Source organism: Uloborus diversus, chromosome 6, assembly GCF_026930045.1.
Source record: "Uloborus diversus isolate 005 chromosome 6, Udiv.v.3.1, whole genome shotgun sequence".
NCBI lineage: Eukaryota > Metazoa > Arthropoda > Arachnida > Araneae > Uloboridae > Uloborus > Uloborus diversus.
Window position 1 is genome coordinate 80,797,206 of NC_072736.1, and position 144,179 is coordinate 80,941,384.

At 33.3% G+C, this 144,179-nt stretch overlaps 2 protein-coding genes across 3 annotated transcripts; both read right to left on the reverse strand.

Annotated features, from left to right (window-relative positions):
* Positions 1–6,648: 6,648 nt before the first annotated feature.
* On the reverse strand, positions 6,649–79,555 carry LOC129224354 (Bardet-Biedl syndrome 1 protein homolog). 2 transcript variants are annotated; one of them, XM_054858797.1, is made up of 16 exons: positions 79,450–79,555; positions 74,288–74,457; positions 72,466–72,555; positions 55,746–55,870; positions 48,306–48,352; positions 42,838–42,879; positions 40,811–40,883; positions 39,213–39,344; positions 38,810–38,916; positions 38,544–38,664; positions 33,127–33,355; positions 32,445–32,603; positions 30,204–30,337; positions 27,174–27,308; positions 10,732–10,818; positions 6,649–6,810 (listed from the first exon to the last, which is right to left on the reverse strand). In XM_054858797.1, exons 1-16 carry the CDS (start codon positions 79,467–79,469, stop codon positions 6,724–6,726), a joined length of 1,758 nt encoding a protein of 585 aa, XP_054714772.1. In that variant the 5' UTR covers positions 79,470–79,555; the 3' UTR covers positions 6,649–6,723. The 2 variants fall into 2 exon arrangements, with proteins under 2 accessions (XP_054714772.1, XP_054714773.1); XM_054858798.1 differs by lacking the exon at positions 27,174–27,308.
* A 3,533-nt stretch (positions 79,556–83,088) lies between these two features.
* LOC129224836 (fasciculation and elongation protein zeta-2-like) lies at positions 83,089–111,347 on the reverse strand. Its single transcript, XM_054859383.1, has 8 exons — positions 111,049–111,347; positions 105,751–105,859; positions 104,675–104,806; positions 103,650–103,752; positions 100,734–100,975; positions 95,963–96,038; positions 93,754–93,819; positions 83,089–83,105 (listed from the first exon to the last, which is right to left on the reverse strand). The coding sequence occupies exons 1-8, from the start codon at positions 111,345–111,347 to the stop codon at positions 83,089–83,091; spliced, it is 1,044 nt and encodes a 347-aa protein (XP_054715358.1).
* Positions 111,348–144,179: the final 32,832 nt, after the last annotated feature.

Below are 144,179 nucleotides of genomic sequence, written 5' to 3' on the forward strand. Positions count from 1 at the left end.
TATTAGCATAGTTAAATTTTATTGTAATGTTCTGTTGAATGTTTTAAGATTAGGACTGAAAATAGATTACATTTAGATTGAGGTTAAAAAATTTGTAATGCGTTGCAAAATTTATTTAAATAGATCTCTTTTAGCTCTTAAATATGTTGAATAACTTAATTCAGATTTCACGTTTTTACTTCCTTGTACGACATAAAGAAAATACTGTAATCAAAAAAACATTATCACTCAAGTTTCAACCTAAATTTCCATTGTATGCAACTCGGAATGAATTTTGACTGATTTTATTCTACATTGTACTTACGAACTTATGAGAAACTGTAATATCAGTTTTGACCCTTCCCAAGTTAGTTATAACGAGTCTCATGACATATGTATGTATGTGGGTTTTGCGTATTTTGCTTAACTCAAAAATAATATGTTCTAGAACAAAGGTCCACAACTGGTGGATCGCAGAAGGACAAAAACTGTACTCAAAAATGTTTTGAAAGTATAAATAATAAAGGACTAGAAAAAAAATCTACAATTAACAATGCCTTTGATCAGGGGCGGCAAATAGGGGGGTCAAGAGGGGGCGGTTGCACCCCCAAATGTTTTGAATAGAAGGATAGAAAATGGGTGAATTCAATTTATGGAAGTCGGAAATCAATGTTCATTTAAAAAAATCTCGCGCTGGTTCTCAGTAACTATTTGATGAAACGCGATACATTCCCAGATTAGAAAAAGTGTTTTTCGTTATTTGGATGACGACTTAGGAACTCATGAAGTATTTTCCGGCCTTTTCAGAACATAGAAAGCTGATAGAAAATAATGGTTGATTTTAACTAAAGAAGACATTTCCTCATATAGGCTAAATATTTCATACTTGTATGCCCAGTGTAACGATGATCTGTCCAATATGAGAGGCTAGTGCAAAGGTTTTCACAAGAAAATTCCTTGATATTTTACATTCACTTTTACACTCATTTTTAAGTGTATATTTATTTAAAGAGTGTCCATCGCTTTCTTTTGCTAGAAACACGTTTCAGCTGCTCAATGTATTATATGCTTTCATGGAAACTTCTTAAAAATGCATGTGATTATTGAATAATAATAAAAAAAAACATATACAAATACCTTTTATGGGGCTCTATAACTATGCAATCTCGGAGTGACAAAAAGTGGTCTTCAAGAGTTAAAACCATTAAAACATTTCTCGATAACTTCAAAGCACCGATTTGACGACTGGAAGAATTATTGCAAAACGATTCTTTCAATGGTGAAAAATCTCATGCCCTTATCATGTATGACGTCGTTTGAATTTTTATTGAATTTGTATTGAGGAATTTTTTTTTTTTAAATGCTTTACTCTATCAAAACATCCTCAATCCGCTACCCTTAATTTTCGGACTATTCAAGCCAAAGTTCAATCTACAATTGATCTGTGCACCATACTACCATAGTTCAATCTACAATTGAAACTTAAAGTAGATTTTGCATAGATGTATATTTCAATCAAGCGTGAAACTTTTCAAAAAAATTCTTTCTCCGAGCCAATTTTAAAAAAGCGCAAATAAATAAATAAATAAATAAATAAAAGTGACATAAACCCACATGATGATGTGAAGTCAAAGATTTATTTTTTAATATTTTGTATGAAATAATAGATTCAGTTTCAAGTGAAACTAACACAAGATTTGATGATAAATATTTTTCCGTATGGTTTGCTCTATATTATCTGAATCGGATTTCGAAAACGAAAAGTAAAATGTTTCAATTATAAGAAAATTTTTTATCATGAGGCAAAAAAATTACAAGCAATATAACGACAAGACCGGTTCACATACAGAGACCGCAGTTTCGTCCTTGATATGGACCCACCATTCGGGAATAGTGAATAACAGAGCTGGAGGCAGAGGACATCTGATTGAAGCTGAGAGCTCCGACGAAACTAGATTATTCAATGATGAAAAATTAAGTTCCTCACAATTTTTGTAGTTGCCTGGGTGATTTTGAAGAGCAAGATATAAAAAGTGTTTTGATACATAACTTTGTTACTTCAATTATTTTTTAACTATCAATCAGCTCAGCTAGTAGAGAAAGATTTTTTTTATGTTTCAAAAGTTTAGAGAATTATTTTTGAAGCACAATGGGCAAAAAATTCAAACAAATTCATACATTCTAAAGAGCATGAGCTTTTTCACCATCTTTTCTATTTAGCTGTACTGGCAAAACAGCACGACACTGGGCACTGATAGATTAGTAACACGATTCCCTGCTCTTCCGAATTCCAAAAATCATGCATTAAAACTTTTCCAAAAGATATTATAACTTTAGTATCAAGATGTTTTGCATGATAACTTATTAGAAAGTGAATCAAAATTTTATTTGTTTCTAAACACTAATTTTTATTCATATTAAACCGATTTTATGACCACTTCCTGTTAGCTAATATGTGTTTGGGACCGCGCTGTAGCAATACATATTTGAGAAACTCGACCCCCCAAATGAAATGCTGAAATGCCGCCCCTGCCTTTGATGGAAAAGCCTAGTAACAGTCAAATAATCAAATATTTTGGCAAATAAAAGAATCAACTTCTTTCTTAAAAAAGTTAGCGATCCTAGCTAACAAAACATTTAAATGTGTTCAATACCGATTTACAAAGAAATGGGAAATTGATTTGTCATCTGATGCAACATGTCTTTCTTTATTCGCAAGCTGTATATCTTTGAAAAGAAGGTTGCAAGTCAAGCATTTATTCCCTTTCCAACAACTTTTGAGCATCAAAATGATTCTGATACAGGTATTGCAGTATTTTCAAATTTTATGTAAAATCTGAAGAAGGACTTTGCAGAAAGATTCCTAGACCTTGCAGAAATAGAGAAGTTGTGCAAAAAAATACTTTAACTTTCACATCAAAATCAAATAGAGATAATAAACTTGCAGGTAGACATGTTTTTGCAAATGTATAAAACTGCATCCACCAAACTTAAGAACCATTTAACTGGCTGCAATACTGTTTGACCGCAGATTGTATAATTTGGCAATCTGCCAAGTAAAGACTATTCCATCTGAATGAACCTAGCAGGGGAGAAGGGAAAATAACGATGGGATTTTGATGCACGCGTTTCATAATGTCACTAGTGCCTTATTCGTTTATTGCATTCTCTAAAATAAAATAGGGGAAAACAAAAATAGTTACCATGGAGACAACAAAAAGAAAAGAAAATATTTTCATTTCGTTCAGGAAGGTAAAAGCAAAATGGTAAGTTCAAAACTTTGTTGTGAATAAATAAATCAATTAATTTTTGACGTGAGAATATAAATCGATTATACAAAAGATTAAAAAAATGTTGCTGAAAGCAAATTTTCATTTTTACAAAACTAAGGCTAAATAATAGGCAAAAGTGCACATCTGTAACAAACAAACACCCCTAGAAACTAATAGGTCCGTCCATTTCCACCTATAAACCGGATATAAGCCTTTCCATGTACCGTGAAACCTGTGTAAGTTGATCACCTGCGGTGCATTACTTTAGTGGTCAATTTAAACAGGTGGTCAACTTACAGAGGTTGGTTTATATGATAAGGGCTAATTCCATGCCTGAAAAAAGCGGTTAACTTAGACAGGTGGTCAACTTTACAGGTTTTACTGTAATCAATGGTAAGACAGTACTTGGCTTCACAAATGTTAGTGAAACTAGTTTTCAGAAATGAATTTATGGAACAAAAAATGTTCCTCAAGATAAACGGCTGCCCACCTTGAAGACGCTTTCCATAACTTGCACTACAAAAGCTCGTACAATTTGAAAAAACACTCAGAACACATATTATAGTTTTAAACCCTAGGTATAGTTGCTATATTTCCCCTTAAAAAGTGATTGATGGTGAGTGTAAAACAAGGTAAATCACAAAACGCCATGGGCGCCCATATGCAAAACTAAGGAGGGGCTCAGATATTTTAACCATGGTTTAGCAAGGTATTTCCCCCATGGAAACAGATTTTTGGACAGATTAGAATCATTAAAACTTGACATTTTTAAGAACTTATTCATTAATGGCTGGAGAAGAAATGTTTTTACATTTTTGCAAAGAACAAAGTACTAAAAACAAGGAAGTTCTAATTTCAAAGAGGGGGCTCAAGCCTCCCTTTCCCCCCTATATGGGCGCCCTTGCAAAACGCTGCATTTAATATCTCAATAAACATTGGTCTTACGAACTTCAAATTTTTTTGTGTTTGAATTATTTTTAATGAAGATTATTTTCCTAAATATAAGTTAAATGACCTTGGCCCCATATAAAAATTAAATTTTGTATTTTTTGACTCTTTTTCTGCTTCAAACGTTCTATAACTCTGCATCTGATTTTGAACATTTTTGCAATTCGAAGTATGCATCTAGGACTAACAGTTGCAAAAATAGAGGTCTTGCAAGTTAAAGGGGAACACCTTGTATGCACCTGTGTACTCACATTTGTGCATCTCACTATTTGTGCGTCTGTCTGCATCATAGTTTTTAAACACATAAACCAATTCTTTTTTTCTTTTTGCTCAAAAGGTGACTTACAGTGTTCTTAACTAGGTCTCATCTTTGTAGGACTTTTATTGCCAGTAATAATGACTAAATACTGTGAAATCTTATGCATTTTTTTCAGTGAACATTTCCTCTCACAACTTATTGAAAGAACCAAGTTTTCTGCGTCTGGTAAAACTTGTTTGAAACTTTCAAGTCATACAGAACTAAAATTATAACCGTTTTTACGTAAAAGTCAAATGCAATTATAAGTCTTTAAGCGATTAGTAACAATTTCATTGTTTGCAGATTAGGGGAGAAAGCTTTCAGCCTCAATGATTTGAAATTTTTATCTGTTGCTAGTTTCTATTAGTTATTAAATAAAAGACTTGTAATTTGTTTTAGCAAGCAAGGCTTTTCAAAAGATTTTCAATTTTCCTCTTGATTCCGCTTTTGCACAAGCAAAACTTGGTAGTTGTGAGATTGTCTTTCTTTTTCTGGGATTTCTCAATTTTTCTAGCAAAAAAAAAAGTACTTGATTGTAATTTGTGCTCTGACTGGTGAGGTTCCTATGCATAAAAGGTCGGCTCTCAGGGTCTAGTATCTTATGAAATTTTGAATTTAATATTAGTTCTGTTTTCTTACGATGTGGGTTTCTGTGCTCCCCAATAAATATTTTGAGCTAATGGTTGAGCACCACGAAGTCAACAACCCTTGAATTGTTGTATTTATAAGGTTTGACTACGGAGGGGGGTGGAGAGAAAAGTGTGTGACCGAGGAACCTCCCAATACCTTATGGTTCCTGATTCCCCCCTCCTACATTACTAAACATGACCTACAATTGCATTTTTGATACTTCAATTTTGAAATTTTCCCAGGGAGAGAGAAGAATGCCCTAAACTCTCTCCCCTCTCTCAAATACCAATTCCAGATCTACTAAAATCTGCTTTTTTGCACTTCAATTTCTTAACATTTTATGTGCGTGACTAACCAAAAACCCTTCTCTCCATAAAAATCACCTAAGCTTTCTAAAATTACGTTTTCAAAGCTATAATTTCGAAAAAATTTCCAGGGGAGAACCCTATACCACCCAAACTTATGTAATTACATTAACTCACAACTAAATTCTTGTTGTTAATCTTATTTCTTTGCATGTGTTCTGTAGAGCACACATTTCTCCAGATTCTCCGTCATATTCAGATGTCTAATCTTAAAGCTCAAACTAATTCCAGTTTTTTGAACTAGAAAGTCAAACTAACACCTTGTTCTTTGCAAAAGCATATTTTCATGTTTTTCATTTTAACTTGATTTTTTTAGTATATTTTAGCTTTGTGTACCTCTGTTATGCTTACTAGAAGTAAATTGTTAATTTTTATGATTTTTTATGGGAAAGTAGGCTACAAATTCGATATTAGTGTCGTCAGACACAACAATGATTGTGTTCTTACTATAGAAGTTTGAGAAAAAGGGATTAGAGAAAGAGAGAGAGTAATTCTGTATAGAAAAATTTATATGTGCCCCCCCCCCCCCCCATCGTGGATTTTTTTTGCCACCACTGACCTGAAATCCAGCGAAGGCTTGAAACATTTAGGTTAAAACCGCAAATAACTCCCGCCGTGATTAAGTTAGAGAATTGTGATGAATTGCATGAAACTCAGAAAAATCTTCTTTCAAGTGACAAACAGTCGAATCTCAATAACTTGAACCTTATAACTCGAATATTCCTTTATCTCAAAGTTTTCATTGGCTCCCAAACTCTTGAGACTGTTGTAAGAACTTCCCATAACTCGAACATTTAAGCCGGTCCCTTGGGACTTCAAGTTATTGAGAGTTGACTGTATAATATCAATATGTGCAAGTAATATATTACCCCCATATTGAGAATTTATGTGGAAACTGAGTCTTAAATTGAATAAAAGAACTATTTATCGACATTTTTTTGAACTGGTATGCTAACCTTTTCCAAGCTTGAAGAAACAAAATGTGAAAATTCCTGTGAAATCGACCGGGTAGTTCTCGAGTTTTGCATGTTCAAACACACAGATGCTTTTTGGAGACTTTATTTTATACTATGTAGAGATAACTGAAATTTTAGTTACGTTACATTTCAATAAATTTAAAACATTATACTCATTAATTAAAGAAATGTTTAGACCAACTTTATTCATCATATCATTGTATATACATATTTTAATATACATAATTCAACAAACCTTAATTTTATGGATTACATTACACTGATTGAAAGCATTCACTTACTGGCATGTTTATCATAGCTGTAATTATTGGAATGCTTTGTCCTTGCTTTAAAACAAAAACCTGTAATAAGAACTTATGCTATTTAAAACTGCCAGGAACTAATTACAAATTATTAAAAGTTTTCATATGGGTGCAATCAACAGGCAACTTAAGGGCAAAGAAGTCTTTGAGTAATCAAACTTAGTTATGATGGCATTGAGATGGTATAAACAAGGATGAGTTTACAGATTGCAAATCAAATTACATGCCATAACAAATTTGGAATTAAATAAGGACGCATGACAGCTACAGTTCAAAACTTTAGGATCCAGCATATCACCCTCCCGTATTGGGAGAGAGCGCTATATGAGATGGTGGTGGAGGGAGTATCAATCGATAGCAGAGTACAGTAAACTCACAATTAAAAAAAAAATCCGTGGAATGGTGGGGCACGGTAACTGTGGGTAAGGGAAAACCATGTATAATCCGAATAATTTGCAGTAATGCAGATAATATAAATAAATAACGATACTTAGTGTATACAATAGCTAAAAAATATCAATTTAAATATTAATGCTCACACAAACATTTAAATTATAATTTAAAAAATTGCTACATTGCATCTACAAAATACATGTAAAATCTAAAAGTGCACAATAACACAATCATAAGTTTTTAAAAAGAACATGGTGAAAAGACTGATGATTGGGAGTTTACTGTATACTGCCATGGAAATGTAAAGAGCAGTATGTGCAGAAAAGAGTTTTTGAGGTATTTGAAGAAACACATATGGGTTTTTCACCAACAATAATAAAATGTTGGAATATGATGCCTTTTTTGTGCTTTATTTTCAACGGAATCCAAATGAGCTTGCACAATGAAGCGTAAGTACAATAGGTGTCGAAAGCGCAGAAAAATGAAAAACTTGCATATGCTCTTTACCTTTACACGGCAGTATTTGGCACTTGCAGTTCATTCATTATTTCTTGAGATATAGCAGTCACAAATGACGACAAAAAGCCTTCTATAACTCAGCCCCCATTTGAGTTATTGACACTAAAACTGAATCAGCATCTGTACATGTTAGGGGCAACATATGGACCAAATTTTGTTTGATTCTGCCAGTTACTTCCTGGGGAATAGCAGGCACGCATAACTCAAGAAACTTCCCCATTGCTACACCTCCCTTGGAGAAATTCACGCCAAAAACCAACGGGCACATATGTGTACTGAATTTCGTTTGATTCCATGTGGTAGTTTATGCTGTAGAGCAGACATAAAAAACCAGTTACACACACACACAAACCTTTTCCAAAAATGGTCGAAAGGGACTCAGCACACCTCAAAACATTAAAATCCTTGAAAATTTGCACGAATCCAATACTTTTTTCTATATATTAGATATAGAAAAAAGTAAAAATAGGGCTTTTATATGGCGTTTATATTCTTAAAATAATTTGGCCCTAAAAAAAGACATATCAAGGTAAATGACTCCCAAAATAGTGTCCATGTCCATATTTGAGGTTGTCTGTACCAGACATGCTTCTATTACACTTGGCTTTAATGCCTTACTGTTGAGCAATTAAGAACTGTTCATGAAGTTGGGTTTTACTGTATATAGGGCCACTATACACCAGGGCTCGGGCAAGAGTTTTCATGATGGAAAAAGTTTCACTTATAAACAAATACACAAACCCATATACATATGTATACAATGTCTTAGTTCTTCATTTGTGGAGGCTGGGGAATTTATTTATAACCCTGGTCAAGCCACTGCTTCACGCACTAAAATATAGTAAAATGTATTTTATAAAAGACAGGTGGGTACACTTTCAGCTTTGACCCTAGATTTTTGCTTTGTTCAGCTCATGTTATGTAATCATACTAAAGAGGGGTGGTATGCCTATTTTTCCCAATTGTACAATTGTCTCATTTCATGTCAAATCAACAAGGCATTCAACTTTACCATCTTACATTTTCATGAAACTTTTAGAAATCTTACCCCTTGAGATCTTCAATTTATATTTTGTTTTTTAAAATAATCTATCATTCATATTTGATGTGTAATTAACTTTTGAATTACATTATAAAGCACATTTTTTACTTGCGAGCAGGGCTTCAAAATGTTATAACTCAGTTCTATGGGAGCTACAGAGCATAGCTCATTTTAAAGACAATTATATGAACTTTAATTTGATATCTAAGTTGAATCATTTTTAAGAAAAAAATACTTTTAAAATTCCTTAAAAAATTTCGGGGGAAAAATATTTTTATTGTATTTTTATGAATATATCCAACAGTTTTCAGAGTGGAATCATGTATGGATCAGCAGTTATAGCAAATAATGTGGGAACTTTTTTGTGATTTTTGATAAAACCAGGGCCGGATTTAGGGGAGGGCAGGCGGGGCTACTGCTCCGGGGCCTCCACAACAAAGGGGCCCCCACAATAATTTTTTTACAAAATATCCTAACTTTCACAGGTCAGCAAATTTTACGTTTTTTCTCCCAGATATCTTTTTTTTTGAGCAATCACGATTGCTTATTGTTCTGATTTGACCATTTTTGGTGTCCGTGCCGTTTTCAACTTGGACCAGGGACACCAGCACCACCGCCCACCGTCCTCTGCTGGCGGCGCGGCGGGGCTGCTCCGGTTTTGAGCTATCCGATCTCCTGGTCGGAGGCGTCCATGTCCTACACACACGCACGTTCACACACATACACACGCACGTTCACACACATACACATGCACGTTCACACACATACACGCACGTTCACACACATACACACACACGTTCATACACATACACACACGTTCACACACACATACACTCACACACGCCTACATGCATACACACAGGTCTACGCACACGCACAACTATGCACACGTAGGAGGAGAGGCAGGCTTGGGAGAGACAGGAGCCATCAGGGCCTGATTACTGAATAGGCCAACTAGGCCTTGGCTTAGGGCTCCCTGCTCTTTAGGGGCCCCCAAATTGCTAAAATTGCTTTACCTAACGAAAAAAACGTTAATGTTTGATTACAGAGGCCCTTGAAAAAGGGTTTGGCCTTGGGCCCCTCGACGTCTTAATCGGGCCCTGGGAGCCATTTCTAGAAACAATAACTCCAATGAGTAGGATCCTGTCTCAGTTCGTGATTGCGAAAAACATAATTTGAACTCAAAATTTCAAAATTCAAATTAATTTTCTTTTTTTTTGTATTTCTACAAAGAATGCTTGCACAAAAATAGTATTATTATCGATATATCAGAAAGCCCTGATTGCAAAGTATCCATTTACTATCAATTTTGTATTTGATCGAGCATTTCAATGGCAATATATTTTTTTTATTCATTTAATTTGTACCTATGACTTAAAGACAAATAAAGTAAGTAAAAAAAATCCGAAAAATGGTTAACTTTGCAGGTCATCCTTACAACTTCTCACTTCTTGAGCTCAAAATTTTAAAAATTATTTGACGAAATACTTGAATGGAAATATTTTAAATCAAAAATATCGGATATATACATATATATCAAAACATTCGGATATATATCAAAGTATCAGATAGTTTCGAAAATATGATGATCTTTTCGAATCCTGATTAGGGGCTTCCACTACTTCGTTTCCCCGGGGCCTCCACATTTCCAAATCCGGCTCTGGATAAAATTACTTTGAATTGCTAAAAATCAAATTTCATAAATGGTTTTTTAAGTAAGAATATAAAATTAATTTATATGTGTTAAGAGTTCAATCTTTTTGTTTTTTAGACTTGAGGCATTTTTGAAGAAGATCATGAAAGTTTAACTTACAAACCCTAGCACTTTCAAGAACCCTTCAAACCATGCCCCCCCCCTTCCCTTCTTCTTCCCCCATACCTTTAGGGTGGTATTTATGCCCTGAGAACATGTAATGAGAATGGAATTATTAATTACAAGTTAATTTCCTTGATAACATTTAAAAAAAATTAAGTACAAATGAAACTGCAAACAAAAGGTTTTTTACCTTGATTATATCTGATACATTCATCTCACTAACACACTCTACCGGAGTAACAAAATTATAAGGCAGACCAGGAGCAAGAAATGATATCTAGAAAATATATTTTTTATTAAAAGAATTAAAATAATGTATACAAAGGATTTTAAAAATAAGAACAATTCAATCATTCCTCACACTATTGTAGATAAAGTTAAAACAATTTAATCATAAAATTCATTCATAGTGCCAATTGCATCTACCACTGCAGATAAGGCTACAGCTCATCTATGGGTGCAAATGAACATGTGATTTCCCAAGGAAACAAAGAAATAAATTTATTTCAAATTGAAATAAAGTACAGTCATAAGTAAACCTACCCAAGGACGCCACACACACAATTGGAATAAAACTTTGCACATTGATAGAACACTTTAAAATATTAAACACATGTTGTTATTGTTGTTGTTGTTTTTTTATTGGTAACAAAATATTTTAACAGGGTGGAATTTACCTTTATATATTGGATAATTGGTATATTAAATAATACAATATTTTCTTTTATTTTACATTTTAACTACAAAAATTCGAAAAAACTAAGTTGATGTGATTAAGGTGAAAAAACTACGTAAATAAAGCACAAATATTCGAGAAAATGCAGCATATAGCTATTTCAAGGCTACAATGGAGCCTCTTCATCAGTGCAAAAAGCTCACCAACAAAACCAGAAGTTGCGAGAGAACTGACAAAAAAACAGGTGGACACCGGTATTTATACCAAAGAGAGCCAACCAATAAGAATACAGGAACATGACAACAAACAACCAATCAGCAAACAGCATGTACGCTCCGGGCTCAAAGCAAGGCAAGAGACAACCAATCAAAAGCCAGGAGACAAAAAGAGTGTGAGACACCAAAGAAACAGGAAAGGCAATTATAGAAATTGCTTCCAAATATCATGAAAAAATGGAGTGCTGGAAAAATCATTGACAAGAGAATGAGAATTTTTCCAAATATGGTAAGCTTCCCAGAAATCGAGGTCATAAACCGAAGAACTTTTACAAATAATCTTTGCAGATGAAAAATCAAAACAGTGACCAGAAGTCCAGCAATGCTGAGCGATGGAAGAACGAGCAAGTTCTTTATGCTTAACATAGTTTTCGTGCTCTTTCAGACGGTGCTTGAGAGCACGTTTAGTCTGTCCAACGTAGCCAAGTCCACACTTGCAGGAGATGCTATAAATGCCCCAGTTGCTATGGCAATCAATGGGGTCCTTTAAGTTTGTAAATTTTATCTTATTAACTGGAGAAAAAGCTGTATCGAAACCAAATTTCTTCAAAATCTTTGCAACTTGATGACTAACTTTTGGATAATAAGGCAAAACAATAGTATACGAAGCACTAGAAGAAGAAACCTTTTCAGAATGAGAGGGCTTAATTAACTTATTATAAATTGAATCAATGATGCTAGGAGAATAACCACGATCGAAAGCCACTGCTTTAAGATAAGAAAGCTCAGCATTTAAAGAATTGGAGGAATAACAGATGTTCAAAGCACGGAACACAAAAGCCTTGAATGAGGCCAACTTTTGGTTTGGAGGATGAGAAGAACATTTGTGAGGAGGTAGTGTAACAGCAAAAGGCTTACAAAACACCGAAGTCATAAATTCATCATTACTTTTAGTAATAAAGACGTCCAAAAATGAAAGAGAACTATCAATTTCCATTTCAATAGTGAATTGGATGCAAGGATCGATAGAATTTAAAGTAGAAAGTAAAAATTCATTATCAACATGGTTTTGGTCAAGCAAAACAAAGCAATCGTCAACGTACCGAACATAGAACGGAAACTTTATGGTTTCAAAAAGTTTAGTCTCAAAATAGTGCATATAAATGTCACTTAAAATAGGACTCAAAGGATTACCCATTGCTAAACCTTCAGACATTCGAAAGTAAGTACCATTGAACACAAAAGTATTCTATTCAAGACAAACACGAGTAAGTGAAACGAGTTCCTCAATCTCAAAACTAGAAAAATGATGCTCTTGGAGTCTCAATTTAAGACAATCCAATGCCCCAATAACCGGTTCATTAGTGAAAAGTGATTTCACGTCAAAAGAAGCCATCGTTAAACCATGAGGCTTAAAATAACGTAACTTCTGAACAAAATGAACAGAATTTCTGACAGTAAAAGAGTTGCTACCCAAAAGAGAAGAGAAGATAGAAACTAAATACTTAGCAAGTTTATATGAAGCAGTACCAATGTTTGAAACAATAAGCCTTAGCGGAATGTCGGGTTTATGGACCTTTGGTAGAGCATAAAATCTGGCACAATGTGCAACAGAAGGAGTTAAAGACCTTTTTGAAGACTCACTGATGATAGGAGAAGATTTCACAACATTTTTAATAAGATTAACCTCTCTAATACTAGGGTCTTTGTGAAGTGTCACATAAGAACCAACCGCAATGAGCTCATTACATTTATCTAAATATGAACTTTTGTCAAGAATAACAATTTGGCCACCTTTATCAGCCTTAGTAACAACTAGATCAGGATCAGAACACAAAGCTTTGATGGAAGAATTAGCATGCTTGCTAAAAGTATTTGAAGTCCATTTGGAATTGAAATCCACAGTATTGGCAATGATATGCCTAATAGAGTCCTTTTGAGAAGCAGTGAGAGCACTAAATCTAAAGGCTTTCTCAATTGGAGCAACCAACTTAGGAAAAGAAGGTTTTGAACCAGAAGCAAAATTGTTATTAAGTTTGAGAGCATTAAGCTGATCTGAAGTCAAGTGTTTGGAAGAAAGATTAAGAACAGCATTCTGATTCACCTGAGGGAAAACATCAGAAGCATTATCAGCATAATTTGCGAAAAGAGATTCCAACTTCTTACGATGAATAGACCTCTGCTTAGAAGTAGACTGAAGAACCCTGTTCCAACTTTTACTGTCAATCAAATCAAAATTAGAGATGGAATTAGAAAGCTTGAGATGTAAATTAAACAACTCATTTTCAATAATAGAAATTTACCTACGAGTTTCCTGAATAAGAGCTCTTAACAGAGCTAACTTGGAGAGGAAAAGCACTTTGCTAATTTTAGGAGATGAAGAAAGATTACATTTCAAAGAAATAAACTTGGGAATAATTCTCTTTCGTTTACCACAACAAAGAAAGGACAAATGATCCAAAAACCTATACTTCTTCAGTCTAAGACTACAAAACCTATTCACATCAGACATAATAAATGCAAAAAAAATATAATCAAAGGCCCGTTTAAGCCGAAGTTAAATGAAAAATTATCATATAAGCTTTGTGCTACAATATGATTAAGGTGAAAAAACAACGTAAATAAAGCACAAATATTCGAGAAAATGCAGCATATAGCTATTTCAAGGCTACAATGGAGCCTCTTCATCAGTGCAAAAAGCTCACCAACAAAAAACCATAAAAATTTTTTTGAAACCATAACGTTTCCGTTCTATGTTCGGTACGATGACGATTGTTTTGTTTTGCTTGACCAAAACCATGTTGATAATGAATGTTTACTTTCTACTTTAAATTCTATCGATCCTTGCATCCAATTCACTATTGAAATGGAAATTGATAGTTCTCTTTCATTTCTGGACGTCTTTATTACTAAAAGTAATGATGAATTTATGACTTCGGTGTTTCGTAAGCCTTTTGCTGTTACACTACCTCCTCACAAATGTTCTTCTCATCCTCCAAACCAAAAGTTGGCCTCATTCAATGCTTTTGTGTTCCGTGCTTTGAACATCTGTTCTTCCTTCAATTCTTTAAATGCTGAGCTTTCTTATCTTAAAGCAGTGGCTTTCGATCGTGGTTATTCTCCTAGCATCATTGATTCAATTTATAATAAGTTAATTAAGCCCTCTCATTCTGAAAAGGTTTCTGCTTCTAGTGCTTCGTATACTATTGTTTTGCCTTATTATCCAAAAGTTAGTCATCAAGTTGCAAAGATTTTGAAGAAATTTGGTTTCGATACAGCTTTTTCTCCAGTTAATAAGATAAAATTTACAAACTTAAAGGACCCCATTGATTGCCATAGCAACTGGGGCATTTATAGCATCTCCTGCAAGTGTGGACTTGGCTACGTTGGACAGACTAAACATGCTCTCAAGCACCGTCTGAAAGAGCATGAAAACTATGTTAAGCATAAAGAACTTGCTCGTTCTTCCATCGCTCAGCATTGCTGGACTTCTGGTCACTGTTTTGATTTTTCATCTGCAAAGATTATTTGTAAACATTCTTCGGTTTATGACCTCGATTTCTGGGAAGCTTACCATACTTGGAAAAATTCTCATTCTCTTGTCAATGATTTTTCAAGCACTCCATTTTTTCATGATATTTGGAAGCAATTTCTATAATTGCCTTTCCTGTTTCTTTGGTGTCTCGCACTCTTTTTGTCTCCTGGCTTTTGATTGGTTGTCTCTTGCCTTGCTTTGAGCCCGGAGCGTACATGCTGTTCGTTGATTGGTTGTTTGTTGTCATGTTCCTGTATTCTTATTGGTTGGCTCTCTTTGGTATAAATACCGGTGTCCACCTGGTTTTTTAGCCTACTTTCCCAGTAAAAGTCAGAAAAAAGAAGAAAAAAGCATGAAAGAAGGCTTAATGCATCTTAAAAATATCCCGAAAAACAAAAAAAAAGTCAAAAATAAATAAAATAATTAAATAAATATCGAAAAATTAAAAATTGGAAAGTAGGGTATTGAGATGGGAAAAAATGTCTGTCGGTCTGTCTGTCTGTCGGTCTGTCTGTCTGTCGGTCTGTCTGTCTGTCGGTCTGTCTGTCGGTCTGTCTGTCTGTCCCCCCCTAATAACTTTTGAATGAATAGTCCGATTCGAACAAACTTTTTTTTGTTCGAAAGATCTCGGCAAGGACACCTCATTCCCATATTTCGCTTTTTGGTTTGAACTATTTTTTGTTCAATTTTGAACAGTTCAAAAAAACTTAACATTAGCTCCTGCGGGGAAATTCAAGGCAATTCCGAACTGTGAGGCGAATTTGCTTCAAACAAACTTTGTAGGAAAAAGCTTTTGATGAAAAACTTGTATATAAAATATCTTTTTGATTTGAACAATTTTCTGTTCAATTTTGAACAGTTCAAATCCCTTAACATTGGCGCCTACGGGGAAACTGAAAGTCAATGTAGGTTCCGTACTTGAAGACGGATTTACTTCAAACAAATTTTGTTGGAAATAGCTCTTGACGCCGAACTCCAGACTCCGACTCCGAGAATTTAGGGGCACCTGAATCCGAATCCGACTCCTGTGCCCGACAATTAATCGGACTCCGACTCCCCGACTTCGACTATGACTTCCTAGCTTTGGCAAAAATTTATACACGGACAAATGACTGACTCCGATTCTTGGATATTCGACTCCGACTCCTTCATCCCAAAATTAGATTGACTCCGACTCCGACGCTATGGTTTTAACTGTGAAATAATTATTGTTGATGTGATTTGTTTTTATTTTAACGCTGAAGTTTTTATTTAGGTATTCAGTTTTCGGTGAATATACTCGAAGTCATTTATGTTTCTACATAAAGATACGCGCAGACGATTTTTTTTTTTTTTTTTTGACAATGAAAAGTATTTCTTTACGTTGACATTTTATTGTTTTTATTTATCTTGATAAGTGCATTAATTCATTTAAAAAATTATTTTTGGCAACAGGGGAAAAAGAAACGATTTTTTTTTGATAGGATGTATTTATTTTAATGAGCTTATTAATTTTTATTATTTTTTTTTTCGTTTTGAAAGCTGTTGAAGAATTTTTTTTTTAATGGAAAAAAGTGTATTAGCTGCTTTGTTTAAAAGTTGCTGCTATTTTATTTGTTCGTTTTGTTTTTTTTTTCTTTTTTTTACGCATCTAATTTTTTTAGATGAGTGAGGAATATTTTATTCCTAGAAAGTAGCTTAAAATATTGGAAAAATATGTTTGAAACAATTTGCGATTTCAGCTATTTTGAGAACATTGATCAGGTACTAGAAAGTAGTATGGGTATACGGGAAAGTAGGCTCGTCTAGTTCTAGACAGAACTTCTTGTTGTCAGTTCTCTCGCAACTTCTGGTTTTGTTGGTGAGCTTTTTGCACTGATGAAGAGGCTCCATTGTAGCCTTGAAATAGCTATATGCTGCATTTTCTCGAATATTTGTGCTTTATTTACGTTGTTTTTTCACCTTATTCATATTGTAGCACAAAGCTTATATGATAATTTTTCATCTAAGTTGATGTGTTTCAGAATTTTTCTGAAAATACTATTAATAAGGGTAGACCATCCTTCACAATCTTACTCATCACGGGGTTAGTTGCCTAACAGGTATTCCATGTCAGATCAATCACATTATTGACCTCACCATTTCCAATTTCAATCAAATTTGGCATGAAGGACACAAATGACAATTAGCAAATGAGCTTGAAATAAATGATTCTGGTATGCATGTTATTTCCTCATGAAACCTCATTATAAGAAGAACAAAATCAACAAACAGTTTGTCTATGAATTGCATGACAAAAACGTTTCTGGTTTTGGAAACAGAAAATGATTTTATTTAATGTTTTTGTGTACCAAGTTATAATGGTAACTGTTTCAATATTTTTTTTCATTTAATAAAAATTAATTTTTAGTGCATATCTAAAAGAACATGGATGCAAACCAGGAAGGTGTTTTTTTTTTTTTTTTTTTTTTACAACAATTAGATTCATTTTAATTTTGAGCCAATTGCTTGTAGCAGACAAAACGAAAAAAAAAATACTTGAAATTTTTTACAATTTGAAAGAAATAACTTTTCTGCAGGAGATGAAAATTGCCTGAAGCTTCAAAGTTAATTAGAACAGGAACAATAATTGTTTTTAGTATTTTTTTCAACATTTTCCTTAATTAAATGTCATTTCTTTACCCTTTACAGAATACAGTGGTCAATTCATATTTATTTTGCTTCATTTTTTTTTTAATTCTTTCAAATGATTGATAAGAAAACCCTTTTTTAATTAGCTATGCTTTCATTCTTTAAGAATTAGGTAAATGCTAAAGCTACGATATGTTTTGCCATTTTGAAGTAATTCCCTACCTATTTTCGAGAAATTTAAACATTGATTTTAATTTCTACTAAGAAATAATTTTTGTACTACTCATTTTAATAAAATAAATGAAAAAAAAATTTTCTTATCTCAAAGTGTAAAAAGTATTTACTTTGAGTTGATTTACTTGAGAGCATATTGGGGAGCTGACTTGATGTTGTAAACAGCTGAAATTAACTTCTACTAGGAGGACAAGTAGCCACATCTTTTAAATTCTTACCGTAAGCAATGTCATGGTGAGAGGAATATTTTTTGGGTCAGTCATGCACTTTTTCAATGTAAATTCCTTTACCTCCCAGGAAAAATAACATAAATTACTTTAAAAAAAAAAAAGGAACCGCCTTCAAAAAATACCCAGGATCTAAAAAGCAAAAAATAACTGATTACACTTACATTCTATTTCCTACCCAAACATAGAAATGAAATTTATTTTACAATTCCAGTACAAAAATCAACTAAACTAAACACCAAATTATAAAATTAACACTGATTTAAATTACTATACGATGAATTATTTTAAATACCTAACTAATTATATACGATCTCTTAATTTTTGATAACCTTTTGAAGTTGGGATCTCCTATAAACAACTACATAACGTAACTAACAAACCCACCGAATCCTGAATTAAACACTAATTTAACTATATGCGAAAGTAGTCTTTAAAACTAAACCTACTCAATTACGTTATGTAGTTGTTTATAGGAGGCCCCGACTTCAAAAGGTTATTAAAAATTAAGAGATCATATATAATTAGTTGTTGTTGTGTCTGATGAGGTGCAGAGTGTGAAAGGTTTAGATGTCTCCAAAAGCCTTGATAACAACATCTGCTACATCTGGAGCCCAATGGCTGTACAGGACTTCAATTGGTGGTGTTCCAGAGGAGTCCTAGAGGAGGGAGCGAATAATGGCCTGACAATTAAAAACATGATCTGGGGTGAGTTGTAAATGGGGACAGTGCTTGCAGGTGGGATAAGATTTATTATTAGTTGGTAATATCTTCATGTCCTTGAAATGCCCAGTGCGTAGCCTAGCTATTGTAGAAGAGAGGTTTCTTGGGCAGTGAAGGTCGGGGATTGTTGCCTTGCTGAAAAGCTGATCGTAGATCCTTCACCTGGCAACAGCATTCACGTCTGTGAAGGTGGCTGTTAGAGGTTGATCTTGGTCACGATATAATTAGTTAGATATTTAAAATAATTTATCGTATAATAATTTTAAATCAGTGTTTATTTGATAATTCGGTGTTTAGTTTAGTCGATTTTTGTACTGGAATTGTAAAATGAATTTCATTTCTATGTTTGGGTAGGAAATAGAATGAAATGTAATCAGTTATTTTTTGCTTTTTAGTTCCTGGGTATTTTTTGAAGGCGGTTCTTTTTTTAATTAAAAGTAATTTATTTTTTGCTTTTTAGTGGTGTAAATAACACAGCAGCGTCTCGGAGACTTCCGACGACTGTGAAGAAAGGCTTTTTCAAATGCGTAACTATGTTACAAAAAAAATTGTCTTCATCATTTGTTCAACTTTATCAAAGTTTGCTTCCCGAAAGCAAATGCACGAGTCACAAAAAAACGAAATCGCTTTAAGTTTAAATTTGTAAAACTGTAAATTTTAGAATTGTAATATCGTAAATTGTTATTTATGTTTTGCAATTAGTGTCACGTAACTCATGATAAAAGTCGCATGTTTCTTCACATGGCCCCACTATAGATGAAGATTAAATATTCCACTAGAATGAATTTTATGTTTGCTTCAGAGAATCCTTAATTCAAAATTTTCATTATCATTACTCTTAATGATATATATTTTTAGTACTTTCTTTAACTATAGGTAAAGAAAGTATAAACCTTTGTTTTATGGTCTTTGTTTATCAATGGGTTTTATATTTAATCGTTTGTGAGGGAAATTGCATGAAATTTATTGTTTTACCCTTAACTTTTCCGTAAAGAACAAATAGGGTAAATCAAAGATTTGAAACCTAAGTTAGACCACCCCTAAACAAAACCATCACTAAACAAAAAAAAGCATAGAAACAGGTTCACTAAGTGAGACGGTATACAAAGTTAATAAAGTACAAATTGATTTAAATGTGAGTATGATATTTGAAGAGTTCCATCAATTTCATTAAACCTGAACTTGTTTAACATTAGACCGCCGAGTAAGTATGCTGTTTTAAACAAAAAAAGACTTTTCCTTATCGGTACAGGCAGAGGCATGCACAGAAATTTTGGGGTCCATCACAAATGACTTCTCTGGCCCCTCTCCATATTGTTTACCCACATATTTCACCGTTAGTTACAAAAATATTGGGCCCCCTCCAGGCTCGGGCCAACAGGTGTCCCTCTCCCCTCCCTGTTCACGCCCCTGGGTACAGTTGTCTTCGAGTATTTATGGAACATTGTACAAAGAAAAAACAATTCCGACGAGTTCAGAACCTCCTCCTTTTTTTGAAGCCTGTTAATTAATGTAACCCTAATTTCAAATTGAACTGGCGGCATCCTGAAATAGTAAATCTAGAATATTGGTCAAACTTCAGAAATCATACACAGTTATAATGTATATTATTAAAGAATATAAATTAAATCGTGGGGGAGGGGTGTTCTGTATTCAATTCCCCCTCAATTGAACACTAAATATATTTAAAAATTGGAATATTGAATAAAGAACTTTATATTTTAGTGCCTAAATCAAGCTATTTATTAGTAAATAAATTATTAAGGTAATTGACTCAACTATTAAAGTAGCAAAATATATTTAATTTACTGCTTTGCTACGCATTAATAAATACATTAGTAACACCTATAATAAAAAATTACCATGCGCGCAGCATTGAGAAAATTAATCATCCATGTGCTGCGAGAATTAAATATCGTTCAAGAGAAAGCAAAACCTTAGGTGTGAAAATACACCGATCACAGCAACACCATGTGACCATGACATATGAAATTTAAAGTTTCTTGGATTTCTCTGGGACCACAGGACCCTTATCAGATCCAGACTAAATTAGAATGGGACCATCTGGGAAGTATACCCTTACAAACAAAAAAAAAATTTTCAAATCAGTCCAGTAGTGTTGGAATAATTCGAAAACACACATAAAAAGCCGCAATACGAAATCATAACTTCCTTTTTTGAAGTCGGTTAAAAATGAATAACCAAATGCACAGATACATCATGTTTCTAAAAGTGTAGAGATGGGAGGGGTGAGCAATTTCTGCCTTCTGATCCCTTGAATGATGAGCCTCTGCTTGATACTAATGTAATCATATTTTCTGCCCCTCCCCCCCCCAAAAAAACGCTTGTTTTGTTTTTAATTATGCAAAGAATAATTTAAATAGAAATGCACTAAATACTGAATACAGTAAAACCTTGTTTATCCAGATGAACTGGAACTAAAGTAAATCTGGGTAAAATGGGTAATTATAAAAACAAATTTTTAAACAAGCAAATTGTACCATTTATTACGATACAAAACAATAGTTTTGTTAGAAAATTGAATAGGATCATTTATATAACAAAAACAACTTCTGATGTTATTTCTTAACAAAAGTAAAAACACAAGGTCCAATTTTCTGGCCTTTGTGTCTTTCCTTTTCAAGGTCCCATTTCTGTCTTCTGTTTCAAACACAAGCGGCATTTGAATAAAGCAGTCACGCAAATACACAATCATTAATATGAGGGTCATTCAATCATTAAAGAGACAAACTGGTGTGATAACCCAGTGGTTGGGGATTTGAATACGAAGTAATTGGTGGAAAGCTGCAAATTGCTTTAATCTATGCCGTATGGGTCTGGAAGGACCATACTAAGTTCCCGCCCTTCTACTAAGTGAGCTTTAGTCATTACGGCCAAATTAGTGACAAAAAACACCTGTTTTTTCATTTATAAAACAATATCTCAAAAATAAAGCTTTCAATGGCCATACATATAAGCAAATTGCTGGTAGAAATTAAAATTTTGAACAAAATGTGTATCTACAATATATATATCTTTGTTTTAAATACTAAAAGCACAACTTAATTTCAAAATTTGACTAAAATCACTGATCAAGCGCTTCAAGCTAGAACATACTTTTCCCCACTTCCACCTGCCCTCCCCGAGAATCCCTGGAATAGAACGCGGTAATGCTAAAACACTTGGCAGTGTTTTCCTACCTAGGGAAGCAGCTACATAGGTACGTATTCATCAAGTTGACTTACTAGATGTTGCTCAAACAACTTATTTCATTACACTGTAACAAAGAAACAAGGTTCATACTCTTCCAGACAAAATGAATTTCTGGAGTTTTCAAGAGTCAAAAGCAAAATTTTCAGGAGTAATAACACGAGCGGTTTTTACAAGAAAATTAGTTTCAGTAACATTTAATCTACTTTGCTGTCAAATTTTTAATTGATTAGTAATTTTTTTTTCACACACTATTCAATCAAAAAAAAAAATTAAAAATTGGATTCAAAATATTAGAAAATATCAGGAATACATAAAATATTAGATGTATCGGCATGTTATCAGTACTTAATATACTACAAAATAGCAATAGCACTACTAATTAGCAATATATAAAATATGCTTAATAGCTGTTGCTGTTAACACAAAAACTAGCACATGCTCTTAGTTTGTTCTCTAGTGGCAGATACAATCAGTAACCGTAATGGGCATGTTTGAACAGAGTAACAGGTCAATCGATTCGAACACACCATGTCTTTGCGAAAAGCACTGGGTGATCTGTATAATACGAGAATTTTGATTGGTTGCCAGCAATTTAATATGGCTGCCTAAACGGAGATGACATGAAATTAAAATTAGCGATTGTTGTTGAAAATTATTTTCAGGAGGAGAGGAGAAAAATCAGGAGGTTAAAACAAAAATTTAGGAGTTTTAAGGGCCTTTAGAAGAAAAAATTAAATTTCAGGAGTTTTCAGGATTTTCAGGAGGCATACGAACCCTGAAGAAATGAAAAAGGATCCTATCTTCACACAGAACTCATTTTAGTTCTTAAAAGGAAGCGCAAAAATACCGGTTCCAAATTTCATCAATAACATATGTACAGTGTACAGGTTTTTCATTTTTTGCTTCCTTACGTTCCTTTTAAGGGGGTTTTAAGGTAATGTAAAAAGGTTTTTTTTTTACATTACCTTAAAAACCTTTTTGTTTAAATAGAGCTCCATTTCACTTGTAACAGGGTTGGCTTTTTGCCGGCAGAAACTGGTTTTTGCACAGACAGTGGCAGAAACTGGTTATAACCGGTAAAAACCGGCAGAAACTGGTAGAAACTGGCAAAAACTAGAAAATGTTTATAATAGCTTTAGTAATTACTTAATGACAGACAATTAAGTAAAATAAAAAATATAACTCCATTTCGTCATTGCAAAAACTTAGTATAATAGTTATTTAACAATTAGTGTAAAAATATGTTAAATAACAAGACTGTCATTCCCAAAGCAAAGTAAAATTTATCATAGTTGAAATTACTATGTGTTAGAAATTTTAGCCTTGTAAGGTTGTAAGTAACAAATTTTTCAGTTTGTTTATAATTATTTTGTTTGCATTCAATATAAAGTGTAATATATCAAATATTTAAATAAATACAGATTTTTTTTTCATCAAACTCTAAAATTCAGGAACTTGTCATTTTACACTTAATATAACTGAATAAAGCTATTCTCAAAGAGTTCCCCTCCCTCCCCCTGTCTTGATTTCTATAGAAAGCTAAAAATCCAGTTATATAAGTACTAGGGGTGTGACATCGATGTCGATGTTTTGGAAACATCGATGTTTTTGTTAAAACATCAATGTTTTACTTTCGATGTTTTTGGACCATCGATGTTTTGGTTTCGATGTTTTTTTTGATGTTGATGTTTTTGCATTTTAATTGAAAATTATCATAAAATTTGCTCCAATTTTCTCGCTAGGTAATTAAGTTTACTTTTGGAGTTGCCAAAAAAAAAAAAAAAAATTTCCACCCACTTTATAAGATTATTTTTTCTGTGTAGAGGATGGTTTTTGGGAAGATCACTACATGATGGTAGAAGATGAACTAGAGAGTGAGGTAGAGGTCATTGAAAGAACCCGACACTAGTAGTCTGGTGCCAAAACTTGTTTTGGCACCAGACTACTTGCCCCCACTACTACGACTACTACACCCACCTACTACTGCAGTCTATTTCAAGGCTCCAGTTCCTAAACTAAAGGAAAATCCTATATGTTACTACGGTGAAAATTATAGCTTTAAAAATTCAAAGCTGTTAAAAGTTGCTTTAAAGTATTTGATAGTGATGGCAACTTCTGTTCCATCGGAAAGAGATGTTTCTCTGACTGGTGGGATAGTCTGCAAAAAGAGAAATGCGCATCGGGGGGACAAAGTAAACAAACTTCTTTTTCTCCAAACTGTCAGCATTAATATTCGGGGTATTTATCGACTTCCCCAAACAATTTGTCACTCTATTACTGACAATTTGTGTTTAATTATTAACTAACAGTACAATAGTACTGTCGACCTCTGGTAAGTTGAGCTTCGCTGCCCGACCGATTCATCGATTCCATTACTTAAAATAGGGGTGAGAAAAAATGGCTTATAAATTTGTGGATTTAGTTGGCAGTGTATTGCCCATTTGGCGAACAATATTACTATACCTAACTATTAGCAAGCGGTACAGGATTTTCTCGCCAATAAAACGGTTGCAATGGTTGCCCAACCACGCCTAACAATGCCTCTTCATACCGATTGCTCTTCCTTGAAAGAAATGGACTTGTTCAAGGCCATTGCTCAACTTGTCGGAGCTGAACAGTATTTCTTGCTCTTAAAAATAGTTAGAATCACGGCCGGCTCTAGTAGATTTGCCTCCCCAGGCGATGCTGACAGGAGCCACCCCTGGCCTATATGCATTTTTTATCTTAAATCATCGAGCATACCCTCACGTACTGCTGATTTTGAGCTACAGAAAAAAAAGGAAATAATTTGAATTTTTCATTTTTCCCCTTATTTTTTTGCCTCTTTACATTTTTGCCATTATGAAATTGGCCGCCCCTAAACTCTGCCACCCTAGGCGGTGGCATAGGTCGCTAACCCCAAGAGCCGGGCCTGGTTAGAATTAATATTATATTTTTTAAATAATTAACACAACTTTTTCGCGTGATTCAACTGACGGTAAATGCTATAATACATTTTTTCTTAGATTCTTTTTTGATGGAAATTTACTTTTAGTTTCATTTAGTTTGAAAATATTTCCCTATTAGGGGAAACCCGGGTAACGTGAATACCTTAAGCTTTTCTTGATTATTGTCGTTTAGTTGTAACATCAAAAATTTAAACAAATTTTTATAATCCGTCGTTCCGTTTAATGAACTTGCGTAATGCAATAACAGTTGTCCTTAATATTAATTACAATATTAGATATAAGGCCAGTTTTCAACCATGGCAAAAATATCCACTTTGTCCAACACCTCGGGTAAAGTGGATTCGTTACTAGGGCAAAGCGAACAGCAACATTATTTGTCATGAAACTAAACATTAAAAATAAAATAATCATCGAAAATTAAAGGAACATATCCAAAAAACATTTTTTTGCTACAATTCTAATTATTGTAGTTATTGCAAACAAAGAAATTAAACTTAAAAATAAAATAAACGTCGAAAATAAAAGGAACATATTTAAAAACATTTTTTTGCTGCAGTGCTAATTATTATTGTTATTATAAACAAAGAAACTGAACTTAAGAATAAAATAAGCATCGAAAATTAAAGGCTCATATTAAAAAGCATTTTTCTACAATACTAATTATGGCAGTAATGATTGTAACAAGCAAAGAAATTTTTTTAAAAAAAATCAACTTCTAAAATTTAGGGAGCATATTTTAAAAAAAAAAACATTTTTCTGCTACAATACTAATCATTGCAGTTATCATAAACAAAGTCATTACCATTTTCGAATGCTGAACACTCTTTATAACACCACTGAGTACAAATATGACATTGTATCCTGTTTTCCATTGGCTGATCATCTTCTTCAATGAACATTTCATCGCAGAAAATGCACCTTACATCATCAAATTTCTTTATTTCCTTCTTCTCATCATTCTCTTACAGTCCTATTTTTTGTAGCAGAGATTTTTGATTAGTCTTTTTGGTACTTGGTCTTTTTAATTGTTTTCTGAGAAGCTTTAGTCGAAACATCATCTAGTTACTTCATGACAGTCTTTTTTGATTTTTCAAATTTTTGTCTCTGATTGTCCATTACTGGAGTACTTGTCTGAAGTGTAGATCTCTGTAGTTATTGTTTACGTGTTGTTATTGGTTTTACAGGCTGAGGAATAGGTATAAAAACTGAAGGACTGTAGTAGACAGTAGAACATCCAGGTTTGGGTGAAGCGGCGGGAATTGGATTTATTCTGTTGTTTCAGATCCCATGGGAGTATAAGGATGGTCTTCAATGGTAGTATTGTCTTGAGATCTTAATATTGAAGGACTTCCAGGTTCGGATGAAGTGATTAGTCATGACCGGGCAAAGTGAATATAGTATTCACTTTGCCTAATCCGCTTTGCCCTTCAAGTACATTTTTGAGGTTACTAAAATTACTAAAAAACCAGAGCATCTAAACTCATCGTCTACAAATAGTTGAAAGCTACATAATCGTCATCAAATCCTACTCGTAACAAAGAACATGTCACAAATAGTATTAAAGTTTTAAATGAAACACTAACCTCTGTAAACTAATATTTTTCCCCCAAAACATACTTCTTTCGCTTACTATTGAAAAAGAGGAAGCTAGCCATGAGAGATAAATGTTGTGGATCTTAGAGGAGAGGTGTATGTCTCCAGAAAGACAACACACGTCCTTATAAAATGGAGTGGGAGGTACTGCTCCATTTCCCTTATAGCCTCGATTTAGCACCCTTTAATTTTCATTTGTTTGGCCCACTGAAGAAGGCATTATGTTGTAAGAAGTTCCCGAATAACAATGATGTTAAGAAATTTGTGAGAAATTGGCTTCAACAACAAGACAAAGAGTTCTTTGCAGCTAGTATAAAAAAGCTAGTAACCCATTGGGGCAGTTGCAAAATATTAATGGGAATTCTGTTGAAAAGTAGGAAAAGTCCTACTTTGTAGAAATAAAGATTTTTTTATTGAGGTCAGTTTGTTTCTTTGATTATCGAATCACCCTCATAGTTCAGCTGGTGTCGCTCGCACTCTAAGTCCAGAAGTTATACATGTAATCAAAATAAAAATAAAATGTTTGGAGTTTTAATAGGAACATTCTTGCTAATATAACTTTAAATTATTATTTATATCAATATAATGTAAGTCTACGAATTTGATCCAGATAAATAAGGTTCTATAGTAAATTTGAAAGAAATTTGTACATACTTACTGGTATGTAAGTTTTGTGTATTTTATATATGCGAGCATCACAATGAAAAGTGAGAAATAGATTTACAGATGGTTTATTTCTTGAAGTATTTTGCAACTCTAGATGAAGAACAAATTTAGGGCCTAATCCTTGAACCTAGAAAATATTTTCATAATCTAATTATTTTATGATTTGCATCAACTTAAACTTGTGATCAAAATTTAAATTTACATTTAAGTTAGTTTTATTTAAAAGAAAATCAAATTTGCTATTTGAGTTAATTGTAGCATAATTTCAATACTAATAAAAAAAAGGAGAATGGAAGCTTAAAAACATCAGATTTATATTAGATAAAATTTTTAAAAGAAAATTAAGAGTAAAGTGCTCAAAGTTGAACCACCTGTAATTCATACCATCTACAACTATCCAAACATAAATTCAATAATTGTTAAGGGCTTACCAATTATTAATAAGCAAATATTACCTTGAAAAATATAAGAGTCAATAAAATTAAAAATTTCAATCTAAAAAGATTGCTCTTATGGATTAAAGATATCAGACTTTTCTCAGATGAAAATTTTGTTCTTTTTAAACGTTATTGTTTATGTTTTTACATTTTAGTAAAAAAATTTAACGTATTTGAAAATGTTGACTGAAAAACTATTTTATTACTTAATCTCATCTTTATTATTAATAAACACTTTTGTAAAAGGTTTTCAGAAAATGTATTAAGTTAAGTCATTTTGCATTTGAAAATCATTTATTTGCTAACATAGTCGAGTCCCGACTTATGCGAGGGATGCGTTCCAAGACCCATCGCATAAGTTAAAATTTCGCGTTGTGGAAAATTGGGTGTATAAGAATTTTTTCATTAACATACCGAATTATTTTATACCCTTTTAAACAGCCTTCAAACTGTTTTAGAGCATTTTTTAACTACATATTACAGTTTCTTCTATACAGAGCAGAATTTTTACTGCATTTTTAAAAAAGCTGTATTATTCAACATAAAATACTGTTGCGATGCACAAAACCAATAATCAATGGGAGAGGAAGAAATAAAATACAACCGTATGGTACGTACAATATTATGTAGTAATAATAAAGAGCTGCTCTATAATAGTATTGTATAGTAGATACTTATATTTATAACTTAAAAATTGAAGATGATTTATGCTGCGCAATCATATCCTTATTTCTAATTTATTTTTGAATAGTATAATTGCTTCGCCTTTACTTTTATAACGTTTCCATTTGTGGTAACACCCCTCTCGGGGTCTTTAAAATACACATTACAAGAGCAGCTTCCAAATTCATACTGTTTTGCAATTTGCTTAGACACTACTCTGCAAACTTCATATAGTAAAACGAATTTCTCTGGACTTTTACTGAATACCTTTTCTTAACTTTTAGTTGTACAAATGGAAGATTTACTCACATCTAAATGTTGTGCTACCTACAATTCACTTTTTAGTTATTCAAACATATCAAGAATCTGTACTTTTTCTTAAATTGTCACAAACTTTCTCTTTTACTTTCCATCTTAACAATCTTTAGATGAAACAGCCTGCTTAGATGACACAATATTTCATCATTTTCACATTTGGAATTTAAAAAGAAATGAAAAATGTGGAGTGATTATTTATACACCCTAACAAAGCGATGTTTAGACTAGTGTGGTGTGGGAGCTTGAAGTTCACGAAACCAATATTTAGTCGACAATAACGAAGCCCACATTTAACACCACGATTCCTTTCTAAGTATTTTCGTGTTACGAGAGAGGAATTCGCATTATCTCTAAAATTCGTTGCTCATAAAAAAATTCTCATTATAGCCATTTCATGTAAGTCAAATCGCGTTGTAGCAGGAGTCGACTGTACTGTTGCTCCCCCTTAAACAAATATCATTGGTTCCAGCACATAATATTCAATTAAGTGGGGTACTTCATTATGCAAGGAAATATTCTTTACATTACGACCCTGATAACTCTTGTTTAAAAACATAATAAATCAGTAGTAATTTAAAAGAAGCAATGAATTTTAGTAGCAATAAATTTTTGAAATAATCTCAATGAACAACAAAATAATGTAGTAATTAAATATTTATATTATTAATATTTACAAAAATTTTGTTAATATAAGCAACTTAAACCTTAAATTTCAAAATCTTTGTTTTGGCACCACATTACGTTTTGAAAAAATTCATAACAGGGGATTGCTTTTTCAAAGTGTTTTTGGAACACTTTTGCATATCCTTTTCAAAACTTTAAAGAACAATTATTTCCACTTAGATTTTCAGTCAGGGCTGGATTTGGAAGTGTGGAGGCCCCGGGGCAACCAAGGAGTGGAGGCCCCTAATCAGGGTTCGAAAAGATCATCTTCAAAAATATCCAATACTTTGATTGTGTATATATCCGATATTTTCGATCAGCACTTTAATAGTTAATGCATCCTGAAGTGTTACTGCTGTTTATTTCTTTATATTATTATAATTATCATTTATAGGAGAGAAAAAACGTAAAATTTGCTAACCCGTAAAAGTTAGGATGTTTTGTAAAAATGTTATTGTGGGGGCCCCTTTGTTGTGGAGGCCCCGGGGCAATAGCCCCGCCTGCCCTCCCCTAAATCCGGCCCTGTTTCAGTGTCTATTATTCCCTGGCTAAGGGGCTACATTTTGACTGTTGTGTTTGCTGGGAAAAGTAAGAATTTCACATTTAAAAGTCTTACAACATTGTGCATAAAAATATCTTTCTGTTTTGCATTTCCATGTTGCTTACTTATTTTTATTTTTTAATTCTTTCATATGTTTTCTCAGGAAGAATACTTGCAAAAGCTGATCAGTCTTATTGTATAATTTGGGAAGCTATTTGATTAAAAGAGGCTGTTTAACTATACGTTTTTGGGAAAATATTCAGCTTTGATGGGTTTTATTCTTATAAGCAGAATATTTCTTCATCTATTACCCGATTAAGCAGGGATGACAGCATTGTTAAACATTGAAAATTCTTTACATTTCTTACATTTTAAATCATGAGACAGATACTTTACATACTTGTGCTGATAACTTCAGAGGATCTACTGCACCGTAGGAGACTGGATTTTGACTAGATGTAAGGGCATTTACATATGATCGAGCAGTTGTAAGACGAAGACGATACAAGTCATGCTGAAAAGCTCTGTGCATAACTGTAAATAATACTAGATTTTAAAGAAAGAAGTAATATGACTAACCACAAAAATATACTGAAATTCATAAAAAATATTGAGTGAATTCTCGCTTTCCTTTACGCTACATGCTTATAAATGAATAAAAATCATTTGCATGATGCAAACCATATTTTAGTATGCATATAAAATACAATGAAAGAAAATTACTTCTATTGATCTACAGCACAAAATTGGGCTACATAAAATTGGGCTACATGAATACATAGTATAGTAGCATACTCTCAATAACTCACTGTCATAGGCAAGCAAAAAAGATAATAAAATTGAGATGGCAAATTAGGTAAAAATATCATGTACAGATTTTGAAAAATCTTATGGAAAAAGGGAGGGGGTAGAGAAAGCATTTTTGCTTGATGTGATAAATTATTTTATTGCAATAATATTTTCATAAATTTTTCAATTTACTATTAAAAATTACATAGTTTAACAAATTGATTGTAATAACAAATCATGCTCATTTTGTTAGATTTTTATAAATTAATGCATAAAGGATTTATATTTTTTTGGTGCAATTTTTTTTTTTTTTTTTTTTGGGGGGGGGGGGTGCGGGGTACCTCCGTGGGATTACATAACCCCCTAAACCTCCAGTGATGTCTCCCCTCCCCAAATAAGTTTTTACAAGTCAGTGCCCCTGGCTGATTGCACTGCCCATGCGCAAGATAACGCTCTTCAATATGCAATCCTTAGTGCCATCATCCGGCTTTTCATTCTCTTACAGTTGCATCAGTCTTCGAAAGTAATTGCCGGACCTTGTATTATTGATACTTGATATGTGTAATAAGGTTTTTTTTTTTAATGTTGCTGAATGCATTACACAAAGTTATTTTCCCAAACTAGTCTGCAATTGCTTGCAAGATGAGAAAAAGTGATTTCTTCGGGTGTACCCTGTATTTGCTCAAAAATAAGTTTATCAGGCTGTGTCGAGGTTTTTGGAGGACTTGACCAGTTTATTTAGAAAAGCTCAGCCAGCTGCATGTATCCTGTGAGCCACAGTTTGAGTGTTGCTGGTGTAAACTAACTAAGATAAAATATTTCAAAAAAATTTAAATTCAAAAATGCTTTACAATTGAAAACATATGTAAAAAAAAACAGCTGGGTCTGGTGATGAGCACTTCGGGCCATTTTCTTTGAATGATGGCAAGTTGCATTCAAAAGATGTTTTTGGAATCCAAATTGTGATAGCATCTTAGCACGTTAATAGTGTGATAGCACATTCTTCATCGGTTAGTTTTCGCCGAGGCATGACAAAACTATAAGGTATAAACCAACCTAAAGTAAGGAGGAAGTCGGAAAGGTATAAACCAACTCCCAAATTTTGTATATAAATTTGACTCCATTATATTATAAAAATCAATGAAACTTTAATTAATATCACACATAAGGTTGTTACACCTCAAGAAGTCGTTGCTCAATTAAATAAAAAATCTATCAAACACGAACTCGTGCGTCTTTTACTTTTCAACAAAGAGATGTTGCTATTCGGCACAGTTTGTGTAAAATGAAATAAATAAATATATTTAACACTTGAAATACATTACGAATATGGATGAGATGTTGCCTTATATATTACAAGAGATGGTCATTATGTGGGAACATTAAAAAAGGAACCGGAATGTCAATAGTGGTCAAGTGAGGATAATAAGGAATTCGTATTGCTCAAAAAAGAAAAAAAAAACTATACATTGGTCAATAATTTTTGGTTGGCTCTAAGCCAGATTTCATACGCCTATAGGTAAATTCGGTCGTGAAGATTAATGAAATGTTTCACCGTGCAGTAAAAAATGGTATGCACTTCTTGGGGGAAATAGGAACACATTATAACATTTTATTTCAAATAAAAACAAAATAAATAAATAAAATGGAAAAATTTGGTATTTCATGTGCATCATTACTGCATACATGTTGCAACAAATAGTCTTTTATCAACTACAATGTTTAAGTACAATTAACTCTTTAAGTGACTGCAATGTAAAATTCCTTAGCATACATCTAAAAGCAGAATTCTACATTGTGGCCACTTAAAGGGTTTTACATAAATTGTCAAAGATTCAATATACATATATACTTATAGAATGTTCTCTTTCTCTCATAGTTTGGTCAACAAATAACTTGGTTTTCTTTGGCAAATTCAGCTTTGTGTTTTGCAAATCTCTTACTGTTTCAGAAATATCTTGGCTTTCAAATTTTGCTGTTCTTTTCAAAATTTTGACTGATAATCCACCACCTAGGAAAAACATAAATGAAATAAAATAATAGTTCAATTATTTAAAATGAAATGTAAAACACATAACTTTTGATAATGCAACTTTTCGAAGACTATTGTTTAAATTCATCAAGCTGTAAATATTTGCAAACATTTATTTTGATGTTTCCTGTGAATTTTTGAGTATACTACATGCATAACAAGTTTAAAAAACTGGCAACTCATTTTATTATACATTGTAACTTGTTTATAAATAAAAAAATTCAATATGAAACACATTACAATTCTAAGAGTGGATTACAGTTCAACTGCTTTTAAAAGTTAACAAAATATTTATGTTATGCTCTCATGATTTGGTGTGCTCTATTAAATGCGATAAATTGAACTTTGAAAAATGCCAAAGAATATGAAAGTAGGAATTTTAACACTTGTGATGAAGATTAAATTTTAATTCAAATAATGTAGATAAATAACAAATCATTGAATAAGTATTTAATAACTGTAGAATTGCAACTAATACAGAATTTCAAATTACACTAATTACCTCGCATACACATCACTAAAGAATTATCTTCACGTCCAAATCTCCCAAACCTTATAGCCGATACAACGTCTTCAGCTGCTAAAACATCTACTAAAAATTTGTCTTGATAAAAATGAACGGTTCCATTGCCCAGAGCCACAGCAACTAGTCGAATTCCCATTTGCATGATGTCCAGTGATTCTAAAGTAACCATATTACTTGGAAGTTTTATGCTCCATTGACATTTACCCTATAAATTACACAGAATTTAACAAAATATACTCTACATTTGAGGCATTTTTTTTTCTTTAAATTAATTTTAAAACATACAGTAAGCACATTTTTTAATAAATAAATTTCCAAAAACACATATTTCAGTTCAACTACTAGGATAAAAGAATTCTAGAGCTGCAATTCCCAACTCAAGGGCCACGGCCCACAAGTGGGCCTCAAACAGTGTGTTACTGGGCCATGAATACTGGTTGAGAATCTGAACCAAAATAAATTTTGGGGTATTAATTACCGTTTTTTGCTAAAATTTATTTGTTGGATATACCGTCACAACTCTCCCTGGCTCATCGCCAATAAGGAACTTTAGGATTACGGTTTCCAATACTCCCTTATAATTGAAGATGAAATCTAATGAATCAAAAACTTCTTTAATGAAAATTCCCACAAACTGCAAGTTAAAAATGTTCCTCCTTTGCTGAACTAGCATAACTAACTAGTGAATTGAAGTACTTGAGAGGCTTTTCGACAACCTACCTATTTGAATGAGACTTTACATTGCAGTTAAAAAAATATATATACTGAAATGCATTGAATGTTGCGAATTATTTGAGACTAAAACTATCCAGTTTCAGTCCAGATTTTGATTCCCTCGGAGGGGAAAAACAGCCCTAAAAATCCCATTGAGCTTGAACTTTGATGACTTGTTCTTGAGTTTCCTTACAGCCAGGGGCGGCAAATAAGGGGGTCAAGAGGGGGCGGTCGCACCCCCAAATTTTTTGAGAGGAATGATAAAAAAAAATGAGCAAATTCAATTTACGTAAATCGCAAATCAATGTTCATGAAAAAAAATCTTGCTGGTTCTCTAATGGGGTTGATGAAACTTGACACATTTCCAGACATGAATGAGCAAGTGTTTTCCGTTTTTTGAATGATTAATTCGAAATTCATCAAGCCTTTACTGGCCTTTTCAGAGCAGAAAAAACTGATGAAGAATCAAGGTTAATTTTAACTGAAGACGTACTTTCCTCATATAGGCTAAATATTTCATTCTTGTGTACTCTGTAACAATGGTTATGAGAGGCCCGTGCAGTGGTGTAGCTGCCTGATATTCACAAGAAAATACCTTGGTATTTTACGTTCATTGTTATGGTCATATTTTAAGTGTGTTAAATTAGTGTTCATCATTTGCTTCTGCTAGAAACACATTTCAACTACTCAATGCATAGTACGCTTTCATAGCTACTTCTTAAAAATACAGGATATTTTTGAACAAAAATATTTCACATCAACAAATACCTTTTCTTGGGGCACTTTAACAATACAATCTCGGAGCGACACAAGAGTTTCTTCAAGAGAGAACACAAGATGGTCTTTTAAACCATAAAAACCCTCCTCGATAATTTCAAAGCTATGATTTTGGAAAACAACTCTTTCAATAGTTAAAAAGCTAATGTCGTTTAACATATCTTCGTTTGAATTTTGATTTGCTTTGTTTGTATTGAGGACAGTTTTTGAATAATGCTTTCTTCAACCAGCTAATCTCAATTTTTGGACTGTTCAAACTTTAGTTCAAGCTACAAATGAAACTATTGATAAATTTCGCGTAGATGTATATTTCAACCAAGTGTAGATCTTTTCCAAAAAATTCTTACTCCAAGACAATTTTAAAAAGGCGCAGAGAATATTTAAATGAATTTAGAAGAGGTGACAGAAATGCACATGATGATGTAAAATCAAACATTGATTTAACATATTGTAAAAAAGAACAGATTCAGTTTCTAATGAAATTAACACAATATTTGATATAAAAATTTTCTTGTATCATTATCTCTATATTCCTGTACTCTATAGTATTTGGCTTGGATATTGAAAACAAAATATAAAATGTTTCAATTATAAAAAAAAATTATAGCATGAGGCAAGAATTGTTTAGAGACTAGACTATTCAATGGTGAAAAATAAAGACCATCACAATTTTTCAAATTACCTGGGTGGTCATTCCAAGCTCGTCAGCTTGCGAGATCGAGATTTTCGCTCACGTGATTGGTTGTGACGTAGAAATGTCGCAAAGTAGTATTCTAATCTACTCGAACCTGGAATGACCGTCCTGCGTGATTTTGAAGCGCAAGATGTGTTTTCATACTTAACTTCGTTACTTCAATTATTTTTCAACTATTCCAATCAGTTCATCTAGTAGAGAAAATTCATTTTCGTGTCTCAGGGGGTTAGAAAATTATTTTCAAAGCTCAATAGGGGAAAAACAAAGCTTACGGGAAAAAGAGCATGACACTGAGCATTGCTGGATTAGGAAGAAGATTTCCAGTTATTCTGTATTTAAAAAATCAAGCATTAAAACTTTATTAAAAGATGAAAACTAATATCAAGATACTTTGCATGATAACATTATTATAAAATGAATTACAAACTTTCTCATAAAAATTTAAGTTGTTTTTCGACACTATTTTTATTAATTCTAAACCCATATCATCATTACTTGCTGTTAGCCAATATGTGTTTTGTTCCATACTGAGGTATAATTCATATTTGAGAAACTCGCCCCCCCCCCAAATGATATGCTGAAATGCAACAGCAATCCCCCCCCCTCCCACCCGAAAGCAAATTTTGGCTTTAAAGTAATGTATTTGTTAGTGGGACTCAATCGTGTTTTCTACAAAACTGGTGGGTCGCACAATCAAAAAGGTTGGGAACTGCTGCTCTAGAGTAACATTTAATTTGCTTTTAGGTTACTGTAAAAGCACTTATTTTCACAAGGCTTTAACATTCATGAGGTCATCAAACTTGCAAAAATTTAAGCCTCACAAAATATTTCTATTTCATATATGCAATCAACTTTTGGTTCAGCTCATGTAAAATTCACAAAATGTTCAGCTTGCGAAATCACCCATATCTTATCTTCATTTTGGCGAAAATTGCTGCTCACGAAAATGAGTGCTATTACAGTATATCATGCTATATTATTATAAACGTAAGCAATATAATTATATAATTTGTATTACAATCGAGTTCAATATTAAATCCTACATAAGTAAATTTTCACTAAATCAGAAAACTGTGTCAGAGGAAAACAAATCACATTAATTTATCTAGTACTCACAAATGTCGGATTCTTTGAACAAATTTATAACATGAGTATCTTCATTTTTCATGCTTAAATTTATTTCTAAACTTAATTTAAATACTTAACTAAATATATTGTAAGATTTAATCAAAACAGATTTTTTTAAAGAAAGCCTCTCACTGCTCTGAAACTAAACTTAGTTTCAGAGCACATGTCAGAGTACCTCTTGAAAAACATCCATGATCACAACTTGCCTTGCTATACACTTTAAACAATATATTATAGTGAAATCCCATTATAACAAATACCGATGCAACTAAATATTTGTTACAAAAAAAAATGTTTTTAAACCCATTAAGATAACATATAAATCTTGTTGTAATGAAATGAATTTCTTCAAAAATTCGTCACAACGAAATGTTTTTCTCAATGCAAGTTTGAATCATAGGTGCCCATGTGGGGGGGGGGGAGGAGGGGCAAGTGCTGGCTCACCCCCCCCCCTCCAGAAATTAGAATTTCCTCTTGTTTTTAGTACTTTTTTCTTTGCAAAACTGAAAAAACATTTCTTCTCCAGCCATTAATGAATAAGTTATTAAAAATGACAAATTTTAATGAATAAGTTATCAAAAATGACAAATTTTAATAACTCTAATCTGTACTGAAATTGGTTTCCATGGGGAAAATATATGAGCACTACCTTAAAATTTTACATATGGGCGATCATGGTTTGAATATTTGTACTTAATACAATTTCCTGAAATTAAAAACGACTGTCATAAGTCTAAACATGAAAACTTCATTTGTACTTTCAAAACAGAGTCATTCAAGGTGGAAATCCACTTTTGCTGAAACGTAAGCTGATGTGTGACAACAAAAACCACGGTCTAGTCATGTGCAGTCAATTTCTGTGCACCAGACCTGAGGCACCCCTTGATTTTACAAGGGGTTCAGCAGGATTTCAACTGTTCTTTTGATCAGTATAAGTGACTTCATAAATTAGAATCTTTTATATTGTCCTCTGGGACCAAATCTCTTGTATAAAAAAAATAGCACTTTTTGTGAAGACGACCATTGAATGAAAGGTCAATATCTATATTTTTCTCTTAGCTTTTTCTGACTAGCTAATGTGTTTAATTACATTTTATATCGTTAGTAATGGTAAATGTTACAGATTTAAATTATATTAGAGTGTAGATTGGCAAAATTAACACTTTCATAAATATAAAGAAAATTTTAAGATGATTTTGTTACAACAAATATTCGGTTACAACAAAATATTTTATCGGTCCCATCGGGTTGGTTGTAATGGGATTTCACTGTATATTAATTATCTTCACTTGGTAAAACAAAAAGTTTACTTTTATGAACAAATAGTAAAATTGAGAATCAATATAATTAAATAAAAATATACAGAGAAATTACAAACACATGTGTGGTTTTTTATTCATTTTATCCACCCAAAGTTTTTTACTTGGATTATTTATGTCCTAAATTATGCAGTGAAAACATTTCTATGTTAACTCTGAAAAGTATGCCTGCAATGTGATTGCTTAGCCATGAATTTAATTCAATTATGTTGATTTTCTACTTTATTAAAGCCAATAACTGCATTCGTTTTTTTTTTTTTTTTAAGTTACAACGAATTACAATATTAAAGGGGAAAAAATACTATATCAAAGAATTTTGCAATGCCGAAACCATATGGAACATTACAGCCAACAAAGATATGGGTTTGAAACGTTTCTCTTTTCTGAAAGAAAAGTAAAGCAAGCAAGTCCAGAAGCAACAGTTTTGACTATTTTACACTGCTTCCAAAAGTTTAAGCTATTAATTTTAAATAGTTTCTAAAACAGTGATAAGGTTTGGTTTTCATTGAGTAAACAGTACTTGGGTTAAATAATAACCAAATTAATTAACTTCTAATTTGATTGCACTGAAACTATCCTCATGAAAAATTCAATATCAAGTGTGATCTGAATTTTAAAATAAAAGTTTCAATCATATATTGTTTAAAATGTTATTTTAGATTTTTAAAGATGTTTTCGCATTTTTTTAAAAATGAAACCAGTAAAACAAAAAAAAAAATTTCCAGCATTTGAAGAAAAAAAAAACCATTTATATCTCTAACCTTATTATTATAGCTACTCAGCATGTCATCCATGGTTCCAACGATAATATTATTGTTGACTCTTTGTAAACCAACGCATTGTGACTTCAACTTTGCACAGAAGCGAGCTGACTTATATCCCCTAAAAAAATTTTTAAAAAAAAGAAAAAAAGAAAATTGAAAAAATTTTAAAAAATCAAAAATTAAATTGACAATAGGAAAAAAAATTCTAACATAAAAAAATCTTAATTTTACGTCATAGATCGATTAGATTTTCTGTTTCTTACCGTTTCAAAGTATAAAGGCAGCCATCACGACAAGCTACAATAATCCTAAATTCAACATCAAATAAACCGCTGACATCCATAAAAACAGGCACACTTGGCACAGACATCTAAAGGGGAAATTTTCAAATACAAATATTTAAATAAAAGGAGAAGGAGAGAGGAAGTCAGATTTTTTAACATAATTTAAATCCTCCTATAGGTTAAAGGCATCCAGAACTCAGAGCAGTATCAAATAACAAAAATTGAAATCTGAAAATTACAAAAAGAATCAGATCCATTGCATCCTGGTTGCAACAAGTGTAAAATGTTTCATTTATTGTTATTATTTCTATTCAAATTGCATTTAAAATGAAGAGTAATAAATGACACTTAATAAATTAAAACATTAAGTTCGAAAACTTACAGCTGACAAAATTGTGAAGGCGTCAGGTTCTAAAACATAAACATTTTGATTTTCAGTTCCGAGAACTAAACAGCTTACGGCATCTTCTTCTGCCATCGATTTTTTCATAGAATTCAATGATGTAACAACAGTCTGAAACAAGGTTTTTTAATGTTATATTCTTACATTTAAGTTAATGTTAAGAAGCAAAGAGAAAAAAACTTTAAAATTTAATCAATACAATAAATGTACTGCGAATCATGAATGTTTCTTTGAAATAAAAACATGTACAGTAGAGTTTCGAAAATTCGAGATTCTGCTTAATCCAAAATGCTTCGTTTAGATTTTAAGTTTAATTTTTTTGGAGCTAAAAATTTGATTTTCATTAAAACCTCAAAACAGAAAACTTTTGCTACTGTAAAACTTTTGAACTGCATACAGTAAATAATAAAAATACATTGAGAGGTTGGTTTCAACAACACTCCCTAAGTGGCACAAAATTTTCATCAACCACAAGATGTATATTGAAAGATGCCTTGAAGATAATTACTTGATATATAAAATTGACATTGATTTGCCACAGAGAACATGTTAACATCCTTTTTGGAGTGATCAGTGTTTGTAACTTTATAACCCCTGGCAAAGTACTTTTCTTAGAACTACTCACGTCAACATATAGCAACCCTTTTTTGTACAGTAAGAAAATGGCTATTGTAAAACCGCCACCCTGCAAATTGCAATAAACGATTACAGTCTATTCACTCGCTTGAAAATTATTTCATCTAACACCACACATGGAGAATCCGTTTGTAATCAAAAAAGGAGGTGCACAACTTGAGGCCAGCACCAGGGAAATTGAAACTTTTCTACAACTAATAGTTTTTGTGTAATCCAAGATTTATACATACAAACAGATACATATTGATACATACATCATGACAAAACTCGTCAAAATGGATTCAGGAGCAGTCAAAATGAATGTTTTGATTGCCTTGCACACATATATTTGTACGGATATCAAGGAAAAATTAAGTCAAAAATACATTTAGAGGAGATTAAAATGAAATTTATGTTGAAATTTTTGGGTTAAATTTTTCGTGAAACAATAATTCCTTTTCTTAATACAAGGGAGTAAAAGGTGCTCCTCCTTATTTCTTTTGAGTAATGTAAATTTTAAATCTAGAAGATTTTTCCTGATAATCCTAGGTGAGGTGAGCCCCAATTATCTTGGGTTTTCAAGACTCCACTGCACAATAAAAAATGTAGCATTATAATGCAGTGCCTGAAGTCTTAATAAAGATATATAGCAGCATTGCTAAAAGCTGCGGTAGATGGGCCACACCAAGAAAAGATGTGCTCTCACTTCTACTGAAAACCAAGCAAAACTGTTCTTAATAAACTACTTAACTACTTGTATTTTACTACAAGACACAAAATTACATATAAACAGTCTAAAAGAGGAATCTTGTAAATTACTTTCTTTAAAAAATAGAATTAACATTTTAGCATCATATATATTCAGAACATTTTCATGTAGGATAAGGGTTGACATTAAAAAAAAAAAAGTCATGCATAATGGCATAAAATGTATTATGCCTTAAGTATGCCTTTGAACTTACTTGCTTTTTTAATGGGAACTGCTTATGCAAATGAAAAAACTCCTCCAATTCATCTTGATCTAGCATTAAAAACCTAATTTTAAAAAAAATTCAAAGTTATATTCACAAAGCAAGACAAAATTAAAATCTATACGGTGAAATCCCAATTTTATGTTTTACAAAGAACTAGGTTTAAAAAAAAAAACCCCGTAAAATACGAAAAATACTTAGAAAGCAAAATCAAAAAGAAATAAACTTAACAATAACAAATGAAAAAGGGGTAATAACAATGAATCTTTAAAAGGTAAAATATCTGTATTTTAGGAAAAGAATATTTTTTACATAACATTTTAGATCATTTCAATACAATTAGTTGCGAATCCGAGGCTTTTGGTTGAAAATAATTCGTAAAAGTGGATTGTTTTTAGTGATTGAGTTTTAAGCAAATGCTGCATCTTCAAAGACTGAAATACTTTGCAAGTTTTGTGATGGCCTTTGTGAGGAAGAAAACAGCCTCACTATTTGTAGGATCTTTAATGCAATATTGAAAGAAGGAATGGGGTGTGCTTCCACTTCTTTTTGTCCATCTTGATTGGTGAACGAAAAGTTCATAAAGACCGGCGACAGATGGAGCAGTAGCAGTTTTGTTTTCATAGATTTACTTTCAATAGAGTGGATTAGCTTTAAACGCACAAAAGGAAACACCTTGCTTATTTTAGAATATTTTTTTTTTTGACCTAACGAGGAAAATGTAAAATGCGGGAAATTCATGAATAACTAATTTTTCATCCAGGTTAAACTAACATCACAGTAAACTCCCGATTATCAGGGAAATTGAATTGTACAAGTGCTAGGAATAAGAAAAATTGCGGATAAACCGTAAAAAAGGCTAAAATGAGGGACTAATAAGGGAAAAATTGTTGTTTCTCAATAACTTGGCTGTATTGATGCATAATACTTTCTACAAACAGTGAAAATATATATAGTACAGTAACCGAACAGAATTTAACATCAGTAAAGAACAAGAGTATGTACCATGAAGAAAGCACAATAAACCAATACATAAATAAATAAATAAATAAAACAACTGAGTTTAACTTTACAATTTTAAAAAAAAATAGTAATTGGTGTTTCCTTTTTGCAATGAAAATACATGTTCCTGATTCTTGAATGACTAGCGGATAATCAGGAGTTTTCTGCATTAGTATACGGAAAAACTTGGACCTGATTAAAAAAACGTGAAATGTGGGGAAACATACATTCAGGGTAAGTAAAATCGAGGAAAGTCTTACTTGCAAACAGGTAAAAAAATTTAATTTCCACAAATATCACAGTTATGCAAAAGTGCACAAATAAATCCAGTAAAGATGGCATTTTCAAATCATACTTTCATTACTTTCTGTTTTATGTAACTTACTTAAAACGGATCGTTGTCACTCAATTCATACTAAAGAATTACTGTATATAAATCTAGTTGTTAAAGTTTAACCTTTACTGATCGGTTGCAGCAATGTAGTAACTACAGAGATATCTGATAAGGATTTTTGATTTATAAGTACAAGATCAGATAATGAATAACAGCATAACTGTGCAAAGAAAACGCAAGTGCAACATTTTTGCAGAGAAGGCATTTTGAAGAACATTTCTGCTAAAAAAAACTGACACAAAACTGTTATGGGAGTGCAAATGATATGCAATTAGACTAAGACACAATAAAAGTTTCAAACTCAAAAAACTTATAAACAAAAAAAGCCTAAATTTTTTATAGTTAACATTGAGTTAACCAATCTGGTTCAAACATATATTTTCATGATCTATAGGAATTCATTTTATTACTCAAATAATAATAATAATAAATAAATATATAAATTTTTATATGCTTAAGAAGTGGGAAGAATTGAGACAATGACTTTTTTCTCCCTTGTTCTTCATTTTAGTTCTGTTTGTGTTTTAATTTGTCAACTTCTCTGCCCTTTGAAATAAATGAATAAACATTTAAGAACAAAATTAAAAATTAAAGAAACAATTTTAAGATTTCTTTGGCTTACCTTTGTGATCTTGCAGTCAAAAATGATTCCCCAACTTCAGCCCTATGAAAATAAACTAGTTTGAGAACACTTTTTTCAAAGAAGGCGATATTATATTATCTATTTTAGCTTTAAATTTGTTTTTTAGAGCTCATGTTTTAGCTCATGACAATCATTATTATCTTTTCATTTCGCAAAAGTTAAAATTTATACTAAAACTATCAACAGTAAAACCAAAATTTTCAAATTCAAGCAAACAATAATACATTGGAAGTTATTGAAATCTCAAAAGCAGTAAGGAGTTTGTAAGCAAACAAAATTAAGGAGAAATATTTTCGCGTTTGAAATTGATGTCTATACAAATCTCTAAAATTGTTGAACAAGAGTGAAACTATTGGATTGGTGTATAATTATCAGGTGTTTCATTAATGTGTTGTACTTTAATAAAAATTTACAATATTTTATAAATTAATGAATGAAAATGTCATTCTACTTTTAGTCTTTAAAATGCATGTGAATAATCATTTTCAAATTCATCATACTATGCTGCACTACTTTCAGAAAGGATAGAAAGCAACATAGTCATTTTAGTCTCAACGAACTTCACAAACTAGGCACAAACAGCAAAATCCGATGCAGAGAATGGTTTGCCCATTACAACTATGCTAAAACTAGCTTGAAAGGCAAGCTAGAAAAAGGTCAACCATCAAACTTTAACGACCATACACTTTTGGTAGCAGTGGAAAGGGGCGAAAGATTGATAACACAAATGCTGCCCCACAACTTCAACATGGACCATTCAAACATCATTCATTGTCTCAAAAAGCTTGGAAAGGTATGGAAATTAGCCTCCACAAACTCAGCGACAATAAGAAGAGCTTGAACGCCAACAAGAATGCCTGATAATTATGCACCAGCCCAATGATAACCACGTAAGTAAAGGAAGGAGTTAAAATGTTTACTTTTGTGTGAAAAAAATCAAAAACATCATGAAATGGCAAAAAATTGCAATACAAACTGTAGATCTGCTTTGGGATAACCAGGAACCTTCTTTTCAATGCGGGAAAAAACAAGCTTAAGCTGAAAAAGGCATTCAACAAAAGCTTTAGTTGGATGAATTTTCATTCATAAGCTTTGTTTTTTTCTTTGCATTGAAGTATGGGTTCCTTGAAACTCTAAAACAGATGCTTGAAATTCCTATTGTTATTCATGCAGTTTTAAAGTTGTTGTAGAATGAGTTCAAAATTTACCCAGTAAACTTCATGATTATTTTTTTCTTGTGATTCACTGTTTTTCAGGGTTGGGTTAAAGGCAGGTCTGTCATTAGTGAGATTAGAGGGTCAGTTACCCCCTACCCCTCGAACTTAAAATACATTACATTTGTGTAGGTATTTTTCAGTTTTTTCCCCCATAATATATATTGATTAAGTATCGTCTATCCCTTTCCCTGAAAAACTTTGAAATAATAAACCTGATTAAAGAGAAAACTATGAAGTGACGGTCCTGACTAAGTGTAACAGGCATGAAAGTACAAGTTAAAAAGTAATTGTTTTCTTTATTGACCACTATCTGACAGAATGCATGGATTTTTATACTCTTGAATTCAGAAATTTTATTATTAATATAATTACTAGAAATTGCCCGTCATGGTGTGACGGGAGAAAATTGTTTCTACAGTTGAACGAAGAATTGTCTGTTTGGTGATATTTTGATGGTTGAAATTTTGACCCTAACACCAGTGGATTAACCCTAATTTCTAGTAGATAGTGTTAATTGTTTTGCTTTCGAGCCATTCCATTTCAGATCAGGCAGGGTCTGTCACATGACCATCACCGATTTTTTTGAAAAAAATTACAGTAGTTATAACTAAGCGACATATGAAATATCCCAAAAGGATTTTGCAAGAAAAAATTTTTCTCTTCAGTTACAGCCTATTAAAATTCTGCACAAAATCCGCCATTTTGTAAAAAACCGGCTAAACACTCCATTTGAAATGGACACTATTTCAAAAGTATTTAACCTATTCGAATAATTCTTTTTTCTAAAAATAAATAAGGACCCATATATCCTCTAGACATCATTTTTGAAAGTTTAGTTAGATTTTTTAATAAAGAAAAAAATTCATTTTTGCCGCGAAAAAACTGCATTTTTACCGATTTCATGATTTTTTTCTCCATGGAAAAAATGTTTTTTTTACTAAACGGAGATGGCAGTCTAAAGCCGTTATACGATAGTTTCATAATATATTTTATTAGAATCCTTGGATGCATACAGCCTCGGAAATAAAATTTTAAATTTTGAAAATTTTCAAAAATTAGTGATTTTTGAAGTGATTTTACTCAAAAAACACATTTTTTAAAAATCTAAAAATTGGCTCACTTGAACCCCATATAATGCTTAACAAGTGGATAGACACCGCATCCAGTATTTTTTCCCATAAAATGTTTTATGATTTTTTGAAAGTGACCTTATCGCCCATGGCATGCATGTAAAATAAAAATTTCTAATAATTTCAGTCACTGAAAATCTGATCATATTAATGAATTAATGCCTAATAGCTACAATGATGGTGCACTTTATCAGCAACAAATAAAATTTTACTGACTTTTAATAATATAGCAATATCAAACCACTTTTGATGACCCAGTCAATTCGTCTTTTTGTAAGACTCTGTGTGTAGCCTTTAGATAGAAGAGCCTTTGGTGATTATATTAATGACTAATTCAGTGGCTCCTAAAAGCGTTCGTACACCTTGAAATTTTGTAGTAAAACCAAAATAACGCAAAACTGAATTCGAATATGTAGTCCAATTTTTTTTCACATCATTCCTATGCCATTCTGAATAAAACCCAGCAGTTTTTTTCAAAATATCTGATTACCCAGTCGATTCGCCTTTTTGTATTTCGTTATATAAATATATTTTTCTGTTGATCAGCGCCTAATTGTTATGGGAGCTGAGCTCCCATACTTCCTTATTTGTTTAACTCGAATTTTTGTATTTTTGACCGAATTCAGGCCACTTAAGCATTAAAACAAGTTCTGAAGACTATAGGGATCCTGCACTTCTTTTGTTAGAAATTGGATCCCTGGCTATAATAGTCACCTTTAGTGAGATCTGTTTGGTTACCTCAACTTACAACCATGTTCAATTGATTACTTCTCTCATAAAACAGGTGGGCTTTTTAAATTCTTAAACTACAAGTGAGTTTTACGGTTTGAATTTAGTATAAATATTCTTACGTATAAAAGTAATCATACGAGGTAGGATCCAAAAATTATGTGACAACATTCGCCAATGACAACCAAAGCACGAAATTAAAATTAATCGTTTTAAATGCATTGTATTGTTCTTCCCTTTGATGATTTCCCCTGTCGTGTAATTGAGTTGAAGAGAATGACTATTGAAAGAGAAAAAATATGATTTGTTGCTGCATATGAAAGTAACGGTGAATGCATAGCTTTGGAGACGAAATAAACTAATATTTATTTTTAAAAAAAGGAAAGATTTTAACTGTTACTGATAAAGTACATCATTATCATAGCTAGTCATTAATATTATCACCAAAGGCTCTTCTACCTATAAACTACAGATAGAGTCTTACGAAAAGACGAATTGACTGGATCATCAAAAGCAGTTTGTTACTGATATATTATTAAAAGTCAGTAAGATTTTAGTTGTTCCTGATAAAGTGCACCGTTTTTGTAGCTATTAGGCATTAATATAATCAGATTTTCAGTGACTGAAATTATTAGACATTTTTATTTTACATGCATGCCATGGGCGATAAAGTCACTTTCAAAAAATCATAAAACATTTTATGGGAAAAAATACCGGATGCGGTGTCTATCCACTAGTTAAGCATTATATGGGGTACAAATGAGCAAATTTTTAGATTTTTAAAAAATGGGTTTTTTGAGTAAAATCACTTCAAAAATCGCTAATTTTTGAAAATTTTCAAAATTTCAAATTTTATTTACGAGGCTGTATACACTCAAGGATTCTAATAAAATATGTTATGAAACTATCATATAAGGGCTTTAGACTGCCATCTCCGTTTAGTAAAAAAAACTTTTTTTCATGGAGAAAAAAAATCATAAAATTGGTAAAAATGCAGTTTTTTGGCGGCAAAAATGAATTTTTTTCTTTATCAAAAAACCTAACTAAACTTTCAAAAACGATGTCTAGAGGATATATGGGTCCTTATTTATTTTTAGAAAAAAGAATTATTCGAATAGGTTAAATACTTTTGAAACAGTGTCCATTTCAAATGGAGTGTTTTGCCGTTTTTTTCCAAAATGGCGGATTTTGTGCAGAATTTTAATAGGCTGTAACTGAAGAAAAAAATTTTTTCTTGCAAAATCCTTTTGGGATAGTTCATATGTACCTTAGTTGTAACTACTGTATTTTTTTCAAAAAAAATCGGTGATGGTCATATGAATTTTTCATACCTGCCTGCCTGATTTGAAATGGAATGACTCTTTCTTCGTTTTCTTAAAATGAAAGTTTCACCAGTTAAACAGTTAAGTTACTGGATCAAGTTCAGCCTTTCCTTGCATGTTAAACATTACCCAAACATATTATTAAATTATCATGCCATGGCTCGAGTTTCATTGTTGAAACACCCGGGTTACTTGATCATCTGCTATTATTTATATGAGGATTACGTGGAGGATTAGGTAAGACAGACCACATCTCCCTTCGTACAGCTCAATACAAAGTAGCGTATGAAAGATAACTGTTGTTTAACTGGAAAAAGTGTTTGTCAAGTAGGCACAAGCTGTTAAATGTAAAAAGTTCATTGTTTCATCTGAAGAACATAGGGAGCAGTCAGGTATGTCGGTGATGCCTATATGGTGGAAGTGCTTCCAAAGGTAATCATCTTTATTGAAAATTCTAAAATTAACAGAAAAAACCTGCCGAGGATGATCCATGGAGACAGGATTGTGGAGAAAGCTGGACCACATCTTCCCCACAGCATCCAAAGCCTAGGATTTTTTCTTTTTTTTAAGTACTGGAAGCTTTAAAAATGATGGAAGAAATTTGGCTTTAAGGAAGAACAGGGCATCTGTAAGTTTGCATCCTTGGTTAATTGATCGGCACTTTCGTCATCAGGAATATCACAATTGCTGGGGATCCACCCATTCAGAAATATGTTAGCTACATCATTTTTAGCACATTTATAACATTCACATTTGAAATGTCTTGGATTATATTGTTTTACATGAGGAAAGCATAAAAGGAACCACTAACACAAATTTGCTGCCAAACTTTTATTTAACAAAATGATAATTCTTTAATTCTCCTTCTCAGTGCTTGGATTTAATTCGATTTCATTTTCTGTTTGTGCAAAAATGCATTTTAAAAATATAACAAAATTGGTTAAATTTGTATTGATTGACACATTTGAGACAAAACAAACAATTATATTAAAAATTATAAGTATGAACAGAATTTTAAAAGCTTGCATTTTTACAGTTTAATTTATTACCTGATATTTTCCAAAAATTCTTTTAACGTATTGATGTCAATTTCTTCCTGAAAGAAGCAAAAACATCCCACTGTAAGTTCATTATGTTGTTACATTGTTTGCCTTAATATAGAATTTGTTAAATTTAAGAATACTACATTTTTTTAACTATTTGCTCTATGATTCAAATATTTGTTTCATTTCAGCTCTAGAAAATCTGTGTGGAAAGAGAAAGCTTTATAAATATATACCTTAAGACTGTGGTTCCCAACCATCTGTTACCCAAATGCCAGTGCTGCAGTTTGAGAGGAATGCTGTACCCCAAAATGGTTAGTTTATTAACTAAAAAATAATGCAAATTTACTGTAAATTAGTTTCAAATCACCTTCTTTTAAAACAATAAATGTCTGCTTTTCAAATTAAATCTGAGAAGTAATCTGGACTGACTTTTTTGGCCTAACCAAATTCCACCACAATTTTCACCCTATAAAAAAGTGCATTGTTCTAAATATTTTTTTCCTAATGACTACACTGCCAAGAGTCACATTTCATATTAAAATGAATCTCATGTGTGGGCCAGAACATATATAAAATTTTAATATATTAAATATTTTTCTGGAAATTACAGAAGAGGTTAGCAAATTTAAAACCAAGAATTGTTGCAATTATTACTACAGTTATAAATCAATCACAATACTTCAAGTAGTGTAGCAAAAAATATTAATTTTCTGAAACAAAATTGAAAATTTTCATACATACCAGAGTGAACACTTTAAATAGTTTTTTTCCCAGTGGCAAAAAGTTTTGTAGCTGTCTGCGACAAGCTTTTAGAACTTCATAATCTGTGTGCAAAATTTCGAGAGTGGTTTCAATAAAAAAAAAAAAAAACAGTCTTTTTAAATAATTATTTTTGAAATAAGGCAGGACCCCCCCCCCCCAAGACGATGGTTCACTTCCCCAAATTCTTTGAAGCATTCACCTCCCAAGAAAGAGACCCCCCCCCCCCCCCCCAACTGAGACAAAAATCTTTCTCAAATTACCTCCTAAAAATTTCAATGGTGCAATCTAATGACCCCTCACCCCTCTGTCCTTGGTGGGCACCTGACAATTGCATTTTAGAAGCCTATGATAAACAGTTCATTAATATCTATAGACACATTGCAGAAAAACTAAAATTAAACCATCTATTCAGCAGTTAAGTTTTTGGCTCAAACAAAAACAGAATTTCGTTTTAAAATGGTGTTTTAATGGACTTTTCATTTATTTGCCTCCATATGAAGCAAAGTTAGGTTGAAAAAAAAGAGTAAAATTTCAATTCTTATATCGGATGCAATCAGCTTGCATTTATCAAAATGGAAGCAATAAAAGTATAAAAAAAGGTAAATAAAAAAGTTTATTAAAATAAAATAATTTTAGAATTACCATTTAACAGGGGTGCATATTGAATTTTATTAATATCACTGACATATTCACCGAAAATTCGGAGTCTTGAAAAAAAAAAAAAAAAAAAAAGGATGCGTAAAGGTTTAACACCAGACACTAAATGGCGATAATTTTAAAGCTGGTAACCAATTTTAAAGCTGGTAACCGTATTTGAAGTGATCTCCCATTTTCAATGCGATGATAATTTTCTTTTTTTTTTTAAGTCATTAGCGGGAAGAAAAAGTTCTTACACTGCTTTTTTAGAGAACTTTATAACACTGCTAACGATATGATAAAAACAAACAAGCAAAATTATTCACTACGTTAGTTAAGTATAGCTTGCATCATAGAAATATGCCGACTTTATTTTTTTGTACACAGAAATATGCGTTATTTTGATTTTAGAGTTACTTTTTCAGTAAACAATTTGAAAAAATCGTTTTGTTTTGGTTTATAAGTGCCGCAGGCAGGCAAACAAGAATAATAAGGTGTGTGATCATTCTCTCCCTGCGTCAGCAGTTCATTATGTCCAACAGGTGCGGACAGCTTTATTTATTTATTTTTATTTATTTATTTATTTTTTGCGGACAATTTTTATTTTATTTATTTTTTTTAGCGCGGACAGAATTGTCCGCGATAGGGTTCCGTTGTCCGCGACATCGTCGCCGTGTCGCGGCGTTTCTGCCACTGGGGTTCTTTTTAAATCCCAAAACCCCAAAATTTAATGAGAAATTCCCTGAGAGGTATGAAATTCAAAATGACAGAACTTTGCACCTAAATTAAAGGAAATGTAGAAAGCATACCTGGAAAAAAATCAATAGATGCAATGTACTGCACTAGAATAGCAATGCTATTCTGGCAGCCATTCACCCTGATAAACTTTTTTCTTTTTAAGGGTGCAGCCTTCTGTCCCCATTTCTCTAATGCAGCGGTTCCCAAACTTTTTAGTCCACAGAACCCTTGGTGCTTATTTTTGCCCCATTATTGTTCGTGACTGGGAAACGAAATATTTGCGATCTGAAAGTCAAATGCTAAAACATGGTTGCAGGAAATCTTAGCCAGCATTAGTGGAATAGGACTTGAGATTCTCCACAAAAATTTTTCAAAATTAAAATTTTAAATGCACAATAATAAGCCATCGTATACGACATTAGAACAGTTGGGGTTCAGAAACTTTCCCCCAGAAGTTTTCGGTATTACAGTATTAAAAACGAAAACTTGGACAATTTTTAATAATTTTGGCGCAGTGCTGAGGTTGGACACGCACCTCCAGAATGTTCGTGAGAATGAGGTACTAAAAACAAAATTCTAGATGAGCTTCAATGATGTGGAAGATATGTAGTTCATAAATTTTCCTCCAGAAGTGCTTTCTAATTAAAGTCCTAAAACAGTAACTGCAGACGTTTTTCATGATTTTACAGAAATGGATATAGATCGGGCGTTTTTCCTCTGAAGCAGGGGCGGCTCGTCACTATGGGCCGGGTGGGCTTGGCCCACCCAGACAAATTGTGCACAGTTAAATAAATTATTCAAAAATAACGTTTTGTATTTCAGTTAAACAAAAAACAAAGAATTGGGGGCGTGAAACAGATTTTAAATCTTTAGCACTTTGCATATCGCTAGTAAAATATTACAAGTTTTCCATGTGTTAACGTTTGCAATTACAAGCTTTGAGAATGATTCTTGGACCATTTCGACAGTTGCCCCCTGCCACACCTCCGCTCCTAACCAATCACAAGGATTCAACCAGACACCAAAACGGTAAGTCCGTGTCACCCCCGACTCCAGTTAAGGGCAAAGAAGGAGGGAAATATTTTACGCGTGCGTCACTTGTACGAAAAAACAGCTCGGAGAGCAGAAAAAAGCGAGCCCATGTGAATAAAAAGAAAGGTTTCTCATGTGCTCCAACCCTCTTTTGTTTTTAATCTTAAACGGCTGTTAATATCTGGAAAAGGGATTTACAATTTTACGTATATATCGCAACTCATGCATATTTTTGTTTACTAAATTTTCTGCTTGGAACTAATATAAGCAGAATTTTTGGAATTTCTGAATAGAGATTTCATTTTCGAGTAGCACACAGCACAGAATTATTGGTTTTGAGTGTGATGTTAATAAAAGTTCTGAATTTGTCCGAAACTTTTACAAAACAGCTTCAATTGGGTGAGATCTATTCAATTTTCTTCTTTGTTCTGATAGGTGGCTAAAGTACTAATAAGTATTAATCGTAAAATAGGCTTTATTTATTTATTTTCTATATTAAAGTATTCTGTAAAGCAAAAACTTGAATTATTTCAGTTTGACCCGGTACATCGCTTAAAATCCTTAAAGGCATAACGGCTACATTACCTCAAAAATGTCCAAACTATTGATTTTTATTTATTTAAAAACTTCAGATTGTTTCAAAAATTATGGGAGTTTCAACACTCTAGTTATTAAAAAAATTATTGGCTTTAGGTCACTTACGCAGGTGTGCGTTTTCTCGATGAACTTCTTTTTGAGCAATCACAAATTGCTTATTGTTTTCATTTGACCTTTGAATGACATCCGTCCTTTGATTTTATTTTTCTATGCTTATAATGCAGGTGTCCATGTGCTTTGGAATCGAGAATTATTTATTAATGACCCTTCTCGACTTCACACAATCCTTTTTACATGAAAATAAAATCCAGCACACAACATCCAGCGCATAACATCCAACCCCTGACATTGATTTGAATTTTGACATCTTGAATTCAAATTATGGTTGCGATAAAAGTCACTAGTAGAAACAAGAAACCCAACAAGTAGAGTCCTATCGCAATTCGCGATTGAAAATAGCACAGTTTGAATTCAGGATCTCAAAATTCAAACTTTTTTTTGTTGTTGTTGTGTGTGTGTTTCTATGTTATTGTATTAGCTAAGGATTTTTTTATGTTAAAGATACAGCTTAAAAGTAATTCTTTGCAGTCAGTACAATATATTTAACAAAATTGTGCCACCATTGGGTAAGAACTTTATAAATTACTAAAATGTTGAAAGTTTTGTATATCTTTATAAATGAAATTTACCATGGAAGTTTCATGATTTTTTACATAATTAACGACAGAATATTTTTAACTAATAGGATAAGCAAATGAATGCACAGCTTTTTAGAAATGATTATCATTTAGCAAAAAGATTTCTGAAATATGTGCAAAAATAGAAAAGGCCTTATATTTTTTTATAAAGTTGAAATATTCTGAAGTGTTTTGATTTTTTTTAATGGCATTAATAAGTTATTGATTTATCAATAAGCGCATACAAAGATTTCAAAAAATTACATATCTTATTAAAATGCAAAAAAAAAAAAAAAAAAAAATGAATTGAACTCTGAATGTGATGTGACCAGTAGATATTGTGATGTGGTTCCACACAATAAAACTTAAAGATAATTCTAAATTTGAAAAAGAAGAATATATAGGCAATTAAAGAAACTGTTTGTTTCTAGAAAAAATATTGTTACGTTCGTAATTTGCTCTAAGGAAGCATGGCTAAATTAAAATTATTGCTGCTGTGTGATCAACTGATCGTGTTGATATTAAGGGTGTAGTAGTAGTTTGATTAATGCTGTGTGTTGTTTATTACTAGTTGCATGGGTTGGATGTCTTTAAATTTAGACTGTTTATCTTGAAATTAAAAAAAATAATCAACTGAATTATTTTCTAAAACTACCAATTTCAACTTTGATGCTTGAAGAGAAGCATGAAATAAAGAAACTGCAAAAGAACGTATTTCAATGCTCAGCATTATTAACTATAGTTCTCTTCATTTTATCTGTATAAATATTATTGTGAAAACTTTATACAGCGGGCCCACCCGCTAAATTAAGGCACAAGCCACCACTGCTCTAAAGTATTTAAAAAATTGAAGCTCTAAAAATGGGAAAAAAAGGGGGGGGGATTATTTTTTAATGATGTTGGGGAGGGATACCCGTGCGAGTCAGGGCATTACTCGTGTAAACTGTTCCGAAGTTGAGATCCTCAAAACTTCTTTGTAGGCCCTTTTTGATGTTAGGGAAAGGGATGGGGTTCAGGACGCTCCATGAATTTTTTAAAAATTGATGTCATAAGTACGCAATAATAAGCAATCTTTTTAAATTTCTATTCTGAGTGAAATGAATCTTTTAATTTCCTCTGATTTAAATTTTATAAATTGAATCTTGGGTGATATTAAAAGGGTTGGAGTTCGCGGTATTCTCTCTGGAAATTTTTTGAAATTAATTTCCAAAAAGGGTAATTTTTGGATTTTTTTGATTCATTGAAAGGAAGGGATGGAGATCAAGTACTCTTTCCCATCAATTTTTCGATATCAAAGTTTTAAAAATGAAATTTTAAACGAGCTTTTATAAAGCTGTGAGAGGGTTCTTGTTTGCAGTAGAAGAGGAGGCTCCCTCGAAACGTTTTCAAAATTAACTGAAAACGAAATTTTAGATGTTTATTGGCTGCAGTCGGGAGCGCTGTTCCCTTGAAGATTTTCCGTTTTTTCTTGCATCCTTATAATTTTGGTGGGCGGACTAAAGTTGAGGGTAAGTTACCGAAAAACAAGTTCAAAATACAAAAATTATCTTAATGAAGTGAGGCGTTCAGGGCTATTCCATAAAAATTTTCAGAATTGAAGCCCTTTAACCCCTGCTCTACTAAGCTATGCCTTTGGCCATATTTTGAATTTAAAATAAAGTTTCCTTGAGTAGTAATGATATTTCGCGCCATTCCTGAAAGAGAAAAAGTATCTGCAAGTAGGAAACGTGTCAAATGAAACTATAACAAACAAAGACAATCTGACAATATGAAAAAGCTTAACTTAAACGCTATTGGGTGCGATAATCAAAAGAAAATATTTTTCATGAAAAAAAAAAGCCATTAAAAATTATCGCTGCTCAAGGCGTTGCGCACCGGGAATTTTCCAACACCTTGGTGACCCAGTACGCCACTGCTAATGACGACGAATTGTTACAATGTGACACTACATTTTGAATCTTTGATCTTGTTTCTTTTATTTTTTCCTCAAATCATTGCGGAATTTTTTGCAACAACTATGGCGGAACCCAAGGGTTCCGCGGAACACACTTTGGGGATACCTGCCCTAATGTACGGTATTATGTCCATGGTGTTTGGCAGATAGTATAGTATGACCACAACAAGTGAGAGGTTATGTCAGCCGATTTGGAAACTAAGGGTCCAGCTCGGAATCATAGCATATGTTTTATAGCTCTTTTGGGGGAGTGGGCCGGTGATCAAAATTGAATACAATCCAATTGAGGGATCCTTTAGCAGTAATTTTTCTGAACTAAAGGTCATTTTTGATGACGTTAAGGAAAGGAATATGGATTTCATTTTCTCCTTGGAACTTATCGGAATTCAAGTTTCAAAAGGCAGTTTTAGACAATGTAGTGATGTTAGGAAGAGGATTTTGAATGCCATTTCCCAGGCATTTTGAAAAATTTAAGTCTCAAAGACGCGATAGTAGACATATCTCATGTAGTTTTTTTTTTTTTTTTGGGGGGGGGGATGGCCTCAGTAATTTTCCTCCTGTAGTTTTTCAAAACTCAAATTCCAAAAAGCAATTTTGGACAACCTTCGCTGATGTTTGGGCAAGAGGGTTTTGAAACATTTCCCCGGAATTACAACAAAATTGAATTACTAAAACACAATTTTAGACTACCTTTTCAATAGAAAAGGAACGCCTTTTCAATAGAAAAGGAACGAATAGGTTTGGGGATTTCCTTGGCTAAAATTCTATATTTTAGTTGTTTTATATATAAACTAATGTGGCTGTCACCCCCCCCCCCCCCCCCCCCAAGCAGGCTTAAATCACATACACAGTAAGAGGTAAGGTAAAAAACAGTCCCCTCTTTCCATGGAAAATTTTCTGGATCCACCCTTGCCGGTGATCAAACTGACAAGGGGCCTGTACCCCTTGGTTTTTGCAGCCCTGAGTTTGACAGATGACAAGTACACGCTTGGTGCTGAAAGGGTCAACAAAATAATTTTTTAACACATAAAAAAAGTTATGACATACATTTTTTGCTTGATTCCATGCTTCTAGTTCTGAGGGGCACACACTTGAAGCAGGTAAGGTAAACTTATAGAATGGGCGCATATTCTTGTATATGTATATGTGAGCACCAGATGCAACAGCAATTGCTAAAACAGTAATGTACACAGCATTTATAAGGGAGAAAAAACTGCTTATTCAATATATTTTTCAGAATTTACTAAAAGTTTAGTTCTACAAGTAATCATTCAATTTTTATCGCTAGGCTTCAAATATAAATCAGGTAGTATCATGTGGGCAAAAAATTACAACCGACTTCAGAAAGAAAATGAACAAAATTGAAACAGAAGATAATTTGCCTCAAAATAAAAGAAATAACACAATTCAAACTTACTATTTCTCCAAATTTCTAGCTATTACATGAAATACTAATAAATAAATATAAACTAATAATAACTAAAAAGAAAACATAAATGAACACGTCATAAATGCACACATTTGCAAAAAATGCAGATACGTGATTAGGGTATCAAAAAGTCCTCTTTTCAAAGAAAAAAGTGAGAGCTTATGGAAGTAAGGTCATTTGACAAAAGCCTTTTCAAATGCAAGCTGTAATTTGAGATGATTTAAAAATGCTGAAAAGAGAAAAAATTACCTAGAAAAATCAAAAATGAAACCTGTGCACAGGCCTTACTTTGCATGGGAGCTCACTGAAATTCACCTATGTAATTTTCTTACCATTTTTTTTTTTTTTTTACAAATCACGTCATAAACAGAAGTTTATGATTATTGGGCTCCAGAACCACCATTACATGAGTGTCAAATTCCAAAACTGATGAATAGTAATTTCTTCATGAATAAGTTTTCCCATCTTTCCTTACAGAAAAGCTACTCCTATGTGACACATAATTTGCTACCTTATTGAAAGTTTCTTTCTATCACCTGAAGTTAGGGGGCCATTCATTAATTAGGTAAGGGTCCCAAGGGGGAAGGGGTGGAAAACCTCTACATACCCTTACTTTGGGGGGGGGCATCAAACTCCTTCTTATGCATTATTTTCCAAGTCGATATTTTATATTAGAAATCGCTCGGTGAAGTGTTTTGGCAGGGATCATATTTCATTTGCATATGGAAGGTAATAAACACATTAGGCTGAGATGTTTTTTATTTGTTTTGCAAAGAATGAATAGTGTAAAATATAAAAGAATTGCACTATGTATGGCATGTTTTATTTTTACTTAGTTTTCCATCGTATACAAAAAAATGTTCAAAAAACATTCAGTCTAAATTCCAACTTTTTAGTAAACATTTCTTTACACAAAAAGGTTTAAAAAATATTTTAATAATACTGAATTTAATAACGGTTCTGGTGATGTAAGATTCGTTACTATTTTTAAAAAACAAAATGGGATCTTACATAAGTATAGGAGGAAGGAGTTTGAAAAATCTTACGCATCCTCACATGGGGGAATGGGGGAGGGTCGAAAATTGCCATCATCCTTACGTAATTAATGAACAGCCCCATACACATTCAATAGTAGTCTTAGAACGCAGTGACAAGGAACGCCAGCCTTAAACATAACTGCTGTTATTTCTTGGGCAGTACTGGGACACAAAAGCAGGGTCTCTTAGAAAATATATTCCTATTGCATTGTTTTACATTATTTTTTTACTTATTTTCTTCTTTACATCAAGCATTCATTGCCTTTAATTCCTTCATATGCCACTTGTCCAACAAATGCTATTGATTTAATTGATTTAGCTCTCTTACTAAACTGCAGTCCGCTTATAAGGTCAAATCAAACGTTTTAAGATAGAAAATTTCATGAGGGTTCCTCGGTACATAGAGCAAAATTTATTTCTCAGATCAGCTCCAGTACCTTTTTTTTTTTGGAAAGTAAGTCCTACTTGTAAACACATAAGCATTCACTATTTTTTGCGGGGTTGGATGGGGGGGGGGGAGAAGCAATAGTTCAAAAACTTTCCAATCAATAGCATTAAAAGTACCCCTGTAAAAAGAAAATTCACAATGAGAGGCTCAAAATGCTGAAGGAAAAATATTTCATACATACAAATATAAATGTGACAACCAGCAACAGGCTCTGACCCCAGCTAGGCTGATCCTAGTCAATTTATTAGTTCTTGATGAAGATCAAAGGTCCTCTTAAAGCTACCCACCCCCTTGCTCATTACCGTCTCTTCCAGTAAGCTGTTCCAAGTGCCAACGACCCTACTAAAGTAGTAGTTTTTCCTAATTTCCAGGTTAGCCTGAGCTTTGAATAGCTTAAAACAATGACCCCCTCGTCCTGCTTTCTGTACAAAAATTCAATCCATTAACATCTTTCATTTTGATAAATTTAAACAATTGAATCATGTCCCCTCCGACTCTCCTTAGCACCAGGCTATACATATTAAGACTATTAAGTCTGGTATCATAACTTAAATCTGAAAGTCCCCTTAATATTCTAGTTACACTTCTTTGAACTTTTTCCAATACAGAAAGATCTTTCCTCAGATAACGTAACCCAAACTGCAGGAGTGCCTAACTAGGGCGGGTCATGGCGCAGACTGTGCCATTGAAATTTTTAAGAGGGGTGGGCACTCCTGAAAACTGAACAGGAGGATATAGGAGTTTAGTAAGACCTCATACTCCAAATGAGGTCTTACTAAACTCCTATATAAAGGCTTTCTCAGATTTGCTTGAAATAGATCTATTGATAAACCCAAGCATTCTGTTGGCTTTGTTACTTGCAATGCTGCACTGATGACTAAACTTGAAGTCCTGATTTATTAAGATACCCAGATCAATAACATTTTCTGCCTGACTAATAGTAGGGGGGCATACTACATTCCGTAGGAAATTTCGTGAGGAAATTGTGAGACCAATTCTATTATGTTCCTTATGGCCTGTGTAACTATGCCTCACCGGGTGTTTTCCTTGAATTTGTGTCAGACGGCCTGTGTGACGTCATAAATCCAAGATGGCGGCTGTAATGAGTTTTTGCAATTATGACTCAATTTTTGGGTATTTTGTGATAATTTTCTGGTGAATTTTATTGATTAATATTCTACTACTTTTCTTATTATAAGTTGAAAGTAAAATACTTCATTTATTTGTTTATAAAAAAATCATTTATGCATTTAAAAAAAAAAAAAAAACCGAAGTCTTCATTTTTGACTTTGGCATTCAGAATAAGCTAGTTTAAAAGTACTTCGGGTGAGCTTTTGCAGTTAAAAAATATTGTTAATTTTCAGGCTAAAATCATTAAACATTAGTACAGTCGAGCCTCATTAATTCGGACATGTTTATAGCGAATTACAGTTAAAGCGAACTATATTTGCGATCCCCCATCTTACTGTACTTACACTTAAACTATTTTTTTTTTTCAAATAAAATGAGCTACTGTTGAGACAAATTCACTTTTAAAGTCCATTTGAGTTCGTTTTAACAAGGTTCGACTGTAGAATCGTTTAACAGAATTCCTTATAAACTGTATAATTGTGCCTTAGGAGCTTTTCTTGCATCTTTTAGAACGCACGTTTCATTTCATCAACGTAGCTTACGTTCATGCAGAAACTGGTACATGTAACTAAATATATTTTAGGGGAAAATTAACCAACAGTAATCACCATGGATATTGGATTATACAAACCAGTTTTAAAACTTGCCCTATCAAACAAAACTTGTACAGGTCTTGACAAAAATTTGACTGAGTTATACAGTGAATTTGTAGTGTCAAAAATTCTTGCAGGAAAGTGTTCTAGACGGGCTACAGAAGCATTCTACATTAAGGGTTGAACAATTTAAAGGTTACCTCGATGCTTTTTATGCACACAATGAAGAAATGAAATTTCAATGTGATGATAGAGTGCAAAAATTAATTGCTTTCAAGAAAAAAAGTATGGTAAAACAAAAGAACTTTCCTCAAATATAATGCAAATATTACTAGATTCTAAAATACATGAAAAAATGAAAGATTTGAGGACACAGAATCAATTGGAAGACCAACATTTAAACTTGCTTTGTTATACATTCCATATAATGGATATTGGATACCATGTTACTTTTATACAATCTGTTAGATCAGGAAATTGGGAATTACACATTTCTTCATTCGATGGTTTCGTTCCCTATTTCTTTGCTTTGAATTTAACAAATTATGCAAGTATGATATCATGGTACTTGAAATATGAAGCGTATTAAAGTAAAGCAACAAAATCTTAGGAATGAATTCATGGGAAGCAATTGGGCTGTTAAAAAGTCTTTTGTACTGTTTTGTGCTTTAGGGTCAAACTAAGCTTTGGAGCAAGAGAAAAGGAGTATGAAAGTAATTGGTAGAATAGTAAATACATAACTCAATAGAAAAAATAGTTTAGCGTTAAAGAGTAAACATTATCATTTGACAGATTCAAGAGGAAAGTGACTACATGAAGATGTGCAGTGTATATTTAGTGCCATCAGAGTATGAATAAGCCCTATAATATATGAAGGAAGTGAGTGAACTTATTAACACAACAAAGTCTGAACATAATGAAGCCATACAAACAGATGTATTTAAGGCATTTTAAACAAAGGGTGTGACATGTACGCCACTTTCAAACGAGAGAGAATTAAAACTGAAAACACGAATTTCTGGGCCCCAATTAAAAAAGAAAAGCTAAATTTATGTAAAAATAGCAGTCTACGTTTAATCTGGATGGTAGATAAAATTGTCACAAAACAAATCAAAGTTAATGAAGGTTTTAGAAGAATGTGGCTTAGAAAAATTAGACAGCAGCATCGAAGATTCTTTGCTGAACCCCATGAAAGACTCAAGCATACTGAAGCAAAAGAACAGAATCTTACAGTGTTGCTGTTCTTTATGGAATGGCGCAGCTACAATCATATAAGAAACCAAAGCAAGTGAAAACATGTAATGATTTAGCTGCAGAATTTAATAATAAGATCAATGAAATTCTTTTAAATTATGATGAAACACACTTAGTGTTTGACACATACATTGAAAACTCGGCTAAAATCTGCCAATCTGCTATGCGGAAAAAAGAAGTAAATTAACACCCATTGAGTTCAAAATAACCGATTGTACTAATATTAAAAACGTATACATGAAGACCCTACTTTCTCATGTAAAAACAAAGGATCACTTAAAAGCTTATCTGGGGAATAAAGCTTTAATATATACACGCAGCATTTAAAAAAACCCTAATCATTAGCTGGAGAAATGAAGCTAAATCATCATTAAAAAGTGATGTGACTGCACTGCAAAGCAGTCATGGAGAGGCGTATGTTAAAATAGTACTGGACTATCTTCATGCTTCTAGAGAAAGAGCAACCAGTACTCATATATATTAGCCTGACATCGATCTATTTTTGCTAGCATTGTTCTGGTTAAAATTATTTCACTGTCCATGCACATTTTTGACTGGAGTAGGTAGCAACCGAAGAATGACCAGCATTATGACCGCATTAGGACTAGATAAAACAAGATGAATATTATGACTTTATGCTCTGTCAGGAAGTAATATAACAAGCTCACTTGCTTAGAAGGGAAACCTTCTTTTTGGAAAATTTATAAGACGTCTGACAAAGATACTCTCAACGCTCTGACTCATGGGGGGGTCAACTGAAGAATTCGGTACAAATGATAAAATTGTTATTAGAAGGAGGCTTTATTTGTTCTGTATATGTGCCGTTGACAAAGATTTCTGATATTGAAGAATTTCTTTGGTTCATCTTTTCCAAGCAGGAGACTCAAAATGAAAATTTGCCTCCTGCAAGAGCATCTTTGTCCCCTTACATTTTAAGAGCGCATTATCAGGTATTGGAACGGCATCTTGCTGACTAGCAGGACCCGAATTTAACATCATCGTCAGATTTCGAATGGGAAGAGAAAGACAACTTCTATGTTCCAGTTATGTGTACATTTTTTTGTGCTTCTGAGTCCATTTTAAAACTAGTTCGATGCAGTTGCGTAAGGGGAAAATGCATTGTTTCATGTAAATACAAATCTCAAAATATTTCATGCACTGAACTTTGTGTGTGAAGATGATGAGGACTTATGTGAAAATCATAGCCAACAAAGCGATATTGATGACGCTTCAGATGAAGATCTTTAAGTAAGAACTGTTTGTTTACCTTTAAATCTATATTTTGAATTAAAATCAGAGTTTAGATGATGAAATCAATCATTCATTACTTGAGTACATAAATAAAATTATCATTATACCTAATATTAAGTAACGGAAGTTGTAATTTTTTTCTGCATTGAAAGAAAAAAATTCTTCTTATAACCCCGAAACGCGTGTATGCAAATTATTTTACAGGTCTTTTGGAATAATAAATTTGATTTTATCGTACAAGCTTTCCAAAATGTTTTTTAACTGTTACTGTTTTCTAAAAATCTGCATCTAAAAAAAAAAAAACTGAATGAATAACTTATTTTAAATTGGCAATTAGTTTTCAAATTTGAAATATAATAGTATTAAAACATTAAATATATAAGATAAGTTGAAAACATGTCATAATATGCCTCAAAAATCAGTTAAAACCGAAAATTTTCATCAATATCTAGTGCAGCCGCCATTTTGGATTACTGACGTTACACAGGCCATCTGACACAAGTTCAAGCAAAACACCCGGTGAGGCATAGTTATATAGGCCATAAGGAATGTATTAGAATTGGTCTCACAATTTCCTCACGAAATTTCCCACGAAGGTTTTTTTTCCTTAAGCATGCAACTGGACTATAATGACTGAACCCTGTAATCGATAACTTGTACGCTTATTTCCGTGACCTACATTAACTGTCCCTACATTAACTGCCACACTCCACTTGTCCGCCTACTTAGTAATATGATCCAAATCCTCTTGTAGTTAGGGCTAAATAATAAATTTCTATTCATTACTGTTTCACAATTACACAAGTAATTCATTAAGTTTTGGAATTTTGTTAGACAACGTAAAGCAACATTTCAGTGCAAGATGCATAATATTCAGCTGGGGTGTCAACAGTAGTTACGCGCATCACATTACGGAAAAGTCTTGTGGATTTTTTCTGCTGTCAAAAAAATTCACAATGGAGAAAAGACACTTGATAGATATAAGTTTAAAATTAACTACAAGAAAAGGAACAGAGCAACAAAATTTCTCCTAGAGCAGAAAAAAATCATATAAATACGAGACACCCTTGTTTCACAAGGTTAGGTTCCACGGAAATGCTGCGTAAATCAAAACTTAAATTAGACTTAATATTAGTGTTAAAATAAGGATTAGGTTCCGAAGATCAAAAAATATTTCATTCTAGTGATGACTAATTGCATAATAAGTTTAATGTGCACTTATATTGATTTCTATGCACAACATGCAGAAAGATAACCTGAATTAATTTTGTGTTCTGTTTTTAAAAGGAGCTGGCTGTGATCGTCTTTTGGCAGTCATTAAGAATTTTTTTCTGTAGTTCCTTTCAGAGCATTAACCTACCGAATTTTGAAAGAGGAGAAAGGTTTATCTCTTTGTATCGCTGAATCCACATAAAACTGAAACTCATCCGCGTAAAATAAAATAAAGATGCCAAATCTTAAACTGTGTATAATCGAGGCCACGTAAAATAAACCCACATAAAACGAGGGTTTACTGTATTGGAAAATAAAAATATACAATTGACAGCAGACATTTTTACATACATGTCTACCTCTTCAGTGCAAGTTTGAAGTATAAAACATCGCATTCCTGAAAAACTGGAATCTATCAAAGTTGATGTTATAGGTCACCATTATGATTCTTTTGCTCACCAACGTTACAGCTTCAGTCAAAGCAGGGGCAGATAGAGAAAAAAAAAAACATTTTAGGAGGATTATGATGACGAAGCGCCCCCCCCCCCTCTTGAACGAACCTACCGTTTTGAGTACAAAAAATTTCTGAAACTGCTTGGGTGTCAATAAAAAGCATCAAATCGGCCAGGAAAAAGGCACATAATTGGGGTTAAACTTTGCAGATAAATTTCATAAGCAATGAAAGGAAGTAACAGTTCAAATATTTATTTTCAAAAATAATTAATAAATTGAAAAAAAAACAGTAATTGTTTACATTTTACGCATAAGTGTTTGAAAAAAATTTGGATGCATACTGTTGTTGACGGTCTAGGGAAGGGGGGGAAGGAGGTCATAACCCCCATGACCCTCTCCTTGAATCCGCCACTGAGTCAAAGCCTCAAATTACACAATAGGCAAATTTTCAGCGGGAGATTTAGTTTTGGGTCCTTCAAAAAACATTTTTGGGAACCTCTTTGTCTATCACAGAACAATGTAACATATAAATCATGCATACTTTTGCATCTTCTTTAGGCCCTTATGGTCATGACTCATGAGGGCCTCTTATAAATGCAACATGGTAAAACCACCACTGCAGTTTTTTTTTTTTTTTTTTAAATTCTTTTATCTTTTTCAACAAAATTCCAAAACTTTCTGGATGTACAAGTGTCTAGTCATTTTACTCTGATTAACAGATTCTTTTTTATATTTATTTGAAATCATAATTATTTATTATACTATCTAGTTTCATAGGCGTATCCAGATAGAGGTAAGGGAGGGCAACTTTCCCCCTTTTAAGTTTTATTTGAAAATATCTATACATATAACAGGGGTCTGGCCAGAGGATATTTGGGTCCGTTATCGGACCCTTCACAAAACTCCAATCAACCAAAATGGACTTTCACAAAATCCCGATCAACCAAAACGGACCCTTCACAAAATTCTGAGAAACAAGATCGGATCTTTCACAAATTGTTTATTGAAAGAGCAAATCTGAAAGCAAAATAACGCATATTTCTGTGTATAAACCGATAATTTTTGGAACCTTTTCTGAAGTCAAATAAGAGGGATCAGCTTATACAAAATCTGCTAATTTTGCAAAAGAAAAAAAAATCGGCACTCTTGCGATGCTCCTGCAAGCGATAAATAATTGCTACTGCCAAATAAATATAATGCTTGTTGTTTGTTTGTTTTATCCCAGCTAATTAGCTGTAAACTTTTCTGAAAAGGCATTGGTAAGCACTTTTGTTGGTGAGCACTTTTCTTCTGCTCATGATTTAATAAACAATAATAATATGTATCTGTGAAATGAACTTAGAACTGCAAGGGATAGTAAGGGTGGGGGAAAAATATGATCGCTTCAGATAAGGTTACCAACTTTAAAACTATCACCACTTAGAGTCTGGCGTTGAACCTTTATAATGATTTGATTAGAAAATATTCTCATCATTTTACCAGCTTGTCAATATTTGCGTTTTTAAGGTGTGGTGCGGTGCGATGTTTAACTGTTATTTTGGGAGAAAATTATATGTGTTTTGATTTTTCGATTCTAACAAGAATGATTAACTTTAAATAAACTCTTTTTATTACCGTTTTTTTTTTCTTTAGATGGCTACATTTTGGAAAATGCAATCTTTTAACATCGATATGAGAATCATATTTTGTTCTTTTTTCAAGCCTTCGCTTAAAAATATTTCTTTTACAAGCTGTTTTTATACTTTTGATGCCTTCACTTTGAGAATTGCGATCTCTTTGCATCCGCTATGAGAATCCGATTTTTCAAATTTTTGATGTTTATTACGCTTTGTTAAGAGGTAAACAAATAAAATATCTTTTTATTTTTGTTAAAATCACGGAATTTATAAGTTTTAAACGAAATTCTGTGCTTTTTAAGAGTCTTGGGTTAAAAAGTTAAATGCGAAACTGCCTTGTCTGAATTTTATTTTATTTATTTTTTTGTTTATTTTAAATACTGTACAGAAATATTTCTAGTATAATTTAACACAATGTAGAATGATAGATAAATATTGATACTTGAGAGAGCGATGCCCCCCCCCCCCAGCCAAATATCGGAAAAACACTCCAGAATGATATTCTCGACATAGAAGAGAAAAACACTCAACTTTAAGTTTAATTGATGCAGTTTGTGCCATCTCTAAATTCTAAAATTTCGTTTTAACAAAAAAAATTTTCTTTTTTTTTTGCGAAATTATTTGATTTTTCACAAAATTAATTCACTTTTCACAAAATTATTTGAATTTTCACAAAAAACGGACCCTGTGAAAAATCCTGGACAGACCCCTGTATAATAAAATAAGATGTTTGTGTGTGTATGTGTGGCGCACATCCCGGGAAAACGGTAAGGCCTAGAAAGATGAAATTTGGCATACAGGTGTAGTTTTTGCTGAAGTTGTGCACATCGAGCTTTGATTTTTGATATTTTAATTAGAAAAAAGTTATTTAATGTTTTATGTGATTTTTAGCACTTTTTAGTACTTTTAACCTTACAGACCCCGAACCAATCGCGCCAGACAAATATTTTTTGTACTGTAGTGTCGCAAATTTAATTTTAAATATGATGAACAAAAAATTTTGAAGATAGAGCAATTTTTGTATTTTTTATGAATTTTTGAAAAAACCTTTATTTTGCATTTTTTTTCTGGGTTTAATTTTTTTCTAAACGCATCCCGTGAAAAATATAATAGCCTCTTTTCTACAATTTTACTATGTAGTAGCCAGAACATTTCGTCCTCTACAGAAAAAAAAGTTTTCAAAAATATTCAAAAGTTTTTTTTTTACAATTTTTTAAAGACAGAACGAAGATATAAGTTATCGCTTCACCGAAGATCTGCTGTCCGCTGACCGCTTCGAATATGACATAACGCACCCACGTGATCTAACTGAAGTACGTAACTTGCTTTTTTCTTTTCTTCCTTTCGAAAGATTCATTCGCTTTCTTTCCTTTCCAGGTATTTCATTTGTCCCCCCCCCCCCGCCCGGATGTTTTGTTAAACATTCGATTTCGGTTAATCAGACGGACCACATCGGATCGTTTTGGTCCCAGTCACTTTTCTTGAATTTCACTAAAAACAATGATTTTTATACTTTGGCAAACTCCGGGTACCACAGAGACACCAATTTTTAACGCTATTTGAATAAATAAGAAAGTGTACTTTTTTTGCATGATTTTCTTTTTGTTAGGGAATAAGATTGGAGGTTACATCGAAATAAATAAAGATAGATGAGAAAATTTAGAGATAGATCGAATAGGTAGATAGATATACACTGAGTGTACAAAAAATGTTTTTTTTTTCCGAATTTATACTTTTTTTCTTTGAAAAAAAGATTGTTAATTACTATCAGAGGTAAATTTGCATGGATCTAGAGAAAGAGAAATCTACAGGTCGATGTACAGTGAGAGATAGACAGACCCGTTATTTAAAGAACAACAACGGGGGGGGGGGGGGGCGCCGCTACGATTTGAAAACATAATGCTTTCACATAAAAATGGACGCGATTTTTGTTATTTTATGACTTCTTGACGTAAAATGGTGAATGACAAGTAAGCCAAACGGCTGCCGTAGGCGACTGCTTGTATATAAATAAAAAAGATTGTTAATTACTGTCAGAGGTAGATACGCATAGATCGTATACATTGGCGGCGTCAGCTGAAATTTATTGGGGGGGACCATTCTAACTCTGTCATTTTCAAGTTGCATTAAGAAAAATTCGTGTGTGTGTGTATATATATATATATATACTAGCTGTACCCGACGCGCGTTGCTACGCCAACAAAAAAATACATCATTATACTGATTTTCATGACAATCGGTTGAACGGGGCAGAAGTTGCTACTCTGCAGTGCCACCTGGTGGCGAGTGGCTTCAATGAGCATATTATGCACCTTCTCCGTGGAAAAATACATATATATAGCAATTTTCATAATAATCGGTCCAGGTATCAAGTGAAGCCGTGACTATACTCAAATTTTGTACTCACGCAGTTTGCAAGATCAATCAATCGCTAAAAATATCAAATAGAAAAAGTTTTAAATCTCCCCGTTGCATGAAAACAATAAAGAAAGAATTTATTTGTTCAAACTCAAGTAAAATGGCAACAGCTAACTTCTTATCAATGAGATCTTTCACGCGAATTAATTTCTGCAGCCGATCATTTTATTCGTATTTATCCAATGGATTGTAACTTAAATTGGAATAAAAAAGGAACTATCGATCGGATTTTTTTCGAACTGGTCTATAAACATTCCCAGTACCAAAAATAACAAACGGTGAAAGTTTCAGCCAAATCTGCCGGGTAGTTTTTGAGTTCATGGATGACATACCAGGGTTCATACTCAACTTTGAAAATCAAAAGTAAGTAGTTTTTAAGGAGTTTCGCAGGAGTTCATTTTAATGACTAGTTTCCTGTTTAAAGATGTATTTTTTAAAACTTATTTCAGAAAAAATATGTGCAACTCTAATATTATTTATTTTTGTTTTCATATAAAACATTGAACGCACAAACATACTACATAAATTTATAGTAAAATATGCATTTACTGCATTTTCTTTGACGTCAGCAGCCTCGGAATCAAATTCAAATACAAGGGGGGGGGGGAGGTAAATAAAAGAATTTATAGAAGCAAAAAAAAAAAAAAAAACTTGAAAATGGTACTTTAACAAACCTACAAGATGTTATTTTACAAATAACTATCTACATAATCGTCATAAATTTGAAAAAAAAAAATCGGATGTGAGGAAGAAATTTGTCTAACGAAAAAATCAGATTTCCGGTATTACCAGACGAATAAATAGCGGAATTTTGGTAAAGTTAGGTACAACGTAATCACTCCTATCGGATTGGCGATAGAAAAACATCTTTAAAGTCATGTAGAATGAAAAAATAAGGATTTTGTAAGGAGATAATAGCAAAATTCAGGAGTTTTAAGGGCCCTTATTTTCTATTCTCAAAAAGCAGGAGTTTATAAGGAGTTTGTAAGGAGCGTACGAACCCTGCATACAGACAAACATTCATTTATATATATATATATATATATATATATATATATATATATATAAGACAAATACTTGACATCATCAAATAGAAATGGGTTTACATTTAATACAATACTTTTAAACGGGAACATCTTGATTTACATATTACACAATAAGTTAAAAAAAATTAAATACCAAAAACTACATTTTTTCTAGACTGCACATGGGATATGAATATCCGTGCTATTTTTTTGTGATCAATTTCGTCCAAGATGTTTTTGTGAAAGTAACATGATTCAACCGCTTTTGTGTCATAGTCGACCGAAGATACAATTTCAGCTTTCTCAGCGCACTGAAGCTTCTTTCAGCTTTACACGACGAAGGGCGGCACACCGAGAGTAGTCGCACCAAATTTTCAACATTTTGATATAGTGGACAATCGAATTAACCGTTCTTAATGAATGAAATCATCAAAAACGAAATCCAGTTTTATTGAATCAGCCGCCTTATTGGAATGGAGTTTAGAACAAAATGTGACTCATATAAGCCGCGACAACGGTATAATTAAATTTTTATATTACATAGTGATAAACCCAGCAGCTCTAAGTTCTTGCCACAAGTTGGATTCGAAGGAGTTGAATTTGATGTTTTTTAATCAAAAAATTAAAGTATATAATTCACCGTTATGACATTCACGAACCTACGAAAAACACAACTACAAAAATAAAAGACACAAATAATTAAGCTCTCATGATATCATATTTTAATAATGCAACCTTTTAAAGTATTTTCTTAATTTTTTCAGGTTTTTTTAACAAATGCACCAAAATTTTGCTTTTTTGTTGAATCCTCCATACACTTAATGCATATGAAACCAAAAAACAGCAAAAGCCATGCCCATGTAAATACATTAATTTCTTATTTCTCAAAGTCAGCAGGGAAACTGCCCCTCCTGATCCTCTTTAAGTGACAGGCCTGCCTTGAGAGGCACACCCCACAGATTGAAAAGTACTGGCCTACAATGAGAACAAACAGAATTTGGTGTATAATTGAATTCTGATCAGCGGACGATGGGAAAGAGATAGAGAAATTAACTGCTTTTTTCTGACACGTGACAATAAGTTTTAAAATGGTTACTTCAATAAAATTTGTTCAATAAAGCAGGATTATTAATGGATAATTTTCTGTTAAGCTATAATAACTAAAAGGAGTATTATTTATTTCATTAAAATTTATAAAAGATGAAACATTTCAAAAAAAAAAAGAGAGAGAGAGAGAGTTGAACACATTAGCTTCAATAGGTCTCATAATGTCAAAATATTGACTGTAAAGCATACCTGATTAGCAGGCATTCAGGGGCTACTCGATAGGAGGTCACTGTGAACTTTCATAAACTTTCCTTTCCCAGAAAATTTTGTCTGACGAGTCTTCAAATTTCGAGTAGTTTTTTGTGAAATAATGCATCAAAAAGATATTTTCATTAGATGTAGTGATGTGGGTAATTAGGAATTTCATTCGGAAAATCGAGAAGTAACCCCATCTGAATAGTATAAAATCGGCGAGCCCCTGCATGTATTACACTAAACAGAATGGTACTTACCTATCACGTTCTTTTGACTTTTTGAAGACGGTTCCGTGGATGTTGATGATGATTCAGTAGTTAAAAATTGCTCAGGTTCATTTGATGTAGAAGGTTTGCTACATTTTACCGTTTCAAGCCATCTCTCCATAGACGTAATCGAATATGTAAAAAAAATTATTTTTACCAAAATAGGAGCGTTCTTCAGGTCACCTACTCTCAAGGAGACCAAAAGACCACATGAAATTATCTTTATTTTTGTCGGAACGTTTCCCCAATAGGGAAGCTCCATTTCTGTCTTTTTTTTTCTGGTCATCTTGCGCTCCTTTTTTCGTTGGTCTATTGGAAGTGACATCACAGTATCCATCGTTATGCTGGCTTACGATTTGCTTTTGAAATTGCACGTTAATTTTTAGACTCCTCCTCTTTGTTTTCTATAACGTAACGCTTTTTTGGTCAAATTTGAAATGCCGAAAACCCATTTGAGAAACCGCGCTTCGGTAAGGCACTTTGAAGCCACGTGTTGAATAATGTCAAACACATGACACATCCTTTCCCTTTCTACCCCAAACTTAACCTTTGACCAGCTAAGTGGTATTCTAACTTTTTGTGCATCCTTTGGCCAGGGTGTTGTTGCCAGCTGCAAAAAGCCGCCAAAGAGGTCTGGTGTCTCATTTTGTTTGGGTAACATCGGGGTCGCTATAAATTGAATCGAATCGGAGAAACAAACACTGCAAAACTCGGAACAGAAACCTGGAAGCGCCGAGAAACGAGATAAGAAAGAAAGGGGCAGAAATTTAGATCCCCGTCTGACTTCTGTTGACTTATTAGCACTTAGGGAGAAGGTGTCCCCTTTCTATAGCATCCTCCGCGGAGAGCAGAGCCATGGTTTGTCATTGGAGTTCACTTTCCGACTTTCCGTTCACTATACACCTCACCTATTTTGTTTTTTTTAGTTCATTTTTGTTTTCGATGTTCATTTCGTTTTATTTGATGTGAATTAAACATGGTAAATTATGTATTATGCAAGTGTTTAAAGTCTTCAAAGCAAAAATAATTTCCCCAAAATAATGAATTTCATCTTGACAATTATCAAGGGGGTCCGATTTTCAAATATTGAGGGGGTCCGGTCCTCAAATATTGGGGGGGTCCGGACCCCTTGGACCCCCCCCCCCCCCCGGCCGTGACGCCCATGATCGTATATATAGATAGACAAATGCAGAGGTCGATATAGTAGATGGGCAGCAAGAAAGAGACATGCCCGTCATTTAAGGAACTTCAACGGGGTGTCAATGCCCCCCCCTACACACACCATGACTTTGAAAAAACAATGCTTTCAAGTAAAAGTGGAAGTGTTTTTTGTTATTTTTCAACAAAATTTGCGTGAAGAGCAAGCCGTTTGTGTCTCCCCTCCCCCTCCTTTAAAAATATTCCAAACGACGGAACTGGAGAAAGATCTAGAAAATATTTTATTTAAATTAATAATGATATAGATATAGACTGATTGACACCGCCACGAAACTTATTTAAGCAGCCGCCAAAGGCGTCAACATTGGCGTAAAAAGGCAGATGATAATATTGATATATAGAGAAAAACATTGATTAATACCGTCGCTAAATTGTCTAAGAAGCCGCCGAAGGTGGCAACCCTGGCGTAAGAAGGCGGACCAGCTGGTCGCCGAAGATGGCTAGTTTCAAATAAAAGCAAAAAAGTTTTAAAAAATTAATAAATAGTTGCTCCAATTTCTAAACTTATTGATGAGTTTGGTTCTGTTAAATTGGCATCTGATTTTGAAGCAATATTTCTTCTTTGGGAGTTCACTGAAATGGAAAGTTATTATGCGCTAAGAGGCGTTGCCATTGTAAGCGCACTATGCAGGTAATGCAAGGTAATACAGTGTCAAAAGTACTTCTTTTTCTGAAAACATCTCGTAAAAAAAAAAAGAATTCTTTTCTTTCTTTTGCAAAAAAATGTTTTAATGTTTTGCAAAAGTGTGTTTACCCTCCCCCCACCCCACATGGGAAGAAAGTTTAAGTTTAGGAAACTGCCTTCCCCCGGCTCATCATTTCAAAATTTTTATTTACATACATGAATGCATTTTATAGGGAAAAAACAAAATACTTCAAAAAGTAGATTTGGATTCTAAAAACAGGGGATGAGGTTTGATCTGCCCAATTTCTTAAATAAGGCGCTAGCCCCCCTTCCCTTTTAAGCTGGATATGCTCGTGTACCCATCGTTGAAAATTAGAACACATTCTATCAGAAGCTATGTATGAAACATGAGTCATAGAACAGAAAAGGAGTTAATCAAAGGTCTAATTTACAATTCATGCAAAATAATGACAGAAACTTAAAAAGTACCTGGAGATCGTGGATCACATGTATCCATATGAAAAGATACAACACCAGTTGGCAAATCAATAATGGTGTGCTCTGATAAGAGATGTGTACCTAAAAAAAAACAGTTTTTCAACTAAGTGTTTTGAAGTTTGAAAAATAATTTATTTAAAAGTTCAAGTAAAATAATATTGACATCAATGCATCAATTTAACAAACTCCCCAGGTAGCACAAACCATCGGATTTACATTGGAGAAAGGTTGAAAATGCATCGCAATGGTTGGAAATATGTTTTGGTTAGATATTGGTTTCTTTCATACGCTCATACAATCATTCGAAGCATCGGAGGATGGTTTAAAACCAACCTATATCCGACTAAAGGCATTCCCAACTTATTTCTAACCTTCAAACCTGTTTCACATTTACGCCCATTTATTGCAAGTTCGTTGCTGATTTGCGCGTTCTGCGAAGCATGCGTAATGCATTCCATACGTCCCCCGCCCCGCCTCTGCAGTCTTGTTGAGACCCAGGAGTTGAAAGGGGTGAGGGAGGAGTGCGCCGGGAGCATAGCCATTTTCTTTTTCATTCCAGGGTCACATACACATTCACACGTGTCGTACTTGCTCACGGCGAGTGTTCAATCCTCGCAAGTACTCAAGTCTTCCAAAGTAAATCAATTCATTTTTCCAACTACTTTTCTTTCTTTCAATAAATTTAAAACTAAGATAAAAGATTTTTTTGTGTGTGTGTGTGTGTGTGAGATTATTAAATGTATTCTACTTTTATTCGTTTTCCAAGCACGACAAATCATTGTGGCTGTGCAGGCCCAGATTTTTTCGTTTTAAACCGCTTGAATTTTTTCTACAAATTCGTTTTGGCAGGGGTTTTTAGGGGGAGGCTGTTTCTAGGGGTGTTTTCTCTTTTTTTTTGGGGGGGGGTCTCCGATGAATCGAAATTCTTAAAATTTTTGCGCATTCGAACTGATTTTTTTTTCATAGATGCTTTAACTAGTTTTCTAGAGAATTTTGTGAATGCTTGGAATGTTTCAGAATTTCGTGTTGTTCCTTAGTTTAACTTCGGTAATTTTAAACGCACAATAATTAAAAATAGTTTGCTAATCACACAAATTACACGTGCAATTTACGATAGAAATAAAATTGTGTTTTTGAATGAATTTTTCTCTTCGATGGATAAAGTACATTAAAATTCCATCCCTAATGATAAAATGAAAAAAAAAATCAATGAACATGAACTTTTGAATGAAATGGGAGAGTACAATAGTTCGGCAATACAATAAAATAAGTACTTTTCATGATATTCAAATTTATCCCACGTCATTTTAATTGTTATGAAGATTTACTAACTGAATGTGTATGCGTAAGTTTTTTTTTTTTTTTTAATTTTTATTTCAGGTCAAAGCAAAATTGAACCTTCAAACAAGCTAGGTTATTTTTCACGGCAGAATTTTAAAGTCAAAAATTTTATTCTGTCTTAAGAATAACCTTGCTGGTAATTAATATTTCCTGAAAAAGAAAAAAAAAGAAATTAATGTATGCTTATGAAGATAATTTTTGATTAATTATTCCCAAATATAAAAGATAAGAATTATCAATATCTTAAATTTTTGTTCATATTTTATTGAAACGTTTGTAAATGATAGGGAAATGATATTGTATGTCAAATTCAGCCAATAAAAAAATTCTGCTTTTTGTTTCAGGAGTCTAAAATTAAGACTATTAGAAAAAATTCAGGTTACATGAGATTTCCAGTCAGTTGAATGCCAGACTGATTATTAGCTCTTAGTTCAGAAAAGATAAAGAAACATGATAAAGTGGATGTTATTACCTTTGTACACTTTTAGTTTCATATTATGGGTACCGGTACCCAAATCAGCGACAATTAGCTTATAATCGCCATCACCATGAAGATCAGCCAAACACATGCAAGAAGAAAAAGTATATAATGTTGCCAGTGGATCATAATGAGCATGTAACCACTTAGACGAACTTTCTGATCTGGAAAAATTAACATTAGACTTTTTTTAGTATAATTTTTTAAAGCAATGACTATTATGTAAATATCATGAATTTCTACAATTTCATTTGCAAGAACAAAAAGAAAATAAATTATGTACTTAACATTATTTGTCATAAATTATTATTGGATAATTAATTTAAGCATATAGTTAAAAAATGTGATAAAAAGAAAGTAAAAGCAAATAAACACAATATATGCACAAATTTGCCAAACACTGCAGACACCTGTTTTGAAGTTTCAAAGAACCTTTTTTGTGATGCAAAAATTGCAATCTTTTGGAGACATAAAATCCATAATATGTCAAATTCTGCAAAGAAAAGAAAAAAAAAAAGAAAAAGAAAAAAAAAAGATTAAGAAAAAAGATTTGAATATGACATAACTTATCTAGTTTGCTTATCATTTGTACAGCTAAAACCTACCTCCTGGGAGGGAGGGGAAGCAACACAGTCCTTACATGTATATGAACTAAGTATGCACCAATTAAGCAAACTGACGGATCACTGAGTTCCGATAAATCGGGGAAAAGTTAATTAACCAATGCTGATCAATGATACTGATTTTGAATACTACTATTCCTCCATGACCTTTTTTTTTTAAATTATAATTTTGGCTTTTCAGAATTAGTTAATAGTGCAAAATTTCCATCTACATTTTGTAGTGGGCGATAGATCACTCATGAATTGTTCTCCTTCTCCACGCAGTCACCACAGCTGATTAAACCTTTACCAGGGAAGGTATGATGGTGATTGGTGGGATTTACATAGATAAAACTACACAAGAAAACTAAAAGATTTAGTCAGTAGGTAGACTCTATAGACACTTTTAGTTTAACATCTTTTTTACTATTAGTACAGTAAAGTGCCCATATTTGGGACAGTAGCCATTGGGACATTTTACCGAACATAGTTTAGAGGGCTGATACACCTGTCAGTATTTCACCAGTAAGAAATAAATGGTGTTACAGAATTCATCAATAGTTACCTTTTGAGGCTATGAGAGCTAAACTTTGATAATTTAGCGTTATTTGTTAGTTCAATAATTTTGAAAATTTCAACAAAAAAAAAAAATGTGATTTTTAAGTATGGAGGGCTACCAATGCTAACTGAGCAGCATTAGTTTGAATTTGCTTCTCACTTCATCTTGGCTGTGTATCTGCGCCTTATTTGGGCTTATTTGTTTCTACTTAACTAATTCAGTTTTAATTAATTTATTCATATTTTTTTCCCAATGGCTGGCAGCAAGAAAAGGTTACAAAGAACAAAATAACAAACCAAACACAATACACAGAACAAGGAACAATACAAGAACAATAAAGTGAAATATTTAGCTGCCGATACACTCTTTTGCTTCACAATAACGGTCACACAGGCTACGTCTGGAAAGCTGGGTGCAAGTGTGCAGTTGGCGAATATCCATTTCTTTGTTTGAATAGCAAAGAGGACAATTGGGACTCTTAACAATCCTCAAATGGTGAAGATGTTTTAGTAAACAGCCATGGCCAGTTAAAAGTCAAAGCAAGGCTACTGACTCTGCTCTTGGTGCTGAAGGGACAAAATCATGGTTTATAAACCAAACTTTGTGTTGCTTCTAGCTTTTAGGTCTTGCCAAAAAAAGCTCTTGATTTTTTCCTTTTACATAATTTTATTGCATTGAATGAGACTGACTCATTTGATAGTTGAACAATAGCAGACCCCCTCTTGGCCAGAGCATCAGCAAGCTTGTTTCCTCTAATCCCACAGTGTGTAGGGATCCATTGAAACACCACTTTTATATTTCACATCAGCAGATCGTTAATGAACATGTAACATTCAGAAATTTCCTGTGACTTGCAGTTCTTTATCGATGTTATCGCCTCAATAGCCACTTGAGAATCCGATAGGAAGACACGTCCCTTAAGTTTAAAATCACGGTATCTCAACTGATCTAGAGCCAGGTGTATAGCTTTTACCTCTCCATTTATTCATAAATTTGAGAAATTGCAAAAGAGCTCTTAACTTGAAACACTGTTCCAAGTTAGAGTACTAAGGCATAAAAAGTGTCTGTAAGAAATATTGCGGAAATAAAGTGCATAAATTGTATTAAGAAAAAAAGTATAGATACAAAATTTTTAAAAACAATGACTATTCTCATGACAATAAATGTGCCATACAGTGACAGGACAGAAAAGTTGCCATTGTTAGAAAAAAAGGGAATTTATTGATGAGCAAAAGACGTTTTGCCAAAATATTATATATGTTAGTTCTACTAATGAAAATGAGCCACAAAGTATAGATGAGACTAATTTATTTGTTGTGAATTTTACGTATTATGAAGGAATTTAAATGAATGAAATGATGTGAAATGAGGAACATAGAGAGCTAAAAATCAGCTGCATTAAGAATTAATTGGGTTGACAATTGCTTTTATGCATTTAAATATGGAGGGAAATGTAGAAATATTACATTCAAAAGAATTAAGATTTCTAGGGAGACATTCAATATTTTCAGGGGTGAGTATACATTCTGAAATCTTTGAACATTTACAAAATTATATTATTTCTATCTAATATTTTTTTCTTCATTGAGTTGTAAAATAAACTTCTGTAAAACGATAGTTGGTATCACAAATGATTATCTACTGCTGCATAGATGAAAGAAAGATCAAATGCTAAGTTTCCCAAGTTAGGGAGGGGGGTCCCTAACTTGGGACAGTGAACATTTTTTTAAGGGACATAACTACACATCTATACCTTGTTCTGAGGTGAAGTACTAAGGCACATCCTAAAAATAGAATACTTTTTTCAAATGGAAAACATATGATTAATGTGCTAAAGGTAAATGTTCAAAACTGTCCCGAGTACACTTGACTGTAGTTATTTAAGGTCACTTTTATCTTTATGAAAATTACAAAAAAAAAAAAAAAAAGGCAATCTGAAAGCAGGATGTTTAAGTTAATGTGTGGAGAAAAGCAAAGATATGTACACGATATGTGTGCAGTATTATAATATACACGATAGATGTGTACAATGCAAATCAATATAAAATATTGATACTGAATTTTTTAAAAAAAAACAACAACATTTCTTTAAAGTGTTCATAAAATTTCAAAAACAATAGAAAAATATTTTAAAATACATACTAAATTTTTATTGAATAAAAAAGGTGATGTTTAAAAATAAATAATAACATGCCTGCTGTAATTGTATGCATAAATGTTGAATTACAGTAACTGAACAAAGCTATAAAAAAAAGTTTGAACTGGCATATTCTATCAAATGCTTGGGGGGGGGGGGGGAGAGAGGAACTAACACAGACACATGCAACTATTTCCTAACCTTCTCATTTTTAAAGAATTATACATTAATTCAATAAATGTTTTAAAAAATTAATGATTTAACATTTCTGAATTCTATATCATTATTATTAATAATTACCTACATGTTGCCTTTTGTTGCAGAAAATTACAAAAAATGGTCAAATAATTCAGTTAACTAAACATGAACTCCATCAAACTGTTCCAGTTTTGTATAGAATTGTTCATGTTTGCAGGATATTAACTCATTTTATTGTGTTGAGCTGCAAACACATCTTTTCACATGTCCGTTTTGAGGGGATGCAACTCTCATAGAGCACTAGAACACCCACAATCACTCTAATGAGGCATGTATGTGTACAGGGGCAGATACAGGGAGACAGCCATGGGAGCAATGATTCCCCCCCCCCTTCTCAAATGGTCAACAATGTTATCCATCTATCATTATTGTATGTGATCAGAGGCGTGCACAGGGAAGGGGGGGGGGGGAGAAGGGACACCTGTTGGCCTGGGCCCAAGCCTGAAGGGGTCCAATATTTTTTAAACTAGACATGAAATATAGGGGTAAACAATATGAAGGGGGTCTCGAAAAGTTATTTGTGATGGGCTCCACAATTTCTGTGCACGCCCTTGTATGTGATCATAATTTAATAGTTGCATACAAAGTGGATGGATGTAAATATACCATTTCACATTGTGTTCAAACACTTTATGAATAAAGTGTGTTTTCAGCAATATTTTTAATTTATTAATTATTACTTAAATATTTAAAATAATGCTTCCTTCATTGCTTCTGATTTTAATTTAAAATATTTGTGCCATACCCTGCATGCCTCAAAATTCTGGTGTCACCAGATTTTCAATAACACTTCTCTGGTCCTTTGCGGCATGCCAGAAAAATCGAGGTTAGGAAAAAAACTCTTGCTATAAGAAATATATGTTGAGTTTTAAAATGAATGTAAGTTCTTTACATGTGTTATTAGTATAAAAAATAGTTTAATTTTGTAAAAATATTTACTAACCATGTCATTTGTTATTTTAACAAGAAAATTATTGTTTAATAACGAATAATTTTAAGTAAAGTTCGAATTTCCTGGCATGCTGGTCAACCTCACTTGTTTCCAGCATGCTGGCTAATGCGGGGTAATATAGTAGGTGAGACTTATTCCTCACCCATTTGGTACTTCTTACTGACACCCAAACATGTCAGAAATTTTTCACACCTTAAACTCCATATTTTTCAATTTGACCCCACCTCCCCTTATATGCTAGTCTATATGGCTCCTATATGTGCTTTTGCGTTTAAAAAATTGGGATTCTTTCCTAGAAACAATTGTTTACTCAAAGTAAAGTTACGATATCAAACCAAATTTTCCTTTCCATACCTTTAAGTATTGAAAATACTAACACGGTAATGAGTCGATCTTTTCGGGAAATTTTATGCTTTCATAAACAAGACTTGTTTTCATAAACTAGACTTCAAAAGCAAAGCAATTCCAGGACAGATTCCCCCAAAAATATACAAATGATTTTCATTCTTAACTTATTGGAAACCCACAAATGTAATAAAAATAATATTTCGGAAAGACTCAATTCGTTATGCTTTTGAAATACGATCACGTCGCACTGTACAGCTGTAGGCACATACAGTTGCATTTATTTACGAAACATTTGGATACCTTTTGTTTGAATTCTCCATTGCCGTTGAACAACAGAGAATGAAAGTTTCTAAGATGAAGACGATAAAAAAGTATCTAAGTACTTCATTGTTTTCATTCACGTTACCATGGTAGCATGTTAATGCATTACTGTTGCCAAACTCGGGTGCATTCGAAACAAAAATCGGTCGCCTCGGTGCCACCGCAAGCGTCCGGAAACGCTGTGGTCGACTTGGTAGCGAGCAACCTGTCGCATCGCTGTCTGGAAGCGGTTAGCTTAGAACCGCTATAAGATAGGCCGACGCATCAGCTTAATAAGTTTAGTCAATTTAGATCGGATTTTTCATTGTTGCACTGCTAGGATTGCGTTCGACGAACCTCACCGGTCAACCAGTGAGTAACCCGTAATAACCGCAGTCTTCTATCAACTATCGGTTACCGCCAGTTACCATTTTAAGCTGTTGATTGGTTGATTGAAGCAAGTGAACATTAGCTGTCACGTGGTTAGTTAACCGGTAGCTACCGGCTCAGCTCGTCAAACGCAAGCTAGATTACCACAGTTAAGTTTCGGATTTTGCCAAATTGGTGGAAAATAATTATTTTATTTAACAAACAATTCACTTGCCGCTAATAATCGCTCCCAGTGAACAAAAAGCGATAACTCGCAAGCCAGAACTTGCACGCCATTGTTGCATTGCTGTTGCACTCACATGGGGGGGGGGGACAAGTGGGGGCTCAAGGCCCCCCCCCCCTTGAGTTGAGAACTTCCTTGCTTTTAGTGCTTTTTTTTTGCAAGAATTTCTTTTCTAGCCATCAATGAATAAGTTATTAAAAATGTCATTTTTTAACATCTAATCTGTACGTAATAAAATCTGTTTCCATTGAGAAAATTTCTGAGCCCCCGCCTCCCTTAAAATTTTGCATATAGGCGCCCCATATTTGGTTTTAAGTAGGCTTTCATTGAAAAGTTTTTCAAATCGTGCTGTATAACGAGCACCTTCCAGGCCGACGCATCAGCTTAAACTTAGGTTGCGTTCGACGAAACTCACCGGTCGACCGGTAAGTAACTGGTTACTAACCGAAGCGTTCTATGATCAACCGGTTACCATTCTGAGCAGTTGATTGGAGCACGTGATCATTAGCTGTCACGTGATTAACTAGCCGGTCGCTCTCGGTTGAGCTCGTCGAACTCTTAGGTTCTTTATCGAATTTTTCATTGGGCGCTGTTCAAAATTTTCGGTGTCCTGCGCTCAATCTCCTAGACCGATAAAATTGCTGTATCCAATTATGTGAGGGGAATGGAACTTGTGGTTTGAAAGTGTCGATCAAAAACGCTGTTTTTGGTGATGTTGAGAGGAGGAGGGACTTGGGGGGTTTTCTGGATTTCTTAAAAATGCATTTTCACAACCTTTGATAATAGAGGGGAATTGGCTCGGTGGCAATCCCTCAACCATTTTTTTTTTCATATTTTTTAACTTATTGCAGATTATCTTCGAATATTATCTTAGGGAGAAAGGCATTCAGGGCCTTTCCCACTGTTGTAAGGGAGAGGAGTTTTCGGGGAGCTCTCTCTATCCTCTGGAACATTTTTGGAAATTGAGACCCAAAACACGAAATTTTCTTCAGCGATCTTTAATGATGGAGATAGTATCATAGGCGCCCATATAGGGAAGGGGGGAAGGGTAAGTGGGGGCTCAAGCCCCCCTTTAGAAATTAGAACTTCTCTATTTTAATACTTTTTCTTTGCAAAAATGTAAAAACATTTCTTCTCCAGCCATAAATGAATAAGTGTTTGAAAATGTCAAATTTTAATAACTCTAATCTGTACTGAAATCAGTTTCCATGGGGAAAACAACCTGCTAAACCATGGGGTTAATAACAAATTTACATATGAGCGCCCATGGATTGGGGGGGGGGGACATTGGGCCCAATGTTCCAGGCGGCCAATCTTTTTAGACCGTCCTCTAACCTTTACACTTTGTTACACCAGCGGCCTATGATAGGGAGTGCGCTCTCCTAGAGTCGAAATTGTTGATATTCTAAATACGTAACCATCAAAATAACTGATACTCGGGAACTCTTCTGTTAACTTCTTTCAAAATTAAAGTTTCAAAACTGCACCTCAACTCTAAGCGACCTTTGATTACGCAAAATGAAGGGCCAAAGTTTGGGGATCTAATTGCCCTTTCCTCTCTTGGCTACATCCCTATCTTCTGTTTTTGTTTTGAATTATTGATAAAGTTCACCCCCAGTTTTTCTTTTCTAAAACCATTAAAGTGTTTTGGTTTTTCACAGTGAAATTTTCAAATGCCAGTCTATTATGATTATTTGTTTGAAAAACAAGTATTTGCGGCCCCGCTAAAAAACTTCTTAACATTTTGTAACCCGATATTATACTTTTCAATGATACTTTTAAATCTACCTTTCTCCACTTGATTTCATTTTAAATATTTCCCCTATTGAATATCTAGTTAAGCTTTTGAATTGCTTCCGTTTTTTACATTCAAACATTTAAAACTATAGTGTCATTATTCAATAAATCATGCTCACTGTAATTAATTTTTTCTTCTTCTATTTAAAACCTATTTTAATAACTCATGTACTTTTTCCACTAAGCAATAGTTTTCATAATAAACTTTCATTAACAAAATCAGAAATGAAAATGTCAGCAGCCCATATAAAGGTCTCATGGTTACTTATCAATTCGTTTTTTTAATTAAACTGAAGTTTATTTGTCTAACAGAAATGCTTTTGCTTCATTTAATTTTTCAGGGGTTATAAAAAAAAACTTTCATACATCTTAATTTGAAAAACGGAAGAAGTTTTTTTTAAATATTTGTTTGGGCAAAACATTTCGCAGGATAGGTGGTGTCTCCTCTTGCCTAAGGCTCTGAATTTATCTAACTATTAATAAGCATTCAATGATTAATTACCTCAATGGATACAGAATTAAAAATAATGAGCAGACCCTGCTAATAAAGTTAATTAATTTTCAGCTTCATTTAAACATACTTTTATGCTTTAAAAAGTAGACTTGTAAAATTTGAGCTAATATATTTTTTTCTCTTTAGTAGAAGAAGTCATTTCGAATTATTACATGTGTGTGTGGGGGGGGGGAGAGAGGAGTGTATACTCAATGCAAATTACAAGGGGTGATCAAATGTAAAGGTAGGAAACAACATAAAAATGAAAGTTAAATATTTACATATTCCGCCATGGGAGAATGTAGCAAACCATCTCGGGATGCCATTGGAGGTTCTAACTGGGACGGGAGCATGCGCAGGTGAGATCAGAAGCTCTTACAAGGAGTGCCGTCCAGTTGACCGTCTTTTGACGTACGAGGTGTGCTACTGGTGAATTCCTTGAGCACAGGAGAAAACACTGAGTTACTCTAGAGCCTACGCAGGTTCACCAGAAACAAAGGATCAGGACAGCTCACGAGGAGTTGTTCTGCTCCTCAATGACGCATGCTCACACGTCTCCAGGGAAACCCAGACGGCACTGACTTAGTTCAAGTGGGAACTTTGTAACCATCCGCCTTATACCCCAGAAATGTCTCCCTGCGATTTCCATGTGTTTGGTCCACTGAAGAAACACCTGAAAGGGAAGCACTTCAACTCGGATGACATACTCAAGGGCACTGTGAAGGTCTGGGTCTCGTCACAGCCGCAGGAATTCTGGGAACAAGAATCCTGCTGCTTGTTCATCAGTAGAATCGTTGTGCTCAGGCCTATGGTGTATGTTTTGAATAAAGTCTACATTTGTACCCACCATGTCGTTTCATACCTTTTCATTTGATCACCCCTTGTATATTAAAAACAGCAAAATCCATGGCCACTTACATGTATCAACTCCCCAAGGGCAGGGGGGGAGGAATCCTTGCCCTGCTACCCTGATCCAGATTAGTCTAAAAATTAAAACAAAAACATACAATCTGTATTTTCATACAAACTTACATAGAAACCCTAAGGAAAAAAAATTCAAAATAACCTTGAAAAATAGTAATTAGAAGTAATCACAAATGAATGTATTTTATTGAAGAAAGAAACTGAGTGCAAGCAAATTTTATTATTGCTAATGGATAATTTGATTAATTTTACATAAAGTCCTTAATAGTAAAGGTTAGGAAAAAATGGTGATATATGAAATAGGAGAAAAAACATTTTCATTCACTTCAAATAACAAGATCATTTTGTGGAATCTGCAGAAAAAATAACTGCATCATGAAATACTTAAATTTTCAAGACAATTTTACAGTAAAATTGGTGGTATAAGTGTAATGCATTATTGATTAAATAAATAAAAATAAATAATAATGCAACAAAAATAAAAAATCCATTCCTCAGAAAAATGCAAGATAATGAAATATTGGCAAATTATTAAAAAAAAAAAAGCAGCTGCCTTCAATGTGGGACTCTTGGCACATTATGCTAATTTGCACACGAGTGCCAATAGACATTATACTAATAATTAATATAGAATTTTTAAAATTTTAACATTAAAGTGACGTTCATATTTCTTATACGATGATTGTCAAATAATAAACTGAATCTAAACATAAAAAAACATAAAAAAAAATTAACTAAGAAAACAAAAGGTATTATTGATCAGGAAGTTCATGACTATGAGAACAAGTCATAAATGTAAATGTTGCATTTTTAAAGTTCTTATTACCAAACGGCACAACCTTGAGGGTCACGGATATTAAAAAAATTCTGGGTATAGGTCAATTTGCATTCGATATGAACCCAAGTAAAGTGGTTTGACTGCATAGGCCCTAGTTCGGCCGCAATGGAGGTCCAAAATTGCCAATTTAGCTCCAGAATAGCAATGGTTTTTCCTTTGAAATTTTTCTTTTTCACCATTTCATGCTATTGCATAGCAGTATCATCCAACTGAATACATTCACAAGATAGAATTAATTACTCCGCCCCTACATTGTACTAACAAGAAACACGAAAGATGTTTAGAGCAAATATTGTTCTAAAGCTCTGAAGCTTCAAATTCCAAGGAAAACGCTATTGTAGTTCTGGAAACAAACAAGCAAATTTAGATCCTCCTTGTAGCTGAACTAAAGCCTATACACTTAAAATATTTCACTTGGGCTCATATCTAGTGCAAATTGACTTAAATCTAGAAGTTTATCCAGATTTCATGACATTCAAGTTTTTGCCGTTTGAACCAGACTGAATTCCAGGATTCCAGAATTGCAATAACGATTTTATTGGAATTTGACACTTTAACACAGTATTTGCAATCCCAACACATTTGGCATCTCTTGACAGTAGAATATAAGGGAGGGGGATTTATTCTATGTTGTGAATGCATTCAAGAATGCAATTGCAAGAAAAAAGTAAAAAAAGTTTAATTTCAAATGAAAAAGCATTGCTTTTCTGGACTCAACTAGCAACTTTGGACCCCCGTTGTACCGAACTAGGGCCTATGCAGTCAAACTGCTTTACCTGGGTTCATATCTAGTGAGGACTGACCTAAATCCAGAATTTTGTCCAGAACTATGATTCTCAAGGTCGTGCTGTTTGGTAGTTAGTTGATTCATTTGCAAAATATCACTGAGCCGCAAAGGAAAATGTTTACTAAGTTAGATCCTGGAATAATTATTTTCAATTGAATTACACTTTAGCTGAAGCAAGTTCATTCTTTTACTTTCAAAGATAAATCTATTACAGGATGATACTATAAGTTCCTGTGGATGGAGAATCAATACAGTACTCCATATGCAAATAACCGCATCCAGTTACACATCAAATAGTTTAAAGAAATAAAAATAAAACCTTTTTAATATTTTCATTTGAAGATGAGTATGAAAATTGGCTGCTTTCTTTTTACTTGGATAAACACGCAGGTTATCACTAAGCGCAATATAAAAACCAAACTCAGTGGCATGACAGCCCATGGGAGCCAAGGCCTACTGTGCCCATCACAGTCTTCTAGATCAAGGTCTCTGGGGTGCTTAACAGATGTTCCGGTTAGACGTATAGCTGAACACAGAACCCACAGCTGGTTTAGTTCCCAAGCACGCTTGGTACTCATTATATTGACCCACTAAAGGGATGAACGGCTGAGTCGACCATGCCTGACCTGGGAATAGAACTTGGGGACAGCGGCATGGGAGGGCGAAGCGCTACCACTGAGCCACTGGACTTCGCAAAATATACTAAGACAGTTAAGATCTTTCCAAGTTGTTGTTTCAATGTATAAATTGATAAGTAATATCAATCATTACAAATATCCCATAATAATGCAAAATTCTCTTAATAAAATATACAGCTAAATAAACAAAGCTGATGAAATAATGAAATAATTTGAATTAATGTGTAAAAGCTTGCTGAAGAAAAAAAAATATCAAAGTTGAATGAGTTTAAAAAGGGCTTTTCTCTCAGTGCATAATGTACTATTCTATTTCTGGCATAAATTGAGCCTCAAAGTTAAACTTAGAAACATACTTATTATGTTTAAGAACTGTAGTTGTAGGTGTCTGTGACAGGCTTAAGCACTTGGCTCTAACCATGATAGTAACAGATCTGTTTTGGTTTACTTCAAAAAAGGTTTTTACAACAAATTTATAGAATATTTAAAACAATACATAAGCACTATAAATACTAATAAATCTCTACATAATGATTTATGAACAAAATTCAAAAATTCCTTGAAAAGACTGCAAAAACAGCAAATAAATAAAAGCTACAAATAAATATGAACAGAGTATTGCACAAAAAATATCACATTTCAAAGCACAACTTATCACTTACTAAAAAGCAAGGAAAAGAAGAAAAAAAAATGTCACATGCTCAATAGGAAGCATAAACATGTAATTGAGATTCATGACTAATAAACTTATTTAATTCGACAAACATATGCAACATGACAAGTTTAAAACAATTGACACATAGCAAACATCATATAAACTCTTCATAAAAGCTTCAAACTACCAATTAGTTTAACTCACATTTAATTATAAAAATGATAATGTAACAGCATAATACTTCGGTTTGTTCACACTTCAAGGACATTTTTACAAGGTGAGATAAGAGTATCTAATTGAATTTTTCATGTAAGTAACGAGTATATCCTGATTTTTTTGGTAATTAATGCATCTTTTCTGACCAAAGGTGCAGCTAAGGAACTTTTTAGTAGCTAATACCTTCCCTCCCCCCATTTAAGTTGTATAAATAAAGTATTGCCAAAATGTCTTTCATTATTTCTACACTAACATTTTTATCATATCATGCAGAGTATTACAATATATGCATTTTTACAAATGCATTTCAATCACCGATTATATTAAACTTACCTATCATACTTTTGGAATATATGAAAAACATATGTTTTTATTTATAAGCCTTTTATTTCAGTTAATTTTTGGTCTTTGTTCAGGTAATACTTTCAGTTATCAAAGTTTTAATTTAAATTAACATGATGTGCTGCAATCTTTTAAAAAGAACAAGCTAAATGCAAAGTTTCCTTTAGAGCACACATATGAGCATATCCATGCAAAAGGAGTCAATAGTAATGAAGACGACAAAATGTTCCAAAACTTGAAAACCTCAAAATTTTGTATAGCATTCAACCAAAAAAAAAAAAAAAATTTTTTTTGAATAAACATTTAAAAATCATTTTTTGTAAAAATGTTGAATACATTTTTTTTTTTTTTGAAAATTCATATGTTATAACTTAGTTGTTTTTACATTTAGTACATAAAACAACAACTTTAATAAAATTAATACTTAAAGTTGGCACATGCTTTGCATGTAATACTTATTATAAAGTAAAAATAATATTTATTTGAATTATATTTACAAGTAATACCATTTGTAAAATATTTTTCTACTAAATATCAATATAATATTCTATGCAGCTTAAATGGCAATTAACATGATACAGTCAGAAATCAACTTGAAATACATTGTTGAGAGTAATTTCAAACCTTTTAACAAATAATTCAACAGGTCTAGCATCAGATATACAGTTGATTTTCTATTTAACAAAAATTTTTAGAAAAAAAAAAAAAAGAAAAAATAAATGAAAAACCTTGTTGAACTGAATTTTTGGCTACAGCTTTGGTTTCACATTTCAAAATGAAAATTTTAATGAAATATGTTTAATACCACAATATGTTCAAGGGACCACAAAAAAATCATCTTGAAGTAGAATGTGTCCTTAAATAGAATGCTTCTAAAACTACAGTGCAGCATTCGGGACCATGATAAGTCATCTTTACATAGAGAAAGTTGTTAAATAGAGAGTCATTAAACAGAGAATCAACTGTAGTAGAGTTGGTGGGAGTAGCCAACAACTCATTCACGCATCATTTAAGAAGAAACTAATATTAAATAACACTACTTATATTTGACAATTACATCAAGTAAATGAGATTTAACTAAAAGTAAGGTAAACACACCAATATTTACCACTGCTTCAGTAGTGACCACTTCAAGGTTTAAAACACACTAGTAATAGCTACAGTGAAGTATATTTTAAAACTGTGGGTTTAGAATATTAAATACCTCTTTTGAAACTCAATGAGAAATATTACAGCCCACTTCCTTAACCGTCCCATTTTCTAAAAATGCCAGAATTTCAATTTGTTCAATTTTTTATCCATTTTTTCCCAAACCTCAAATTTGATCCAGTTGTGGCCACTCCAAAATCTGAACATTTTAGTAGTGGCCATCTGACCATTCTCCCGTCCGAAGAATTGACATTAGATACTTTAAATTCAAAAAACTGATGAATAAAAGTGATTCAATATGATAGTTACAATTAAGTACCAATGTATTAATCACATTATTATTGTTCATTTCTTTCTTCAAAGCATATAAATAACCTTGAAGTGGCCACTATAGAAGCACCAGACACTAACCTTACCCACTGGGTGTGTTAACCTTAGTAATCTTATATTCAAAGCTGTAAGAAAATATGTTAAGCAAAAACAGGTATCTGATATGCCTCTAATGTATCACAAACATAAACTGTGGAAAACCATTATTTTAAATCACAAATATAGCTTTAAAAAAAAAAAAGTTACATCAAAATGATTTTTCTTTTTCTTTCATTCTTTTTTGAAGGTTGCAATAATACTTGAAGTAAAACTACTTCTTTCCAAAATACCTCGTTATAGTATTTTTGGCAAAACTATTTTAAATTTGGAGTGGACATAACTGTGAACACTAAAATACAACTTGATGAAAACTTACTGGTCAATTAGCCAACTTGGTCACAAAGTCATAGCCAAAAAGGAGGTTTTGGAACTCAACCCCTCAAAGTTAAAAGATTAAAACTTTTTTCACTCATATAAAATTTTAATTTAATTTAAAACAAATGTCATTCGAGGACTGTTATGAGGATATAGTCTAAAGATTTTGAGCATTAAGGATATAAAGCAATTTAGAAAAAAAAAAAAAGAATTGGGAAAGAAATGAAAAACTTTCTTGAACTGAATTTTTGGCTACAGCTTTGGCTTCACATTTCAAAATCAAAATACTTTTTATGAAATATGTTTAATATCAGTCAAAGGGTAAATATTCCATCTTGAAATGATAGTAGGCAATGTTGTTTGAACAGAAATCTCAATTTCCATATGCAAATATATACAATCCTGATTTAAAACACGAATATAATTTTTCTTATTTCTTATTTTGATTTAGAAAATTTTCTATAACTTTAATCAGATACAAAAAGCTAGCCTGGATGCTTGCTTACACTTATTCTATTCTTAACGACAACTTTATAACACCATACATGCAAGTAGCAGACACCATAACATGAATCAGTGCTTTTCCAGCTGTAGATACATTTGAGAGATAACATTTATTTTATGTGAATAATTATGAAAGGAACAACTCCATCAAGGAGAACATTTTTATGCATATTTCTTGAAAATTATTTACATGCAGTGAAACCTCAATAAAATGATGTATACATATATAACTGCATTAAATCTAAATAAAACTTAGTTCTGTGAGCAATATTTTTGGTGCAGACGAGTTAAATCATTCTAAAAATGAAGTAAAAATGCTTAAATTTAAGGATTAAGAGGCCTTATAATCCATTTCACTTTTAATCATCATTGCTAACTAACAGTAACGTTATAACCCAAGGTAAAACGGATTGAAGTCTTTTACACTAAGAACATACGAGTGTATATAACTCTCTTTCAGGACATACTAAGTGGGAAAAAACAATACAAATAAATGTAAAGCTAGGGAGAAAACAATAAAAATTAAACTAATCAGTAATGATCTTCAAAGAAAAAAAAACAAGACCAAGGTTCGAACGACAACTAATTTTTAAACTAAAAACAAAAATTATTAGTTTGATAGAGAGTAGTTCAAGAAATAATAGTACTATAATAATCACAGCTTTCTTGTTGCTTAATATTTTTATATACTTTGTAAAGCGCATTTTGAGGCTATGCAATGCTTGTACTCTACAAAATAAAAATAATATGCAAGCTTATGTTTATTTACGAATGAACTGATGACTAAATGCATTCTTTATTAATGTTGGCAAGAATAAATTCTTTCATTTAATATGCACTTTCACTTATTAACAATAAAGAAATTGTTTAAAAAAAATTTCAACACAACATAAAATCTTTCGTAACAGTACTATATGCAAATGCTCATGAACACTCATCCTAAAGAGGTTTCAGCTTCAAAATTGAATCAGTATTGATTAGAGCACACAACAAATAAATTTTTTATGCACTGATAAATGGTCTACAAAACCTAAAACTAAGAAAAATTGCACATTTCAAGTCCTGAGTTGACAATTGCATTTATAAATTTTACATAATAACAACTGTAAAGGAAACATAATATCAACTAACTTTAAACACAACAGTAAAAAACATTTTTTTTTTTGAAATAAACAAATAAATAGAATACGAAGTAAAGAAAGAAAATTAGAAGCTTAAAGTATGCAACAGAAAGCATTCATATTTCTTCTTTTTTCCTGAAGAAGACTCAGTTTCTTTATGTTGGACAAAATACTACAGGAAAGAAAATTAGCATATTAATGTACAAATAATTACAAACTCTTGAACTAAGCTATAAGCCACGGGAAAACACTTCCCGGCATTTCACACCTGTCTATATTAATATGAACTAATAGGTACTTATCATATTGTCTTGAGCAGATATTGGTTATCCATTTTAGACAATACAGTTGAGTCTTAAAAAATCAGTACTTGATAACCTGAGCAAAATCCAGAAAACCCGCCCACATTTTGGCAGAGGATCCTGTTGTACATGCATTCCCGATAACCAAGGATTTTCAAACTTGGTCCGTTTTTGGTCCATATTAGACTAAGTGCATGGGATTTGACTGTATCATGCTTGCTACCTATTTTGAACTTCCCTATTCTGCTTTAGGATAATTCTAATTTGAGGTTTGTCTTAAAGTTATAATAAATGGCAATTTTAAGTCTAATTTCTGCCATATTAATCCGTAATTCAAATCACTGATATGAAGAAAGCAAATGAAGTAGCAAATAGCAATAGTAGGGTTATGGTTTACTATGGCAAGAAAAATTTACACTACTAACATGCACTAATCTACAAGCAGGTTTATGATACTTCTGAACATTTATGAGCTCCATCATACTCTTATTAAAATTTTTACGAAGTACAGTCGAGCTTGGTTATTAGAAGATCGGTTAAAAGAATAATAATACATTTTCAATGTACCAAATAATAATACATTTTACCGCTTAATATAATACATTTTCAATGTACCAAACCAACGTAATGTGCTATTTTGACCCCGGTAAACGGAATAGCCCACTTATTAGAAAAAATTTTCATGCCAAAATGGCTATTCCATTAAATGGGTTCGACTGTACATATTTTTTTCACAAGAAGTACTGATACTCTGATTGTAGAAAAGACTTTATATAATACTCAGAGCATATTGCAATTCTGGTTTATGCTCCTTTATTAGTTTATTTTTAACTAGTGGTACTCGCACGGCTTTGCCCCTAGTTGAAAACTAAAAGGGCACTCGGTTTGCCTGCATATTTACAAATAATGGATGACAAATTTCTCGCCAATTGGCTATGCTCATTTGCTCTCCTATTCCACGTCATGATAATTTCGTTATTTACTTGTCCATCTTATGATAATTTTGTTCCTGAAAGCGTTCTTAAAATTGAAACAGAAAAAGAACAAAATCTAATTTTCAAAAAATTGCTTTGAGGTGCACACCCCCATGCTACAAACTAACTTTGTGCCAAATTTCATGAAAATTGGCTGAACGGTACGAACTTTATGCGCGTCACAGACATTCACACAAAGAGACTTTGAGCTTTATTATTAGTAAAAAAGTATCACAAACATATTCGATAAAAGGGGATGCAGCTGACACACTAAAATTCATGAACTACCTGCTCACGAAAAATAACTTTTGTCTTCAGCAATTATAGCACAAGAGATATATCAATTTGTTTCTTAAAACAGATAAAAATATAAATTTTTTGATACATAAGAATACATATTTACTAGAAATCTATATAACATTTATAATCATCATTAATTTTTGTAAAAAAAAAATATTCTTACTATTTTCTTTGCATTATATTATCGATAAAAATGTAAGGGGCCATTCATTAATTACGCATGAATGATTTTGGCAATTTTTGAACCCCCCTCCTTCTATGTAAAGGTTTGTAAGATTTTTCAAAACTCTCTCCCCCCCCTTCCCTATTTGTATATAAGATTCCATTTTGTTTTTCAAAATAATAAAATAACGCCAAACCACTTGACTGGGCCATTTCTAATGCAAAATATTACGTAAGAATGGGTTTTATACCCCCCCCCCCCAAAGTAACAGTATGTAAAGATTTTCCCAACTCCCCTCCCGCTTGAGGCCCTTACGTAATTAATAAATGGCCCCTAATAATAATGGCACAGAAGCTGTAATGAGAAAAAAACTAGTATGTTGTGGCCATCACGAAACTTTCTTCTATATTTTTCTTTTTTTCTGATCCCTCCTCAGGCTTGACGAGGAAGCAATATTCCCAACAAAAACAAAATTACACGTGCAAAAACTTGACGACCATCCCAATGTCTGAATTATTGCAAAAGCAAAGCAAAGAGAGAAAATTGAAAGTTATTTTAAAAGCCTTGCTTGAACTAATTACAAATATTTTATTTGTTAACAAACATAAGATGGCAACAGTTAAAAATTTTAAATCATTGAGATAATATTTCCGATTATTTCCATACAATTAAATTCACGAGAAATACGCAGACGACAATCTATCACAATTTATCTTTCTTATTGTTGCTTTAATAAAGCTATTTTTACTCACAAAAAAAATAAATAAAAATCAACACCTCTTGGAGCGATTGGCGTCAAAATTGAACCAAAACCTGTTTACATATGGATTCACATATATTCCAAATTTCAACCTGAACGTAGCATTACTTCTTGAGATAGGGCACTCACGATGGAAAGAAAGAACGGGCGATTGCGCTACCCCCTTTTTAGCTGTTGACACCAAAATAAAATCAGTTCTTATACCTACTAAGGGCTACTTGCCGATACAGTTTTCTTTCATGCCGTTCATTATTTCTTAAGATACAGCAGTCACAATTGACGACAAAAAGCGTTCTATAGCTCAATCCCCGTTTGAGTTATTGACACCAAAATTGAATCAGCACCTGTTCCTGTTAATAGCAACATATGGACCAAATTTTGTTTGGTTCTGCCAGTTACTTCCTGAGGAATAGCAAGCACACGTAACTCAAAAAACCTCCTATTGCTCCACCCCCCTTGGAGGAATTCGCGCCAAAAACCAATGGACACAAGTTCACATAGGGGCACATATGTGTACCAAATTTCGTTTGATTTCATGCGGTAGTTTTTGCTGTAGAGCAGCCACAAAAAACTTGTCACACACAGACGTGACACACGGACACACACACACACACACACATACACACACAGACAGACATTTTCCAAAAATAGTCGAAATGGACTCAGCACACCTCAAAACGTTCGAATCCGTCAAAATTCGAAATTCGAAAATTTGCACGAATCCAATACTTTCTTCTATATATTATAGAAGAAAGTAAAAAGGCTCAACCTGTCTAGTTTACAGAATGTCAAAAATGAAATTCCATGATCTTTTCAGGACTTTTTTGTGTCTTTAAAAAAATGATAGTTCAACACAATAATCTGCGTTAAATCCTTGATTAAGATCCACACCTCTATTAATAAACCAGTGTTATTGGAAAAATAGTGCAGGTGGTATTTCGAATGAAACAGCAGTATTTACTGATATTAGAATATTGAATGACTTACCTTTCAATATGTAATCAGTCAACAATGTTGGAACCGTAGGACTGTCATCGTTAATTGCTTGCAAAACTGAAATAAAACATTAAAAAATTAAATGAGAAAAACTTAAAACCAAAAACTGAAGTATGGAAAAAAGCATCTCTAATAGAAAAAATATTTTTGAAGCACAGAAAACCAAATAAATTTTTTTAAAAAAGTAGAAAAAAAAAAGCTAAAATAAAATCTTCAAGTAGTTATAGATTTTATATAAATTGTACCAAACATATTATACCATTAAGAAGAAAGAGAGCAAGAAAAAAAAATCTGAAGTGAAATGAAACCACATGAGGCAGTGAGAAGCAAAGGGATGTAATTCGAGATAACCAATACAAAAAGGTAGATGATACTCTCCTCCATGTTGGAGCAAAAGATAGTACTAGTAGTTCAGGTAGGTGCTGTTACACAGCATGATTTAGAAGTACTTTTTAAGGAAAGCCTACCTAGGACTGGAACTTTAAACCCATTTTGCTCAAAACTTGAAAACATCCACTTACATCTCTTTGCTTTTCACTACCTCACATAGATTTCGAAGCCTAATTTTTTAAACCATCAAACTACACCAGTGGTTCCCAACCCATGGGCTACGGACCACAAGTGGGCCACAAACAGCGTGTTACTGAGCCGTGGACACTAGTCGAGAATCTGAAGTATCAAGATAAATCTTGGGGCCTTAATTTGTTTTTTTTTTTGCAAAAATTCACTTGTTAGATGTACCACCACTCTCACTCAAGAGCTCTCCCTAGCTTATAACCAGTAAGGAACTTTAAGATTTAGATTTTTCATATTTCTTAAGAAATTTCCCCTATAATTGAAGATGAAATCTAATAAATCAGAAACTCCTTTAAAGAAAATTGCCAAAGAAACTAGTATTAGCTTTAAGCTAAAAATGCTTCTCCTGTCCTTCATTGAACTTGCATGACTAGCCACTGAATTAAGGCACTAGAGAGACTTTTTGACAACCTACCTTTTTGAATGAGACTTTTCATTGCAGTTTAAAAAAAGGAATGTAGAAATGCATTGAATGTTGAGAGTTATTTGAGACTAGAAGTTTAAATTTAGATATCAATTCCCTCGTAGAGGAAATACAGCATCAAAAATCCCATGCAGCTTTAACTTTGATGATTTTTACACTTAAGAACAGTTTTACATGTATATATATATATATATATATATATATATATATATATATATATCTGAGCAGATACTTCCCCCCCCAGAAAGTAAATTTTGGCTGTGCAAGAAATATATAGTAGTTCATGGCGTCAATGGTGTTTTCTACAAAATTAGGGGGTGCACAATAAAAAGGTAAAAAGGTTGGAAACCGCTGAACTACACTGTCAAAATCAAGCTAAATATAGCTTGATTTTGATATTTAAGTTGGACATTTGAAATGAAATTAAGTTTAGTACTTTATAACTTAAAGTAACAAAGAGGATGCTAATGGAGCACAAAACATAAATTACTGTATAAGCTTTTTGGGGATTACAAGGAGGTCTTTTCACAAGGGGGGGGGGGGATAGGGGGACCTTAAGTATGAAAGAACATTCAACCAAAGCTTATAAGTGACACTTTTTTCTAAAAAATACTTTAAGTTTTTGGCCGATACGCTTTCATCCACATGCTCACAACGTTAACAAAGCCAAAGGAAGTTTTTTGATCAAAGTAATTCCAACATATGTATAAACTTCTGTATTAGTATTGACAATAATGCTAAAAGCAAGGTCTCTGGGGCATGTTTTTATCCCACTTCACTGCCTGCCAGCCTGCCACTGGCTCACAGCAGTGTCTTGCTTGTCTTGTAAAAGTAGTTCCTTGTACAAGGGTTGTTGTTGTCTACCAAGTAATGTGTATGCAATTTCGATTTTTGATCTTTTTCATGCAACTTTCGCTGATTGTTGTTTTGTTTTTGGGAAAACAGCGAATTCTTCTTTCTAATGTTTTATTTTTTTATTACTCCATCATTTATAGTGAATTTGAAATTTCATGCACTCGGCAATCCAGAAAATTATCAGATCTGGATAGCAATTTTCCAAACAAATATCATTAAAAAATGCACTGCACTATCATTAAAAAAAAAGAGAAAAACATGTGGAAAATCCCATAACATGGTAACTTAAAATGACAATGAATGTTCTTTAGAATTAGAAGAATTGAAGCTTGAAGAAAGACTTACTTTTGATCAAGATTTGTAATGTAGGGTTGTCAGGCGAGCCTTGCTCAGGATCATAAGGAATAACTGTGCTAAGGTACTAAAGAGATATATTATAATTAAAGCTGTACATCCTAACAGCAAAGCAATACAGTATGTCAAGACAAAATATTTTTAAAAAGCTTAATTTTATTAAAACTTTTACTCATATTGCACATAAATTTACACACAAAATATTTCTAAAATTAATTAAAAAGTTGAATAAAAAATTGAATATAGCAAAATCTGAGCTAATTCCCGAGTTCCTTGAGGTCATTTAAAAATCTAGAAAATTGCCAAAGTTTTATGTATATACTAAGGGGCTCCATCATCGGTGGATGCTCTATATGGGGGGGGGGGGGTCTGAATTTTATGTAGGCTTTTCTCATAATGTTGCTGAAATCAACATGAAAAAACTCTTGCTGATTTTAAATCTTTGTACTATTTTAAATTCCATATATTTTTATGGACAGAAAATTTCCTTGAAGATTCAAATTAATTTGAACAGGAATCTTTATATATTAATAGGCAAGCCGTTTTCTTTTGGTACCGATTTCTCCTCTGTTTGTGAACCATTTCCTTCATTCTTTTTTTGTTCCGTAGCTATTGCCGAGTTTTAGTGTCATCAATAAAAAATTTTGAAATCGAACGCTAATTAACAGAGATATTAATAAAAACACACATTTTCGTCCTAAATGGAACGTGAACGGATGGTCCAATTTTTTCGAATTTGATATGATTGGAAAGGTCTTTAAAAAACACTTCTAACGAAAAAAATTGTCAGGGCGCCCAAGGTCCAATAACCTAAATCCAATAGAAAAAAAGTTATAAGCGTTTTTTAGTTAGCGAAACTCAAAAAATTTAATTTTATCTCTTTTCCATTGTTAAAATTCATTGTTGGAAGCGTGAAACATTAAGTTTTAATTCATCTTTTAAACCGCTTTTTCTACACGAAAAATGCTTTAAAACACGTTTTCACCCCGTTTTACCATGCGGAAATCGAAACCTGCTATGTTGACTAGAAACAGCACTAGAAACATCTAAAAGTCAGTGAAAATTCATTTTTATTTGCTTTTTCCCACACCATAGTTAGAGTGAAGAAATTGCTGGATAATATTGTGGTGTTGCCAATTCTGGCTTGAGCATAAAGAAATGAAATACTTGCATTTGTTTTTATTATTGAGGTTTTTTGGGTAACTATGAGCATTTAAAATATTTTCATTTTGACTATGTTTTTGCGATTTTAATATTTAAATAAATTATTTTACGGAGTGTGGGACGACTTTCAGTTCCAGCTCCCAATAATACCTGCATCTGCTATCACCACTAACAGATCTCAAGGTAAAACTTTCGATAAAATTGGCGTATTATTAGGACGTCCAGTGCTTTTGCATGGACAATTACATGTTGCTGTGAGTAGAGTTTGTTCATTTGACTGTTGGAAATTTTATATTTAATGGCAATATCATGCCTACTTTTACAAAAAATATTGTTTGTACAGAAGTTTTACCTATTAAGGGAGTTTAGAGGCATCATTTCATTCAGAACGACTTTCATAATTGTGAAATTGGCGAACTTTATCCATTTTGGTACCAATGCCAAGACAAGAAATATTTTTCTTTTGCATTCGTAAAAATACGAGTACAGAAATGTCGATTTGCAAGGAACTGACTATGAATGAAGTTCCTCCTTAAGGTGGGGTTCATTAAATTATAACCGTTCGTGACAAGGCAGAGGAAATAAATGACAAGAGGAACATACAATGGGGAGAATGGGACATCAAGCTTTTATTTTTTTTGTTGATAAGAACGTTTATGAAAAACAGTGTGATATGTAGCAAAGGGAAGAGGGGTTATGGTGAAGTGTGAAACTTTGTGACAAAAGGAACAGAGATCAAAAATTTTGAAAAGTGTATTTGTCAGTTTTCCCCTAAACTGTAAACAAATCACAAACATGGTTTTTTTTAAAATTACACTATCATTGCGACGTCCAATGCTTTTGAATGGACAACTTTTAATGTAGCAAGTAGGATTCGTTCATTTGACTGTTTGGAATTTAATAATTAACAGCAGAGGTCAAGGCAACTTGCTCAATAATATTAAACTTATTAAAAGAAGTATTGTTCATGCAGAAGTTTTACGTAAAATCTGAGTTTTGCAAGATCGTTTCATTCGGGAAGATTTCGATAATTGTTAAATTGGTGGGCGCTCTTCATTTATTGGCATCAAATTTTTGGCACCAATTGCAGCTCGAGAAATGTTTTTACTTTGCATACGAAAACACAGAGTAGAGAAATGTATACTTGCATACAGTTGCCACAAAATAGAGGTTGTCCACGAATGAAGTCCCGCTTTAAGGTGGTATTCACGAAATAGTAACAGTTTGTGACAAGGGAGAGGAAAGACATGACAAGAGGAGCATACAATGGGGAAAATGTGAACAGAAGCCTTTTTTTTAATAGGAATGATTATGAAAAACAGCGTGACATGTGACAAAGGGAAGAGGGGGTATAGTGAAGTGCAAAACATTGTGACAAAGGGGGGGGGAGAGGATCGAAAACGTTGAAAAGTGTGACATCAGTTATTCACTGCCCTTAACCATTAACAAATCACAAAGTCGACCTTTTTTAAAAATTGTACTATTATTACGATGCCCAGTGTTTCTGAATGGACAGTTATATGTGCCACGAGTAGAGTTCGTTCATTTGATACTTGGAAATTTATATTTCTAATGACAAAGAAGCAACTTACTCAATAATAGTAGACGTTTTATAAGCAACATTGTTCATACAGAAGTTTTATGTATACATTGAGTTTTGATGCTTCATTTCATACGGGAAGATTTCTAAAATTGGATAATTGGCGATTTTTATCCATTGGCGTCAATTTTTTAATAGTAATTATTGAATGACTCTAGAAGAACGGCATATGTTACAAATTAAAAATTTTATTTTGAATTTGTAACATATGCTCTTCTTCCATTGTAAGATATGCCTTTCTTCTAGAGACCCATTCAATTGTTTTTAGCACAAATTCAGACCTTCTGGTAGCACAATCACTTTCAAATAACTTTTCTTCATAGCGTTTGAAAGGTTGGCAGTTGCTTATTAGTTAATGCAGCACTGTGGGTTATTTATTATGTACTGCTAGCTTTTAGAGTTTGTGCCACATTCCTGAGTCTTAATCTACTATTGAGAAGCTTGCTTAACCTTCTCAGAGCTGAAGAAAAGGGAAAATTCTACAAGCTGATTTATTTTTCTCTGGGAAACCATTGGTAAAATCAAGATCAAGTTTCCCCATTTCTTCACACATTGTAATTTTTTCGGTAGCAAATAAAAATTCCAAATGAGTCAACAATGCTACAAAAAGTCATTTTGAGCTCATGAGGTTCATAAAAATCAAAGCGGGTGGAAACTGTTGAAGCATTTTATATATGGATACACGTATGCAAAGGTTTTATAAAATAAATAATGCATGTCCTGAAAAGTATTCCTAATATTTAAATAAATTAATTTATTTTAAAATCCAAACAGTGAGTTAATTTTGCAGGAGATGCACTCAGGTTTCTGTATGCCACTGCCAATGATATTAAATCGATCTCTGTATTTTTTAAAACTTTCGTTTTGTCCTTTAAAGTTATACAGTAAACCCCGATCTTGAGTCCCCCAAGTCTACGTTTCCCCTGCATTTCACCTTTTTTTTTCTCATATTTTCCGTACATTAATAATATTAATTTAATCCGGAAGGAAAATTTTTTGTTTATGAATTTCCTGCATTTTACATGTTTTATGGGAGGAGAATAAAAGAAAAAAAATGCTCTAAAATAAGCAAAATGTTTCCTTTTCTGCTTTTTTCAAGCTAATCCACGCTGCGAAATGCTCGGATTTGCAATTAAGTGTGTTAAATTGATCCAAAATGGTATGTAAAATAATATTCTTTTCATAAAATATAGATATTATACCCTTTTAAAGAGTAATTTTCATTACCTTTACTTTTTCTATTTAATTTTTGCTTTTCATGCATTTCACGTATTTTACGCTTTCCCATATTTTACATTTTTTGGCACAGTCCCTTGAGAAATGAAAAATTGAGATTTCCCTGTAGCATCTTTATAAGTTAGTGCATTCCTTACTGCATAAATAATTTATTTCTTGATACTAATTTCGCGTATTATGGTATAACATTTTACATTCATTAGTGTTGTTTTTTTCTGATTCTTAGAATAAAAGAAAGCTGGAAAAGAAAGATTGAAATGTAATACAAGATTATATATTTTTAAAACAGAACAAACCCCCATTTGCAATCCTTGGTTGAAAAACCTTTACTTTACCGAAAACAATTTCAAGTTCATTTTTTGGCTTTTTGTTTTGTCTTTAAAATTCAAAGGTTCTACAAACCACGCTGGCTATCGTCAATGCCAAGCAGCAACACGCCTCCCATTCAAGTTAATAGGGACTCTGTCACACTCCCGATAAACACGCTGGAATGGATGTGGAGGAAGCGAAAATGCCACCACGAATATATTCGTAGCTTGCCATTTTTAGTACAAAAAAGTTTTCGAACATATTCATAGCCTGCCTCTTTTAATATAAAAATAATTCCGAATATATTCGGGCTCGACACCAGGAGGGTTAAATGGGTGCATTTATCTACAGTCAGTTAATTATTGTCCCCCCCCCTTTTTTGAAACTATGAAAGACTGGATAATCTGCACCACATATAATCAAGAGTTTACCAAACAATATAAAATTTCCTACCTTTAATTCTAGTCCATTAATGCTTCCATTTCTAACAAATTTCTTCTTATCAACATTGTGTTGTCTTCTTTTATTTTGAATACTTAGTATCAAAGAGATGAATGTATTTTTTAGTTCTTTTTCATATTCCAACTCATCTCGTAGTGCTAACTCTCGAATTAAAGTCTCTGAGTGATCTTGAATCAGACTTTCCAAGTCGTTCAGCAAATCATGAAGTTGAACTAAGCTGAGTACTTTTACCTCTGAAAATTATTGAATGAGTAATTAATAACTTGTTCCTAAATAATTCTTCATGCATTTCTATAAAACATATTCAAAATGTAAAGAATAATTTTAACCATCAGCTATTTAATTTTACAGTACGAATATATATATATATATAAACTAATACTTCTTAAAGCAGATTTTATTTCACTTTTTGTCTTGACCGTTGCGTTAACAGTTGCTGTTTTCTTTGCATGTAAAACATCCACATAACAACTGAGATGTAAAATTTTAGCAGTCTTTGGGGGGGGGGGGGATTTTATTCGATAAATAAAACAAAGTAAACATAATTTTGAAATCAGAAATTTTCAATAAAGCAATATTTCAAGAAAAAAATATCAGTTTCAAAAGTCACACACAGTGATGGAAAATAAAAACCATTAGTTAGATACATCTTCAAATGAGGAGCATTTAATATGCAATGCACAAGATTTAAAACGATTCATAAATAGAAGTTTTTTATACTTTTAAACTAAACAACATATTTATTTACAAATAAAAACTTTAGAAACTTGGGCTTTGCTTAGTTGTTTAGATACTTTTATTGTACTTGTGCTGATTTACTTGACAGACAAGATTTGTTTGGTGAAGACAGTTTTAATCAAAGAGTAGAAAGAAGGAGAGAAATGTCCTATGGATTTGCTAGTGTAAAAGTGGCAACATTTGTTCACTTTTTCCAGAAGGCGCTGCTGTCGAACGGCTTCCAAAAATTGCAACAGAACAATGTAAATGTTGCTAAGTTTCTCATTTTTTTAGAGGCAGCAATTAAATCAAAAAAAGATCAAAAACTACTGGAAATTGGTTGTAATAAGGGGCTAATATAGTGGGCGAAGTAAGGCTCTGAGCTACAGGAAGTTAGCGCAGTGTTTGATGGGAAAATTAATTTTATTTTTCATTATCAACTTGCCAAATTCATCTGCTATTAATATTACTCTGTGCGATTTTTATTTATAACAAATTGGAATTTTCTATATCCGTAAATAATTGACGAATTGAGAATGTAGCAGAATTAATTATGTAAATACTTTTTTTAAATTAGTTGTAAATTTCGTGACATATTTCGAGAACTATTTAAAGCAAAATAATTTTTCGCTTTCACTACTTTAAACAGATAAAAATAAATAATAATGTTTTATTTACATAACTTCAAGCTGTTATTGACTAGAATAATTTTATTCATGTATTTACTCACTGCTTAGACATAATTGTTACCATTTTTATTATTATTGCATTTTTTCCGACAACCAAATCGGAAAAAAATCAAGAAACCTTATTAATTTTTTGGTGTGTTGTAATAAAATCTTGACATTAAAAATACTGATTGCTAAAAATTTTTTCACACATAATGAAATTTTAGATGATATAAGATTCAATAATTTTTTGGTGACTAGGGGGCTCCGCCCCCTGCTTGATGACACTCACCAACCCCCGAAGATAGCTTTGCAAAGATTTAAATCATCAAGAGATTAAAATCGCATTATGAGTTCCCTTTGGAACAAAAAGCATCCCTTCCCCAGGTTTCAAAATAACTTGCACCAACTTGCAGAGCCGTAAGAGTTAAGTGGCTCCTGAGTATTGCAAAACTGCAGATTTGTACATTTGAAAATTCGCTTTCTTGTGATTTCTAGTAATATATTTTGCTCTGTAGCTCGGAGCTTAAATTGAGTTGAGCCTAAGAATTTCTATTAAAATTGAAACCTTTAAAATTTGTGAAAAAGAAACAAGTGAATCTAAAAAACATAACTATGGCAACGCCAAATAAAACATCAATAATTTTAATGTAGATGACATTATTTGAACTTGATTTTTAACGGCTTGTAACTTTTTTCCTTTGGAGATAGAAGCTTAGTTTTTCGACCATAGGTCGAGTTAGATCTGGAGTAAAAAAGCCGCTCTTTCCAGTGGTGTCAAAAAGAAAACTGTGGGACAATTCCTTCGCTTTTTTACTGATAGATTTAACGAAGAGAGTAGTGTTTAAATTTCAGTTAAGCCTAGCCTAAAAAAACTTGAGCTAAAAATGCAAATAACTCCGCCATAGTTAGGTTAGAGCATTCAAACAAACTGCGTAGAACTTTTCCTTTCAGAATTTCTTTGACCTTACTTTTTTTTAATATAATGAGATACACTCTCAATTTCATCCTTACTTTTTAGGTTTAAGACCTAAACAGTTTTATGCTTATACTTGAATACATTTTTTAAAACTTTCCTGAATATATCAAAGAAATTTTCTTAAAAACTTAAAAATAATTTCTATAATAAGTTTGTGTTATTTTAGAATTTAGTTTTTTTTATTAAGGCATGACGTTGCATGTGTCTGAGGTACTTCTGTATGCACATTACATAAAGTTTGTTTATAATGAATACCTTAATAAAAACATTATGGCCCAGGAACAAGAAACTTGGTATACAGATGAAGTTTTTGCTAAAATTGAGTTCCTTGAGCCCAGAATTCAGGGCTAATTATTTATCAGTTCCACTATAGTTGGAAAAATCACTTAAGTGTACTGAACAAGATTGGAGAGCAATTTGATAAAAATAACTATAAAATCAATTATCAATGCATAGAATTAAATTTCTCTCTACAAACATTCTCAAACAAAAACAGCAAAAATAATTTGTAAGAAAATAACTACTCAAAATAAAAAATCATACCATCTTTATACATTCCAATATACATTGCTACTTTGCCTTTCAAATCATCTGGTGATTTATCAGGAGTTTCACAAATATTAAGAGAAGAAGGTGATCGCTGTTGCTACATAAAAAGAAAATGTAAAGGCTATGAATAAAAAAAAAAGTTTCTTAACCAAGTAAAATAATAAAAACAACATCAATATGAAGCCCAAAACTTGCTAATAATTGCATGCACATTTTTTCGGGTGTTGAAAAGAACTTTTTAATGCAGAAGACTTTTTAGATTTAACCACTGATTGAAAGTAAACACGCTGCTGTAGTAGTTAAATTTTTTAATAGAGTTTGTTAATAGTTTTAATGGTTTTGTGCACTACTTTAAAAAAAAGTACAGTATCGAGTAATTTGATACAAAACGGACTACATTTCAAAAGCGGTTTGTAGTCGCTACATTAAAAAAAGTAGTTGTAATAAAGTAGTTGTAGTTTGCTACAAAAACAATGTAGTTTTTCCAACCACTGGATTTAACTATTCACAGGATGACTATGAAGTATAAACATGAACACATAGAAATATATATATTTTACTTTACAGGGATTGCTCCAAGCATTTGCCACTGCAGCAAAAGCAATAATATCTTTAATTTGGCAAAAAAAATTCTGCTGTGGCGAATGCATTGTTGAACAGAAAATTTCCACAGAAAAAACTCCCTGATCCTTAAAAGATTGTCAAAATTTCCAAAGGGCAAAAAAAATTCCGATAAATAAGTGTTTGATTTATTTTAAGTGTATGCAGTATAAGGAAGTGCTTGCATTTAATATTCTATAAATTTATACTTTGTTCTCTGATTAAAATGTTTCTTCTATAAAAAAAAAATAAAAAAAAAAATCAGTTAAAAGTTAGTCTTCGGCTAAGGCTTTTGAAATTTGGCTAATACTTTTAAAATTTGGCTAATTTACTGGATAACAATTCGAAATCCTTAGCGCAGTCCCTGCTTTAAGTACTAAAACTAACAGTTAAGATAGAGGTAAATAAATAGCACACACTTGTATCATTTCTTCAATTTCTTCCAATACTTGTTCTGCAGTAAAAAGTGGTTCTTGATGAAGGTTTTTAATCAATAAAGAGCGCATATCCATATTGTCTTTAGGTGAGTCATCTTTCCTTAAATCACAGTCCTAAAACACCCAAATATGTTACAAAGCATATCTAACATACAATTATTATACACCACCTTGTCATAACAATATAAAAACAATTCTTTTCAAGAGCAATATTTTTTTTTTAAATATAAATTAGTCAAAAGTCAAAAACACAACTTATCAGGAAGATTTTTCGGAAGAACACCCTGTAGAATTAGCTAGTTAATTTTTTGCATTAACGATAACTTTTTGTTACTTGATCAAAGTTATCAGTATTAATATTAGAACCTTCCATCTTAGTGATCAAAGCAACAGTCTTCAATAAATTTTGAAAGCTAGAATCATGCCATTGGTTGATATTTTGATGCTTTTACTGGCAACAAAATGATTTAACTATCCCATTAAATATTCTTCAATTTATTTCTAAACAGTACAAATAAAAATTCTTCAAACTATTATTTAAAAAAGCACAGCATATTAGTAAGCAAAATCTTTTTTCTTTCGAATAGGATTAGATCCATTTGAGTTAGACGCAGGGATGCACCCCCCTAAGGGTAAGGACGCACTCCCCTCAATATTGTTAAGCACCCCCCCCCCCCCCCAGGAGCAAGTGCCCCCTTCCTTGAATTGAAAAAAAAAATGCTCCTCAAAACATCCCTCCCCCCTAAAAATGTCAAAGGCGCAGTCAAATCCCACCTAGGTGGGCACCCCTTGTCAGATGTCAGTGTGAAAGAATGGATTCTTCTTTGATAGAATCAGTAATTAACAGTAAGGGAGCCTAAAAAACATTTTAAAGGATTTAGTTATGAAAAATTGTATGAGGAAGCACTTTTTAATTTTACTCTCTGTTCCCCCCCCCCCCCCAAAAAACTATCTCTGTGTCAATCTAAGTATTCAAATATTTTATATGTAAGCAAAGATGAAATACCAATAACTTTAAACTACAAAGTATATTGACAAAAAATTTATTTTGTACATACCGAATTTTTGTTCAGATTGATGATATTGTGTTGAAGTCCTTTAGCACATGACTTAGTCCAGTCAATGGGCAGAATAGTTCCAAAATTACCTGTTAATGTCCACCATATTCTGGGGGGGAAAAAAATAATTATAGGTTTGAGATGCTTTTCTTTACAATTGGCATAAAAAAATTTAGCTCCATTATTAAGACTTCAGATACCATTGTGGGAGAAAAAATTAGTCACTGGGCAAAAACTTTTCTAATTTTATCTGACATTACAATAGTTTTTGCCCAGTGACTTGTTGTGTGACAAATCTATCATGGGTGCCCCTCCCCCAAAGCCGACCTTAGCACATGCGGGGCCCGATTGGAGAAATCTGGCAGAGCGATCTTTACAGAATGGTTGTACAAATTCGAGAAGTGCCAACCAATTTTTCTGATTTGGGCAAGGATTCGAAACCGCCGAAATTATCCGTCTTCCTCCAAATTTCTACATCAAACATCACATTTGATTTTTACTTCCTTTTTTTCGTAAGAAATAAATGAATGAATGGCCACAAAAATAAGTGTAAATTTTAAGAATGAAAGAAAAGTAGCTCTGAGAATCTTTATGCCCAATCACATGCAATTGGTGTATCAGAAAATTGGGGGCCAAAAGAAATGTGGAAGTTGGGGAACGACGTCTCTGATGATAATTTTTTCTTCATTTTTTTTTGGTATAATTGGACGATATTATAGGATTTTAACATGACTGATTAAATGGCTTTCAAAAAATGTGGAATATGGTTTCCAAAACCGGGATGGATGGCCATAGTAGATTTTCCCCTTCCAATTCAAAGTTTGATTATCATGAAATAACATGAGAAAAGTTCATTTAGTTCGAATTTTTAGTTTTCATTTTCGTGGAATAAATCATCCTCCCCCCCTCTCCAGTAAAAAATCATTTTTCTATCGATCATTACTGCTATACTTTAAGAAGTGAAAGCCCCTTCATGTTGGAAGTGAGCGGCGGAAATCCTTTAAAACTGAAAACTGAATGATGTAATTTTATTCAGTTTTTTGTGATAAAGTTCAGGTAAGGGTGGATGTTTTGAGTAGCTTTCTCACGATTTTTTTGAAATTGAAGTCTTAAAAACTTCAGTCACGTTAAGAGATATGTCAAGGTTTGGTGGTGAGGAAAAAAAATTTTTTTAGGGAGGGGCCCCATTGGGCTCTTTTGCTCTAATTGGCTTAAGGCTGGCTCTTCCCTCCCCCTAAGTGGCACCCCCCAAATATCAAGAAGCCCCCCCCCCCTCAAGAATGAAAAAGATACCCCTTAAAAATTTCAATGCTGCAGTCTGCGCCATGACCACGCCCCCTAAGTGGGTACCCATGGGTCTACACTAATGTTGAAATATTCTGATTTATTTTTACCGAATCAATGCCATACAAGCTGTGTATAACTAGATTACACATTAATGTACACATGTGAACAGAAAGATGCAACTTTTTATTTTACTTTCCCCTCAAGCCATCAGGGAGGTATTTTAATTCTGGCACACTACTTAAAGGGGGAGGGTACAGAGGACGTATCCCCTCCCTCACCCCAGCTTTGGAAAATTAATCTATTTACAGTGCCGATCCTAGCAGGTGTGAAGCATGTGCACTGCACAAGGGCGGCCGCAGGCCGCATCATATAGTTCTTTTAATAAAGAAAAATTCCTCATGAATTTCTCACGAGATAACTTATAATAAGTCGAATAAATATGCTGAATTTTAAATGTTCGATCATCAAAGTAAGTGCCAATTCCCCGACAGCGTAGCATAGTTTAAGAAAAATAGAATGTTAAGGGACATTGTGTTGGTTCATTGTCCATTATTATCCACTCTTTACACACATGCTTCATTTGGTTGTAAAATTTGTGACAGAACTGGTAACCAGGCATGGATACAGGGGAGAGGAAATGAGGGAAATGGCCCTCTTTGATGCATGAAAGGGTGCCTTCTAAAAGGAGCACCAAGGGCAGCCACTAATGTTTAATCCCTAAGCTTTTATAGACTATGGATATAGTTTTATTTTATATATAAAAAAGCTATACTGATTAGATACTCTCGCAAGCATTTCAAACAACAAATTCTGTGTTCAACAATCGGGGATGCATTGAACGACAGTGGAAAATTACAACTCCCATGATAGTTGAACATATACAAATGACGAAGAAAAATTTTGTAATTTTCTCCCTCTGCAGCAATTTTTTCTAATTAAAATCACAGATGAACTGCTCTGTTTCAAATCTGGTAGGAGGACAGGGTTCTTGACCCGGGTAGTAAATTTAAACGTGGCTCCAATCCAAAACAAAGATCCAAAAGGATGCCATGACCTCCTTGACAAGATTAAAGAAGGCTCAAAATTGCGTTTCTAGGACTTTATTTTCGGAAAATTTCGCTGGTTGAATCACCGATCTTAAGGAACGAATTAAGCCTCTGATTCACCCCTTCCACGTTAACTGAATCAAAAATAGCATAAAAATGTACTCAAAAATTCAAAGTATGTTTTCAGAAAACAGCACTTCCTAATGTCATCAAAAATTCTTAATGACATTTTTGGATTTCTTTTTGAAATTTTTGTGATGGAAGGTCCCGCAATCCATTCGCAAACATTACTACCAAAGATAGTTTCATTTAGTGTCTTTAAAGAGGTCCATAATCCCACCCTCTCTCACTTCACGTGTTGAAAAACGAACTAAAATTGCGTTTTTCAGACATCAGTTTCAAGAACTTTTGGGGAAGGACCCCGGATTCCCCTTTATTCCAACGCAATCACTTTACATCTAAGATTCGTATTTAGACTGCTCCGTGGAGTCACAGAACCCTTTCTGCCTAAACTAGCCTGAAATTGACTTCAGTTTCAAAAAAAACAGTTCGTGAGGGCACACTGAACCCTCGCCCGCTCTTTGTCCCATTGTTATCAAACAATGATAAAAATACAATTTTAGGACTTCAATTTTTAAAAAATTCCGGAGAACTGCATTGTTTATGTAACTTTTCAAGGCGCTAGGGCATACCCGTCAATCGTCGAGGTGAGATGGACAAAAGTCGATATAGTTGTATTTTTCAGATATTAATATCGAAAAATATCCGAAAGATCCACCGAAGCTTCCCATTTTCGTTAATGTCACCAACGATAATATAAAATTGTGTTTTTAGAAATATCAGCTTCGGAGCCCCAAACCCCTTCCTTCCCAAAAATAGCCTGAAATAGATTTTAGTTCTGAAAAATATTTCGGTTAGGAATATTTTTACGTTTCCCCTTATCGTTTTCAAATATAGTCAAAGTGGGTCTTTGAAACAATAGTCCCGAGAATTACCAAAGGAAAGCCGCCAGATCCCCTTAACGTCACCAAAGACAACTTAAATTTGCGTTTTAAACTTCCATTTCGAAAACTTTCGATGAGAGGCTATTGAATCTCCCTCCCTTTAGAAACGTCAACAAAGATAGCCCAAAATTGTGTGTTTAAAACTCCAGTTTCCAAAAATTTTCGGGAAGAGTGCCGATCCTTTCAAGGCTACGGACACAAAAAAATTGCTTCAAATTGGTTTCAATTTTGAAAGAATTTTAGGAAAGAACTAAAGCTTGCATTAGTACTTTTCCTGAAGTCTCGAAAAAGTTTCTAAAATTGCGATATTTGGGTCAATTTCGAAAATTTCTCCATGCACCTTGAATATACCCGACTCTTTAGTCATTGCAACCAAACATTAATTAAAACAATTTTTCATACGCCAATTTCGATAATTTTCTGGGATAAATCCCCCCAACCCACTTCCTTTCTCCGTCCTTCTTCTGATGTCGCCGAAGACAGACTATAGAATGATACAGACATACTAGTAAAGTTTGGTATACCGTAAACCGGGGTTACTTTGATACAGGTTTCGCATATTTTGTATTGTAGCACCCTCATTTTTCAAGATATTTCAACAATTCTTAAACCAAACGATAGCTTAACATCTCAGCTTTAAATTGCCGTTTGAAATTCTTCGATATATTGAATAGGGTGGGAGGGGGGTCATTTTTTTAAAATTAATGTTACCCCATCATCCGGGGTTACTTTGTAACAACGTGTTTTCTCCATCTAAAATGACTGTTTCGGTGGTTTGTAATAAAGTTACCCCATTCCCACACAAATCAGTGTTGCCAAAACCATTTTACTGTTTCAATCAATTGGCGATGTCAGCGCACTCTGAAAAGTGATTCTTGAAACCCCGGGACCACCAGTGGGTCGCCAATCGTAAAATTAAGCCCACCAGAACGATTCAAAAATAAAAAACAAGATTTTATAAAGTTACCCAGTCAGTCTAAAGTAACCCCGATTTGCGGTATCTATTACTTTCTTCAAAGAAACAAATTGTACCTAAGGAGTTTCTTACTATAAAACTTGTCTTCCTTTTTATAAGTTCATCGGTCTTCTTCGTTTTTTTTTTTTTTTTTTGTTATTTGAATAAAAATTTGACACAGAAATTTGAAGAAAGATTTATATGAACGTTAAAGATTAGTCAAAATACGCAAAATACTATTTGAGGGGCGGCACATTAGGACTTTGCACACGGGCGGCCGACACCCTATGATCGGCTTTGTCTATTTACATGAAACTAGGAGTGGATTTTGCGTTTTGTTTGGGAGGGGGGGGGGAGTTTTCATTAAGTATCTACCTTTTGCCACCCTCTTCCCTACAAAAGTTTGAAACATTTCAAACCTATTACAGCTTCTTTAGACTGTGCCACAGCTACAATACCTTTGTGATAAAAAAACAAATAAAAACATTTCTAAAGCAAATGCTGCAAACAATTACAATTTTTATGTTTTATTAACGCCACTTATATCTCTAAAACTCTTCGAATTTTATTTTTAAAGTCATCCAATTTAAGTAAAGTTATTCGAGCTATTCCATGGGGTAATAGCAAGAGTGAAATTTAGAGTATACATATATTAGCTCAACATTTGAAATACTAGCTTATTTGCTCAGCAGAAATAAAACAAAACTTTGCAATTGAATTTTTTAATGCGCATCTTTATCACTTTTTGCTATTGTAAAAAAATTATGGAAGAATTGATTTGGATTAGAAGATAACTATAGCTAGAAATCTGTTCAAGGTATGTAATATTGATGTTAGTAGTGAGGCAGATTTGCAGACATCAAACGTTTTGAATGCAGAATAAGATCACGAGTGAAATCAAGTTTTGTATGCATAAAATAAGTTAATTAATGAATTCGGATAAAAGCAAATATTTAAATTTAAAACAACATAAAATTTGAAATAACACACATGTAAACAAACATACTGGCATTCGTTCATAATTTCTTCTTGGTTCCGAACTTGCACTGGTGCAAGTTTTTCTACGTTTTCTTCATAATTGTAAAAACATTTTGTAATTTTTTCGTCGAATGTGTTGACTAAATCCTCCAGAGATGTAGAAAAAGCATCACTGAAGCTACTGTCCATGAAAGAATTTTCGTTGGTTTCTGGACTAGAGAAGGAATCTTTGTTGGAATTTTCAACATCTTCAGAATTTTGAAAGTCATTGAATTCTGGCCAGTCTTCTATGTAAGCAAGTGGAGCTTGAATTTTTAATTCGGCCATTCTTGAAACAATTTCACTCACATATCAACCTGTAAACACACCATAATAAGCAACTGCTTGTAGCCACGCCTCTCCCGCTGACAGCCGATGGCGCATGTTTACCATTTCTTCAATTTGCCGGCCGCACCCAAATCGAAAGTTCTGTAATTATGACTCATTCTAAAGTAATTAATAATACCAGCCTTCATCTTTAAGAACTTCCAAATTTGTTAAAAATTCCGAAAGCAATGGAGGAGCGTAAAAGCTATTTGATATAATTAAAAATATATATAAAAAAAAAATATATATATATATATATATATCCCCCTCAAGTCCTGCAGGTCGCCTGTGTGCTTTTTAGCCGGCGAGGGGGTGTACCTGGGCGGAACGGGTGAAGTACGTCGGGAGAGTTTTCTCCTGGTAGGGTCACCCAAGGCGTGAAGGCCGTTCCACTATGCTCAGCTAAGCATCTGCAGGCACCGGAGCCAAGTCAGACTTCTCTCCATTGGAGCTCCAGGTACCTAGTACCATGAGAAGCTGCTTTTTCCCTTCTCCATGAAAATATGTCACCCTTAGTAAGCCATACAGCATCGTCTGTCGCGCTGAATAATCAGAGACGCGTTCGAGGTTTGGGAAGTGGGCCTCGTTCGAAAAATATGCGTCCTTCCCCATTCAAGCATCGCCCCCTTAGAATATTGCAATGCAATATTAATGGGCTTGGTACAGCAGCAACGCGGATTAAACTTGACCAGCTTCTTGAGCTGGCCGAAACTAAAGAAGTTCAGATTATTGCTCTTCAGGAAACCAAGCTTAAAGAGACCTCTAAACTGAAGGTAAAGGGGTACAACGTCTTCCGTTCAGACAGAAAAACTGGAGGAGCTGGTGGTGGCTTAGCCTTCCTCGTCAGGAACATTCAGTATCAGAGCATCGACACCCCACAATTTGATAATACTAAACTGGAAATCCAAGGCATTTCGTTCCCCTGGAGAGGTAAGAACATTAAAGTCTTCAACTCTTACCATCCTCCTTGCTCCTCAGGTTTGCCCGACTGCTTCTTTCAAGGGTATGAAAATAACATCTTTTTCCTTGGAGATCTGAACGCTAAACACCCTAACTGGGGATGCTCCAACAGCAATGCAAGGGGAAATGCGCTCCTTAATCTCGCGGATGATAAGAGCTTTCTATTTTTGAATGATGGATCCCCAACACACTCCTCCCATATAGTTACAATACCAAAGAAGCACTGGACATCTCCATCGTTAGTCCAGATATTTACCCACAATGTAATTGGACTGTGTTAAGTAATATTGGTAGTGATCACTACCCCATTCTTATTGAATTAGATATAAATCAAAAGGTCTCCAGGGACCGTAGGAACCACTGGAATTTTAGGAAAGCCGACTGGAAGAGGTACAATGATTTGACAAATTCTGGAGTATTTAATGAGCCACTAACCAACAACATCGACAGCAACTGGACGGCATTTGAAAACGGAATTATTAGCGCAGCAAAGCAGTCGGTCCCTCGTGGTAAAGTAAAAAAGTACACTCCATTCTTCTCCCACAACTCCGACACATTGAAACCACTCTTAAAAAGGAGAGAAGCACTGTCAAATCTCATTTCATCCAATACTGGTAACACATCTGACAAGACCGAACTGAACAGAGTGAATGCAGAAATCAAACGCATGTACGCCCTTCTAAAGAGGCAGAGATGGAGGGAATTTTGCACTTCTCTCGACTCTAGAACACCCGAGTCCAAACTGTGGAAACTAGTAAAAAGTATTGATAAAAGTCAACCTCAATCTGAGAGCTGTAACACTATTCTAGCACCGGACGGGAGTGTCCCTAGTGGTCACAAAGAAGCAGCGGACATCTTAGGCCTGCATTACAGTAATATCAGTAAACTGTCATTCACTAACCCAGACAAGACTATTGCACGTAGGGCAAGAATCCTTGCAAACAGACACCGAAACAAGAAAGCAAGTGACCCCTTATTCAGCGCTCACTTCTCTCTGCAAGAATTGGAGTTCGCTATTGGAAACTTGAAACTGTCCAAGTCTCCTGGCCCTGACGGCATCTACGGACACATGATCCTACATCTCGGTGAGAAGGCAAAGAAGAGATCGCTAGAAATCATTAATATCTCCTGGAGCAAGGGTCGGCTACCAAGAAATTGGAAAAAAGCTACCATTGTTCCAATTAGGAAACCTGCTAAAAGCGCAAACTCACCAGACAGCTACAGACCCATTGCCTTAACAAGCATTCCATGCAAGATTATGGAAAAAATGATCCTCTCCAGACTTTCTTACCATCTGACTTCCAAAAACCTATTACCTAAAGAACAAATTGCGTTTAGGAGAGGACATAGTACCACAGATCAAGTTCTTTACTTTTGTCAAAATATCAGAGATTTCCAAAACATCAAACCAACAAATCACACCATTGCGGTTTTTCTGGATCTTTCCAAGGCGTTTGATAGGGTGTGGTGGAACCTACTCATCCTGAAACTGCATGACAAATTTGGAATCAAAGGCAGTGCCCTTGCCTGGATTGCTGACTTTCTAAGAGCCAGAATTTTTCGTGTTAAGTGTCAAGACACCCTATCTAACTGGTTCAAAACGTATCAGGGGGTCCCTCAGGGATCCGTCCTTAGCCCAACTCTGTTTTCATTGTTTATGGCTGGATTCGAAAGTATCATCGCTCCGGAGTGTGATGTCGGAATATTTGCTGACGACATTGTGCTGTGGTGCTCTGGCCCTGATGTGAAAAATATTGAATCGACCTTAAACGCTACGTTAAAGGATGTGTGGAAGTTTGCAAACAACCACAAACTGAATTTTAACGTCACTAAATCATATGTTGGACTTTTTAACACCAATAAACACCTGTACTCGTACCACCCCCAAGTCCTCTTTCAAGATCAGCCTCTTTCATACGTTAAACATCCAAAGTACTTGGGCTTTGTTTTAGATCAGGAGATTACGAGCAACGGACACATCTCAAATCTGGTGATCAAGAGCCGTAAGAGACTGAATATCCTAAAGTACATCTCTGGCAGAGACTGGGGTGCTGACGCCAAAACACTCAGATCAACATACATTGCACTAATCAGGCCTATCCTTGAGTATGGATTCCTGGTATACTTCTGCGCCTCGACATCTAACCTTCTCCAGTTGGAGAGAGTGCAATTGAGTGCGGCTCGCATCATAACCCAGTAAGCAAAATATCTTGCCTCAGTATTGCATAAAGGTTGACGTGCAAGAAAAATCATCTTGCATTAATGCTGCCTCAATGTTGTTATGTTACTCCATTTATGCTGTCAGCAGGCTGCCACAATATTGACTGACAAGGTGTATGCAGCATAATATCAGGAAAATATCAAGGTATGCTGCTTTTGTAATGTTGCATACGTATTGATATGACAGATTAATATCAAGATGTTGTCATGACAGCATGAAAGCAAGGTCTAGGCAAGATGATCTTGCTTTTATAATCTTGCATACGTATTGATATGACAGGATAATATCAAGATGTTATCATGACAGCATGAAATCAAGGTCTATGCAAGATGATCTTGCTTTTGTAACATTGCATACGTATTGATATGACAGGAAAATGTCAGGATACATTGTCATGACAGTATGAAATCAGCACGTTTGCAAGGTGTTTTATCTATTTATTTTATTTATTTATTTATTTATTTTATTTTATTTTTTGTATTATTTTCACTTTAAAATCGGGAATTAAGTTTCATTCTTTAATTATTTCTGTTATTCTTCAATTTAGTTTTCCAGCCTAAGAATATTTTCTTAAAGCTGACATCTGATCGGAAATTCATATAAATGTATTAATAGTACTCGCAATTTAATTTAAAAAATGAAAGTTTCTTCGTTTTGCGTAATAATTGACTTATTTTTTAAATTCATGCTTCTAATTGTATTATAAATACATAAAATGCCTAGTTAGGAATAATTGCGGAAGTTTTTATAACACATTTAGGAGTAAAGAAAGCAAAATAATAAATAAGTAAATAAATACAATAAAGTACATTTCCAAATGGATGTCAGCATTGAAAATATCCCATGGATAAAACACATGAATTTATCTTAAAGAATAACATAAATAACCATTGAATAAAATTAATCTTACTCATAAGATTGAAATGATAATACGAAATTCTGGGCTTCATGTCCTTTGTTTCAAAGTCTAGGGACGAAAAAAGTTATTTTCGGCCAATTTTAACATTGATCGCACATCGTCTGCTATATGATTTGTTTAGTACTATATTAATAAAGAAATGCAGTTATCAGTCATTCATAAGTTATTCCTAAAACAATACGATTCCACACTAATAACTAAGCAACCAACTTAACGAAGCCTAAAGAAATGCAACGCCACGTGCAGCTCCTCTGAACCGACTGTATCGATCGAATTAGAAAGATGTGCCAGCAAGCAATGCGAGGGACGCTGGGTAGAAAGAACTGTGCGCATGCGCAAGTATCAACGAAGGTCCACCTGTTCTATTTTGTACTAATTACCTTGACGGCGACAGCATGAAATCAATATCATCTTGACGGCGTTAACATGTATGCAATGTTGTTATTGTAAGGTAATATCAATATTGATATTTTAAGATGAATGCAATGTTGCATACGTGTTGTTATTGTAATATTGCTTTTTAATCTTTATGCAAGTTTTATGCAGTATGAAACATGTCAAAATTGACGCCGTCAGTATAATATCAAGATCTGTCAAGGTTGATGCAAGAAATTTTGCTAGTAGGGAACAGGCCTAAGAAACAGTTGCCCAAATGATATAGTGCTTTATGAGGCTGATCTCCCTCCCCTTGGCCTCGTTAGAAACTCGAAACTGGTGAAATACTTCAACAAACTAAAAAGCTATGAAAATCAGAACCGTACATCTGAATATCTGTCCAGCTGGAGTAGCAACCAGAGACTCAAAAGGAATAGCCCACTTGATCTGGCCGACAAACTGGATATTATATCCCATTCAGTGGAGTACTCATCTCTAACACCCTGTGTTAGTCCGACTGAGGGACTCCTTGGAGTTCACTTCCACTCTGAACTACCGTCTCAAACCAACAAAAACTCTGATGTCCCTGAATATCTACGACAACTGGCTCTGGAGGTCATAAATAGTATCCCGAGTTACGCTACTCTTATTTATACAGATGGGAGTAAAGACGAGTCAAATCATACTGGGAGTGGTATATATATTGAGAATCCTTCTGTACGTCTCTCTCGACGCAACCCTGACCACTGCTCGGTCTTTAAGAGCGAATTAATAGCTATTAAGGAGGGTTTAAATCAAATTCTCCACTCCACAGACTGTAGTGACATCTGGATTCTTACAGACAGCCGTAGCTCAATTCAACATCTACAGGACTGGAACCAAGTAAATGACCTAGTAAGCATTCAAATCATCAATATGCTTAAAACTATTTCAAAGCGAAGAGACGTCCACCTTCAGTGGATCCCCTCCCACGTCAACATTCCGGGAAATGAAACCGCGGATGCTTTGGCAAAAAGAGGCTGCTCTGAGATGGCCACGACTGATTACGACCTAACCTTTGAAGAAATTTTCTCTGCGGCGAAAAATAGAGACCGGCATGTCTGGCTTGCTCCTCCAGCCCATTCTTGGTACAGTAGACCAAAACCAGGAGGTGCATTACGTTTCAAGGCCGACAGACAGGACCAAACGGCCATCTCAAGACTCTTCAGTGGGCACCTGAAATGCATGTCATTTGAATCCGGCCGTAAAGTCTTCCCAACGTGTCCCAAGTGCCATCTGCTGCCGGCCTCCCCGCAACACCTACTGGATTGCTTGGGGCTCACTCTTGAGGATGTCCGCGACAACCCACTCCTGGTGCTCGACTTTGCGAGGGTGCATGGAATTATGGATTTGATCTAGCTGTCGCTAGATCCTGAAGGATTGGACACAACACAACAAGGGTGCATTCGGAAACGCGGATCGGTCGCCTCGGTGCAACCGCAAGCGTTCGGAAACGCTTGCGGTGGAACCGCTGACGTTCTTTTCAAAAATGTCTTACGATCAAAACGAAAATTTAACTTACAGAGTAAAAGAAATCACTGATGAAAATGCTGCAAATGTAAGTTTTAAATTTTTTTTTCTTAATTTAATTGCGGATATTCCCGAAAAAAAAAAGATATTCTTAAAGGGACAGAACAGCCGATTTAAATTATTGGAATTTTTAAAAAATGTGAAAATTCATGTGCCTAAAGGTTTAACGTTGTAATTAATAATTTAATCAACGGTCTAATTGATACAACTATATCAATTAGATAACATTATATGCAGTATTCGGGGGGGGGGAGTACATGTATATAGTGTGAAATGTAAGTCAGAACAGCTCTTTTACAAAAGTACTCCAATAGGCTTTCTAGTTTTTTATTTATTTATTTATTTATTTTTTGAAAAACACAAAGACACACATATATAATATATGCCAATGATTTTTTTTGGTGGGGGGGTGTGATCGCTTCCTTTTGGGGAGGGGGGGACACATTCACCCTTAGTTTTATTTACCCATGTTTTGTAGCATTTTTTAAAATTAATTTTCTGTTTAGTTTGTTCTTTAACTTTTGTTGTTTTTTCCACCAGTACTTACATGTTCTTTACTAAATTGCTATGTTGGGCCTTTTTTGGTTAAAGATCCGATCCGCCGGTCGAAATGCGATCCGAAAACTGCTGGAAACGACAGTCCGTTTTGGAAAATTATAGGCAATTTTTTACTTGAACTTTTTGATCGCCAGAAAAAAAGTCTTTGTTCAGTAGAAATATTTTTCTAAACAATCGGGACTGAACCCCATCCGGATAATTAGAACCAGAAAATGTTCTATTGAAAAAAAATAATTGAGTGTATGTGATGTTACTTAGTTGTAAAATATTTTATTGAAAATGAAATAATAAAGTAAAATTGCAAAATTAAGGAATAATTATTTGAAAATGGGACTAATATTACACCAAAAAAATTATAATTTAAAAATGAATAAATAGAAAAATGAAATAAAAATGAATTATTAAAAAAAAATTGTAAACAAATTTTCAGAACTTATAAAAATCCCCCCTGGAATCTGAAGTAACGGGGGACATTCCCCTTCTAGAAATTGAACCTTATTTCAAACCCTGTTATATATACATTTAATTGAAAGTAACTTGCCTTTGTATTGTGATTGTCAATTTAGCAGTGCATCCTGTATGCTTTGAAGGACCATCCCCAGAAACTATTCTGTCTGTCATGCACACAGCGATAGCTGATTTTGTCTTTATTAAATCTCCCTGATTTCGGATATGTTGTTGCAACACGCCAAGTACTTTTTGTATCTTCACTGTGTTGCTGTAACCAGTTCCGTGTATAAAATTAACAAGCATATTTAAGTTAAATCTGTATAAGCCAATCAAAAGAGAAGTTAATTCAATTTTTATTAAAACACAAATACAATCTAAAAAATCTTTAACCAAAAAAGGCCCAACATAGCAATTAAGTTAAGAACATGTAAGTACTGGTGGAAAAAACAACAAAACTTCAAGAACAAACTAAACAGAAAATTAATTTTAAAAAATGCTACAAAACATGGGTAAATAAAACTAAGGGTGAATGTGTCCCCCCCCCCAAAAAGGAAGCGATCACACCCCCCCCCCCCACCAAAAAAAAATCATTGGCATATATATATATATATGTGTGTCTTTGTGTTTTTCAAAAAAATAATAATAATAATAATAATAATAAATAAATAAAAAACTAGAAAGCCTATTGGAGTACTTTTGTAAAAGAGCTGTTCTGACTTACATTTCACACTATATACATGTACTCCCCCCCCCCCGAATACTGCATATAATGTTATCTATTTGATATAGTTGTATCAATTAGACCGTTGATTAAATTATTAATTACAACGTTAAACCTTTAGGCACATGAATTTTCACATTTTTTTTTAATTCCAATAATTTAAATCGGCTGTTCTGTCCCTTTAAGAATATCTTTTTTTTTTCGGGAATATCCGCAATTAAATTAAGAAAAAAAAAAGTAAAGCCGGATGATAAGCTACTTAAAACTTCAAAAGACACAAGACATTTTTAAATATAAAGCAAAAAAAAAATCATGAAAAAGTAGTGGCGCCATCTATTGAGCATGGATGAAATCAAGCCATAGCGTGGATTACAGAATTACCGCTTGGGAACGGTCAATATGCGGCAGCAACCTGTGGCACCGCTGTCTGGAAGCGGTTAGCGAGAACACAAAGTCTGTGTTGGCCAATCCGGTCGTGTTTCATGTTTTGATCGTAACACACGTGACTTGCCTATTATGAAAGTTACGCGTTGATTGGAGTGTCGTTTGCTGCTGAACTAGAACTACCGCGGTTTATCCACGAGCGTTCGGAAACACAGCTGTTCTTCCGGAATTCCTAGAGAAATTCCAAATACGTCATAACCACACCGGACTAACCACGCGGTGTAACCGGTGGATCGTTTCCGAACGCAACCCAACAAAAATATATATAAAAAATTTAGATTTGCTCTGATTTGGGTCTCTGAAGATGTCTCGCACGTGTTTTTCTTTTAATTAAAACCACAATGATAGGCACACTTGCCTGTTCCACACAATCACAAAACTGAGCATTTGAATACAGAACCACTTGAACGACTTGAACAGCTGAAACAGGCGTGCAGTGAAATCAAGTTCAGCCACGGAGCCTTGTCCAGTCATTAGTTAATTCTGCAGGATAATAACAGCTAAACTCTATGTCACTATGCTTTGATAATGACCGTCCGTTAAATACAGCTAAATCCAGCCGCCATATTTGAAAAGGTTGCTAGATTCTTTTGTTTATCGCCATATTTGGCGATAAGCAAAATGAAGCAATTCTTTTGATACAATCGTTACGGATCAAGTTAAGTTACTTCATTAATGGTGTACAGTTAAGAAAAAAAAACATTTAACAAAAACAATTTTTTATTTTTAATGATTTAAATATATTAGTTTATAATTGAATTTAAGAACCATTCCTAAATTGTGTTTTATTCATCCAATTCATTTTAATTAATTTAAAAATATTTTTAATGTCACATAAGAGGCAAATATGAAAAATTATTTTTAAAAAATCGAATTGTACCACGTTTGAAAAGCAAGCACTAATAAGCCACAAACAAACAAACAACACAGTTTAAATGCAGTTACTTGTTTTATTATAACTTCACCGGGAAATTTGGTTATATGCTAGTTGATTAATATACTTATGGTAGAGTCATATAGGGTCATAAACTTTTCATACAGGGACTCTAATAACTCGTTGGAGCTATCTGTACAAAGTCCCCCCCCCCCCAAAAAAAAGAGACACCATAAATGAAAGAAAAAGACTCCTTTAAATACTCCTCAACCCCCCGAAAAAAAATCAACGGCAAAGTTTGTTCCATGATCTGCAGGGGTGCCCTTTCCTTCAAGAGTGTGATACCCCCCCCCCCCAAGAACGAAACCAAAATACCTGTAAAGAAAATTTTAATGGCAGCGAAGTTCTGTCCCATGAATCCCCCCCCCCCCCAACACATACAACCATGCTCGTCATATGGGTGATCAGGAATTCAATTGCCCTTTCCCCCTGGATTTTTGAAATATTTCTGAAATTGGGCATTTTTGTACGAATTTGGTGGGTTTTTTTTTTTTTTTTTAAATTAAATGCATTGCGCACAATCTGACTGATTCGAGCACTTATAATGTAAGTTTCTAGAATGGAGGGGGGGACATTATCCCCCTCCCTCCATTCCAGAAAATTTGAAATGGCGGGCCTTTGGGACAAAAGACACATTGCTACAAACTTACATACATGCTTACATAATAAAGTGCTCGAATCAGTCAGAGCATGCATAAATCAAGGGCGGATCCAACTTCTGCTTTTAGAGGGGGTTATTCAGAAAAGGGGGGAGGGGTCGTGTCACATAAATTGCTCTTCTTGAGCTCAAATGGGGGGGGGGGTACCCGTCCCCATCTGGAGCCGTTCCTTAATAAAATTTGCAATGGATAGCAAATTTGCGTATTCTATACTTTGTTTAATATAAATTTCTCATTTCAGTACGAAGATAATTTTTTTGTTTTAATCAGATCAGTTTTTTTTTTGGTGCATTCATTTCTTTGTTTTTTCGCAGCCCAATGCAAATGAAATGCTAGAAAAAATTTTCATTAGTAAACTCCTAAAATCCCATAGTTAAAAAAAAGAAAAAAAAATCGCAAAACAAAATTTTGAACAGGCATCTCGTTTACAGGACCAATCTGAGCTCAAGGCCAAATTGCAACTGTTATTCCCTCCCCCGCCCCCCCTCGACTGCCTGCATACATAGACATTTGTATGTGTAATTTTAAGGAGTAACTAAGAAAATATTTCCATTTTAAAATTAGTAATAAAAAAGAAAGCTTCGATTATTATGAAAGGGCGTTTATTAAATACCTTCAATAAAGCATTGACATTTTTTCTGGTGGCTGGGCAGCTTAATTTTAAATATAGTCAAATTTTGCCCAATATTTACTAACGAAAATAATTTCAGGTATATAAATTAGTATGAAAGTCTCAAAAATCATATTCATCATACCAACATAAAGGTAGTGTTTGTTGAAAAAATTTCATCTTTCTCTAACTTTCTGGTTTTGTCTCCACTTATTTAACGGATGCTCTTAACATGTGAAATCTACATTTTTAAATTAAAATGTAGCTTTTTTTCTTTTTCATATATTCAAAACTAGGGAATAGAAACGCGGTCCATCGTTTTCCGAAAAGTTTCACTTTTGGTTTCGATTCTATCCCATAGCGCAGGTGTTCCCAAACTTTTTCGATTCGCGGCAGCCTTAGAAGAAATATAATTTTTCGAGGCATCCCAGTCTTTATTGATCATATATGTGTACGAATGTTACCGTGGGCACTTCGTGGCATCTTTTCGCAGATTAATCGGTAAAAATCGGCTGAAAAAAATTGTTAAAGTGGCCGCTGACCGATATGCTAATGCATTGTCGCATCTCTACTCCGCACCAGCAAAAAATGACGTTGATATTCCATTTAAATTCTTGAGTCACTAGAAAAAAAAATAAATAAATAAATAAAAACTTATATTTAAAATTTTTTCTCTCCATAAGGGAGAAAATGAATAAAATACACGACATATAAATCCGAAAAATGGGGGAGGAAATCAATAAAATATTTGTTAACTAATTAGTCTCTTTCATTTCTATTTAACTATATTATACTTTATCCTTTATTTTGCGGCCTCTTGACAGAATGTACTACACCGATCCCTTCCATTTTGGTGGAACTTAAAAATATCAGTCATGAATTTTAATCTCTTTTTGATATTTTCAATTTGGCCCAGGTTCCATAGTTGTGGTACGCCCTTTGTTAGCACAGCCATAAAAATATATTACGTTTTTCAATTTTTCAGAAAATTTGAAGTGATAAACAAATGTTACACAACAGTTTTTAATTTTAATCTATACATTGTCTTTATCAATAAAAGTATTAATTTGAAATTAAACCTTGCCAATGTTTGGAAAATAAAATCTGGAAAACTAAGAAATTACAACAGAGAAAGCGAAAATGAGTGAGCTCTATTTACAATTCATGTATTGATTTAAAAAAGGGAAAAGCATATCCTCTAATATATAAATAAGCATGTCCTTGATGAACATTGCCTGACTGAGACAATTTCTCCCACTCATCAATTAGTCAGAAACTAATGCTTTGTTTCTCTAATTAATATTTCATTATACCTTTTATTAGTGTTCATTTTCAAAAGAGAAACATATCCTCTGTAATATATAAATATACAAACAATTGATTAACTGTATGTCTGAGACAATTTCTTCTACTCATATTTAATCAAACATAACTGAACTAATGCTTATCTGCTACATTAGCAACCAGACTTCACCTGATTAAAATGGTCCCTCTCCTTTCTGGCAAAAATAAAGTTTATAAATTGATGTAACTTTATCACACTTGTAAGATATCACACAGAAGTAGCAAATTTGAGGGTTTGCAAAAATATAACTATTTAGTCGAAAAAACTAAATATACAGACACATAGACTTGGATATAAGAATTTTATTTATAGCTACAAAAAATATAGGTACCATTTCAAAATATGTAATCTTTACTTTGTGATTAATGAAACAGAAATTTGATACATGGTTATAAACAAAACTCTTTTAATAAAGTTGATTTAATCTTGCTAAGCAGGTGGTGCAGTTGATGCCATTATTTTTTTCAAAAGCATCTTTACTTTTAACATGAAGCCTTAGGATAACCATATAGCAATACAAAAATCTTCGGTTTTCCCTTTGGCTCAGATCAGGGATTATGTGGGTTAATGACATCAGCTTTGATTACTAGACTACATGGAATGCAGCTGAGTCCCTGACCCTAGAGGCACCCTTGGGTAAGATATCAGGACATGAAAAAAATAGCAATGAGGTATCAAGGAAAAGGGATTACTTGTGATGATGACTCATTGAGCAAAGCATGGGATGTTCAAAGAAGCTCCCACACCTGGAGTAAAATTGCTTTATACATTTCTATAAAGGTTGTGTAAAGTGAGAGAGAGAGGTTTTTAAAGAAGTGATATGAGAAAAAAAAAAAAAAAAAACCTTTATTTATAAAAAACACACACACACACACATACAAAAAAAGTTTAGTTGTGCCAGTCATTGGAAATTAAGGGGTTCAATGACACTAATTCCCCACACTTTTGGTTACACTTCATTATGTTTAGTGAAAATATATAATACATTCAAATCTCAGACTGGTTCAAACTTCAAGTTATAGGAAGTTACCACAGCCCCTCAAGGAATATTTGAGATATTGAGAGTTGATTGTATAACACAAATAAAAAAAATGTGTTCCAGAATTTATTCCAGACGATTGAAGACCTCAGTGATCGTTAGTGGTGACCAGGGCTTGTTAAATATATCCATGGTTAAAGTACAAGTTCCCATGCCAAACTGATACTTTCGGGACTGCTGGATCAGGGGTTGCTTGGCTCCTGGTCTGAATCAAAAAACCAGAACTGTCTTCAAGGCCTCATCCAACTGGTTAATCTCCATGTTGTAGTAAGTATGGGGACCCTGGAATGTTGAGAGAGAGAGAGAGAGAGAGAATTCCATTCTTCAGTTGATTCAGTAGCTACTCTTCAGGCTCGGAAAAAACCGAAAAGCACAAGCAGAGTTAATGGCAGCAAATGAAGCCAATTCCCTCTACAATGTGCCATTCAGTCGGGAATTTCCAGCCTCTGCAACTGAACACCTGAAATAGTTCTTGGACTTTGGGAAGAAAAAACAATTTAATTTAAAAGCAACAATATTACGCAATGCTAATGGACACAATACTGTTTTTCATCCTGTTCAGAAAAATAATATATTTTATTTCTCAACATGTTTGTAATTAAAATATTTTGTCAATAGGTACAACAGTAAAATAGCTGTTATCAATAGCTTATTTGCTATTACTTTTTTTGTCATCTATTACACCAAGGTGTAACCATGTATTATATAAAAAATTTACTTAGCTATGATTGCTTCATAATAGAGATTATATCAAGAATAGAAGCAAGACACATTCATACGAAAGATTATTCAAGAATTAAATGCATTGCCTGTGTATTACAAGAAAAATTCTCTAAATATAGTATGGCACAAAACCAATTCAAGTTGAGAATCAAGTTTCATAACAGTCTGGGAGTAACCCAAGTTTCCAATTACACAGATTAACAATAGAGAATAGCATCCATAAGAAAGTAACAATTTTAAAGATCAAACATACCCACACTTCCGTTGATTCAGTAATTACTCTTCAAGCTCGGAAAAAACCGAAAAGCATAAGCAGAGGAAATGGCAGCAAATGAAACCAATTCCCTCTACTATGTGCCATTCAGTCAGGAATTTTCAGCCTCTGCAACTGGACACCAGAAACAGTTTTTAGACTCTGGGGAGGAAAAACTTAATTTAAAATATGAATGCAACACTATAACAATGCTATTGGAATGGCATACAATAGTTCTAAATAGGTATCCATCCTATTCAGAAAATAATTAGTATATTTTGCTTCTCAACATGTTATTAATTAAAATATTCTTCAACAGGTACAATAGTAAACTAGCTGTTATCAATAGCTTATTCTCTTTAACTCTTTTTTTGTTGTATATTACACTAAGGTGTGACCATCTATTATTAAAAAAAATACTTCAGCTATGATTGCTTCATAATATTACATCAAGAATAGAAGTAAGACAAATTCATAAAAAGTATTATTCAAGAATTGAATGCACGACCTGCTTATTGCAGGAAAATTCTCAAATTATAGTATGATACAAAACCAATTCAAGTTGAGGATCAAGTTTCATAACAGCCTAGGAATAATTACACAGATAAACAATATAGAATAGTTTCAAAAAGTAGAACTGTAATAAATTAAAATAGATTGGACATCTTTCTGCGAATGGAGAAAAAATCTCAAGAATAAAAACAAATATCAAGCAGTAAAAATCCTCAACATATAAGCACTTTAACCTGGAGCGTTTGTTGCTGCTCACAGCTACTGCACCCCACATGATACTTTGATTTAAATACTTCAGTATTTATCCTTAAGCATGTGACAAAATCTGAAACTGGCAAGAAAATCAAATCTGCATGTTATTTTTCTGAAAGTAATGAAGCAATTCAGCAATAAAAGCATGATTGACAGATCTTTTAAAGGATGATGAGTGAATTATTTAATTTGAGATTTCCGTTACACAGAATTCTATTAAATAGCAGAAGCTAGAAGGAAAAAAATGATTGTTTGATAACTGTTTTATAATTCAAAAAGGTAAGAATCTGCATCAGATGAATATACTCCTGTTTAAAAACATAATTTGGTCAATAGGTACCTGCATTTTGAAAAAGAAAAATGCATAAATTATTTTTCTTCTAGAAAATACCATATTTTGCTCCTGTCTGTAACTTTGCAATTTTATTCAAATGAAACAGATACACTATATAGGAAGCTAAAGATAATAACTATTGCAGAAATAGTTATTAGTTAACAGAGAAATCACATTTCGTCTAACGAGCAAAGTATTAAGTTCATAGCAAGAAATTATTGAAATCAAATCCTTATTACTTCATATCCATAATAACGACGTTCATCATTGAGCGAAACCGTTTTGTAAGATACTATTAAGATGCATTTCTTTAGAAATTAGTTGATTTAATATGAAATCTACACTGAATTACAAGCCGTTATCTAAGTTTACTTATGCTTTAATTAAAATATGAATAAAATTGTACCATTGTTTGTTTCCTTTATGAATCAAAGCAAAATCCTCTTTGTTCTCATGTTCACGAGCACCAAACCATTACGAGATCACTTTGAAGAAAGAGAAATACATAAATTAATCATTTCATCTCAATAGCCAGGGGTCTGGCCAGAGGATATTTGGGTCCGTTAACGGACCCTTCACAAAAATCCGATCAACCAAAACGGACCTTTCACAAAATCCCGATCAAACAAAACGGACCTTTCACAAAATCCCGATCAAACAAAACGGACCCTTCACAAAATTCTGATAAACAAGATCGGATCTGTCAAATTGTCTATTGAAAGAGCAAATCTGAAAGCAAAATAACGCATATTTCTGTGTATAAACCGATAATTTTTGGAACCTTTTTTTAAGTCAAATTAGAGGGATCAGCTTATACAAAATCGGCTAATTTTGAAAAAAAAAAAAAAAAAAAAAATCGGCACTCTTGGGATGCTCCTGCAAGCGATAAATAATTGCTACTGCCAAATAAATATAATGGTTGTTTGTTTTATCACAGCTAATTAGCAGCGGTGTTTTTGTAAACTTTTCTGAAAAGGCATTGGTAAGCACTTTTCTCCGCTCATGATTTAATAAACAATAATAGTATATATCTGCGAAATGAACTTAGAACTGCAAAGGGATAGTAAGGGTGAGGAAAAAATGATCGCTTCAGATAGTGTTACCAACTTCAAAATTATCACCACTTAGCGTCTGGCGTTGAACCTTTATAATGACTTGATTAGAAAATATTCTCATCATTTTGCCAGCTTGTCAATATTTGCGTTTTTACGGTGCGGTGCGATGTTTAATTGTTATTTTGGGAGAAAATTATATGGGTTTTTAATTTTTCGATGCTGAAAAGGATGATTAACTTTAAATAAACTCTTTTAATTACAGTTTTTTTTTTCTTTAGATGTCTACATTTTGAAAAATGCAATCTTTTAACATCCGATATGAGAATCATATTTTGTTCTTTTTCAAGCTAACTTCGCTTTATTAGGATTCAAATAAATGAAAAGTCTCTTTATTTCTGTTAGAACTCTCATTTCAAGTTTTTAAAGCAAAATTCCATTTTCTGTTATGAGTCAAAAATTAAAATGCTAAATAGATGGTTTATTTTATTTTATTTTTTGGATCAACTGTGTCCACAGATATTAATGATATGTTTATCATAGGACTCTAAAATGCAATTTTAAAATAATTTTATCAAAAATATTTCTTTTACAAGCCGTTTTTATACTTTTGATGTCTTCACTTTGAGATTTGCGATCTCTTTGCATCCGCTATGGGAATCCGATTTTTCAAATTTTTAATGATTATTACGCTTTGTTAAGAGGTAAACAATTGAAAAAACTTTTTATTTTTGTTAAAATCACGGAATTTATAAGTTTTAAACGAAATTCTGTGCTTTTTAAGAGTGTCTTGGGTCAAAAAGTTGAATGCTGAACCCTATTCTGAATTTTATTTTATTTATTTATATTTTTGTTATACAATTATTTTAAGTACTGTACAGAAATATATCTAGTATAATTTAACATAATGCAGAATGGTAGATAAATATTGATACTTGAAAGAGCGATGCCTCCCCCCCCCCCCCCCCCCGCCAAATATCAGAAAAAAAATCCAGAATGATTTTCTCGACGTAGAAGAGGAAAACACTCAACTTTAAGTTTAATTGATGCAGTTTGTGCCATCTCTAAATTCTAAAATTTCGTTTGAACAAAAAAAAATTTTTTTTTTTGCGAAATTTTTTGATTTTTCACAAAATTAATTCATTTTTCACAAAATTATTTTATTTTTCACAAAAAAACGGACCCTGTAAAAAATCCTGGACAGACCACTGATAGCTCAATATTAAATACAGGATACGGTTCCATACAGGTCCCGCTCTGGTCCCGCAATTCCCGTTGGCGATGGAATCGGGTCCCGCTTGGCGATTCAGAACTCTCTTCAGTTTCATGAATTGTTTAACGATGCCAAAGATTGGCATGCAGCCAATTGTGGTAATCGCGCAAGTCTTAGAATAGGATACGTAATCAGGGTCGGTATCCAAATTAAATGCAGCGTTGTTCATTTAAGTTTAATGTTATTGGGGTTCGTGTATATGATGTGATCGGTTAAGGTATAGATACCGATCGAGAGTGATGTTAGGGGGTTCGCGTTGTTGCTCAGTTGCTCCTAGTCCCCTCCCCTCCCCCCATTCGGACGCTTTTTTCTGAGGGCCGTCTATGCATTTAAATTAAAAAGTAAATTTTTTAAATTAATTTAAAGCCTTTAAAATAGAGGCAGTGGTGTATCCACGGAAGCGTATATCCCCAAACTGTTTTTCTGCCTCCACCACTGGGGGGTTACGGAGGGGGGGGGGGGAGATGGATGTGTGTAATTTTGTGCTTTTCTTCAATTATATTTAATGCATTGTTGGAAGATTGTATCGTTGCAACATTTTAACTGTTTTTCTGCCACGGCCACAGGGGGGGGGGGATTAACGCGTTTAAAGTCATGTTATGGGTTTCTTTGTTTTGTTTTTTAAAAATATATTTGATGTATTTTTGGGGATTGTTTCGTGGTAATATTTCATAATTGAGGGTAGGGTGTTTCAAAGAAAGGGGGGTTACTCCCCCCCCCTTTAAACCTTATTATCTTCTACCTTAAACGTTAGAAAGGGATAGATTGTGTGGGGGTGGGGGGCGTGTACATGTTAAAACTTTGGGCGGGGGTTGTATCTTTAAATTTTAATGGGGCCTTTCAGTCATTATATATCACGGAAGATTGTTTTCGCGGAACATTGCATAATTGAGGTTGGGGGGGGGGGGAAGACGTGTAGAAATTGAAATTTTTGGGGCGGTGAGGATTGTATTTTTTAATTTTAATGCATTTGAGTCCATCATTCCACGGAAGATTGGTTCCGTGGTGACATTTTATTAGAGTTAAGGTTGTGTAGCGGGGAGACGTGTATATATTACAACTGGGGGGGGGGGTGGGTTGTATTTTTAAATTTTAATGGGGGCAATTTGAGTCTTTATTCCACGGAAGATAGTTCGTGGTAACATTTCATAGTTAAGGTTGTGTAGCGGGAGACGTGTATTATATTACAACTTGGGGGGGGGGGGGGGGGGGGTTTTGTATTTTTAAATTTTAATTGCATTTGAGTCGTTATTCTACAGGAGATTGTTTCATGGTAACATTTCATAGTTGGGGGCAGGGGTATAAACCAGAAAAAAGGTAAAGCTCATTAGTTTGTGTAAGGGTCCCGAGGAGGGAGGAGAGGGTTTAGAGAAAAATCTCCACATTTCCTTAGTTTTCTTTTTTGTTGGGGGGGGGGGGGGCACATTCTTACTTGATATTTCCCAAGTCCCTGTATTTTGTATTGGAAATCAAGTGGTTTGGCAGGGAATAGAATGAATAATTTACAAGAAAAAGAATCGCACTGTGTATGGCAAGTTTTATTTTTAATTAGTCATCAGAAACAAAAAAGAAAAAAATTTAAAAAACACATTCAGTCTAGGTTCCAACTTTTTCGTAAATATTTCTGTACACAAAAAGGTTTTTAAAAATAATTTTAAAACCTTAATTTAGTAACGATTCCAGTGATGTAAGATTTGCAGACGTATTTAAAGAATAGTATTGAGATGTTTGTTTATGTTGCGCGCGGTGTATTTAAATACGCCGCGTGTAACAGTACTTGAATAACGCGAACGACGTCGTCAGCGACAGTTAATTATCTTTCAAATGAATTAAGAAACTAGTCGATCATTATTTTAAAAGTCTTATTTGTTCGCAGATTGTTTACAGTCTTCAGTAAAACAGTTAAGTTACCGGATCGAGTTCAGCCTTCTCACAATAAAGCCTTTCTATGCATGTTAACCATTACCAAAACCAATTATCAAATTATCATTCCGTTGAGCGAGTTTGATTGTTGAAACACGCGCGTTACTTGATCATCGGCTATTATTTATATGAGGATATTGTTAATATGTAGTTGAAAGCAGTAAAATAATATAAGTGATGTGTAAAAAAGAAATCTTTGATTAAACGTCTAACTGGGAGTTTTAGTGGAACTCATCCTTATGAAACATTTTATTATTTTGAACAAATAAATGAAATCTTATGTTTGAATAGGGGGAGGATTTGAAAAATATTACATACTAGTGGCACCCGCACGGCTTCGCCCGTAATAGAAAAATTAAAGGTCTTTTGGTTCGCCTGTATATTTACAAATAATGTATGGTGAATTTTCTCGCCAATTGGCTTGTACCGACGTTACAGTTCCACGTTATGATAATTTCGTATCTCGCCAATTGGCTTGTGCCCATGTTACGGTTCCACGTTATGATAATTTCGTAATTTATGATAGTTTTTTTTCTTAAAATTGGAATAAAAAAAGAACCACATCGAATTTTCGAAAAATCGCTTCGAATTGCACACCCCCATGCTACATACTAACTTTGTGCCAAATTTCATGAAAATCGGCCGAACGGTTTAGGCGCTATGCGCGTCACAGACATCCTACAGATATCCTACAGACATCCAGACATCTAGACATCCTCCGGACAGAGAGACTTTCTGCTTTATTATTAGTAAAGAATACGTGAAGTTTTTTTTTTTTTTTTTTTAATTTTTGCAACGTAGAAATTTTTTTGGACGTGGGGTCGATATCATGCGATAAAAGAAAAAAAAAAATCAGCACAGTAAAATATCATTTCTTTATTAAACCTATAGAAGAACTAGAAAAAAAAAGAGGTAAATTCAAAAAAAAAAGTACCGCAATAACGTGTCTATATAATTAGCTCAATATATTAAAAAGCAGTAATCAGAATGCGTTTTACTTTAATAAACCGCATATAAATTGACACAAAAAAATAATTGGAAAAAAAACGGTAAGGGAAAATAATACGCTGGAATTTCTTGCTCGCGTTTCAGTTTTCTAGACAGTCTGAACCTTAAGAGGCAGGAAATCCAGGATCAAAAAATATTAAGTTTGCGCGAAGCGAGCATTGGGAGGAGCCTCCTAGTTTATGTATTAGAAGTGGTGTTTTTCAGTGTTTTTTTGCGCAGCACTTATGTTACATAATCAGATTCACAGAGACCATGAATATAATAGCCAATATCTATCCACTATCATCAATGGTAATTTTGATAAAATTAAATTATATTTTCCCAATTATTGTAAACTAGAAAGTCATCCATCATGGTATGACGGGTGAAAATTTGCTTCTATGTACATTTGAACCCAGCGATTGCCTGTTTGGTGATATTTTGGTAGTGTAAATTAAATTTGGCAGTTTAATCCTTACTCCAGTGTATTAAACATTGACTCCAATATAGATAGCGGTCATTGTTGACCATTTTTACGTTTCTTTATTCTCATAAACTGGCAGTCTTACCAAAAAAAAACAGTTAAGTCACCGGATCGTGTTCAGCCTTGTCACGATAAAGCATTTCCTAAACATTACCAAAACATACAGTGGCTCACAAAAGTGTTCGTACACCTTGAAATTTTGTAGTAAAACCAAAATAACGCAAAACTGAACTCGAATATGAAGTCCATTTTTTTTCACATCATTCCTATGTCATTCTGAATAAAACCCAGTAGTTTTTTTTAGAATATTGCCAGATTTTATTTTTGAAATTTGTCAAAAAACGAAGAGACAGAGAAAAAATACGCCACAAAAGTCATCGTACACTGAAATAGTTTCGAATAAATTCATAATTAAAATTATCATATGTGGTTTTTTTATTATTTTTGCATTGTAATGATACTGTAAAGTCATTTGCCTTTAATTTTTTGTGTATTTATTCCCTAATATTCTGCTTAATATTTTAAAATGGCAGGTATGCGTAAAAAACAACAAACACGATTCGAAATTTGATTTTTTCCCTCACAATAGCCGTAAATTGGTTTGAAATGTCTCTAAAATGGTTAATTTATACCATTCTATAGTGAAGGGCTTGATAAAATACTTTAAAGACAAGAATAGGATCGTAAAGAAGGTAAGAAAAGGTCAACTGGCAAAGTTAACAAATAGTGATCGGAGGTTTATAGTTAAAAAAAATATGAAAAATACACATTTCAGAACTGAAAAAAGTTTCTGCAGAATTGAATGAAACATTTTACGTTTAATTTTTACCTAAAATTGTTTGCCAAGTTCTCTGATTTGCTAGATTAAATGGGACCTCTACCATCAGAAATTTTCTTGTTCGTAAGAAAAATAGTAAGCTTACACTTTTCGTCGTAAAACCAATGATAAATAAGCTCAAAACGTTTTGGAACAACGTCTTACTTATAGACGAAAATAAATTCAACATTTTGGGTTAAATTGTTGTATAATTGTAAATGAAAGAAAAAAAATGAGGAATTTAATCTTAAGAACTTAGTTGAATCGGTTAATCAGGACGGTGAAGGTGTTCTTGTGTGAGGGTGCATCTCAGCATCAGGACTTAGAAATTTGGAATTTTTTGATGAAATAATGAATTATGCTGTTCATTTAAATATTTTAAGAAGCAATTTAAAACTATTACCCCAAAATTTGGTAATCGGAAACAACTTTGTTTTTTATCAAGGTAACGATAAGAAGCACACGTTCGCGTTTGGTGCCTCAAAATTTGTCCTTAAGCTTAGAAATATCTTCTCAATCGCTAGATTTAAACTTAATGGAACATATTTGGAGATATCTGGTGGCTAGATTACCAAAATACACCATTGAAACAAAAAGCGAGCTAGAAACAGTAAGACTCATAGTGCTGCTGAACACTTACACAGAAATTGCACAAAAAAAGAAAGAAAAAACAATGAAATCTATTCCCAGACGTTTAAAAGCTGTTGTTGTTACTGCATGATATCCTACTAAATAATAACTTAGTAAAAAGTTAGATTATTTACTAATTTTTTGACATTTTTTCAAAGTGTACGAAGACTTTTGTGAGATAAAATTTCCGGCACTTTTTGGTTTTTGATTTTTTTAAAATTAAGTTTTAATGTTTTATTACAAATTTTCATGTAGTTTCGTTAAAAATAGATCATAGATCTTATAATAAAATACCTATTCCGAAATATTAATTCTAACCAATGGATAAGGGCCTATTTCATTGAAAGTCGTAGGTGTACGAACACTTTTGGGAGCCACTGTATTATGAAAAGTTCATTTGTTGAAACACGCGGGTTACTTTATCATCGGCTATTATTTATATGAGGATATCATTCATAAAAATAAGCATTTCGAGGGCATAAACATGTACATTAAATGCATTATACTTATATGTAAAGAATGAAAGAACAGGGTTTCCAAGTTTTTGTCAGTTGGTTGTTTTATCCCCGGTTTTAACCGCAGCTTTTACAAGCAGGTAAAAAAACCCTCCTATTCCGCAAATTACTAATTTTTTAACCGAGTGATTGTTTCTTGTGACTGCTGAAATATTTTAATTCATTTGTTCAAATGTTTTGTTTTTAACATGTTCCTGGTTAAAGTAAGACAAAACAACGTTAGAAGAAGCACAAATTTGTAAATTACAGCAGACACGTGTTTCGGCGTTATAGGGAACGCCTTTTTCAATGCAAAAAAATAATGAGCTTATGGATGGCTTTTGTCGGATGTCTCTTCATCCATAAGCTCATTATTTTTTGCTTATGGACGTCTGCTGTAATTTACAAATTTGTGCTTCTTCTAACGTTGTTTTGTCTTACTTTACTGTTCGGCACAAAGGTATTTATTTATCTTCTGTTCCTGGTTGTCTGCTTTGTAACTGCTTGAAATTTTTTACGAATTCATTTTTGCCTCATTAATTACAACCTTTATTTCATTTGTATTAATGTTCCTCATTATAGATTTTCTTCTGTGGTGAACCAACTCACAGGAATTTCGTTCATCTGAATTGGTCAAAACATTTTTTCGGAAATGAACTTTAATACATGATAATAACATGAACTTTATCCTTTTATCATACCGAAAATCATTTCTGATTTGCAACAAATATCACAGCTAGGCGTGGGCGAAGCTGGCGACAGCCCACGGCCTTGCAATGAAACTTAGATTTACGTCATAAAATACCCAAAGATCTGAAGTTATCTAATCCTACTAAAAATTATAATATTCTGTAAAAAATGCAATAAATATGATCCATTTTTGTAGCAAATGTGTGAACTATGAGAGAGTACCAGTGTTAACATTATCCAATCAGAGTAATTATTTGAACTCATCACCTCTTAATTTTTAACCCCCCACACACAAAGGAAGGAGGTTATAAATTTCACGTGTCTGTGTATCTGTGTGTCTGTCTGTGACACTCTAGCGCCTAAACGGATGGACCGATTTTGAAAAAAAAAAAAAAAAGAATTTGTTCGAAAGGAGAGTTGATCGAGAGTGTTCTTAGCTAGGGGTTTCATCTGTGGATGACATTAATTAACCAAGATATTATTTAAAAACCTCTAGAAGGTTTTTAGCAATTTTAGCTGTGAAAACATAGTTAAAAATTTTAAAAAATATTTATCTGTTGCCAGTTTCTATTTTATAGCAAATAAAGTACTTGACTTAGATTTTTAATAATATAAGGCTTTAAAAGAATTTTCAAATTTTCCTCTCGATTTTACAGTTGCGACTCGATCGGATGTTTTTTTTTAATTTTTAATTTAATCGTTGCTTGCCTTCTGTAATATTCTTTTTCCCTTCCTTTTTAAAATTTACTCTCCTTTTAACTCATTAGTCCTTTTATTATTGTTTCATTACTAATATATAATATATCTTATGTTGTGTTTTTAATCTCCTTTTGACATATGCGGTAGGATGCAACGCACCATTCTTAAGTTGTAGTTTGTGAGAAAATCCTTAATTTTAAGCACGAGAAGACAATTTGTAAAACTATTATGTTGTGGTTGAACTCAGGGTTGTCGAGAGCCAAGGCGGATTACTAGTTAGTTTGGTCGCCAGGCCCCCTCCCTATATAAAACTTATAAAAATTCAACACAACTCTGATTCCTGCAGTGAATTTTACTGAACGTGAATTTTAAGTATTTGGACTGCAGACTGACAATAAGATAATTATGCTGGAAGCAATCCTTTTTTCAGAAGCCTATACTAGCTCTAGAAATGTTCAAAATGGAGTTAAAACTGCATATTTTGGGTAAAACAGCAGCACTTATCTAAAAAAGTAGCGCTACTAGCGAAGAACTAGTTTCCTATTACAATTCAGAGCCCCCAAACATATATAAAATTCCTTCTCAAACTCTGGGCACCAAAGAAAAAAAACCTTTTTTTTTTTTTTTTTTTTTTGTTCCCCTGTGTTTTAGTTTCTTCTCTCCCACAACTAAGCATCTTTCCAAGGCAAATAATCAACAAATAAAATAACTTTTGAGCTCAGACGTCCAAGATTTTAATAATGTTTGGCTCGCAGTTAAATGTGAAAAGCGAAAATGTTTCTTTTTTTGTCCAGTTTTTCAGGCATTAGTATTTTTTTACATTATTTTATGAATCGCCATGATAAACCAAAATTCAAAATTTGTACCCCTCCCCCTTCCACACCAACATCATCTTTTATAACTTTGTTAAAACTTGCATTAAAAATTTTACTTAGGTCTCATTTAAAGGAATGTACGTTCAACATGATGTTGAAAACCAATTGTTCCAAATAAAATATTTATGTAAAAACCTTATTTTAAAAAAAACGCGATCTTCGACATTTTTCGAAAAATTATTTTTTTAGCTATCGACTACAGCAGAGTCAAGATTGTAGAATGAATATTAAGAAATTAATGTTTGCGACAGAGCTTTTTTGAGTAACAGAGAGATGTCAATTAATGGGTCAATTTTGAAACCTTAAGTTCCTTTCAACTACTTACAAGCTTAAGAATTCCTGTATCAGCTACTAAAATAAAAAAAAGGAATAAAAATACTGAAATATGTTTTTGAAGTCTCCCCCCCCCCCTTTAGCTGATTGATTGACTTAATATGGATTTCCTGCAGCCTGCACCAGTAAATGCGATGTTAGTTTAAATTGCGTCAAATGTAATTTTTAGTTATAATCAAGGACCTCGCGAAATTCAGTTGCCCACCCTCAGTTTTGATGTAGCTACGCCACTTTGAGAGCATCATTTTTTTTTTTTTTTTGAATTGCCCGTATTATCATATGCTTTAATCTTTGGCGATATTTTTTTCCTGCCTGAAATAGAATCACATGTGCTACTATGTTGCTAAAATATTGCCTGATAGGTGGCACTAAAAGTTGAGTAAATATTTCACACTTTGCCCCACATTCCCCTACTTTGAATGTGATAGTATTAGTATGAAACTATTTGAATTTATTTTGTGTTCTGGATAAAACTCATATCGGAGTTTTCGGAATTTATTCTGGATAAATTCACATCGTCAAAACTGCACATGAAGGAACTGATTGTTCAAAACACAAGACAAAATATAGAAATCACCAAAGGAAAAGCATGAAAACACGCAGAATACACAAAACGAGTTAGAAAAAAAAAAGCATAGGATTTGTGCATCAAAAATTCTTTAATTTGATATGATTTTAAAAACAGCCAGTGTCATACATTCAATGAATATAAATCCGCCCCCACTCCCCTCTTTCCTGCCTGCACAGCTGGGAAAGTAAACAGTATAATGCGTCAGTGGGTGGGGCAGATCAATTTGCACGACAAGGGGACAAGGGAAAGGGATTGACGTGTGTGGGCTTCGTCGAAAGCTTCCCGTGAGGCGAAAGGGCATTATAAAACGGTCGTAAAAACTTCTTTCTTGTGATTGAAAGGCAACTACTACTGATAAAAATTTCCTTAAGTGGGCAGGGATGGGAAAGAAAGACGTTATAAGTATCATATATTTTTAATGTCAAAAGCACTTTGGATTAAATCCTCCTCTCTATTTCTTGCTTTTACAAATAAATTAAGTAACAAAAGTGGGCAATTCCACGGGTAACTGACATTCACGAAGCAAAACAATCAGAATGTTGAAACATACAAACCCAAAATTCATTTTTTCTTAAACATAGTTCCTCCTTGTTTGTTGTCTTTTAATGCTAAATTTAATGGTGAAATTGAATTTTGAAATTAAATATTCGATTATTTTACATAAGTATAGTTAAAAACACGCAACTGTCTAATCCTATTACAATTGGATTGGAAGCAAATCATATATATATATATATATATATATATATATATATATATATATATATATATATATACAGTAAAACCTGTGTAAGTTGACCACTTGCGGTGCAGTACTTTGGTGATCAACTTATAAAGGGGTAATGTTTTTTTTTTTTTTTTTGTCATTTCTTGCACCACAATTTCATTTTTTGACTAATTGACACTTACTCTTTCTGTTCAGCTCACTTTCGTTGTTTAACATTACTTTGAAACAAAAATGTAAAATGTTATTCAAATATTTTTAGAGATAATTTTCCCAGAATGACGTATAATGTGTCATGCAATTTTAAAATTTCAGTAAATTGATCAAAAAATAAATCTTATATCTTATTGTTTATGAAAAGTTACTTGTTAGGTATTAATAGTTCCTAAAAATTCATAGCTATTCAAAAATAATAAATTTTTCGCTTTATTTTTTTTCTCACATACATTTATAACCATGATGATCTATTGTTCAACAAAATAATTCCTTATTGAAGTTTGGCGCATTTATTAGACACTAGTTTTAGAATTTCCATATGTGGCAGCTAATTTTCTTTGGATTTCTCCCATTTCAATTAATTTTAATATTTCATACTTTTTATCAATCTCAAGTTCAACTAACTTTCTTTTTGAAGGCATTTTAAGTAAAACTTATAACGCAAAGAACAACAAGATGAACTTTCATAGTTCAAAAAGGCAGTTGAAAATGAAAATGTCCTATCTCTTAATCCCTTGCACCAGAAATACTGAAATGCAAGTAACTTTACTCTTTAGCACAATTCCAGTGTTGCCACAAAATATTGCAACTGGAAAAAAAGAAACTTTGTACTTTTCTATTGGCACACGTTTTCATTGAGCAGAGTACAAAAGGCAATCTCAAATAGAAGAAAAGAAAGACAAGTTTGGAAAAAATTAGCAAGAAAAAATTGAGTAAGAACAAGCTAAAACTTATACAGCATAATACTATTAGTAAATGTAAAAAAAATATTGGTGTCCTGGACTCTAGCTGAAAAAAAAGTTATTTTGAACCCCCCCCCCCCCCCACCGGACAATGTTTCCATAAGTTTTATTTTTCATGTGTTTTTTTTTTTTTTTTTAGGATCCTTTCAGGCCAACGAATCTACTTTTAAGTACATAAATATGTGCACAAATGTACTTTGAAAGTGGACATAAAATATTTTAACGTTTCAAGCCAATTAAATACTAAACCCAATATGATACAGCGTTCCCACTTTTCCAGCAGTTAAAAAGATAAGGCCTTTATGTGACTTTTTCCGGCACATTTTTACCGATTCACGCCAATGGTGCAACAAGGTACTTTTCATGGTGGAAAGAGTTTCGCTTATAAATAATCGTAAACACATTATATAGGTCGGCAGGGCCTGATTACTGAATAGGCCAACTAGGCCTTGGCCTAGGGCCCCCCGCTCTTTAGGGGCCCCCAAATTGCTAAAATTGCTTTACCCAACGAAAAAAACGGTAATGTTTGATTACAGGGGCCACTGAAAAAGGGTTTGGCCTAGGGTCCCTCAACGTCTTAATCGGGCCCTGTAGGTCGGACCTAGTTATCGGTCACCCTTCGCGACTTAGCGAAAGTAAGCTAAAAGCGGTGTGTCCTTAAAACCAATTCATATGCATTTGTTAATAAATAAGAATATATATGAATAGAAAATTCTTTGTCAAATCTAATATGTTCCAAATTATCAGTTTATTAGGTTGTAGCTTTTTAGCAAATGTCTTTGCCCGTTTATTATAAGTCGAAGGGTTCGTAAAATCCTAAAAAAATAGAACCTTTTTTTTCATGTTTAGGGTTTTGACTACTAAATATCGATATTACGGAAGACCCTACACCGGGCCGCGCCAAGCCTGATCGGCGCCGTCGTGCAAATGTCTTTTGAGCGCCTTTATGCTCTGGCGTTCGAGGAAAATATAGTTAACACCTGCTGAGAGGTTTTATAGACAAATATAAAACGGGAAAAGAATAACGTTTGGAATTTAGTTTATACAAAAAAAATGCGTGAATATTTATTTTTTCAATGTGGTGTACGTTTTTACTTCATATCTCGAAATTATTTTGAGTTCAGCAGCTCCTCTGATATGCTAATGCGTTTTGGAAGAAGAAAATACATTAATATCTAAGTTAAAGCCACTTTGAATATCTATCTAATCTCTAATAAGTGATGAATAATTAATAAAACTTTTATGGCTGTCAAAACATGATAACAGGAGCAGTGACGCAACTAAAAAATAGGTTTAAGGGGCACAAATTGAAAGAAAAACTCTTTTACTAAGAGGGGTCCAGGGATTCTCCACGGAAAATTTTTGAAATATGTAGTTTGAAAAACGCAATTTTAGACGGTTTTTAGTTGTGTTATGGGGAAAATGGGTACAAGGCAATCTGCGGAAATTTATAGAAGTTGAAGCTTTAAAATATGATTGTATAGTTCATATCTATAGACGTTAGAATAAGGAATGGAACTCTGAGATTCTACCCGATCGTTTTTTTCTTTGAAAAATAGATAGAAATCAGTTCCCCTTTTCTCCCCACCAATTTTCCGAAATTGAACAAAAACGCAATTAAAGACACTTTGAAGATTTTTACAAGAAGGGAATTCTGAAGCTCCCCCCCCCCCCCCGATTTTTTTTTTTTTTTTTTTTCAAAGTTAAAGTCCTAAAAACCTAAGCAGTATTCTATGATATTAGGAGATGTGGTTCAGAGGCTATTCTAACTTAGGTTTTTCAAAAGACTTATGAAAAATTGAAGTTTTTATGATATTTAAGAACGGAGGCCTTTGCTCAAACATTTTCTGAAAATGAAGTCTTGAAAACGTGATTGTAAGATCATATTTGGTGACATTACGGCCGGCATTCTTTCGAAATTGAAGCTCTAAAAACGTAATTTAAGTGATTTTCGAACGGAGTTTCAAGCGATGTTGTTTTGGATTTGCTCGAAATTTTGTGAGCTTTCTCGAAATTTTGTGAAATTGAAGATCTGGAAACGAAATCTGAGATGCTCCTTAATGCTTTTTTATGCGCACTAGGAAAAAAAGAAAAACAAAAAGAAATAGGACCCGATGGGAGTAGCTGACCAATTTATGGATATTAAAGTTTTAACCCAACACACATCATTATTTTTTCCTTATGAAAATCACTTTGTTGGACGCGTCCCCCCCCCTCCCTTTCAGAAGTAAATATTTTTGAAAAACATTCAACTAAGCATTCTGGAGGGTAGGGGGCACGGGGCGGTGCAACCAAAGGGGTGTCCTCTGAACAGTCTGGTTGCGCCACGAAACAGGAGGTGACTGATTATATTTCTGAATTAAAGGATAATATTGCAGAGGATATTCCGCTTTAAAATCTGAGACTGAAACTTGTCGCTAAAAAGACTACTTCCAACTTACGAAGTCGTTGAAAAGGCATTGAATTTAATGTCTAAAACAAAAACATTGTCCAAAGCTCTTTCTTAAATTTAATACAGAAATAGTTGAAGAAAAAGGGGATGAAGGAATTGAGTAATCATGGTTAAGTCGTTACTTTTCTGAACTAAAAGTTAATGTAAATTATTGTCTACAAAAAATGCATATTACGCACAAGTAAATAATATACTAACGTGCTTAACGTATTTTTTAATGTATGATAATATGATGCAGTGGAATTACCAAAGACAGTAGTTAAAAATCACAAAAAGACATTTTGCACAAATTATAACATATTCACCGCAAGAACAAAAATGGGGAATATTAAATTTCTTGCGCTACTTCGTATGCTCAACCTTGTGAAATTATAAACATACCGAAATAACAATCATGGCTCCACATATGAAGAAAAATGCCGATGTATGCATTAATTAGCATCACGTGTTTTCAGTGTAAAAGGTTGCGCTTCTGAATTGCATATTCAGACACAACAAGGCATTTTTCGCCCTTATAGATAGGCAGCAATGAGGATTGTTTCTTTTAATGAGCAGTATAATTTCACAGTTACTTTAATAGAAAAATAAATAAAATAATATAAATTAATTTATATTTTAACTGTAAAATATTAAATGATTCAGAAAATCATACCTTCACAACATATAAGTTTTATTGAAGAATTCAGAAACTATTTCTGCGTGAATTTCAAAGCAGTTGCCGATTTGTTCGTAAAGCCATGGTACGATTGAGATAACATTTTGAAACCTTATGACAAATGGATTAGTATCATGGTTTTGCCAAGAAACTACCATATGATTTCTTTCGTTTTGCATTTTTCATAAACTGAAAAGGAATTGATTATCTCGCAAATAGCTTCTTGGATCAAAATGACTATTTTAACCACGCCTACATATTAAAAAAAAGTTAGTTACTGGTTCTATCAAAGAAGAATTAATGGACGAATTGCGGTATTATACGTTCCCTTGAATTCGAAACAAGTGCGTTAAATGTATTCTTCAGCTCTGGCCTCTGACTCCAGTATTACTTCTTTAGCAAACAAAAATGCATTTCTTCAAACTATGCTGCTAACAAATATGCTAAACTTTTCAGAACAATTAATACTGGACTCGTAAAGGATTTGTATCAATAGTTAATCGCTAAGAAGTTGTTAACTTTGGGAAAGAATTGTGCAAGAACTTCCGTTTCAGACTTCGCAAAAATAAATAAATTAATATAAAAAAAAACACTAACAACAACCTTATAATGCACGAAATCTGAATTACATTGCAGACACATGTTTCGGAGCTATTAAGAGCTCCTTTTTCAATGTAAAAGAGCCAGTTTATGAATGAAAATTCATCCGTCTGAGGATGATCTTTACATCGGTAAGAGGTTCCTGGTTTGCCCAGCCCATCATTTAGACAAAAAATGGGGAGGGGGGACTACTCTTTCATCCCACCGATATAAAAGAATTGCAAATTTGGCGATTTTAGAACTGGTAAAATGCTCATGCAAAAAAAGTAAATGCTCAACACTTTTATGACGCAGCGGATTTCCGTGCACGGATATGTGAGAATGTTTAGACCTGGACGATGCAAAATACTGTTTTACTGGAAAGGGGATAACAGTTCCAAGGAATCTGACAGTAAAAACCAGCTTTAATTGCTGTTATTTATTAGTATTGGTTTGCTGACTAATTGTTCAAAATTCTTGATAGCAATAATATCCTTTTGAAACGGTTTAGCATGTGAAAAACGTATTTTAATGGTTAATTTAAATGTATATTTTCTTTCAAACATTGTTAACTAATTCACTAAACACATTCTTGTTTTTATTTAACTGTTTTGGTAGCACGTGGATGTTACGGAAAATGTGTATTTTTTCTGTTTTTTTTACTTAAAATTTATGATGTTGACATAATAAAAAAAGGTCACAGTTTCAATAAATGTTTTGTTTCGTTAAAAAACTTTTTATACTTGCACCCGAAAGAAACACCTCACCAGAAGAAAAAAAGAACAATATTAAGCAGCCCATAAGCAGATAATAGGTTCAATTTTCATTATATTATCATTTGGCTGAATACACATTAAATCTATTTCGCTCATTTTCGTAACTTAATAAAATTAGGTACCATATTCGAGGCCACTCACAGCTGAAAGGCTTCAGGTTAAATATCAATGGTTTACATTATTACAACATATTCGTAATTGCATATAAATATCCTTTAGGAGTTCTTTAAACTATGAAAAATTGTTGCGGGCGCATAAATTATGAAGAAATTGCTTGTTTAGAGAAACAAATAATCTTTCAATTGAATCTCCTCCACTCCCCCCTCGAATCGAAAAAGACAATGTAAAAAAAAAATCAGTGTCAGGGGGGGTAACGATAGTTTCTCGTTACTGGAACCTCTATGTAATCACTGGCGCAGTGTGGGGGGGGGGGGGGGACATCCTAGTGTTAGATACTTTGGTTTTAACATTACTGTCAAACTTAATGCATTAGTTTATACATATGTTTTTTGTACAGTTTTGTGCAAAAAAAAAACAGATGGTAATTCTAGTTGCGCTATACTTGTAATGGATCTCATAAACTAAATAAGGTTTGTTATTGCAATACCAAAAATTTTAAATTCACAACGCCGTGCCCAAGGGAAGACTTTACAGTTTAAACCCCTCCCATTAAGGGTCTTTTGGTTCGCCTGTATATTTACAAATAATGTATGGTGAAATTTCTCGCCAATTGGCTTGTGCCCATGTTACGGTTCCACGTTATGATAGTTTCATAATTTATGATAGTTTTTTTCTTAAAATTGGAATAAAAAAAGAACCACATCGAATTTTCGAAAAATCGCTTCGAGGTGCACACCCCCATGCTACATACTAACTTTGTGCCAAATTTCGTGAAAATCGGCCGAACGGTTTAGACGCTATGCGCGTCACAGACATCCTAC

Excerpts from the sequence above, each read along its gene's own strand:
- LOC129224836 (XM_054859383.1), bottom strand. The coding sequence starts at position 111,347 with ATGGCCGAATTAAAAATTCAAGCTCCACTTGCTTACATAGAAGACTGG. Across the intron at positions 103,753-104,674 it reads AAATTGAAGAAATGATACAA|CAACAGCGATCACCTTCTTC; the intron begins GTGTGTGCTATT and ends CTTTTTATGTAG. Across the intron at positions 96,039-100,733 it reads TTAATGGACTAGAATTAAAG|TACCTTAGCACAGTTATTCC; the intron begins GTAGGAAATTTT and ends ATATCTCTTTAG.
- LOC129224354 (XM_054858797.1), bottom strand. The coding sequence starts at position 79,469 with ATGGAGAATTCAAACAAAAG. Across the intron at positions 38,665-38,809 it reads TGCCTTTATACTTTGAAACG|GGGATATAAGTCAGCTCGCT; the intron begins GTAAGAAACAGA and ends AAATTTTTTTAG. Across the intron at positions 32,604-33,126 it reads TTTAGTGATGTGTATGCGAG|GTGGTGGATTATCAGTCAAA; the intron begins GTAATTAGTGTA and ends TGTTTTTCCTAG.